Raw genomic sequence first — 144,179 nt, 5'->3', positions numbered from 1 at the left:
CCCAACTGGAGACATCTGAAAGGGCCCTGGTTTTTCAGAAATACTGAGCACTCATTTTCTGGAGAGAAAAAAAGAAAACAAAAAACATGCCTTTTTAGGGAGTCTCAAATTGGGCATCCAGAATCACTAGTCACTTCTGAAAATTTCAGCCTGCCAAAATACACCAGATCAATGTGGGTCTCATTATTACCATTAATCATGGAGATCTGCCTTGGTATAAGCGAATGTAATTCCACTGAAGCTAATGGAGCTGCACTGGCTTATGTTGGGGCTGGTTTTGGCACATAATATTCACTTTCATGTCCCGGCAGTTATATTCTAGCATTCTCCACTCACACTAGTCCTTCTGGATATTATCATTCCTCTGCTTTGCCTTTCCTTTCTTCCCATTTCAGTCTAGTAGCACCAGCATGTACTTTTGACACTGTATCCTCGTTCCAAGTCACTGAAGCACAAAGAAAAGTGGCCTAAATTCTAATCCTTTGAGACAACTCAATGATTCTCTCTCTCTCTCTCTCAACCTGTAATCTGTATAAATAAATGAGGGAATAAGTAGATAAATTATTGAATAAGGGTTTATATTTAAGTGACTAGGAGAGAATTATAGATACTGAACAAAATCAATCACTTAGGCTTTAATGATGAATTTTCTTTTTAAAATGTCCCTGTAACCAGATTGTAATTCACTGCATAAAACATGCTGTTCTCATTTCCTTTATCTGTACTTCCCTTTCCTCCTCCTATTGCTACTGCTGAATATTTGATCACATTTCTGTCCTCCCCCTGGGAAATTATATATGCCTCTTGGAAACCGCATATTCCTTTTGGAAGGTGTCTTCTCATGTGGATTCCCAAATTTACTCTCCTCTTTCCATACTCCAGCTAGTTTATTGCAAGTATCCATTAGCAATGTAGACACATAACTAATTAGTATACACTGAAGAGTGAAATCTTGCTCATCTTTTTGATAGACAGTAACTGATAGTTCCATTTCTATCTGAATGTGAGTCAAGAAAGATTTGACCTGAAATATCTTTCAAATGTGTGATAAGTCATTAATATCACTCAGCATGCTTTGTGCTTCTTTCTTTGCTTCTTTGTAGTTTCATTGATCATTTAAGACATTTATTCTATCTAGATCTATTTTTACTACCTAAGCTTCCAGTTTCCTTCTACTGCTCCAGCCCAATAAACTGGATCTTAAAATTATTGTGTGCAGCCCTGAGCCCACTGAAGTCAATGACAAAACTCCCATTGATTTTAGCAGGACCAGGATTTGACCCCCCCAGACCTCAATGCCATGCTAACTCAGAAAATAAATTGTGCCTCAAATATTTTTCAATAAGCCACCATCCTTCAGAGTCTTTTTTCCCCTCCAGTATTTCCTTCAAGGCATTAGACAATATTGCTGAACTGAAAGCAATGAAAATAGAGGGCTGTAAATGGGACCAAGGTAACATATTTTCATCTTCCTGTATCCTCCTGAATAATGAGCAACTTCTAGTATAGTAAAAATCTAGTGAAAAAGCTTTAGCCACCACAGTATCTTATTTCTCAAACATCACAAGCAACAGCACAGGAAAATCAGTAGCTTGCTTGAAACTCCTGCTGAAGCAGCATTTCAAACTCTATTTCATTTGCCAGTAAGGCAGTAATACCAGAATTGGACTGCAACAGTGTTTTTCAAGAGCAGGTAGATCTCAGAAATCCATTGTCCTCTGTTCTTACCATCCACTCCCCTGTTTTCAGCTCTTATTGTAGTTTTATCTATAGAGGGTGTTTCCATTTTCAAAACTTTTAGTCTATTACTGTATCAAATTTGAAGGACATTATTGGATTCCCAGTTTATTGGTTTCCTTGCAGATGCTTAGATGCCTACAACTGTTGTACAGATATTGTGAATGATTTGGGGTCCGGCTTAGGAAATTACATTCTGCCTGCCTAAAATTCTCCAGCAGTTGGAAATGATATTACTTTCTTTTTCACTTCCCATCTCAAACTGTTTGGCAGTATGCCCAGGTGCTGTTCAATAATTAACCTCTCTCCCTACAAAGGTCTTTATGTTTCGATGTTGAGTAAAGTTATTCCTGTCTATAATACTAAAACTTACTTTCATACAATGCTAAAGTTACAACTTTTAACTCTCCCACACTAAACATATGATTCAGTTTTGCTATCACAGAATCTGTGCATTCCTAGCGAAGGGAGGGAGGTAGGGCATATTTGAAGGCAGGATTAGCCCCATTTTATATTAAGGTAATACTTAGCATAAACATTAATTAAAAGTTAGTCCATGGAGGAAGTTTGCTTCAATTAAAATTTCTATGAAGACCCTCAGTTTTGCGTCTCTGGATTTATAAGTGTTTACAACTATAACCTTAATGTTGCATTAGTGCAAGAATTTCTGTAGTATGTAAGAAACATGACCGTAGAAACGTAGATTCACTGCTGAACATGGCATAATGGGCTCTCCTCTCTAGCATGTCCTGTGAACTGTTGCTCCAGTCCCATAGGGTGTAGAACCCCACAAGGGGAGAGGGTCCCAGAATCCAGGCTTCAGCCCTACACAGTAATTACACTGTCCCATAATCCAAGCCCCTTAGCCTGGAGTCAGCTGACATGGGCCAGCCACATGTTTAATTGTAGTGTAGACATACCTTCAGATCCACTGCTGTTTCCCCAGTTCATTTCTACCTCTGAGGCCCTCGTGCTGCTTTCCTGAAGCTTGTGCTTATCACAGCCTTTCCTCTGGTTCCCAGGCCTCTGGCTTCTCCCTAGGTCTTGCAAATTCTTGGTATTCCAGTAGAGAAAGCAACCCCTCAGGACTGCCTCTCTGTGCCGTGCCTGGCCTACTTTCCAGGGCCCACCATGGGGATTAATTACATCTCTGTGGACTTCTTTAGTTAGTTAGTTAGTTAGTTAGTCCCTCCGTCCAAGGTCCTTCCCAGAAAAAGGGAACTTCCTGCTTCCTTTCTCCTGGTCCCACTCTCCTATAGCTCTCACTTCTGTCTTTTTTGAAGAGGCCCCAGCTCCTCCACATCTGTGTCTAGTAACAAATAAAGCCTGACATCCTCCAGATGCAGCAAGGTGGGTTAATTGAGCCCTCATCTATGTGAGGGAAGGCACTCCATCACATAGATGGACAGGAATTAAAGATACTCCCCTCTGTGCTCATTTCAGTGTGTCCTTACCATGTAGCTAACATCACTATTACTGCATATAACTTATATAAATTGGTTTGCAAACTAGTAAAGGCTAACAGCCTGAAAGTTTGAACGTGTAAAAGTGGGGCTGTTCTGAATAAAACATGCAAAAGCAGTTTGTTTGTTTTTTAAACACACACCATAGGGGGTGACAGGGAAGTACATTTGCCTAGCTAAAAAAAATAGCGGTGTATGTGTCCTGATTTTACTCAGAAAAACCACACATACACAGCTGTATTAAAGCACTGAAAATCTCAGCATAAAGAAAAGGTTTTCAGAGTTATAAGCATCTGAAAACAGGGAGCTAGGGAAGCCCTGATGCAAACCTTTTGTTAGGTCCTAATCCTGTCAGTTCTCTTGAAGTCAATGGGACTCTGTGCAGGCTTGAGTGTACACTTTGCAGATTTGGAGCCTTAGGTTCTTAAGCCCATCCTTATCTACAAAAGTGCTTAAAAAACATAGGCTTAAGTATCCTTCCTGACAAGCGGCTCCTTCCTGAATGAGGACATAACCTGTTTGGAGCAGGGTCTGCCATTAGGTCTGTCTATCACGCAGCACTGAGCATGCTGTTATCACTTAACAGACAGTGACTATGTAACGACTAGTTAGCAATGGAATTGTCTGTCTAGTAAACCCTCTACAAAGAAAAAAGGTACAGAAACCCTTAACAACAAAAGGTATTTAAGGACCTGCATTGAGATCAGTGGCAGTTAGGCACCTAAATATCTTTGAGCTTCTGGGCCTAAATGCCTTTTACTCTCACTGAAGTCAATACAAGTTCAGCAGCAATTCAAGGAGGCTCTCAGTACCTTGCAGGATTAGACCCAAGAGTTACAAACTACTTTCTTACGTTTTTTTCATATTGCATTTCTCTGGTTTTATTGCAAAGTGCCTTGAGATGGGTTTGTGTGTGATGCTGTGTAAAAGACCTACTCAGCGCTGTGTACTCAGATTTTATTCTCCATTTTATGTATCCCCTCTAGAGTGGAGAGCTATAAATCTACTCTTAACTTGGCAGGGTAGTTAACTGTCATTCCTTAACACAGAGCACGTTGAAGAAAAATAGAAATCCTGAGGGCCTTGAGAGATTACAAACTTAAAAAAAAAAAAGTAGTCAGTCATGAAGTTTGTCATCAAGAGGTGACAAACTGCAACCGTGCCTGATGGCAAAGCAGCTATTCATGTCTCACAAATTTTGTCTAGTAAAATAAATCCACCCAGACTATATTCACTTTCACTGTATTAGCCTATATGATAGCAAAAAAAAATGACTAGGGTACTATCAACCATTATCTAACAAGTCCTAACTGCTCATTTAAAAACTTCTCTCTCACTCAACACCAAATCATTATGAAATGTCCACAGATTGCAATTCAGATCTCACTTGATTAGTTTTTAAAATAGCTCACTGGGCTTGAACAACTGTTACTGAAATTCAGTTCCAAGTTATATTTTATTAAAAATACTCATCATAAAGGTGAATTGATCTCTATGGACTTAATCCAAAACCCAGCGTTGTAAATGAGATGCATCCATTCACTTCAGTGGGTTTTGGATGAGGCCATGCTTGATTGATTTACTGCCTTCTGTGAGGTCTTAAAATACTTTATTATACCTTATCCTGAGTCACTTGCCTTCAGATTTTTCCAGAGTGCCAGGAATGGAGGAGGCCTGGAGCGTGGTCTCCCAAGAAGAATGGCCCTGGTAGTTGTGACAGATATTGCAAACACGTACTATCTTTGAGTCCCATGTTGCATTTTATGTTGAAAGCATAAAAAAACCTCACAGCCATTATGCTGAGATAGGCCAGACAGTATGAGCTGTAGAATATATATATAGCCCTTTGTACAAATACAGGCAAAATGTGTAGATGATATACAAATTACTCACGAAAGATAAGTCCAAAGCAGACTGAAAAGAGTACAAAGGGATCTCACAAAACTGGGTGACTGAATTTCATCTGCCATTTTGTTGCCCAGTGTTGATAAATGCAAAGTAATGCACATTGGAAAACAATCCCAACTATATGTACAAAATGGGGTCTAAATTAACTGTTACCACTCAAGAAAGATCTTGAGTCATTGTGGATAGTTCTCTGCAAACATCCACTCAATGTGCAGTGGCAGTCAAAAAAGCTAACAATGTTCGGAACCATCAGGAAAGAAATAGATAATAAGATAGAGATATTATAATATTTTCTGTATAAAATCCATGCTACACCCACATCTTGAATACTGAGTGCAGATTTGGTTGCCCCATCTAAAAAAAAGCTGTATTGGAATTGGAAAGGGCTAGAAAAGGGCAACAAAAATGATTAGGTATATGAAACAGCTTCCATATGAGGAGAGATTAAAAAGACTTGGACTTTTCAGCTTAGAAAAAAGAGACAACTAAGGGGACATTTTACAGACCTCTATCATATCTTGACTGGTGTGAAGAAAGTGAATAAGGAAATGTTATTTACTCCTTCATGTAACAGTAGAACTAGGGATCACCTAATGAAATTGATAGGCAGCAGGTTTAAAACAAACAAAAGGAAGTATTTCTTCACACAATGCAGTCACCTTGTGGAACTCTTTGCTAGGGAATGTTGTGAAAGCCAAAACTAAAATAGGGTTAACACAAAACAAAACAAAAAAACGAACTAGAAAAATTCATGGAGGATAGGTTCAATCATTGGCTACTAGCCAGGATGGGCAGGGATTCAATCACATGTTCTCAGTGTCTCTAGCCTTTGTTTGCCAGAAGTTGGGAGTGGACAACTGGGGATGGATCACTCAATGATTGCCTGTTCTGTTCATTCTCTCTGTCTGAAGCACCTAGCATTGGCCACTGTCGGAAGAGAGGATACTGGACTAGATGGACCATTGGTTTGACCCAGTATGGCCATTCTTATGTGCAGATGATGCATATTTGTGTGTTCCTGGAATCACTAGGGGATGATTTAATGCAAATAGGAGTTTGGCCTCCTGGAGAATAGGGGGAGGGACTGGTTTTACTTTTTTCCCCAGGATGCTGGGAACAAAGCAAGTCTTTTGGTATAAAATACGGAGTTTAAACAGACTCAGGGACCTTCTTTCTGATCCAGCAAATGGACATGAACTTTGGTCCTAGGGAGACCTCAAACCTTGGGGAAGGATTGGAAGGACTTTGGCTTACCAGAGTCCCATAAATTGATGGGTGATTTCTGGTACATTTAGTAAATGTATAGGATCTTTTATTAATACATTTTCTCCATAGGGTTTTTGTCCTTAAATAAATATACTGCATTGAAAGAAGCTATGTGGTAACTTCACTGCTGGTGAGTGGTAGCTCACGGTCTGTGCCCTCAGAGAGAAAGCAGAGTGCAGCTGCTGACCTTTAGGCAGGCTAACTTGCTGGGCATATCACAATGTATGGCAGTGGGCTATGCAACCTCAAAGCCCCCAATCACAAAGGAGAGGGAGAAGAGTCTTGCTCAGGTACAGATGATGGCTAGAGACTTGTGACCTGATTGGAGTGGACTCTGAAGGGGGGCGTAAGGGGATACAGGTGCAGATACCCTAAAACAGTGACAGAAGAACTTTTGTCTGCAGAAGCAGAGGGTGATACTAACAGACAAAGTGGCCCACACACTAAATCTAAGGAGCCAGCATGTGGCACAAGAGTCACTATCCAGACTTTTGTGACATATAGACCTTGATCCTGCAAAGCTGCCATCAAGATTAATGGTGCAGAATCAGACCCCTGACATCTACTGTCCTGGGAAAGATGTCTCCCATGATCTATCCTGCAATCAGGTCTCATGTACTGTAACTGGAAAAAGAACCCATTTCACCATTCTACATTAATACAAGGCAGATCATGCAGGTGCAGATTTTACTGAACCAGCTGTATGGTGCAATGCCAATTGGATACTGGGATAGTTACCTTTTAAAAATAATTGGCCAGCAGTGTTTGGCTTGCTAAACTTGGGTAGTATAGATACAGCATTAGTAGTAATCAAGCTATGAATTTTAGTGACAACAGTTATACACACTTCCCAAATCATCACAGTCTTCTTTGCATTGTGCAATTCAAATATTCAGTTTTGCAGAATTCCCTTCCACACATGGATTAATGCACTTGATTTGGGAAACTTATTTCATGCCACCATGAAGATAACCAATGGAACTGCTGTATCTTTACAGAGAATTTAAGCAGCCTTAAAATAAAAATCTTACAGGAGAAATTATACAGATGCTCACATTAAACAATTCTCCTATTTGATTGAAGGAGGTGGAAAGAAACTGCCAAAGAAGGAACCGTGCTCTGAAGCATAGCTTCATGGGGCCAAATCCTCAGCTCCTTTCAATCAACATAGCTCCACTGAAGCCAATGGCACCACCAAGTGAGGATCTAGACCACAGGATTCAACAATGTCACCCTACCCATAGTGCTCTTTGCAGGGGGGAAATGAACTGTGCTTTCCCCAGGCCACTGGGAAGGAGAGAGTCTCCCCAAGGGCAGCAGAAAACGCCAGTGGCACTGGGCCAGCTGCTGCTCTTTGTGAATTCTGCACTGAAGGGTGATTTTTCGTTTTCTATGCCCAATGCTCCAGAAAAGCCCCAGCCCATGAGAACTGTGTTTTCCACGGGCGCTACACACTTGGAGGCAGGCAGCAGGCCAGACTCAACCATCAAAAGGGTAAACAGACAAGAAGGGAGAGTAACTCAAGTATTTTCAAGACGCCAGTAAAAATAGTAGTTAAATTAAGGGGAGCGGGGAGAGTAGAGGGCAGATCCCTATCTCTGCGGGGGGAGGGGAGGAAATCAGAGAGAGAGCTCCCCCTTCCCTCCTGGTCTTGGAGGAACAACTACCTCCTGGGCCAGTGGAATAAGAGCTTCCCCTCCTGTTTCAGTCTATATCAATCATTGGATTGAAAGTGACAAATAAAAAAAGCAGCTGTCCTGGGTCTAGGTGCCCTCATCTGCTCAATGAAAGCTACCACATATATGTAATTCCAAATCGCAAACAGTAGCACCTGCCTCTTCCCTTCCATATACAAAACATCAGGCAGTGAAACCGTATTCAAGCCAAAAATCTCCTCATCCCACTAATGAAACCCTGCCGCCAGCCAACAAGCCCTCTCCAAGAAGATAGCATTTGCAGCAAGCTTGGAAAGCCAACAAAGAAGAGCCATTTTGGATTCAGAGAGGCAAGCAAATTCCAAGGTAGAAAGGCCCTGACAGAAAATTCACCCCATTAAGCCATTCACACTCATGAGTCTTCAGCTTCAGAGCCTCTGGTTATCTCAAGTGCAGTAGCAAGACATGAGGACAGAGTTGTCTCTCAGGTGAGTCAGGGCTGGAGCGACGGGGAAAAGTCCAAGCTGGTACTGATTAGGGTACATTTACATAAAACAAAGAGGCAAAAAATGATGCATGTAATTTTTACATACAGCTCTGTGCGCGCACATAGGCTGGTACAAAAAGTGACAGTCACTCAAAAGGACTAAACGTAATAATTTCACTTTATAGTTCAGCACAGTTAGCAATTTAGGGAATTATCTGCATTACCTACACTACCAGTAAACAAGAGACTTAGAACAGAAAAAGGTGGAAAATTAATGAATTTGTAAGCTCTGGGCTTTTGGGGACTTTAGTGATATACGGAACTGTCTAATCTCTGCATGCCTTTTCTATTCCAACTGATCTATTTCAGGTTTGTTCTTTTATCATGTATTACACTTAGATTGTGCTTTCTGTATAACCCCTCACCCACACATTCATTTTAACAAAAATCAATAAAGTCTGCTTTAACTCGATGCTCCAAAGTACAAGGTCTTCCCTTTTCTTGGTGTGTTCATTCGACAGGGTCACTCCTGTTTCTTTACCAATTACAAGCCACCTTGTTAATTGTGAATCCAGTCTTTCTTCCAGATATCAGCCATTCTGCAAGCTACATTTGGTTAAAACAATTAGAGATGATTGCCAGGGCTGATTCACTGATGGACATTCGAGTGGGAAGTCTGAAAGCATGTTGTCAACTGCCTATTTCTTCAGAACCCTGGGTGAATCGCATGAGGGGGAAAGAAAGTCACATGACTGCAACAGAAACATTGCTCAGTGTAATGATTATTTGCCTGTAAACATTTTAACACACTAACCTATGCTGCACACTCTGAATAGCCAGCCTATTGTTTTGAATGCAAAAGGCCATGTTAGAAAAACGCTGCCATAAATGCACACAAACAAGCACATTCTAGGTAAAGAGTGATTTATCTTTTGATGTACCTTTCTGCCAGGCTGCTTATAAATATGCATTGCAACACGTAGTCCTTTTTCAGTCCCCAAACCCTTCTAAACGGCTCTTTACAAAAAGATTAATCTTTTTTAAAGGGCTTCAGCATTCCCATTCATTCATTTGCTAAACCCATATTGGCAAAATACCTATTTTCTCTAAAATATGGTCTTCCCAGACTCCAGTGGATCTGCACGGTGTATTGTAGTGCTGTGGAACAAAGAGGCGGAGCTAAAGTTACTCTGGAATCCTGAATAGAAAATTATCTTATTTTTCTGGATTCTTTCTCAACTTTCAAAATGTTTTAATATAGGTTAATATTCTCCTCTCTGAGAGAATTGGTACCTATATTGCATCTACTCGCTTTTGTTTTTTACTGTGTTCCAGGATCTCCTTAGACAGACGTTAATGTTGTGTTACCATAATCTTATAGCATAAAAGGTATAATACAGTGACCATCACAAATAGTAATTATGTGGCCAGGGTTCAGTACACGAACATCATGGTCACTAATGAGGATTGAACCCAGCATTTTTAGTCCCCCAAAATACAGGATATTACCACGTGATAAAGGAGGATTCCAATTACCGTGAGTAAGTAGCTGGCTGTTCTTAGTCACTAAAGCCAGCCAGTATAGGGAAACAATTGCTCATTAAGACAGTATACTTTTTGTATAACTTATACTGTGTTTCCCTAGCCCGCCGCTCACCTTGTTAGAGAAGCTAATAGCTAGCTTTTGAAGTCTACAGGAATTTGAGTCCCATTCACAGGTACCACTTTGTCATGAACCATGGGTGCCCATGCATATATATGGGCAATATAGTCCAAGAAGACTAGAAACAGGATCTAGAGTCCAAACCTCTGCTTTCAAGCTAAAAAGAACAACTTTGGCTGTGAGTAAGCAGCAGGTTGTTATGGTCAATAGGACCAGATACAAGCGCACTCTGTGATCATATACATTATATTTATCTGTGTAGTACAATTCCGTCACACTCAGCTTGGCACTTTGACCTCACATCAGTATCTCTCTCTACACTTGCAATAAGATTGTTTCAACAGTAACAGCCTCAGAATGGAACTCACACAGTGAATTCACCATCTCATGCAGTAATGGCCTCATAAGAGGGTGAAAGTCTAATTTGCACAGTGAAATGATTGTGCTATGCTAATGACCATTTCAGACACTAAATTATTAAGATGTCTGATACAAAAACAAAAAACAACAATGATTTTGCATTCCTCTTTGACTTTGAATTCCCTGGTGAGAATACTCACCATGGACACAATACAACAACAACAACAACAACAAATTCTGTAGCTACCTTCTTACTAGGAATATATTTTACTTTTATTTTCTTTGTGTTGCAGTGGATTTTGTTCTGTTATATCATATTCTGTCTGGATCTCTTCTCCTCAGTTTTCTGTGGGAGTCAGTATCTGACTTTTCCCTCACTAATTTTTCAATAATGTTTAAGGACCAAAGTCTATTCTCATCTAGAGTCAATAGCAAAACTCTCATTAACTTCAAAAGAGCAGGGCTGGGCCCAAGCATTCTTTCAGTTATGCACTTCAGTTGAAGTGTGTGCTAACCCAAGTGTTTGCTAACCCAATTTCACTTTCACCTTCATTCACTCATTCCCCTTCTCTCTCCTTTCCTTTCACTCTTGTCTATTTCCCCATTCATTTTCTACCCATATTCACCACTTCCTGCCCCTCCATTCCCTTTCTTTCTCCCACTACAGCCCATGGATCTAAATGTGGAAGAGGGTTGGAATTACTTCAAGTCAAATTTGCAGGACCTATCTAAAGCCTGTATCCCAAGGAAGGGGAAAAAATTCATAGGCAAGAGTTGTAGACCAAGCTGGATGACTAAGCATTTCAGGAAGGTGATTAAGAGAAAGCAGAAAGTCTACAAGGAGTGGAAGATGGGAGGGATCAGCAAGGAAGCTACCTCTTGGAGGTCAGAACATGTAGTGATAAAGTGAGAAAGGCCAAAATCCAAGTAGAGTTGGATCTTGCAAAGGGAATTAAAAACCAATAGTAAAAAAGTTCTATAGTCACATAAATAGGAAGAAAAAGAAAAAAAGAAGTGGGACCACTAAGCACTAGGGTGGGGTGGAAGTTAAGAATAACCTAGGCATGGCTGAATATCTAAACAAATACTTAACCACTATCCCCAAACTCATCATTAGCCTCATTAAAAATGGAGGAAAAGTGACTAATGGGAACGAGGATATGGAGATAGGAATTACCACATCCGAGGTAGAAGTCAAATCTGAACAGCCTAATGGGATTAAATCGGGTGGAGGGGCGGGGGCTGAATAATCTCCACCCAAGAATATTAAAGAAACTAGTACATAAAAATCCTTTTTAATGGGCTTGCAATTTCAATGAATCTGTAAACTCATGGGTTATACCATGTGACTGGAGAATTGCTAACATAGTTCCTATTTTTAAGAAAGGGGGGAAAAAGTGATCTGGGTAACTACAGGCCCGTTAGTTTAACCTCAGTAATATGCAAGGTCTTGGAAAAAAATTTGAAAGAGAAAGTAATTGAGGACATTGAGGTTAATGGTAAGTGGCATAAAATGCAACATGGTTTTACAAAAGATTGATCTGGCATGATCTTCTCAAAAAAGGAGGTCTGATAGATAACAGATTTTTTTAGACAAAGGGAATGCAGTGGATCTAAATTACCTAGATTTCAGAAAGTCATTTGATATGGTTCCACATGGGGAATTATTAGTTAAATTGGAAAAGATGGGGATTAATATGAAAATTGAAAGGTGGATAAGGAACTGGTTAAAGGGGAGACTACAATGGGTCATACTGAAAGGTGAACTGTTGGGCTGAAGGGAGGTCACTAGTGGAGGTCCTCAGGAATCGGTCTTGGGACCAATCTCATTTATCCTTTTTATTACTGACCTTGGCACAAAAAGTTGGAATGTGCTAATAAAGTTTGTGGATGACACAAAGTTGGGAGGTATTGCCAATACAGAGAAGGATCAGGATATCATACAGGAAGATCTGTAATAGGAATAGGATGAAATTTAATAGTGGAAAGTGCAAGGTCATGCGTTTAGGGACTAATAAAATAATTTCTGCTATAAGCTGGGGATGCATCAGTTGGAAGTGGCAGAGGAAGAGAAGGACCTGGACATACTGGTTGATCACAGGATGACTATGAGCCACCAATGTGATGTGGCTATGAAAAAAGCCAATGTGGTCCTTGAATGCATCAGATGAGGTATTTCCAGCAGAGATAGAGAGGTGTTAGTACCATTACACAAGGTGCGGGTGAGATCTCATCTGGAATACTGTGTGCAGTTCTGGTCCCCTATGTTTAAGAAAAATAAATTCAAAGAGAGAAGGGCAGAGAAGGGCTACTAGGACGATCCATGGAATGGAAAACCTGCCTTATGAGCGGAGACTCAAAGAGCTTGACTTCTTTAGCCTAACCCAAAACGAAGGTTGAGGGGAGATATGATTGCTCTCTATCAATACATCAATACCAGGGAGGGAGAGGAATTATTTAAGTTCAGCGCCAATGTGGACACAAGAACTAATGGATATAAACTGGCCATCAGGAAGTTTAGACTTGAAATTAGACGCAGGTTTCTAACCAAGAGAGGAGTGAAGTTCTGGAATAGCTTTCCAAGGGGAGCAGTGCAGGCAAAAAACCTAGCTGGCTTCAAAGCTGAGCTCGATAAGTTAATGGAGGGGATGGTATGATGGGACAGCCAAGTTTGGCAATTGACTGATCTTTTGACTACTGATGGTAGATATGCCAATGGCCTCTGAAGGGATGTTAGATGAGGTGGGTTCTGAGTTATTACAGAGAATTCTTTCTTGGGTGTCTGGCTGATGAGTCTTGCCCACATGCTCAAGGTTTAACTGATCGCCATATTTGGGGGTCAGGAAGGAATTTTCCCCCAGGACAGAATGGCAAAAGCTCTGAGGGTTTTTCACCTTCCTCTGTAGCATGGGGCATGGCTCACTTGCTGGTGGATTCTCTGTACCTTAAAGTCTTTAATCCATGATTTGAGTACTTTAAAAACTCAGTCATAGGTTGGGGTCTATTACAGAAGTGGATGGGTGAGGTTCTGTGGCCTACTTTGTACAGGAGGTCAGACTAGATGACCATGTTGGTCCCTTCTGACCTTAGAGTTTATGAGTCTGGGACTATGGTCTTCTCCTGCTAGGACCAGCTCTGTTCACAACCTATAAACAGTGTGCCTCTTTATAAACCAAAGCACTGGAGTGAGAGAAGTGGCAATAAAGCTTTTTTTTTTTTTTTTTTTTTTAAATGGGAAGCTGATGGGATTGGTAAAAGCCTCCTATGGAGAAGATGCAAGGAGCAGAAGCAGCCTCTTGGAGGGGACAACAAGGAGAGAGAATGAAGTTAATCTCTCTCTGGGAAATACTTGCTTTCCCTCTACAAATGTGCAAGGCCAGCATGGTCTGCCAAACAGTGAGAGTGAGTGAATGTGTATGTACTTGTATGTGTACAGTTGGGGCCTGAGGCAGTGTGACAGCCACCATCCCGGATGACATACCAGGGATTGGCCAGAGACTTCCAGAGCTGAAAACCGTGAGTTGCTGGAGCTTCAACTAAAGAGGAAACTGGGTACTGTAACAACTTATAGCCTCTTGATATCAGGACAAAGGGGACCTAGAACACATGCTCAGTAGTAGGAAGAATCCTGAGGTCCTGCTGTAACCTTTCTCTAGCATCTAGTGCTAACACCTATTGGCCACACTGGACAAGTTTCATAGTGTGGCCAAGACTCAGACTCACCTGCAGTGAGTTGAGCTCTAGAAGAAATTTGACTGCCTTTCAACCCCCCTCCCCCCCCCCACACCCTCCCAATTTTTTTTTTTTTTTTTTTTTTAAGAAATTGCTTATACCCAGCAAAGAACAAGTAGGGTGGTTCATTGCTATAACTTTGTCATTAAGCATAAAGTTACTAAATACAATTAGCATCAGTAGCAGGATAATTTTCATTAATCTTCCAACTGCATGTTCCCTTTTCCCCCAAGCGTGAGGCTCTCTGCAAAGTGCATTTACCTCTTTTGGATACAAAGAAAGGCATGCAGCTGAGCTGGTTGGAGAACAAGGCTCACTTTGCTGGGAAGGCTAGAAGACACAGACCAGTTTGACATGGAGGGAGCCTGGGAGGACAGAGGATCAATATACTGGAGGGTGAAGGGCTGATTAGGAGTTTGCTTGGGGCCGTGGGCAGATGGAAGGGGGAAATCTAGGATCAATTTGGTGCGTGGGAAGGAGGGCTAGTTATGAATCTGCTGGTGGGGGACAGATGCTTGATTTACCATATAAGAGCATGGGGGTGCAGAGAGAGATGCAGTGTGCAAAGAATGAACTGATTTACATCAGTGTAAGTCTACAGAGACTCAGGCCAATAAATTTCAATTTGATTAACCGTTAATGGAAATGTGATGGGAAAAATATTACATAAAAATCAAACACTTGTGTTTATGGTACCTTCACTCTGGGCTGGAGGGGGACTGGAAAAAATGGCAGCAGTTGGAAGGTGCAGGGGGCAGGAGGTTAAATGGAAAAGAGGATAAACAACTTCATTTAAACAACTAAGTGGTGCCAAAAAGCAAAGCTATTGGGGAAAAAAAAAATCACTACTGACACTTATAAACATGAACCACATGTGATCTTTGGAGCCCAGGCTTTGGATGCACATTTGCTGGTGCATGAATAGAATTTAATGTGCCCCTGGCAAGTTATTGTAGAAATCCAAACAGCCAGAAGGTGGCTTCCTTTTTGTTTTCAATTTTGTCTGCCATTTTTGCCTATAATCACCCAAAATGCAGAAAATTGCACTTGGTGTTTAAAAGTTTGAATGGGGCGTCCGGAGACAATTGTTATTGTTTCTCCCCAGCGTCTCCACTTCTGTTTGCCAGGCTCTCAGCCTGAATTCAGGAGTCCAGCTCCATAGTCTGGGTTCTAGCCACTGACTAGACAGACCATGATACTTTCTAAATAATTTCCTCCTTGACGGTGAATTAATGAGTAGCAACGCCAGCTTTTTAAATGTGGACAAAGTTTGTTGTGGATAAAATTAAAAAAGGATTGTAAAATGCATTGCAAGTGTCCAAAGAGAATCACAATATGCACTGTGTGCTTTACAAATGGTACAGTATTTAGTTAAGACTATACAATCTGTCTCCACTGCAGCATTGTATGGGAAGCTGTCTTACACTCTCCCCAGGAGAATCAGGCAATGAGTCCCCATGTGGATTTTCTCCCGCTACTATTCAATGAATTCAGTCATTCAAATCATAATACATTACTGATGGGTACTTGAATCTGCAGAGTGGATAGAGCTGTAAACTAGTAAAAATACAGATTAAAATAGCAAGTGCTCTTAAAGAGAAGAATTGATCCGAGGGCACTGCTGTGGCAACTAAATGGTTTTATTTAAGGAAAAATTGAAAAAAAGTGTCAAGTGTTCCAAGCTCCATTTCTCCCTGGTTGACTGTCCAATTGAGGACAGAACAGAGGTGGCACAGAGTGCACTGCAATGCATGCCAGTAACACTTCACAACCTATAGCCTTTTCCACCCAAGCATCTCTCAGTGCTTTAGGGACTCGTGAATTAAGTCTCACAAAAATCTTTGTACAGTGTTGTCTGGTCCCCATTTTCCAGCTGATAAAACTAAGATGCAGAGAGACTGAGGTTTAGGTTGGGCCTTGGAGGCAGAGCCTTCCTTGGATGAAGCTGCACCAGAGGGAGCCCTGAAGGCATCCTCAGGGAGGCAGACTTCCTCAGGAGCTCTGCGGGGAAGCCTGCAAGCTGCTACTCCCTTTAAAGCATATATCCAGCCAGCACTCTTGATCAGAGGATGGGAGGAACAGTCATGACTTCTACTCCCCACCCTTCTCCTTTGTTCCATTCTGCACTCTCCCTTGTGAGTTCAGGGACTGCCATTCTGCTCCACACTTACTTTAGCTGTGCAGGGGGAGAAAAGGAGGATCTCTGCACAGCGTGCACCCACATAAGGGCTAGAGTCTGCCTGACACTAAGCCATTTGCCAAAGGTCACAGGAAGTTTAAGGCAGAAACAAAACCCAGGTCTCTTGATTGTCCTGTATTTAAGACAGAGCAGTGACAACTTTTACTTGCAGTTCCAATGGAACAACACAGGCCATTTGCAGAGAAAGCAGACATGGCCACGAGCTGTGGGATGGGAATTTTTTTTTTTTTTTTTAAATAAAATGTGAGTGAATTCAGTGCGTAAGAAGAGTACTGGGGCCTGAAAGGGACAGCCCTGCCACCTGAAATGCAGTGTCTGTCCAAAGAACTGATTCCATGTTAGCACGGCCAACAACAATACAAGCCACGGTGGCACATGAAGGGAAAAGGAGTAGCCAGGTCTCCTTTCAGAAGGAATCCTCAACAGCTCTTTAAAGACAGCAAAGATGACAATTCTGATATGGACATATGCCACCAGGAACTGAATTAAGACGAACAACTCTTATTACATCTGCTATTAAATACCTTTTCAGCAAAACAACATTCAGCTTCTTGTATCTTTAGCTGACTTTGAGCTGGCACTCTGAGCTTAAGAGTCTCCACAGCCAATGCCTTGAGCCACCCAAGCCTGAATAGCGTCAAGCCCATTGATCTTTTCACTGATTTTTACCTTTCAGTGTGATCTGGAATTTTTGCTAAGGCATGCAATTTTTTCCTCCCAAGCAAAAAACCAGCCTATTTACAAATGAAATGGCCTCCTTTTCAAGCAAAGGTAGCACTTGCAGCAGAAACTGATTTTCCAGGTTTCAGCTCTGAAAATGATTGTCAAAAATCACATATAAAAGCTAATTTTGAGGGGGAAGGGGAATTTGTCAATTTCCCACAGCTCTAGTAGGAAACTTTGGTCCCATCTCTGTCCACATTCTCAAATCCCACATTGAGGAGCAGAGTTTAAGGCCCTAAATAGAGCCGAATGAAACCATACATTCCTGCTGTTCTGCCTTATTATACACTGGCAGTACTGGCAGCTGCAACAGCTCTGTCAGAAAAACTGATTCGTATGCAAAGCCATTCAGAGACTAAGACATTTTCACAGACATGCCTGCTGCTGCTGTTGCTAGCTTACCTCTCTGAGGAGTGGAGCAGAGCAGAAGGGGATCAGTGCTGGAATATGGCAAAGAGAGAAGACTGGCGGAAGGGGGGAGAAAGGAAAAAAAAAAAAAAAAGATAACAAGGGAGAAGTAAAAGATGTGGGAAGGAGAAAAAAAAAAAAAAAAAAACAGGGGAAGAACCCCCCACAGCCCCTCCCACAAAGCTGCACTGTCCACTCTTTCCATTTCCCTGCATAACTAACTTCCATTCTTCTTCAACAACAATATAGTGCAATGTCTCCCCTTACTCCCAAATCCACAGCTACCAATTTTAGGACCCCACTTGCTCCTAAAGACTTCAGCATTTATTTTTCACTTAATTGTGGTTTCAAATAGGAAGTCTCACATGTGGACTTTTCAGGATCAAAGCTGCACTCTTCGAGTCAAGGAGGGTTTCATCACAGACGTCCATGGGAGCAGAATCCAGCCCCAAGAGAGGATCATCATTTATTTGTATTACGGTAGCACCCATAATTCCGCATCAAGAATCAGAGCCCTGTTGAGCTAGGCACTGCACAGACAAGAGACAACAAAATGATCCCTGCTGTAAAGAGCTCAGTCTAGGTTTACGACAATGTGTGACAGGCAGATGAAGTAGACACATTGAGGAATCAGGAATGGAAGGTCAATGCACCAGCACACTGAACACATTTTGCAGAGTCAATTTCCCAGCTGTCCATTTTCCAGTTATTACCACCAAGCCATTTTTTTTTGCAGACGTTTCTGCAGAGGCAAGTTGAAGGAGAAGATGGCGTCTCTCTGGATTGTTACATGGAGTTTTTCCACAAGCATAAGGGATTGCATAGAAGAAAACATGGAGGGACTTGCAAAGACAGGAGAATAACATTTTGAATGGCACAGGTAAATGTGGCGATAAGGATGTGGCAAGATGATCATTGCCAGTGGGATACCTGCTGCTCTTCTTGGCCAGCTAATCCAGTGTTCCCAGTTCCCTAACCCATTTTGCAATTCTGAATTAGGGCAAGAGGTTTTGTTCCCATTACTTGGAGAGAACTCTGTGTCCATTTTTAATGGTATTCAGTACAATGCAAAGAAATTAAATGTTTTTTAGGACAGCCAATTTTATTTTAGGGGACAAAAGTGGGTTCCTCTTCCCGCCCCACCCCATTGTTCATATTGAGACTGAAAAACGTTGTTTGTCCTAACTCCTATTTTTGCAACTGTATAGGAACACCATGGAGTAGATGCACACAGTGTATTCCTGAACTTCCAGACTATACAGCCACCTAAGTGTTTGCTGGTGCAGGTTTGGTAGGGCTTTTCACCTATATTTAGGTTCCAAACTTCCATAACATGATATTAGGAGCTGGACACATGCCACTAACCTAGGGTGACCAGATAGTAAGTGTGAAAAATTGAGGCAAGGGTAGGGGGGTAATAGGCACTTATATAAGACAAAGCTCCAACTATTAAGACTATCCCTATAAAATCTGGACATCTGGTCACCCTATACCAACTATTTTACCAAATTAACTATTTGTTAAACCACTCCCTGGAAGTTTATTCTACAGTGAACTGTAGGGAATATGTCGCAGTTTCTTCATCACCTTTTCAGTAAGCTCCTGCTGGCTCACGCTGTGCTTGTGCCAGTTTAGTGCCTGCTTCTGTTCCTTCTGAAGTGAAAGATAAAAGTGCCCTCATTTCAGTGGGTGAAAACCTGAGCCCCTGGTATACAGAAGAGGGGCCCCATTTTGTGAGATGCTGAGTGCCCTCAGTGACCATCTTGCCATACCAAACACTAGGAGTCTGGTCCAGCTTCCACGGATGTCAATAGCAGGCTTTCCATTGACTTCAGTGGAAGCTGGGTCAGGCCTACAGAGTTTTTCAGAAAGAGACAAGAGTATTGCTACAACATCCTGAGCAAATCAGCTTCCACCAGGACAGGTGGCAGCACTAGGATTCCATACTGCTTACCAGCTGCTTATCTTGGCACATCCACATCTCTTTTCTCTACATAAATCAATAGACATATCAATGCTGCTAAGGTTTTCGGGGTTCTAAGTAGAGCTACGAGAATAACTGATTTTTTGGTTCAATGGCCAAACTGCAAAGTTAAAAAAATGGTTTCGAGTCAAGCCAATAAAAACTGCAAACAAATATGAAAAATCAGTTTGAGGCATTATTTTTTTTAAATGGGGAATTGCAGAGTTGAAGACCAAAACCGCCAACTATAGGAGTTTGCTGAGAAGGTGTTTGAACATGACTGTGTCAACTTGGCAAAATGTTAAATAACTGGAAACACATTGATTTAAGTTTCCCAAGCACATGTTGACTTGATTTGGACTGATGAAGCCATACAAACTGTGAAAGATACATTGTATGCAGGCTTTTACTTTACATCCCCCTAGGCACAAACTGACAGATTCAATACTTGTAATATGGATCGCTGATCAAGGGCCCAGTTTTTCAAAGGGCTTCCTAAAATGTCCCCCAAAAAACCTGCATTGGCAAGGTAGAAGGTATATTTAGCACACAAATATGATTATTCACTTGTGCAAATAGATGCATTCACAAAGTTTGCAGGCAAAGCTCAGAAGACTCTGAGGATCTGACCCTAAATTTCCAAATGGTGTAAACTGATATCTCCATTTGACTTAAACTGAACTATTCAAATTTACACAGCTGAGGATCCAGACCTTACATTTCACTGTACTACCTATCTTTGAATTTTATTCTGCTACCTATCACCACAGCATCTGAGCACCTCCCATGTAAAACAGCAATAGCAAAATCCTAGTAGACTTTAAGCAGTCTCTGGCATTTCTCCCTTTTTGAGTTAAAAATTCTGCTTGCAGTAGAGTTTTGTTTTTGATTTTTTAGATTTAGTAATACATTTGTTTAGGTTGATTTGTTTCAGGGTAATTTTTATTATTTTAGATTTGTTGGGTAGAATGGAGTGTCAGGGTCACTATCATGGTAGAAAAACCTTTTCAAAGAGGAAGGCTTTTCTATTAGACAGTATGTGCTGAGATCAGACTTCTCAAACGAAACTTTCTAGTACTTATGAACAGTGCCATAGCCACTTTGAAAGCAGTCCCATCCAATCAGATTTTAAGCAATTCATCCCACATTTTTATCAGCCTCTTTTTCGCTTGTGACACAAGGCCTACCTGTGTCAACCACAGACCCTGACAAAATAATCAGTTCTGGCTATGCCTCTGCTTATGCAGATGATAGAAATTTTCCTTCATAGAATCTGCATCACTGTCTTCTGGCAAAAAGCCTTAGATAGGGAAACATTGCAAGAGATCTAACCAAACTGATGATCAAGAAGAAGATTTCAGCTTGAAAATTGATAACAGATTTTTACAAGCCTCCAAGGACATTACCAGTGATCTATTATGCTACCAAATATTCTCTCTTTTTGCTTTCAAATTCAGAAACAATTTACTTTCAGTGAGGAAGTCTCAGCAGAGATGATGACAATGTTAATGCCTATCAAAGTGGAGCATGCTATAGACAGAATAGTATTGGATCCCTGACGTATTCTAGATTATGAGGGACCAATGCAGGACAAAATAATTTCATATTCATGTGGTGCTTTTATATAACATTTAATAGCTTAGTTTGTAGGTCTTATTACCAATAAGAAAGGGAGCCTTGGCTTAGAACTCCCCCCAGAAAGATAACCTTTCAACTGATTATTCTGCAGTAGCATCTAGAGGGCCAAAAATGAGGCCTCATTGTATTAGGCACTTCACTAACCCATAGTGAGAGTCCCAGCCCCAAAGAACTAACAATTTAAATAGAAAATGCATATAAAGCAAAGCTTAACACTATTGCATTCCTACACTAACTTACCCTCTGTCAATGCAGCTTGAATGTGGACAGACATGGCTATTGTTTCTGTGGGCTGGTCCACACATCTCCTGTCGACTGCTGGTGGTTACGCAAGCTACATAACGTATTTACATTGATGTACCATGGTGACTTCACAGTGCTGCATCAACAGGAAATACAGCCGTACTCCTTTCAGGGAGGTGGATTACCAGCGTCAACTGGAGAGGCCATCTGAGATCAATTGAGCGGGTCTACGAGACCTGCTCAATCAATCCCACTGCATCAATCGCCATGGAGCCCACAGTGTAGACATACCCTGACACACTAGTGCAACTAGTCCACCCAGGAAAAAAAAAATTTACACAATGCCCATGATGTGCCTCCATGGTCAAGTCTCTATCCAGCAGAGCAGACATGGTACATCACACACTCCTCCTGCATTACCAGGAGATTTTCCACCACTGTAAAGTGTGCCATACTCAAGCCTGTTCCCAAACAGGAAGACCTGGGGCAATCAGATACTCAATGGTTTTAATCACAAACTTCTCAGTAATCTGAAGCAACAATAGGAGATTATATACTGGACATCTGTTGTCTGCCCCATCACTTGATGCTGATCATCTGGCTGATTACCTCTAGTAGTAGCTAGTAACCCACCCTCTTTGGAAAAGCTTTAACAGTCTCCAACAGTAGACCCAACTCTTTTCCCATTTATGAGCCAGAAAGAACATATGTCCAAAGCAAAGGCTGTGGCACAAGGTATTCCAAAGATCTAGTACCTCAGAAAGGACAATGGCCTAAATACAGGAAAAGAGGACTTAAAATCCAGTTGATTTAGACTGATGTTATCATGTTGTGTTTGCACATTAGACCCAGATGACGCTCCATGGGGAGGGAAGTAATCGCCAGTGGCTAGGAATTTGCACCATGTTTTAGTCTTCCCATAACAGGCTAGAAGAGGTGACAGGATCAGCATTACTGTAGGTTGCTATATTCCATGCTAGTGTTAGCTGGGAAATTCTGTGATGAGCAGTTATCGACTAGCCCAATCCTCCCACCCTCAAACAGGCTCTCTTCACAACTGCAGAACCTTGGTCCCATGGAGTTTAGGGGAGGTGTAGAAGGGTGGATTAACTGCTGGAGTGCCTGCTCATGGCTAGGAATGGTGTAGCAGGTTCTCCTTGTTTAGCGCTCCCTGACAATGGCCATGCAATGGTCTGCCTCATCACAGGACTCAGTCCTCCAGACAGGTTGCATTAAGTCCCACCTCTTCCAGGGTAACAAAGTCCAACAAAAACAAATATCTGATCCCTCCATCTGGTCTCCTGCCCTCAATCTGCCCAGTGGTCCATACACTCTTTTCTCATGGCTTCCAATAGCCCATATCCCTTTCTCCGAGGCTTTATGCCACTTTACCAGTGGCTGGGAGGGTGGCCCAGGCTCACAGTCTACATTGGGTTCAAGTGCAGGGACCCTAGGACAGGCAGACAAGGTTCACACCAGCAGACTTCTTGCTGCCACCCACTTTCCTAGGTTTCTTCCTATCAAGCCTGTCAGCAGGCCTTTCCCACAGCTTTGATAAGTTCACCCTTCTCTCAGGGGCAGGACTCACAGGGCTGCCCCTAGAATCCCCCCATGAATCCCCAACTAAGAGTATAAACAAACCAACTTCTGCCTTCCTCAGGCTTGGCCTTTCATGCCTCTTAGTGGTCCCTTGCTCTGTTCCTCAACTGAACACGCCCAAGGCTCTCTCACTGAACCCTAGATCCTGCCTTTTTAATCAGGGCCCCCCACCACTGGAGCTTGCTTCACACCAGTGATTGACAGGAGACCAGAAGGGAGACAGAGCAGCTTTCTCTACTCAAGTGAGGAACCCAGGACCCAATTCTTCCTCTACATTTCCTCCTATACCCTCCCTCAGAGATTGACTACAGCATTTCTCCCTATAGCCTCCTGCTCTGTGCTTCCTCTCTTTATAAGAACCACCCAGCTTCTTCCCCAGCTGCGAGTATGACAGGCCAACCATCCAGGTACAGCCAAGTAGCATAACTGACCTCCCAGGCCCACATTAATCCTTTCATTGCCTACGTGAGATACACAACCCATCCCAGGAGGACATTCAGTAAACATCTACAGCTTCTTTGTGTTTCATATACTCACCCTGAATACAGTTGGCTCCCTTCTGCTAAAGTGAATGTAGGAGAGAACTGGGGTCCAAACGCCCATGTTAACCTTTAACCCAAAGACAGAGCAATCCCCACCTGCAACTTGGAGCGTTCCAGTGTATTGGTGGTCTTGATTCTACACAGGTTTGTTTATATAAGCCATGCATTCAGTGAGTAGCACTAGGTGGCTTGTCCAGTTCACACTATAATGTACATGGCCTTGACACTGGGATTACTGCAGGTCCCCAAATATACATCTTGATATGCATTATTTATTGCAAAGATACAAATCATCCTAGTTATGGCCAGTTGTTTGCTGTGGTCATCATGAAATCAGATAAATTGACAGCTGAACGAGAAGTGTCTCTCCGTTGTAGAAGGCAGATTTTAAAATACAGATATACTATTAAGAGACATTTTATGGGGCTCATCACCCTAGTATGCAGGTGCCACACAAGCATTTAGCAAAGGTAGGGAAGTATTCTCACCATTTTAAAGATAGAGAAATGGTACAGAGCTGAAAGCCTACATTTCTGAGCCTGTCTAATAATTGTGGGTACCTGACAGGAGATACCCAGGGTGTGATTTTCAGAAGCATGAGCACCCACAACTCTGGTTTAGTCAATGAGAGCTGAATTCATTGCACCTCTGGCAAGTCCAAAATGTCGTAGCCATACCACTACTAATGCGGCAGGCAACTCTCTCTATTAAGCAGAACGCCCTGGAAATGCAAAAGTAAAGCATAAAATCTCCTTCACTGAACAAGTGGCAGACAGCATCTAAGGAGGGGGGGGTGTGGGGGAAGCCATTGATTTTAGCAAAGGTTATGTCTAAAATCAAACTATACCTGCAGTGATATGGAAACGGTGTCTTCAAAACACAGCACAATTTATTCATTACTCACAGGTACACAGCATTTAGGAAAATGGGTTACCACAACACAAGTGGCGGTGTGCCTGAGGGTAATGAATACATTGTGTTGTGTTTCGAAGACACTGCCTTATCACCCTCCTGTGATTTGACTTCTGGCAGGCAGGCTGCTTAATATGACTCAGGTAATCTGAGGGGCATAAGATATTTATAAAACATGGTATTCCGAACTCCCTCATTCACCACATCCAGACAATTTGTTTGACCCTATAAAAATGTGCTTTGCTGTTTAATCCCAGTATCTCTGCATTGATGCTGGACAGACTAAAGACAAGAGTTTGAACAAATACAACTTTCCTTTCTTTAAATCAGTGGGCCAGATCCCCCTTCCTGATAAGGTCGCCAGGTGCCACTCCTGTAGAGCAATGCAGCCTTAAAGCTGGTCTAAGAGGCCAGCTGGGGAATCTCTGGGTTGAAAATAAACTGGCACAACTTGCTCTATGGAGTATGCTAGATAGGGAAGAGACATGGCAGGAGAGCACCGTGCTTCAGCAATGCCTGATCAGAATGACAGCCCCTTCAGGGTCATTGCAGCTAGCTGTCAGTAAAGCCTCAATGGAATTTGCCCCCAGCAGTCATGGGGATCAGGGAGCACAAAAGTAGTCTCTGCACTGAGCACAACTAAGCCAGTTAGAGTTACACCAGCTCTGTAATACACATGCAACACATCATTCTTCAGCTCTCTTTGCTCCGTCTTTGTGTTTAAAAAAAAACCCCACACACAGATATTTGTTTCCACATAGCCAGCTGTTTAATTACATGATAGCTAGTAACAAATACCATTTCCTCTTTCCTGCTGGAGTGCCACTGAAGAGTTAGTATAGCATAGAGAGCTTCCTTACATTTGATAGATATTCCAATGTATTGCACGCCTTTGGAATTCAATAGAATAAATTTCATTGCTTCAATTACATCTGAGAGACAGGGATTAGAGGGCCCAATACCTAAAATTTAATTATGCTGCTCTGGGTCCCTTCTGTAAGGGATAAAACTACTTTTAGTCAATCTTATTTTAAGAGTCTCAACTACATTACATTTCATTTCAATCCAGAAGATAAATATTTGTTTGGATGCTTTAGGAAAGTTAATGTTTTTTCCTGTCTCAGTATATAGTCTAAAAACAATTTTGAGATGAAAAAAATACTGAATCCGCAGTTTGGCCTCAATAAAAAGTGACTTCTAGACTATGCATCACATACCTTAAAGTAGCCCATCTGTTTTCCTGAGTTTTCAGCAAGGGACCAGGATGAGGAAGGCTGGTACTTGTGGGTGGGCTGGGGAATCATTGGGGTTTTATTTTCAGTTTTGGTTATTTTCTGGGTTTGAGGGAATGGATTTAACCTTGTTTGAATGACTGTGGGGTTTTGTTCTGGTCTAAAATAAAAATACATGTCAAAAGCCCATAGGAGCCAAACCCAGACTCACTGATGTCAGGTAGCAAGACTCCCATTTGCTTCAAGTGATGTCTTTAACTGTTCTGGGTTACGCTCTTGGTTTCTAGGACAGCTGTCATTCTTGGTTTTGTTTTTTTAAACATCCAAATCACGGAGAATCCTCTCATTGTGGTTTTGTCACGCATGGAGGAATGGATCAAAATATAAATAAAGCAGACATGGGGATCTATTCTCCTTATGTTTACACCTGAGTCGCACAGTATAACACCATGGACTTCATCACTTATTCCTGATTTACACCATTTTAACAGAACATTGAATCAGGCTCATAGATTTGATATGTCCATATAAGTAACAGATCTGTAGGAAGGTGAACTCACCAGTGGCACACCTCCTCATGGCTGGGCATGATGTAGCAGCTCTTTCCTGTCTAACACACCTGCTTACAGTCACTTCGCTCCTGTGGTGGGCCACATCATCTCCCAGCTCAACCCTCTGTCCAGGTCACTTTTTAGTACTATCCCCTTTCCAGGATATTCAGGTCCCAAATCCACATGGAACAATAACCAATATTGGGGATTACTAAGACAATTGCTGTAGACCACTCAAAGAAATTTCAACTCTAGTACTTCTAGTCCCAATACTTCACCAAACCCTGTCTCGGGCTCACCACAGCACAAGTGCCTCAGCTCCCGCTGTCCTTGTACTTCCTCACTCTCAGCTCCATACTGAGCCACTTTTTGGGCCCACTGCAGTGAGAATCACCATTTCCAGCAGACTTTGCCTTTTAATCGTCCATACCCAGGGTCTACCCTGTCTCCAGCAACCTCCCCTGACACACTCAGCTTTCCAGGCTTCCCTTCCAGGTCCCATGCCCTCTTTCCTCAGCGTTTCTTGCTGGGCATCAGTCTCATCCCTGCAAAGTTTTTCCTTGCTCTTATTTCAGAGCGCTGCCCCTCCCAGCGCTTCCTCCTTGGAATCTCCCTCCCTCATGGGCACCATTCCTGTAGCACCACTTCACAGTCCCCTGAACTCCAGCCCAAATGCCCCTTACACTTTACCATCACTACCTTTCGGGCTTTACTGTCTCTGGCTTCCTCCTGGTTCAGGATAACTTACCTCTGTTCCCAGGCTTCAGGGCCCCCTAGCTTCCCAGGCTTCTCTCAGCTTTTAGCCCAAGAAAAGGAACACCCAACTACTTCTACATCTGACTGTTTTCTGCTACCGTCTTTATGAGGCCCCAGCTGGCTTTGATCACTAATTATGCCTAATGGGACTCAGTCTCCAGTTAAACCATGGTTAACCAGTGTGGCATTTGTATACCTGACCCCATTCCCTGCTACTACAGTGATTTACTGTACCTACTAGCAAATCAACTACACGCAACCCAAAAGCAATTACTTGACTTTTATTGCTAATTGCATTGGCAGCTAAAATCTCAGTTGTCCAAAAGCAGCTAAGAATTAGTGTCTTCACAACAAATGACCAAAGACAGCAGTCCTTGCTTAGCCTATAAACTCTCTGGGGCAGGGAGCATCTTTTTGTTCTACGTTTGTACAACACCTAGCACCTCGGTGCTACTACTCAGCAAATAATTAATACCTACAGAAGGATAAACTCAGTGATATTTACAATACACAAGTACACAGAGCCATGGGATCATTTTTGCAGATTATAAAGAAATGAACTAGATAAAAATCCCCATTTGCTCTATGGATAGATCGGAAAAAGCAGCAGTGTCAGGAGTTGAGGCTGAAACACAGTCTTCGCTTGGTCAGAAAGGGAACCTGGCAAGGAAGCAGAGGAGGCAGCTGCTTTGCTTCCAAATTTACCTGGAAGCAAATGGTGTTGAAAAAAAATTGGAAAAAGGTGAAATCCTCTCCACTGCTACATGTGGCAAGCAGAGTCTTGGAAAGCTACCAGACATGCCAGTGGGAGCATAAAGATGGCTACAAACTGCTAGACAAAGTCATTCAAAAATTTCTAGACCACTGTGACCCATGCACATTTTCCTTACAAAATCCAGCTGTGAGATGAGCTGATGGACATTATGCTACAGACCCATGAAATCAAGCTAAGGGAATCTGAACAGTTATCACAGTATTATTTATGTGTATTGCAGTAGCACGTACAGGTCCAGTCAATGAGCAGAGCCTCACTCGGGTAGGTAGTGTATACACATAACAAAAGAGACTGTCCCTGCCCGAAAGAAATTAGACACCTACTTATTGGCAGAATTGCTGATAGCCAAAGCTGCCCTTCATTCTGTTTTATTATTGGCTGTTAATAGCATGTGATTGTTATTTTGGACTGATTCTTTTATTATTAGCATTAGATTTTTAACAAAACTGAACAAAAAAGGAGGGGCAAAGGAAAGATATAACAGGAAACACACAATGGGACATGGGTATAAACTTTTGTAACCCTGGTCCACTTCAGGGACTATGGCTAGGAAATACAAAGCAGTCTCTTACTAGCCTGCCTGTGTGTTATCCTTTATTACACAGACTTGTTTGAATGTATGAATGAATGAATGAATGAATGAAGATATTTTAAACAAGCAGCAGGAACTTTTGTTCATGTAAAGAGTCTTTGGACATCCTGATGTCTTATCCGATTTCTTTTGATAGGGAAAACAGAAAAAGAATGGTCAAGAGCAATGCATTTTTCTCCATGTACCAAAGCCTTGCGTAATTCTTTATTTTATTCTTCTTTACAAGCACAGGGTAAACCAGCATCTATTAGTTTTAGATAAATCAACTCTCATTACACTACATATTTTGCCTGCTAGAATTCTTTATGATCATCAGAACAAATGTTGCATCTTTAGCAGCAAAGAAACACATTAACTCCTGAGACTTTGCCATGAGAAAATGTCAACTGTATCCACAAACATTCTGTTCTCAAGAAAGAAAGAAAAGAAAGCATTATGCAGTGAATAGTGATAATTTAAACCCAAGGATCTGTGCTAGGGGCCAGATCCCCATCTGGTTTAAATCAGAAAAATTCCATTGACTCCATGCAGCTACATCCATTTATACCACCAGAGGAGCTATCCCTTATGGTATAGATTAAAGCAAACTGTAATCCCATAGCTATTCACAGCAGAAAGCTGACCAGCACTACAGTTATTCTCTTTAGAAATGCTGAAGCATAACACATTGTATTTAAAAATCCGACCTTTGCAAAAAGCAATAAACTGAGGCTTCGGAAAGATTTTCCTTCTACGGATTAATTTTCTCTCTGGAAGAATCAAAGCAGACAGAAAAGAAATCAGGTCATGAAAATGGTTGTGGTAAACTAAAATATGCATCTGGAAATTAGGCTGTACCCAAATCAGCAGGACCATTTACTTCTACTCCATCTACTCTTTTATTGAACTGAAGAAAACTCCCACACTATTACTGTAGAATAAAAAGCAGATTAAAAATAAGTCTGTCAACTGTCCCTGTTGCAGTAGAGGTGTCGTTATGGGAGCCCGCAGAATCTAGCCAACTGAGTATCTTCCAGAATCAAAATGGAATTAAACAATTTTTTTCCAGAAGACTTAACCCTTGATAAAAAGAGCTAACCAACCACCTAAGTGTTTCTAATCTTTTCAGTCTGTAACATTAGTATGTGTTATGTTTTCATGCAAAATGAACAAACATACACTTACTTTAAATTAAGGGAAAAACCACAAGACCAAAACTTGCTCTGCTGAGTTGAGTGTGTGTTTGTGTCTGCTGTAAAAGCTACAGATGCAAATCTGAGAACAAAATAGCTATTACGCTCTGGAGAGGGAGAGTAAGCAGTATACCCGGTAGTAAATGTGTGCAGGATCAGGCCCTTGTACCAGCAGCTGATCACCCACTATGTCTCAGCATAGTGATATATAGAAATTACAGGCCAAATTGCTATCAAAACAACTACATGTCATTGTGAAAATCTCACAGGTTTAATCCTTTAGTGTCACTCCCTTATGTGTTATTTATACTCAACACATGTGGTGCATATAGCTTGTTCTGCTTAGGCACTTCTAACACCTTCATCACCCTAATATCTGAGCACTTAATTGTAATGAATTATTCTCACAATACCCTCATAAGGTAGGGAACCACCATTGTCCCCATTTTACAGATGGATTTTGTAGCATGAGTGATTAAGTAACTTGCTCCAAGTCATGCTAGAAGGCTGTAGTAAAGTCAGGAATTTAACCTAGATCTCCCAAGTCCCAGCCCATTGGCTTAAAATCATAAGCGCACCCTTCCCTGATTGATGCACTGAATGCCCATTACGCTCAACAGGAGACGTACATACAGCATGTGTATAGGTTAAGTAGAACTCTGCTGGGTTCTTTCAACTTTGGGTTGTAAGAAGACTTAAAACCTAGAAGAATATGCAATTTTAGACTCCACTCCTGTAACAGATTCTACTCAGGCAGACTCTGGGGGCACACAGTTGTGCAGGATCATGAACTTTGTTGATTAGAAGTGCACAGTTCCCAGCTGCTTTGAAAAGCCATGCTACATTTTATAATTAATCTTAATTTAGGTGAATTGGTTATGCAGTGCCAGGGATTCTGCCATTATGGGAGCTAACAAAATTAAGCAATTGACATATAATCAGCAGAGAGAGAGTGGGTTTCAGCCAATGCAATACACACAATAGCAGTTGTACAATGGAACATGTGAATTTCTGCGTAGCTCCTACAATACTGAGCGAATGTCAAGCAATTGCCTGCTATTGCTCATTTGTTAGAACTCAAAAAAGCAGGAAACAGCATGGAAATGAGAAACCATTACAAAGATAGCGCCAAAACATTAATTAGAAAGTTAGAAATATTTAAGCCAGTTTGCTAGAAATGCTCAAACTACTAGATTAGAACCCAAGCATTCTTAAAGTAAAAAAGGTGATTAACATCTACAAGATTTGCTATAGGATAATGGGCCCTGTTCTCTCCAGAGTATAAATGGACATTTCATGGATGCTAGCCCTACATCAGTGTACAAGTCAGAAGACACAAAAGGACTGAAGTTTGACAATTTAAAATAAATAAAATAAAGCATCTCACATTTCAAGTCATAAGTCTATCAGTAAGGGATGTGTTGGGAAGGAACTGTGTCTATTGACAAGTCATCCAGTGATTGTCCACTAAAGAATTTTTTGCACCGCCCTCTGAAGCAGTTGTTATTGGTCACTGTGAGAGACAGGATACTGACCATGGGTCTAATCTACTACGGCACTTTCTATTTGGGCTATGATATAGTTCTTATTTGCATTGTGAAAAGCTAAGTCATGTTGATCTCACTTGTGTGGTCATTCCCTTTTATTTATTTATTTAAAAAAAAAAAAAAACATATTTGAGTTGACCATCACCACTTCAGGAAACAAGTACGGTTTAGCAACATGCAGTGGGACAAGATGGATTGGCAGGGAGATGCTAGGGTGAGCAGACTATTTTCGCAGCTATTCCCTCTGGTTATATCCAATTTAGCACATCTGCTTTATGCGCTTGGAAACCTGAACTACTGTTCTTGAATAAATGCAAGTGAATGTTTTCATTTTTTTAAAAGTTTCAGTTCCTCATACTTTTTTTTTTAAAATCATAGTACTGTTGGGCAAATCCTCTAGGGTACTACTCAGTATTGCTGGTGTGCTACATTTTGCTACAATTTTTCTCCCTTTCTATGCATCAAATCACCCGGGGGGGGAACCCCACCAAACAAAAAAAACCCAGCAGAGTAGCAATGCTATTTGCCCTAAATGGTAAATGGATTAGTAGGAACAGACAATCTGACTAAACAGTGAATTACCAGCCACAATATTTAGCTTTTGCTCTCTGTAAATACACCAGAGGGATAAATACTAGGGAGGAAGAGAAGCTATTTAAGTTAAGCATTAATGTGGATACAAGAACAAATGGATATAAATTGGCTTTCAAGAAGTTTAGGCTTGAAATTAGGTGAAGGTTTCTAACCATCAGAGCAGTGAAGTTCTGGAACGGCCTTCTAATGGGAGCAGTGGGGGAAAAAAACGTAACTGGCCTCAAGACCAAGCTTGATAAGTTTATGGAGGGGATGGTATGATGCATCTGTTTATAATGGCATGTAGCCAATCTATGACTGTTAGCAACAAATAGCTCCAATGGCCAGTGATGGGACGCTAGATGGGAAGGGCTCTGAGGTACTACAGAGAATTCTTTTCCAGGTGTCTGGCTGGTGGGTCTCACCCACATGCTCAGGGTCTAACTGAGTGCCATATTTCGGGTCAGGAATCTTCCCCTGGGTCAGATCAGCAGAGACATGTGGGGCTTTTTCACCTTCCTCTGCAACATGGGGCACAGGTCACTTTCAGGTTTAAACTAGTGTAAATGGTGGAGTCTCTGATTTGAAGTCTTTAAATCTTGATTTGAGGACTTCAGTAACTCAGTCAGACGTTAGGGGTTTATTAGAGGAGTGGGTGGGTGAGGTTCTGTTGCCTACAATGTGCAGGAGGTCAGACTAGATGAGCATGATGGCCCCTTCTGGCCTTAAAAGCTATGAATGAGTTCAAATCACAAGAAAGTAGTTCGGCTAATAATATATTTGGTTTTGGGTAGGAGAAAGGGAGACTCTGAACTAGGCTCTTCACTGCCTGACACAGGACAGAAGCCTTAGGGCCTTGAGCGTATGCTTTGCTCGCTGCAGTTTTGGTGCTGCTCTTTGGTAAGAGAGAGCTCAGCTTGCATAGCCAGTGACTGAGTTTCAACGTGATTGTATTTCATTATGGATTACAGTGGGCCAGGGTTGCTTATGGCAGGACTAGAATGACGCACATTCAAAACCATTCTCTTTGTTCCAGCTTTAGTGATGCTTCTGGTGGGTGACTGCCACTAGGGTCAAGCTTTTTGTACCAATTCTACTCGCTACACTTTCCATCTTCTCTAGCCAATAAAACTAAGACGCAGGGTTCTCACTGTTGTGCACCAATGTTGGTAGTTAGAGCATATCCATCTCCCAGAAAACAGTAAGAGATTTGCACCTCACAGAGGCTCTGAAATGACTTGTGAATTGAAGCTCGAACTGCACTGCTGGTCACTTCATGCCCTTGTCCATTTTTATCCTCTTCCTACCTTTCCCTCTCCCCTCCCCGATCCCCAATGATTCCCTAAACAAGAGACTTCCCCCACGAAACCAAACTAGAGCCTGCACTGCCACAGGAAGTTAAATACACTGTGTGCCTACGTATACCGCACTAGCAGCGTTATCCTAGGCTGAAACTCCCTGTTCATGTGCCCTCTCAAGCAGCTGGCCTCCTCGCTAGTTTGTGGTGCTAAAAGCTGACTTTTAGGTCACATGGGTGTCCCAATTACATTGTTTGTCCAGCCAAAGCTACAGTATATATTGAGTGCAGAGTGCACATGTTGTGTACTGTGATTTTCTTGTGCACACTGCTATCTTTTTATCCTCTTAGATGTTTTCACCAACTCTGGTGGTCAGAATCTTGTCATGTGAGTGCCAAGGGGTTGAATTACTAAATACTTAAAGATCTCCTTATTAATACTGTTTGAGAGTATTTAAATGGTATAAAAATGTCATTAGTTTCACAAGTTAACTACATTCAATTATATTCAATGGACAAGGAGTTAAATTACACACTCTGAACTAGGCTATTTATACTTCATCTTAAATTCCATGAACATTTAAGTTACAACATACAACAAAAATCAGATTTTAAAGTAACTTATGAGCCCGTTTATCATTTCTTGGAGGTGAACTTGCAATTGCAACTGGAGATTCAGATCAATGTTATCCTATACATATTAGTCTTAAATAGCTTAAAGGCAAACACTACTGCTAGATTACAGGTCAGATAGGAACTGGAGTCTCAGAATTGGTAGGCTGATTTTAATTCATTAACTTGTTTATCTGATCTCTGAATTCTCCCTGTCAATATATCAGATTGTGCTAGCTGTTTCCAGTGGTCTGAAGCTAATTGTCTCACTTGCTTATCACTGCAATACAAAAATAAAGCAAGTATTTCATATGTATATTGCATAAATGGTGCACTCATGCACATACACTATATTGCTCTACCATTCTAATTTGTGAACAAAGGCTGAAGTAATAAGAGAGAAAATGGCATTTAAAAAAAAAATGAAGTGCAGTAGTGTTTGGTAATATGACCTTTCCTTTCACCAAAAGCTATTTCTTTCTAAATAGCCTTCTAAATGAAAAGCAACTGCACAGATTACAAACTGATACTGAATATACAGAAAGTATTCGGTGCCAAGCTTTTTGAAAACACTGGTGTGAATGAGCTAAAAAGAAAATTGTATTTTTACTCAATGTTGACAGTAAGTGGCCTCAAGCTTTCTTGATAACTGCACAATTTAGTTCTGAAGCTTTGATAATATTTGCATTCTTGACACAATTCCTGTGTCATTTAAGATGTGCTCCTGGCACAGCTCCTGTCATGATGGACATGTTTTGAAAGAAGCTTGATTTAAATTAAAATAAATAGTTGTTCACAGGAACAAGCCTCATGGGGCGGAGGTAACTTTGCAAAGTTCAACTCTCAGAATTTCTTACTCTCACTTTTGTTGGGGGGGGGGGTTCCTCCATCCTGCAGAAGCAGCCAGGGTTTCCTCATCTTTAATCCACAAGTTCCAAGAGGCATCTGCTGAAGTGGCCTGTCTTACTTATATACCTGTCTATATTTGTCTGGACTACGCTCTAGACAAGTTAGATGTTTTCAAGTCACCAGGGCCTGATGAAATAAATCCTAGAATATTCAGCTCTTCGAACAGCTCCTTATCTGAGCCATAAGTGATTTAAAAATCTTTGAAAAGTCATGGAAGACGGGAGAGATTCCAGAGGACTGGAAAAGGTCAAATATCATGCCAATCTATAAAAAGGAAAATAAGGACAACTCGGGGAACTACAGACCCATCAGCTTAACTTCAGTACCCAAAAAGATAATGGAGCAAATAACTAAGCGATCAATTTGCAAACACCTAGAAGATAACAAGGTGATAAATAACAGTCAGAATGGATTTGTCAAGAACAAATCGTGTTATAGCAACGCGATAGCTTTCTTTGACAGGGTAACAAGCCTTGTGGATGGGAGGAAGCAGTAGATGTGGTGTATCTTGACTTTAGTAAGGCTTCTGATACTGTCTCGCATGACCATCTCATAAAAAATACTAGGGAAATACAACCTAGGTGGAGCCATTATAAGGTGGATGCACAACTGGCTGGAAAATTATTCCCAGAAAGTAATCAGTGGTTCACAGTCAAGATGGTAGGACACAGCAAGTGGGGTCCTGCAGTGATCAGTCCTGGATCCGGTTCTGTTCAATATCTCAATCAATTATTTAGATAATGGCATAGAGAGTACACTTATAAAGTTTGCGGACAATACCAAACTGGGAAGGGCTGCAAGTGCTTTGGAGGATAGCATTAAAATTCAAAATGATCTGGACAAACTGGAGAAATGGACTGAAGAAAATAGGATGAAATGTAATAAGGACAAATGCAAAGTACTCCACTTAGGAAGGAACAATCAGTTGCATGTACACAAAATGGGAAATGACTCCCTAGGAAAGAGTACTGCAGAAAGGCATCTGGGAGTTATAGTGGATCACAAGCTAAATATGAGTCAGCAGTAAACATTCTGGGATGTACTAGCAGGAGTGTTGTAAGCAAGACAAGAAGTAATTCTTCTGCTCCACTCCGCGCTGATTAGGCCTCAACTGGAGCATTGTGTCCAGTTCTAGGCGCCACATTTCAGGAGAGATGAGGACAAATTAGAGAAAGTCCAGAGAAGAGCAACAAAAATGATTAAAAGTCTAGAAAACATGACCTATGAGGGAAGATTTAAAAAACTGGGTTTATGTAGTCTGGAAAACGAGAAGACTGAGGGGGGACATAACAGTTTTCAAGTACATGAAAGGTTGTTACAAGGAAGATGGAGAAAAATGGTTCTCCTTAATCTTTGAGGATAGGACAAGCAGCAATGGGTTTAAAATTGTAGCAAGGGTGGTTTATGTTGGACATTAGGAAAAACTTCTCAACTATCAGGGTAGCTAAACACTGGAATAAATTGCCTAAGGAGGCTATCAAATCTCTATCATGGGAGATTTTTAAGAGGTTAGACACCAAACACCAGTCAGGATGGTTTAGATCAGTATTTCTCAATTAAATTTGGCCACGGAACCCTTTTGAACTCCATAAATAATTGCGGAACCCCCCAAACTCTTAACAGTCTTCAAATGTTGAAATAAGCAAAGGTCAGCATTTCTTACTTAAATTACACTTACACTGGATACCCTCCGCCGGAAAACCCGAGACATCTTCCCTTTTTCGGCGGCGCGGAGGACAGCTGCTCGCGGAACCCTAACAGTGTTCCCGCGGAACCCCAGGGTTCCACAGAACACCAATTGAGAAACACTGGTCTAGATAATGCTTGGTCTTGCCATAAATGCAGGGGATTGGACTAGATGACCTCTCAAGGTCCCTTCCAGTCCTATGATTCTCTCTCACATAACCCTGGACAGCATTGGCTCCTGCAGCAGCTGTCCTTTTGGGGGTTCCCTCAGCACAGCTGCTGCTGGAGGTCCTTAAAAGGGAGGTTCGACAGTGCAGAAGGAAAGCAGCATACATTAATAGTCTCGGGTTATATTTGGTAACACCTTCCTTTTTTGTGGGATTTGGAGGGCAGAATAGATGGTTCTTGTGCCCTGCCCACTCTAGCTTCAGAGCTGCAATCCTGTGGAGTATCCACATGGCACGCTTGTGGAGCTGAAGAAGTGAAACTCCTCTTCCATGGAGGAGGGGAGCATGTGTAGATTAACTGTCACGAGGACCTTATTCCAATAAACAGTGACGTTTTCACTAAAAGGTTGACTCAAGCATGTGATCTTCACATAAGCAAATATATCAGTAGCTCATTTCCCTAGGTTTGTAATAGGTGTAAGTCACTTACAATCTTCAAAGGACTGCTAGCTTTGTTTAGATATGGTGAAAGCAGGTTGATCTAATTCAAATCCTGTGCATCAATATGAATTTTTTTTCCAATAGAATTTTTAATTGATTCACACTAAGTATCTATATTATAAAAATATTTGGGTACCAACCAAATGGACATTTATTGCAGCAGTACTCTGCTGCTTTATACAATTTTATTCTGACACTACCTTACAGACACTGTATAATAGTGCATGTAGCTACTGTACTTATATAGATATATTTTTCTTACAGTGTTTAATATGAATATACTTAAATTATACTGCAGTCTAATTTAAAACAAAATAAGGTGTCATGGCAGAGTCCAACATTCACAAAAAACTCTACATCGAACTAACCTTTCCCTACATCTGCTAAGGTATATGATTATTTTCCAACTTCTACTTAATTAAAAGTAAAAAGGATCAACTTCTCAAGGTTAATAAGATAACCCTATTAGAAACATGCATTCTAGTAATAAAATTAAATATAATCTACGCCAATAAGTGTGTCTAGATCAGAGCCACACACTATTTGTTTTTCAAATGCACCCTGCTACCCATATGTTTAACACATTCTGGTTTAATCTTTGCTAGAGCACACATCAAGGAGTCATGTCTGTCACCTTCAGTATATATATATATATATATTCTTCTAATCTCAAAGTCAGAGATCACTTTTTTTTTTTTTAAATAAAGCTTTTGAAACAACCAGCTTTAGATATAAAGCAATGTACAGCTAACAAGCAAGGTGTGAAGAGTTAGGCTAGTGCTGCAGGCAAACTTGTACCTTGATGTTGCTTCAGGGCTGCCAACACAGGGAGTTTACTATGCACTGAGTTGAAGCACACTAGCTGGTGTGCAGTATTGTAGGCTGCAGCAGCACGAACACAGGACAGCTGTGCCCTCTTTCACCTCATATTAGTGCATACACAAGACAGTGGCCCTCCATGGAACATGTTCAGTAGATCAGGTAAAATTAATTAGTTTTCTCCATTCTTGAGCCTTGGGCTACATGAATCTGATTTAAGTCACAAAAGGAAGTTAATTGGTGGCATCATCCTAGTTCCCGTTTGTTCACATTACAGACAGGCCCCTGCTCCCCCAAACTGGCAGTCTCTGTACAATGAAGGGTTAGCACTAGAATGGCAAGTGCAAAAAGCTTGCACAGCACCAGCCTGCACTACCTCTGATTCAAGCAAGTGTAAACAGTCCCTCACATTTAAAAAGAGTACAGTCGGAAAACGTCTAATTATTAGCTAGGATTCCTTATCAAATGTTTTTCTAAAAGACAGCACTAATACAGCCCTGTTAAAACCGCGGTTATCTTGGGTACTCTTTTGGATCAGCGAGTCCAATGACAATAAAAAACAAATCACTGTAAAGGGCAGCCATAGATTTTGTGCTAGGACAGAGAGTTTTCATAACTAACACAGCCTGGTAAGTTATACGTAGTTTGAGCAGTTTGGCTTCTTGGAAAAACTATGGTTCTCTTTTATTCACACATCTTGATATTAGAAAAATGATTTTATTGAAAATTTGCAAAAAAGCAAAATAGCAACAGCTAAACTATTACACAGGTACAATATGTACTCATTTTAAAAAGTCAAGAGAGTGTTGCTTTAGTAATGAGTACGTAAAACATTACAAAGCATTAAACCTACAATACAAGAAAATAATAGCTCTTGCGACTTAAAACAATTCAAGTAGTGTCTTGTTTTAGCTTTTCTTATGGAGTAACTTTTATTCGGGAAACAATTTCATTCACAAAACCGTTGTTCTTTGCCAGCACTTCAGCTTTCAGTTGTTTCAGTTTGCTTCTGAGGTCTTCCTCAGACATGTCTGTCAAGGGCAATGCTTTCACTTTGGAAAGGAATTCTTGAATTAATTTTTCACCTTCCTGAAAGAAAAATAAAAGTGTATTTAACTTTTAAACTCCTTCTCTCCTCAATCCCACCAAAGCAGCATCAAGAACATCATTTCATTAAGCGTCAGAAGTTTTCTTGAAGTAAATGTAGTACTGATTTAGTGTCTTTGCACTAGTGTACACGATTCTTGCCAGTAGAGCAATAAAAGCACTTTCACCATACGATTGATGGGTAGAAATATTTTGTTGACAAAAATTGTTATATCAGTAACTGTCCATATTAGTGATGTAAAAGGTTTACTGTTTAAACTGGAAAGGAAGGGAGAGGCAGGAGGGCTGGCTCCCTGCCAGTGAGAGCAGCTGGGCAGCTCTGGATGGCGGGGAAGCATAGAACACGGGGGGGGGGGGGGGTGGTAGCCACAGCTGGGCTCGGCTCCCCGTGAGGAGGGGTGGGGGCGAAGCCCAGCATCAGGGGGAGGGAGGGGTAGCTGTAGAGGGGCTGACTCCCTGGCAGCGAGAGGAGCTGGGCAGCTCTCCCTGGCAGGGAGTCACAGAGCCGGGGGGGGGGGGGGGGGGGGGCGCAAGGGAGGAGACCAGCGTGGGGGGGAAAGGGGCAGTGGGTAAGCCACAGCTGGGCTCGGCTCCCTCCGAGTGGGGGGAGGAGGAGAATCCAGGACAGGGAGGGTGGAGACGGAGAGCCGGAGGGGCCGATGGGGGTAGCCGCAGCTGGGCTCGGCTCAGCTCTCTGCGAGCTACCACAGCAGGGGGAGTCAAGCCCAACACGGCTCCCCGCCCCAGCATTTAACCGTTCTGTTTTTAGAACGCTTAAATGGATTTTTAATTAAACTAATTTTCACATCCCTAGTCCACATAAAGATCTGTAGATTTAAAAACCTGCTAGTTTAAAAGGCTGGATCTCCTGAGTGTGTTTCATATTTAAAGCCCAGTCCATAGTTTAGCCCTGGAGCTGTCCATGCGGTGAACACCGAGACTGTTCCAATACCTTTGATCGGCAACAACTGTAATACCGGACTAGTTATTGTGAAGCTAAACTGCAAATAGAAACATGTTTGTAAACACAAAAGAAAAGGACCAGTTGTTACCAAGCAACCCTGGCAGTCACTAAGGGGAGCAGGTGAGAATAGAAGAGCCATATGCATTTGCCTTTAAGCAAACTAGTGAGAGGAACTTTTTAAAATTGAAGGGATGTGCAACATGAACTAAATATTAAGAGCACCAAACAAATTGTTGAATGGTATTCAAAATTCCTGTGTTGGTAACACAACTTGTCAAGAATACAAGATTCTGCATAAGCCTCTATGCACTGTGGGACTCGAATGCAATAACCTGCTTAATTCAATGGCTCCCATTTCTTAGCGTGAAGTGCTTACACAAAGCACATCCAGTGGGGAACCTCCATCAATCTAAAGGACTTGAAGACAATAAATAGCATGTGTCTTCCTCTGCAAATGATGTGAACACATCTAGATAAATTAGACGGGCAAAACATCTGAAACTATGCAATATTACTGCCTCTCTTTCTGAAGTGACACTATGGTATAACCTTAGAGAATTTTAAAATACCTAAGAATGGAACATTTCTCCCTACTTTAAGGTGTTTGCTTAAGTTTATAGCAATTTAATTTACATCAGATTAAGAGATAACATAATTTGAACTCAGCCATGAGAAACTATTTTGCAGAATATTTCACCCTGACCTTGAGAAAGATGCAACAAAAGAATGGTTACTGGTAAAAATAACCTAAGTTGAGCAGACTGCATAGATCCCATACTCATGAGTGGTGTATGTATTCTGGAAGCTGCACTGGAATCCTTTACTGGATCACAACCATAGGGCTGTGTGCATGCTCCCTCATAGGTTGAAACATTCAGAATTGGGAGAACACTATTATAAGGGACTGTCACCCCAACCATCCCTCAGCTCCTTCCACTTACTCAGGACTCTACAACAAGACTATGAATTTATTAGGATTTATAAAAAGATTCATAGGAAGGAATGTGGATTTGAACCAACTATACTTGTAGAACTACAGCTATGGGTAACTAATTGTCGTCTGAGTATTGTTAGCATATATCTCCATCTTTTGTGACAGTAGCAAGTAAACTTCCCCACACCCACACACAGGAAGCAGGACTGACTGCAGAACCACTTTCCCAAATTGTGCATGAGATCTAGCTACCAACTTGAGAAAGGAATACTGTGTAACTCCATCACTGAGCACCAGGTAGCCTCCTCGCATGTCTCTGTAACAACGATATTTCTTAAACTGTGGAAGCTGCTCTGGATATGGTGACATGTAGTCCAAGGATTTCCGATACTGAGACACCATCAAGGTCATAACTCATCTACACACAAAAACTGATGCATTAAGAATTTCTGAGAAGAGATGGTTTCCTCAGATTCATTTCCATGTATCACAAACCTAGGAGACCTATAAATAGATTTACATGCACCCATGTGACTAGGATAAGGTGGGACCATTATCAGGTGAAAAGGCAATATAGAATAATTATTAGCACAAGAACTTCCAGAATGGCAGGGAAGCCAACTAGAGACTGTTAATAGAAAGTCTCCTGTTGCCTATTACTAGGAGGCATAATGGGGAATGAAACCTCACTTAGGTCTATTGGAGAAAGAGAAAAAGAGGAAAAACAAAGAGTAAGGAGAACAATTCTAGCTGGCAGCTCATTCCCATGATCCATGGCAGCCTCTGGCACTGAATGATCAATTGGTGCTGACGGCAACAGACCATTGGAACCACAGCAATGTCTGAATCAGCTTCCCTTGACATCTGAGATTGCTCTCAGATCTGTACCTTCTCAACGTCCCCCCCGAGTCTGCATAAGACCAAGAGGGAACACTCATGCTTTTTCTTCGTCTGCTGAGGAAGAGGTAGTTAAGTCTTAGTCCAAATTCTCTTACATTTTTTCAAACCTAGAAGACTGCTTCAGAACACCTATAAAATTCTGAAGTTCCAGATTCCAAATAGCTAAGCCTTTGACTATGAGCTGATTAACCAGTGAGGCTCTCACCAATTATAGTAAATTTACTTGAAGAGCAAGAGTCTAAAAGGGGTATAAGGCTGCAAAGCTCCGTAGGGAAAGACTTTCATTTTGCACAGCACACACCTGGTATGCTAATCTCTGATACTACTATTAGAACACAGTATGACCCTAACTTTTTACTGGCATCAACTGTACTGAACAGGCCTGTTACAGGTTGAAGAAATTAATGCAGATGAGCCCTCAGATAACAGGACAGACAGCAGGTCAACCTGCGGAGCCATGCAAACTACAGACCTAACGAATGTTGTATGTAATTTACATATAAACTAGATTACAACCAACAAAAGCACAAGAAGAAAGGAACAATTTTGCCTTTCAGCCCATGGGAGAAAAAAAAACCAGACAGCTGGAGCCATGGCTCTGTATACGCCTTCATTCCCTGCCACTCCGCTCTGCAAGGAGACACACATGCAACCACACCCACTGCTTTCTGAAGGATTCATGTGTATCTCCCTGGAGTGGAGCTCAAAGCTGACAACACTAGAGAAGATGACATCCTCAGAGTTTGACGTTTTTCCGGCCCTCTTAAACAGTGGCTAAATACAGCAAAATACCGTTCTGCAACCTGTTTGTTCACAGAAAGAATGAAAGGCTTTTGCCAGTCATCTTTTTTTAATCCAAAATCATCATTTATTGTTTGTGTATAACCTTTTTCAGTGAATAATGCTTAACTATCAATCAGCATGACTAGCTGACATGGGTTTTGTTTGGTCTACGTTAACAAACCTCTTTTTCTCTGTAGCATCTCTTTGCTGCTGGTTCTCCTTCAGATTCCTCAGATTTTCCAATATTTTGGAACTCCTCTAGCTCCAGAGCTTTCTCTTTTGCATTTTCTATTACATGCTTTGGAAAAGCAGCAAGCTCTGCTACATGTATTCCAAAACTCTGATCACAGACACCTGGAAAAAAATAACTCAAGTCAGTTCTCAGGAGAAAGTATTTACAATGACTAACAGATCATAAATACAAGCCCTGCAATATTTCTCTCTTTTTGAGAAGTGAGTGATATGATTTAGGTTCTCCCAATATTTCCTGATTTACAACCACTTACTTGGTCTCTGTTTGATAACAGATCCTAGGAAATGTGTTCTTATTTGCCTACAGCGCTACATAGAATAGTGCAAAGAAAGTACATGACATTTCTTTAAGTTATAATAATTTTTGTCTTCAGTATCTTAGTACTATTTCCAATGTTTTAAAATATTTTTCTTTCCTCAGTTTCACCCAAGCACTTTGGTATGGAGCTCTGCAACATACAATCAACTATGCCAAGATATAAATCCACAAATACCCACAGAAAGCCATAAAGGAACTTGAGGCTTATTTTATACATTTTCATGGCTGGTACATCAATGGCATATTCCATAAATCTCAGACTCAGACTTTAAGGCCCACAAGAACCATCACGATCATCTAATCTGACCTCCTGCACATCACAGACCATAGAACCCACTCACTCCTGTAAATAAGGCCATAACCTCTGTCTAAGTTACTCAAATCCTCAAAACTTTATTTAAAGACTTCAAATTGGAGACGCCACCATTTACTCTAGTTCAAACAGCAAGTGACCCATGCCCCACACTGCAGAAGGCAGCGTAAATCCCCCAGAATCTCTGCCAATCTGACCTAAAGGAAAATTCCTTCCAAACTCCAAATATGGTGATCAGTTAAGACTCTGAGCAGGTGGGCGAGACCCACCAGCCAGACACCTGGGAAAGAACTCTCCCCATCTAGTGTCCCATCTCCAGCCATTGGAGATATTTACTGATAGCAGTCAGGGGTGGGACATATGCCATCATAGGCAACCTCATCATACCATCCCCTCCATAAACTTATCAAGCTCAGTCTTGAACCAAGTTAGGTTTTTTGCCCACTACATCCTTTGGAAGGCTGTTCCAGAACTTCACTCGTCTGACGGTTAGAAACCTTCATCTAATTTTAAGCCTAAACTTGTTGATAGCCAGTTTATATCCATTTGTTCTTGTCTAACATTGGCCCTTAACTTAAAATAACCCCTCTCCTCACCTGGTGTTTTCTCTCTATAAACACATCAAAGTGATAATCACATCTCCCCTCAGCCTTTGTTTTGTTAGGCTAACAAAGTCAAACTCCTTAAGTCTTCCTTGTTAGACAGGTTCCTCCACTCCTCTGATCATTCTAGTAGCTCTTCTCTGCACTTGTTCATTTGAATTAATCTTTTTTAAACAATGGAGATGAAAATTGCGCACATTATTCCAGATGAGGTCTCATCGGTGCCTGGTACAATAACAACAACAGTTCCCTATCTCTACTGGAAATACCTCGCCTGATGCATCCTAGGATTGCATTAGCCTTTTTCACAGCTGTGATCGACCAACATACACCCAGGTCTTTTTTCTCCGATGTCATTTCCAACTGGTAAGTCTGTAGCTTATAGCAAAAATTCTTGTTCTTGGTCCCTAATTGCATGACCTTGCACTCTGAACTATTACATTTCATCCCACATCTATTGTTCCAGTTTTCAAAGTCATCAAGATCTTGTTGTATGATATTCCAGTCCTCCTCTGTATTGGCAATACCTTCCAACTTTGTGTCATGTGCAAATTTTATTAGCACACTCCCACTTCTTGTGCTAAGGTTGTAAGTGAAAATATTAAAGAAGATTGGTCCCCAGACCTATCCTTTAGGAACTCCACTAGTAATCACCATTCAGCCTGACAGTTCACCTTTCAGCATCACCCTCTGAAATCTCCCCTTTAACCACTTCTTTATCCACCTTTTGATTCTCACATTTATCCCCATCCTCTCCACTTTAATAATTTCCTATGTGAAACTGTATTGAATGCTTTACTTAAATCCAGATAGATTCGATCTACTGCATTTCCTTTGTCTAGAAAACAGTTATCTTCTCAAAGAAAAATGAGGTTGATCGGTCACAATCTATATTTAGTAAAAACCATGTTGTATTTTACCTCAATTACTGTTTAGCTCTATATCTTTAATTACTCTTCTCTTTCAAAATTTCTTCTAAGACCTTGCATGCAATTGAGGTCAAACTTATGGGCCTGTAGTTTCCCAGGTTATTTTTTTCTCCTTTCTTAAATATAGGTACTATATTTGTATTCTCCAGTGACAGGGAACCCGAGTTTATGGATTCATTAACAATCCTTGCTTTTGGACTTGCAATTTCATGTGCCAATTCCTTTAATAGTCTTGTACTTAGGATTTAGTTATTCCAGTTGTGTGAATCTTGTCTTTACTTCCACAGCTGATCATCACACACATACCTGTCTGCCTACACTTATGTCCCTGTTTTAAGAAAATAGTACATCTCCTCTAGAGGAATTATAATAAACACAGTAGTTTATATAAAGACAGCTATTCCAAAACAAGATATTTTTAAAAGGGAAGCTTTCATAATGTTTAGGGTCTCATCTTTTACAGTGACATAAGTGTAGAGATGTACTACATGCCCCTAAACTAAAAGGAGTTACATGACAAAGTGTGACACCTGAATAACAGACATTGTGCATACAATGAAAAGATGGACATGGCTAGAAATGGGAAACATGGTTGAAGGATGACAACTGGTTTTCCTGAATTCTCAATATGGGAGAAAGTGGTAAAGTTGTCTAAGAGAAGAATGAGTTACCGAGTTAAGACATATAGTCATGTGTTGAGATTTAAAAAAAAAAAAAAACTTTTAAAAGTTGCTATTCACAGAGGTCTACTCTTTTGAATGTGAATTGTTTCAATGGTTACCCAGACCCTGGGGTCATAAATTTACATATCTAGGTATCTACAATTAGGCACCTAAACAAAAGTGCCTGATGTTTAGAGATAATAAGCATCTCTCACTGACCGTGCTGAATTGCAGATACTCTGCATCTCTGGGGAAAAAAAAGTCAGATTGCTTTTATTTGTAAGTGTAGTGCTCAAACATTTTTTAAATCTTGCAAATATGCCATTAAGTGTTAAGGGGAAAACTTCACAAACTATAAAATACTTCTGTAATATATTTTGAGTAATACAATCACAAATTTACTACCCTAGCAACTAATCTGATCAGAATAATGCCAGTCTAGTGGTTTTAGGGTGATGTTTTGGAACTCCATGTCCAGAGATGCTCTCCAAGATGTATAAAAGCCCAGGAACGTCTGGAGGGAATGGAAGACTGTGACATGGGTGGACAATCACAGAGAGTTAGAAGTGGAAAAATACTCACAAGAGACTATTAAACTAAGTAGTCATAGGTAAAAATGTGCTTATGGATTGAAAACAGCAAAAATAAATGGTCAGTTATAAATGAGAGGAGGATACTAGCAAGGTGCCCCAGGGCTGATACCATCACCACCATGTAGTAAATACATTTATAATTTATCTAAAAGAGGGTAGTGAACTGAGATAGCAAAATATGAAGAGGAAAAAGATTAGTCTGGCCTAGAGAGATTATTGAAGAACTTAAAAAAATAAGGTAATTGGACAATAATAGTGATAAATGAAATTCAGAATAATGCACACAAATGAATAATTTGAACACACACGGGTTCTAAATTAGCTAAAAAGATCAGGAAAAACATGCCATTCTGGACAGCTCCAAGACTACACCTAGTTAATGTGCAGCAGCAGTCAAAAAAGCCAACATGATAAGTTGTACTAGGAAAGGGAGACCAAATATTTAGTATTATGTCATCATATAGATGGTACAACTTTATATTGAGGCAAACAGTCTAGGAGGATTCAAAAAGGGCTTATGTAAGTAGTAATGGTAGATTTTAGTCTTACGTTAACAGGACTCAATTTTACAAATATTAACAGCCCCCTTGCTTCAGGATGTATGACAACCACCAACTCCTTATGCTTAGGAAGAAACATTCCCTTCCTTAGAAGATTAATTTCTTAATTGTCTTTTGTAACAGCGACACCTTCCTCTGAAGCATCTGGTACTGACCCCGGTGGCAGACAAGTTACTGGACAAGACAGACTGCTGGTCTGATCCAGTGCGGCAATCCTTACGTTTCTACCTACTTGGGACCTCTGCTCCATTCTTCTGCCAGCATAAGATTGTCATCTCTCAAAGAAAGGGAAAATGAACAGAGAGGGAGAGAAGAACTGGAAAAATCTGGAGACTCTTGAGAACGGTGATGTAGCAAGAAGTACACTATTCGAATTTTTCATCACAATTTCAGTTGGTCTAGATTTTAAAGGCAGGAGACTTGTTTATAGTGTTATTAGTTAGTTCAAACACTGTAGAGCACCTCTCATTCAAAAGTCAAAACTAGTTTTCTGATCCAATAATGAATACTGGCAGTTCCAACTAAATAAGTCTATAATTATTTCACCCATGGTTGCATATCAGGGTACCTGTTGATTCAATAATTATGTCATTTTAAAAAAAAGAGCAGAAGAAATAACTTTTTGCTAGGTATCAATTGTTGCAGAAGTCAGTTAGCCAATATCGTCAGTGACTATGCCCCCACATATGGAACCATTTGTTAATTAAGGTACATGTATCCAGAGCTTACTGTTTTATTTCTTTTTACCATCTTACTGAACTGGTTTGCTAAATTCTAACACCTGTCCTCCCTGTAAAAATAATTTCTAATTTTTTGTTCTGAAACAAAATTGTAAGCCACAGTAGTTATAGATAGTAGGTTAATTAGAAAAAAGCAGATCTGTGAAATTAGTTGGGAAGGGTTTCTCCTTTTGATAACCCAATATTAAAAACAGGACAAAAGTTGCAGAAGTAAGTCTGGGGATCAGAAAACAACTCATGTCATTACCAAAATGTACTGGTTTCCATCTGCATTCACGCAGAGATGCAGCTCTCTGTAGGTACCAGATTTCAGAGAGAAATGGACCAAATCATTAGTGATGGCTAAGAACAGCTGAGACCTGGTCTCAGAATAGGGAAGGTAGTTTCAGGTCTTTTTGCAGGAAAGGCTCTCCTTCTCCTCTTCCATGACATCTAAGAGTTTTATCTTGTTCAGCATGTACAACATCTCACCTTTCTTGACACGGTAAAGCATAGTCAGTGTCTCATCAGTGGTCAGTGCTGTAACATGTAAATTATTCACAGTTGACACTTGGTTAGCAAGTGCTGTCAGTTCATGAAAATGAGTGGCGAACATACAGAAGGCACAAATTTTGCTGGCGATATATTCCGAAATAGCCCACGCCAACCCAAATCCATCATATGTTGAAGTTCCTCGTCCCAATTCGTCAATGATTATTAAAGAGTTTTCAGATGCCGTCCTAAAATAAAAACATTTTTTCAAAGTTTAGATAGTGCAAGCTCTCTGAAATTCAAAGTTTAGTCTAATGACGAAGGCCACCAGCTAACTACACACACACTAGAAAAGAAATGATATTACATGCACTACACAATCATCAGATTTGCATGATAAGGTGTGAATGAAGATGAGCTCTCATTAAGTAAAATACTTAGGCTGTCCTCATCTAGGAGCACCACTATCTATGGTGATAAGTTACATGTTTTCTAAGTACTAGTAAAAAAAATGGTACAATATAAAGAAACCCTTCAAAGGAGCCTTCAATTATATACTTTATTTAGAATCTGTCCTCGTCCCACTTCGATGAAACACAAAGCAAGTACAGCTCTTACCGAAGAATTGAAGCAGTTTCTAACATTTCCGCCATGAAAGTCGAGACTCCTTTCAACTGACTGTCTCCTGCTCCCACCCGAGCCAGAATACAATCCACAATAGTCACTTCCGCTGAGTCACATGGTACAAAACACCCAATTTGGGCCATAAGAACTATCACTCCAGTCTGACGGATGTATGTTGATTTCCCTCCCATGTTAGGACCTAAGGAATGAATTTTGCCAAGAAATTAATAAATTAGCTTCCTCTCCTTTGTACCTAATGTACAGCTTTAAAGGATTCTTAAAGTTGCAGGTCTGAAGCGAAATTTAATCTAAAATTAACATTTAAAAACTTCTTCCTCCCTCTCTAACCAACAGCTGCAACAAGCAGCTCAGCTTTGTAGATGGGCTTGCTTGAAACTGCAACTACTTGACTACAGTTCTTCAGAAACAAGATTCTTTTAATAACCTGACTGCTAAAAAAATATGAGCAACAATCTGAAGTGCACGTACATACCTGTAAACTAAAGCAAAGCTAGTAGTGTTTAATTTTATGTTCATCAGACTTGACAGTGTTTCCTTTTAACAATGAATGCAGTTTATTTTAAGTTACAAGATCAGTTACTTTCTTCACAATCTGCTCCACATAAAACTATTTTTAAAAGTGATTTATTAAACGAAGGAAGCATTAACTGTAGTTAGGGAATTGACAATTGTTTGTGGTTACCTAATCTGCTCGGGAGCTTTTGAAAATCCCACTAGATGCCTATCCACCTATTTAGGTGCCTAAATACCTTTGAAAATCTGGCTCCATGTTCTTCAAGTTTTTAGAATTAGCAGATCTCATCCTCTCCCACCTGGTTTTATTAATAGGCTGGAAGAGGAAAACAGGTTTTCCTGATTTTTCAACTCCCAGCCAGTTTCTCATCTTTGAATTAACAATTCTAAATAAAGAAAACATTCTTTGTGCCTACTAGACAAACAAACCAAAATGTGAGGAGGGCTCATTACTGCAAAATTTCTTTATGTAAGTGATTTTAATAATTATAGTAAGTTTAGGTTTTAACATAGGTTGTCAATTTCAAATTTAAACCAATTTTTAAAAGAGAAGTGTTTAATTTACATTCTCCACACCCCCCTTCCTCCTCCAAACTTTTTAAATCATCAAGTTTTATCCACCCTGGTAACAGAACAGTATGAAAATATAGCAGATTATTCATATTGAAGATGAACAATTACAGGAGATGTACATATATACAGTATAGACAATATTTTAGACAAACTGCACATCTATACACTGTATAGATACTACATCATCTACCAGAAATATTAAAAAATATTGCTCCTGTAAAGTCTAGCACAAAGCATAAGTGCTGATTACTATCAATGTGACGTTTATACATAGTCACTGGTAAGTCACATTGGCAATAACTTCTGAACAAGGACTGCAGACAAAATTTTCAAATTGAATGGCCTATCTAATTATCGTAAAAACAATGGCACTATAATGCAATCAATTATGATGCAGTTCAAGCTGGATTCTGGGATCTTTCAAGGCAGAAACCCTGGCTTCCTCCATGTATGTACAGTGGCAAGCATATTGGTAGTATTAACAACAATTTTGCCTTACAATTTGTTACCAAAACAAGGGTTTATTATATCACTAGTGCATTATGTATATTACGTTATACCATCTACTGAAGTGGCCCATTATATGTTAATTTAACATACAGAGAGATTTAACATTCCCTTAAGTGTTAACTTATAACACTGACTCAAAAGTGTGTGGCAACTGCATGGAAATCATGAGCACATACACTGCCATCCATGAAGGTGTTACGGGATTTACTAAGGCTCTAGTATCTATTTATAAATATCCTGTATGGCCTCTCTTTCTCCTCTACCCAAACAATCCTGTTTAAATGTAACCAGACCCCAAAACGCTATGACCCGTGTCCCCACAAGTGTACCTCTAGTTACAATCATGCTGACTAATTGTATGACTAGTCGTTTTGAAGATTGGTGAATCAGTGTGTATGAAGTACCTGGCAACAAAGGAGACAGTTGGTAAGTGGCCACTTTTTGTTTTAAACCTCATGCTTATTAACTATAACCACCACAAAAAATATTGAAGTGCTGAAACTGGCTTATGAAAGTCAATCTCATCTTTTTTCCAACACCTACCTCAAATGCCAACACTGATATAAGTAAATTACTAACTGGACATTCTCCCCTTACCTAAAAGCACTGAAATGGTTTTGATAGACCTATTTTTAAAGGAACACTTCAAAATTCACATTGCTTCTTGAGTTTAAATGAAAGCTGAAAATATTGCATATAAATTAGTCTTTACCAGTAATAATATGGAACATCTGCTTGCCCTTCTCAAAGTTAACATCGTTGGGGATGAATGCTATGTCATCTTGAACTTCAATGCAAGGGTGTCTGGAACCTTTCAGCACAATCCTTCCTTGTCCCTTTTCCAGAATGACCGGACGTACGTACGGCACAGGTGCTCCATTGGATACATGAGCAAAACTGACAATAGCATCCAGCTGAGCTATCACATCATTCATGGTCTGTATTGGCTCTACATATCCTGTTTTAAGAAAAGGAAAACACACCTATAACTGTACTGAATTTATATTTATGCAAATAAAAATCAAGAAAAGGTTAAACCTGGATTTGAACTAAAATAGGATAGGTTCTTTAGGGCAGGGACTGTCCCTCCTTTTGTGTATCTGTCACACACAGCAGTCTGTGGACACTATGAAAAACAAAAAACTGCAAATTACAATGAAATTGCCTGGAAAATCCCAAATCAGAGATCAACTCATCTTTCACATATTTTCCAGTCAATTACCACGATCTGGTCACAAAATTCATGTTTTTTTGTTTTAATTAAATTTTGCTTTAAAGCAAATATAGAAACTAATGAAGTAATGAATATATCTTTGATAAATAACTTCATTCATCTTGAAGGTCACCTACAGCAGATGATAGTGACAAATCTGAGTTGAATGAATAGTATGTGATTGTACAAATGTGTAAAACAGACTCGACTACTCATTTGACAGATCATCACACACCATATATGTAGTCAGAATTAAATAGCCATGGTGTGATTTCTATCCTTGGACCCCAAAGAGGTGATGATTTCAATCTATAATTGGAAGGAGGCATGCCCATTACTAATTGGCTCATACTGGCATTAGATGAGTGGGGGGAGCTCATTTAAATATGGAGAAACAGATGCTCAGAATAACAAGGTAGCTAGAAATCTTTCCTTCATTGGCAATCTCTAATGAACACTATTTGGATGTGTCTGGAAAGCAAGGTCGAGTGACAGCACATACTGTGTAGTTATTTAAATTCTATAACCAGTGCTAATAGCACTAACAATCTTGGAGGTGTTTGCAGTGACTGAACCACAAACCTATAATTACTTTAACATTTGCAAATGGTATAATGTGTCAAAAGAAGTGACTGGTGCAGTGCAAAAAAATCATTCCAAAAAATACGACCAGGCAATCTTTGCTAGGAAATTAGAACTCTTGCACTGGACCTTAACTAGCTCCATGTCATCTCATTGCACAGCAGGGTATAGAGAAGCTTGAAGGCTTTTTTAAAAAGGTCACTTCCAATTAAGAATTGTATACCCAACCCAGAAAGTTTATTATATTGTCTCCATAAGAGGAAGACAGAAACATGATGTTTAAATATAGGAGTATATATCTGTGGCTTGTGTTAACACACCAGTTAAATGAGTCAAGAAAGACCTACTTTTATGTCTATTGGATGTTTGATACTTTATTGTAGGAGATGCCATCTTTACAAACCTCCTAATTGGCTTTCACATAGTAGCACAAACCTTAATGTATATTAAAACAAAAGACATAACTAATAGCTACTCCATGATGCAAACTACAAAAAGAAGGTCCTCTTAAGCCAAACAAATGCTGGTTTTGCAATGTATTAGTGAATTCTGTACCATAGTAGCAGAATATCGCAAGTTGCCACTGCAACTGAAAATATTAAAACAAGTGAATACAGCAGAAACTGAGAATAAAAGTCAAACAAGCTTTAAGCAAAAAAATCTGTATGGGGGCTTTTGCTGCCTTTAACTCCAGAAATAAGTAAACACAATTTAATATAAAACTTCAGTGGAGGGCAAGTCATTCAGCCTTCTTCTAAACATTTTGTATTTCTTTTGTTATGGTGCCCAGATACTGAACTGGGCCTACAATTCCTATAATCTGGAACAGTTTATATAGCAGGAGAAATCTTGAAATCATTTCCAGTTGTTTTTCAATATCATATCTGTGTTTAACTATCTATTCCCAAAATACATTAGCTAAGAGACCAGCTAAAGAAAGAAAAAAATTAGAACAAGGCTGATGCAGCAGATTTGTCTCTCATATCGGGAACTGTTGCTACATACACGTCAAAACATTCTACATAGACATGTGCTGCAATGCTCATTGCTTATTGACCCCTCCGCACCTAACATTTTTGCCTCTTATCAGCAGCATGTTCAGTCAGACACACTTCCTGGTTTCTCATTCTCACTTTTAAGCAACTGCAGGTTCAACCGTTACCATACAAGAACAACTTCAAAGCCAATTCTTAAGAACCGTGCTTTACATAATTACTATGAGCGTTTATCTGAGCGACTTAAAGTTGTCAAGGAAGTATTCATGAAGACACAGAACACTTACACCATGTTGCTTCCTACAATTTTCTTTAATACTCTTTTGCTTAAAGATGCACAACTCAGCTCTTTCCTGATCGGGCTAGTGATTCATTTAAATAAAGTTTGTTTATCTGCATTTTTATTTTTCAGCTTTGGGATTTATGTTCAGGAACCTTTTCATTTTTCCCCTAAAGAATTAAGGATTGCTTTGCATGAAACTAGGCTTCCAGGTAAGTTACAATACTTCAGCACTCCTCACCCGGGAATGTTAAAACATTTTGGCTATCTGAACTGGTGACCAATCCATTTTCAAACTATTTGGGAGTTAAAGGAATTAGTGTGTGAAACCAACTGCAAACAGATCATTTTCATTGTGTATACAGGGACAAAGAAAAACTTTAGTAAGTTCTCCAAACGTCTATTAACAATGCGCTATTTACCTGAAGCAATATTAATGATTTCTTTAACAATGGCTTCCTGAGCCTCTTCATACTCTTCTCTGCTTTTTATGTAGTCTTCATTGAAGGAGCTCAATTTACTGTGAACAAAATCACAATATTTCAAGTTGATGAACTTTCCTCAGTCTGTATTACCATTTGCTACAATACATCACTTTTTGCTTTTCAGCTAGTGGCAAGATATTGTCCTGTGTGTTCAAATTGGGGAAGGCAATCCAAGCGTCAAGATGCAGAACATCCACGGCTACATTGGTCTGAACAAATGGATTACACTATTGTCCAACTGAAAATTACTGCTGTGATCCCTAGCAGCAGTTTAATGTGTCTGTACACAGCCATTTTTAAAATTCAGCTATGTATCTGTTTGCTATGTGTGTGATGAGAATGGATTTATGTATTTTTTGAGTGGACAGAAACAGAACTGAACTGTGGCTACCCTATAATGAATTGAGATGTATGGAAGATCTACTACACAGTTAAATGATTTGCCCAAACACAGAGAGAGGTCCATAAAAGAGCTGTTCACACTTGAAAAAAGTGATGTATACTATGAACAGTCTACTTTTTTCATTCATAAGGTCTCAAATAGCTACTGCACATCATGAACAATTCATAGTCTTCAAATAAGGTGAGATTAGATGCACGTGCGCCACTGGCAGACCAGGTGACAGTTCATCCCCAAGGCCCGTAGGCCTCAACTGAACACTGATAACTACATAGCTGAGAACCAGTCTGGCTCACCTGTGTGTTAGTTAGTATTGTTACAACAGGTATTAGGCTTATGAAAACGTGTTTAGACTTTACAAAATGCTTGTAAATTGCTGCATGCAGTAATCTCACATACCTGTATCTCACGTTGCAAGCTAATATTTAAGTATTTGCTCTGTAATTGTAAAAGTGTTCACTCAAACTGTAAACCCCCTATAACCATTAGAGAAGCATTAGCAAGTGTTCCAGAGGGGCAGCCGTGTTAGTCTGTATACAGCAAAAACAATGAGAGTTCTGCAGCACTTTAAAGATTAACAAATTTAATTTCTGCAGACATAAGTTTTCGTGGGCTGTAACCCACTTTGTCAGATGTAAGGAATAGAAATCACATAGCAAGTGTGAAAAACCAGTTCACCACAGGAGGTGTTATCTCCTGCCCAACAAAAGGTCCAAAGACGCCAGACAAACCACTGTGGAACATCAGAAGACAAGACTTTGCTGATTGCTCCCCCCACACCCATGAAGAGGAGACGTGTATGGGTACTCTCCCATCAGCTTGAACTCTGGGGGGAAGGAATAAAAATCCCTGACAGGAAGGAACTGCCTCTCTATGCTGTCTGGACTTGGAAAGGGCAAGATTTCTAAATATACACAAGGGATCCCCCATGCGTGGCCTGGGTTAACTTTCGTGGACTAATAGAGCTTGCATATTACAGCAGCTTCTATTACACACCCAAATGTATGGTTCCAAAAGGCATGTTTACTTGCTTTAACTTTGTAAATACATAATTTCTTTTTCTTAGTTAATAATTTTTAGTTAATTTATTATAGAATTAGCTGCATGCGTTGCCTTTGGTATAGGATCTAAGGTGCAATTGACCTGGGGTAAGTGACTGACTGGTCCTTTGGGACTGGGAGTAATCTAAATATTGGGATTTTTGGTGTAAGGGACCATCTATCACAAAGGCAAGCTTACCTGGGTGGCAAGATAGTCCCCCTGGGGTACTCCAATCTTTCTGCCTCCATGTTAAGGCTATTGTAGAGTTCACACTTGATACTTGGGTGGTGAAATCTAAGTATAGAACTCACAATAATTTGGGGTGTGTGACCTGCTTCTTAACAGTATGCTCTGAGGTTGGTACTCATGCTTCGGAGCCACTCCAAATAGCCTGACAGCATGATGTTCACGAGACTGTTTAAACAAATATTCTAAGCTACTATTTAATCTATGCTCTCCAGGTTAGGGTCAATGGGTCCATATATGAAAACATGCACTGTGATTGTGCCTATTCTATGAACAGAGGAAATTCAGATCCATGACTGTCAACTCAGTCTGAGTGACTATCCACAACATTATTACAAAAGAAGTTCATTTTTTTAAAAGGATTCTTTGGCTCACTACTTTAACAATTAAGAGCAGAAAAGATAACTGCTTTACATTTCAGGAATATTTTGAAGAACATTATAGTCTTTGCAATCAAGTTAATGTTTATTCCATCAATCTTGATTTTGGTCATCTACACAAATGTACAAAACAAACTAAGCCAGTCTATTTGGAAAGGCCAAGACATACAAAACAATTAATTAAGCAAAATATATTGGAAAATAGAAAGGATTACCTGCAAATAGCTGCATATACAATTCTGGAATAACTATAATTAGCTGATTTCTACAGCAGCCGGCAAGAATGCCTTCATTGTAGCTGTTACTATGGTCCATTACGCTGATAACTTCAGCCAAATCATCCAACAGAAATGGACTGAAATCAAAGTAGCAAAAATATTTGGCAGGGCACATGGGAATGCTAGAAGTATGGTAGGGACCAGCCATGCCTGCGCACCACCACTCCTTCCCTCATGCCCATCTGAACAACATTTCAGTCTGTGAGCAGAATGATTACACAAAAGAGGGAAAAACCAAGGAATTCAATATGTAAATGTGGAAACAGCATTTTTCTGAAAGTAAAGCCCCATAGGTCTACGCAAAAAGGGATGAATTAGCATCTCAAAGCAAACAACTGAAAATATTATTTATATCTGCCAAATACCTGTTTGTGAATTTTACACCATTCTTCTGGGTATCTAATATCTTATATTTTGCATTGTTCCGAAGGACTTTTTCTTCCCTGCAGGTAATTCGGAAGTAATGGCCTAACTGTGAATTGGAGTCCAGTTTGATGTTCTTGCCAGCTTCCAGGCCTTTTGAATAGGAGGAAAATGGGGGAGGAAAAGAGAAATGAATGATTTCGCCTTTAGAAATACATCACCATATTATCCCCATTCTCTGAATGCTGTCTGTCAGATGGGCTGCCATTTAAATGATAATGAGCACTCCAAATTTAATGTTCTTGTCTTTGGTGCTACAGATAGGAAACATCTGAACTTTGTTCAGAAATGTATTGCTTGCCTCCACCATTGATTCAGTAAACCCTCAAATGGCACATTTATCTAACTCAAGTAGATACAAAGTACCTTTAGCGAAGACTGAATATGATGTGTACAAAGCAAATTACAAATATTGCCTATGTAACTGTCAATATAAAACTAAGCTCAGTTGTGTTAGAAGAACTGCTTATCTCAACTGATACATGCTTCTGGAGTGGAAACCACAGTTCCAGTCTTAGCCAATCAATTCTTTCACTCCCTTTCATCCAGGTATTTTGTTTAGAATCACAAAGCATGAACAACTTAGGTTTACTTGTGTTCCAAAACCCAGTCAGTTCAAAACAGTCAGAAATAAGTTTAGCACCATTTTTGGAATACAGCAAATTAAGCAGACTTTTAATTCACTGAAGTAGTTGACTAACCAGATGATCTGTGAAGAAAAACTGAATATTCGGATACCTGTGTGTGTGTAGGATACATTTGGAGCCTCCAGAATGGTAAGAACAGGGTCACATGAACAAAGCCATGATGTAAATATAAAACTGTAATTTAGATTAAATTTATTTTAAATCAGTGTTGCCAGTTTTCCTTACCATTTTATTTTCATTAAAAGAGATTATTGTAAATCACTGATCAGTGCAAATCTCACGTTGACTGTACCACACAATAAATGGTAATCTTTAAATGTTTAATTCTGCTTAATAGAATTCTGTATATTTCATTTTATATGCACCTTCATATCACAAAAAAACAATATTTCCAGAACAGACACCCATATGAACAGATAAGGACAAAATATTTGAGTACATATTCCCAAGGGTCTAATTAAAAATAAAATCAGTGGAGAAGGCTAGACACAGTTACAGAACAGTAAAAAAAATTCTGTACTACCCTGTAATAGGTATGCAGCAACTGGTGAAATATTCTGAAACACCATCCTTCACAAAGAGCAATTTGGGCATAAGCTTCTTGTTACTCTCCATGCACCATGTTAAATATCACCATTAAAATCATCCAGCCATCTAACAAATAATGAAATAATTAAAATAAAGATAAAAATATCTAGCTCTTATATGGTGCTTTTCATCAGTACAGCTCAAAGCACTTTATAAAGGAAGTAAGTGTCAAAGGGAGTTTTACCCCATCATACCTAGTTCTCTGGCTGCAGTCTTTAGAAGAGACTGCATGCCCTCCTCCAGTTTGTTCATCTTCTCTCTCAACTCTGTCAGATTAGGATCAAAAGAGGCCTTCACAAGGAATTCATGATTTTCCACCTAGAAAAAAAAAAAGAGAATGAATATAACTGGAGTAACATTTTGATTTCTACATACATTTATTATGCAAAAGTTCAGTGTTTTCACATTAGTCATTTAGTTTGACTTGATTTAATAATTTTTGTACATCATTTCATAATTCAGTATTGTTTGTGGTAGATGGTTGTTGTGTTTGAAGCTCACCTCGCTTGGGTCCCACGAACTCTAAGCTTTTTGTGTCTGAATAGATTGTAAGCACTGTCCCATGCTGGAATGTCCCTCCTGAGATCCTGCAGTACAACTGCCTAGACCATGGGACTAGTGTGGTCTCGTCAGACTTCCCCACAGCTTAAACAAACCCTTTCCCAGAACTGCCTTGTGGGAACTCCGGGTTTACAATTTACTTCTTTAGTGGTATGTGACAGTGAACGCCAACAGACAGACTTTGCACAGGATTCTAAACACAAAACTCTTCACTTAGCAGCACAAGAGACACAATATATACACCTATAGGAATCTTCCTGCCTCCCATTCCTCACCATTCTGGAGAATTTGTTAGGCTTGGGAAGAGTCCCCTGGGATATCCAGGATCCTTGCCCTGCAGCTCATGATTTCTCTTCAGAATCAAGGAGTCTTTTAGTCAGCTAACTCTCTCTGACCTTGGCTGGTCCAGTTAAACAGGGCTACCCACTACAAAAGCATGCATCTCTCTTTCTCTCTGCTGACCAAAGCTTCCTCTGAGAGAGTCTTCAGTTTAAGTATTCCCCTACCATCACCTACCTGCTTTGTGCTGCTGCTGATTTTCTACTCTCCACTTTAGCAGCCCCTAGAGAGAATCTTGGCTGAACTGGGTCCCCTGCTCAGCCAACCTCCTTCGCATACCCATTGTTCAGTCAGATCACTGTAATTAACCATAACAATATTGTCCCTCATCTGGTGGGTACATATTACAGCCCAACAGCAAAACCTGTCTTCCACAGCCACAGAGGCAATTTCATGATGCAACAGTTTCATAACAACTTTATGACGACATCAACCAGAATTCGTAAGTTGTACATGGACAGATTCCCCAAATTGCCCCGGGCTGATTCACCTACAGGACAAATGCACCTCAAACATCTGCTTGTCAAGAGAAGATACTTTATACAGGCAACTATATTTTACGAACTAAAACCAAAAGCCTACGAGACTTCTGATTTGCCGTACATACTGCACGTTCATTAAAGTATTTGTTCAGTTGGCAGTGATATTCCTGCATGGAAACTACTGATATGTACATTCGAAATAGATTAATTTGAACAGTATTTGTGTAAAGACAGCTCAGTAAACAGGCAAGTTTGTTGGAGTGGTATGAGATGACTGCTACATGATTCTCATACAACCTGCATAGCCTCTACGCTACACAGATCTAGCAGGCAGACCATAAAGGGATGGGGTGTTCTGAAACAGCACCCTTTTGGAAATAGCCACGTGCTTCAATGCAAGCTTTTAACAATTAAATACACTCTGCAGCTTTATGAAAGGAAGCCTACAGCATATTTTCCAAAATCCTTTCCAATTTAAATCCACTTTTCTTTGTATCAGGTATAGAGGTTTCCCTGCAGCTAAGTTAAGTGATTTTAAACATACAGTTTGATTAACTCATTACCTTACTGTTTCTGCCTTCATGCTGCCACTTCTAAAACTTGTGTTTCACTGCGGTTCTATTCTAAACGTATGTTCTACATATGAATGAACATTCATGTGTATGAACATTAAAGAACATTAGTCTGGAATAATGTGAGGTAGGTATTTAAAGCAGATTTAACTATTTCTGGTTAACGCCAAGTGTGGACTCTCTTAGGAGCATCTACAAATGGTGTTAATCTGGAAAAGTTAATCAAGAACTATTCTTGATAACTCCCCATATAGACACAAGCCCTAAGCAACCTAAAAAGCATTAAGAGATTTGATTTGGAAGCTTACTTTTCTGTAAACTTTAATTACCAACTAAAACCAAAAGCCTACAAGACTTCTGATTAGCAATACATACTGCATATTCACTAAAATAAGAGTACAGATGGCTGTGATATTCCACATGGAAACTGTAGGCCTAACCTAATCAAACTTAAAACTGGATAATTCACGCAATTTTTCTCACTAGAGAAGCATCCATGAAACAATACTTACAGCTGCCGCTGAAACTATTTTTCCAGAAACTGAACTGCAGCAAGTTATGGGTTTTTTTAAAATTTATTTTATATTACATACACCCCACCCACCCCCCCACACACACACACCCACCCACCCACCCCAGCAGGGACAAATTAGCAAGACACTATGGTATTGCAGAGCTCGTTTATCATTTTCACTAACAAAATGACAGTACCAGCATACCAGTGTGGTACTGCCAGACTGAGTTAGCGCAAAAGAAACAGAAGCTGTAACTCCAACAGCTAAAAAAATGCAGCTTTTCACTGAGAAAAGCTTCAAATCTGCAGTGCACTAAAACAATTACTTTAATACACCAGAATGTGACTACTGTTTGCAATGACATAACTTATTGGTATAACTGACAGCTAGGAACTGGCAATGCAATCTAGAGATGGAGGGTTCCAGATTAATTATTCCAAGTTTAGAATGGATGGACAGCGGCAAAGGAAGATGTCACATGAAGAAGTGTTGCATAGTACATTGTATAAAATATGGATTGTTAGTTTCATTCCTCATGGACCGGTATCCCCTTTAAAATCATCAATGCTGTGCTAAGTCCATAACTGCTTGATACACTAGCAACTGGATTTGCATGTGTTGGTTGATGGGGCCTTCAAGCACAGAGTTCTCAGGGCTACCACCTTTGGATGAAAATCCATTCATTCCAAAGGCACCGTGGAATCCCAGTACAGTAAGCAACAGTGCTCAAGCAGAACAATTTTCAAAACTAACTATCCTGACTATAGTTCCCCCACCGTATTATTTGGTGGAAAAAACCCATCATATCTGCCATTACATTACCCTATAGGTAAACTCTTCAAAATAATAAAATAATCAATCTATTATCCCAAAATATAACACTGGAGAGTTTAAACTTTTTTCTTTTAATTGTAGCTCTAACTATACTTAGAAAAGTTGCCAAAAACAGAAGCTATTCTCTTCTCCACAAAGCCTTCATTCTGTATGCTGCTGCCAATCTGGTATGAGAAATTTTAGAACAAAAATGTGGATTATGAGCGCCTGGGCTCCCAATAGTTTTCAGACACTAAACCTGGCATCATTTATGTGCCATATGACTAATGAAAAAATCCACCAGGAGAACCTAGGAAAACACTGAAGGATTGGATTTATTCCCTCCTGGGCTTCCAATAAGAGCAGGAATAAAAAGACAGCCACCATCACCACTGCACACATTTTCGACTTTAAGAGAACATCAATAACTTTTTCATTGCTGAAACTGATACTGAATTCTAAAATAAAAGACTCTCCAGTTCCAGTATGGGCAAATGTCCATCTGGCTTCAGAGATTAAGGAGTACAAACATACAGTTACTTTCAATGGAGTCTGCCTTAACAGGTCAAAGATTTCTATCTCCATTTAGGTCATGTAAAAGTACATGAGCAACAGCCATGAACTGACAGATTGCTGTATCAAACACATATCAGGGCACTATAGACTGAATTCAAATCTCATAACTCAGTGTTGACTAAACAAGAGAAGATCTAACATTTTTCCCCGCCAAAAAACCCCATTTCTTTTAAACCTTGTCAAGATTTAATTTTCTCAGGATTGCTGGTGTTTATTAATAAACACTCAGAGACGTTTGAAGATATGTTAAAAATGTGCATAGACAGATAAATAGGCTAATGCCCAAATGCTGCGAATACTTAAGTAAGAAGTGCATATGTTTTCTCATGTGAATAGACCCAATGAAGTCTCAGTTCTAGAAGACCGCTCATGTGTTTAAATATCTGCAGGATCAGGGACTATGTTAAACTAATTAAAATCTATTGCATTTGAACCCTCCTAGGCAATGCTGTGGTCTAATCACTCTTTTTAAATGTAAAGCGAGTCAAGCCTATGGAAAAGAGATAACTAATCAAATATAGGAATGGAAAAAATAATCCAGTTACCAACATTTATTACAGATATTTAAGCGAGTAAGTCATTATGGGACTGCAAATATATCTGGTGCTTTTCAAATATTATTTGATACCTACCCCAGAAAGCTTACTCTGAATGGATTATTGTTATAACTTGGTTGCTATGACACTTGTAATTCTATCATACCTTATTCTCTACTAGTCATCTGTTATATTTAAATCCTATAAAAATCTAACAGAAAATGCAGCCAGAAGGTATAAATTTTAATGCTCATGCTGAGGGAAAGTTTATTGTTCCAGGACAACCACAGCTGGCAAATCAACAGTAGTTTTAATAAACTCCTCTGACTTGAAAACAAATCTCACATGATACATTTCATAAGGTGTCACTAAAAATATCCAGTTCATTATTTTGTTTAGCAGAAGTGTAAAACACATTTACATCAAATTGGAATGTGATTTGAAGGGATGAGCTTTGAAGGGTAGAGGCTCAGCACAGCTATTGGAAAAGAACAGAAGACGTCTCAAGGAACAAAATTAATCAACAGATAGTCTCCAACAAGTGTAAGGTTTTAAATCTCTGTATTAGCATCTACTGTAAATTCTAGGGATTTTTGTCAGTCATCACCCTTTCTTTAAACAAAAAGTGAAAAGGCAATTGATGAATCTCTACCACCAAAATGGCACACAAATGAAAAAGCATGGTCTCCTATGGATATTTTGCATATTCAAAATTAAAGCCTGTACATCTCTCAAAACTTATTGTCTTCATCTTATGCCACATACACGATATGAGGATGAGTGGATCGACACTTGTGCACCTTTGTAACAATTAAAAATGGTAATTATAGCAACCCCTGAAATGCTATACATTTGGAATAGCAAAACTTACTCAGCCAACATGAGAAAACAGTATCAGCAATAAAAAGGTTTCCTAAAATGACGGGAAAAATATATTGCAAACAGAATGTTAATATAAAGTAATAAAGTACTAACAAGCTGGGGGAACAGTGACATCAGTGAATCATGTTTACTATTTTACACCTCAAAAATTACTGTTCTAGAAATGCATAGGAGGTAGAAGAGAAAAAGTTGTGTGAAAACGAAACACAAAGCTTTATTGCTGCTTCACCCACTTTAGTGAAAGGATATACAAAGTACTCCACTTAGGAAGGAATAATCAAACAAAATGGGAAATGACTGCCTAGGAAGGAGTACTGAAGAAAAGAATCTGGATCTCATAGTGGATCACAAGCTAAGTATGAGTCAACAATGTAACACTGTTGCAAAATAAGTAAACGTCGTTCTTGGATGTATTAGCAGAAGTGTTGTAAGCAAGACACCAGAAGTAATTCTTCCACTCTACTCTGTGTTGGTTAGGACTCAGCTGGAGCATTGTGTCCATCTCTAGGTGCCACATTTCAGGAAAGATGTGGACAAATTGGAGGAAGTCCAGAGAAGAGCAACAAAAATGATTAAAGGTCTAGAAAACATGATCTATGAGGGAAGACTGAAAAAATTAGGTTTATTTAGTCTGGAGTAGAGAAGACTGAGGGGACGTAACAGTTTTCAGGTACATAAAAGGTTATTACAAGAAGGGAGAAAAACATCTCTCCTTAACCTCTGATGATAGGACAAGAAGCAACGGGCTTAAATTAAAGCAAAAGCAATTAGAAAGCAAATTGCAGCAAAGGCAATTAGCAAGCAAAGTTGGATATTAGGAAAAACTTCGTAACTGTCAGGAAAGTTAAGCACTGGAATAAATTGCCGAGGGAGGTTGTGGAATCTCCATCATTGGAGATTTTTAAGAGCAGGTTAGACAAACACCTGTCAGGCATGGTCTAGATAATACTTAGCCCTGCCATAAGTGCAGGGGACTGAACAAGATGACCTCTCGAGGTCCCTTCCAGTCCTACGAGTCTATGACATCAACATGTCAAGTCTGCATTTTCAGGACTGCTGAACATAGTGTACAATAACCAGTTGTGATGACTACCACTTTTGCTTTCTGAAACAGATCAAAAGGTAAAGGGGTTTCTATCTAGAATTAGAAGTGTGGGGCTGGAAGAGACATGTTAACTTCCTTGATTTGCTTATACAATTGCTTGAGAGATGGTGATCTTATTGCAATGTTGATAGCGAATGAACTGTAATTTCCATTATAGCCAAGAATAGACGATAAAGAATATTTAGGATATAGAGGTGGAATACAAGCATTAAACAATTTTGCAACACAGATCCTACAACCCTCAGGCCTCTAAGATATTCAGGTTAGCCACACAAGTAAGGACTATCGTCCTTAGGCCTGAAACAGGCTGGCATGACTAGTTTACAGAAAGATAAATTTGGCACAGTAAAATGTAAGGTTACAGTAAAAGATGTAAGTGCTGACACCTATGGGGGCTTGCCCAAGCCCTGCCGCGTCCCCCAAATGTTCCTCCACGCACCCCAGGGGGACTTTTGCCACAAGGGTTATGAATACTCAGACTTTAAGGCCAGAAGGGACCATCATGATCACAATCTGAACTCCTTCACATTGCAGGCAACAGAACCTCACCCAACCACTCTTGCAATAGACCCATAACCTCTGGCTGAGTTACTGAAGTCCTCAAATTATGATTAAAAGACTTAAGTTGCAGAGAATCCACCATTTACACTAGTTTAAACCTGCAAGTGACCTGTGCCCCATGCTGCACAGGAAGGTGAAAAGCCATCAGAGTCTCTGCCAAGCTGACCCAGGGGAAAATTCCTTTCCAACCCCAAATGTGGCAATCAGTTAGACCCTGAACAAGACCCCTAGCCAGACACCTGGGAAACAATTTTCTGTAGTAACCCAGAGCCCTCCCCATCTAGTGTCCAATCACCAGGCATGGGAGATATTTGCTGCGAGTAGTCGCAGATCAGCTACATGCCACTGTTGGCAGTCTCATCATACCATCCCCTCCATAAACAAATCATGCTCAGTCTTGAAGCCAGTTAGGTTTTTTGCCTCCATTGTTCCCCTTGGAAGGCTGTTCCAGAACTTCACTCTTCTGATGGTTAGAAACCTTTGTCTAATTTTAAGTCTAAACTTATTAATGGCCAGTTTATATCCTAACACCTCCCTATCTCTACTGGAAATACCTTGCCTGATGCATCCTAGGACTGCATTAAGTCTTTTTCACAGCCGCTTCATATTGGTAGTTCATAGTAATCCCGTGATCAACCAATTCACCCAGGTCTTTCTCCTCCTCTGTCACTTCCAACTGATAAGTCCCCAGTTCATAGCAAAAATTCTTGTTGTTAGCCCCTAAGTGCATGACTTTGCACAATTAAATTTCATCCCATTTCTATTCTCCAGTTTTCAAGATTGTCCAGATTTCTTGTATGATATTCTGGTACTCCTCCATATTGGCTATACCTCCCAACTTTGTGTTATCTGCAAATTTTATTAGCACACTCCCACTTTATGCACCAAGGTCATTAATAAAAATGTTAAATAAGATTGGTCCCAAGACCGATCCCTGAGGAACCCCACTAGTAACCTCCCTCCAGTCTGACGGCTCCCCTTTCAGTATGACCCACTGTAATCTCCCGTTTAACCAGTTCCTTATCCACCTTTCAAATCTCACATTAATCCCCATTTTCTCCAATTTAACTAATAATTTCCCATATGGAATTCTATCAAATGCTTTACTTAAATCCAGGTAGATTAGATCTACTGGATTTCCTTTGTCTCAAAAATCAGTTATCTTCTCAAAAGAGGAAATCAGGGTGGTGTTACATGATTCTTCCTTCTGCAAAACCATGTTATATTTTATCCCAATTACCATTTATTTCTATTTCCTGATCTTCTTTCTCTTTCAAAATGTGTTCCAATATACAAAATACAAATTCAATTATTTTCTCTCATGCTAGCCTTGGTACTTGAATAACACATTGAATTTTCAAAGCAGTTCAGGGGATTTAGACATAATCGTCCATTCATTTGAATGATAAATGTCAAATTTCCTATATAGATTTGAAAAACAACCTCAGTATTTAGGACAGGCTCCCAGGTGCATGCAGTTAATAAGCATATATTTATTATTTGTAGTGCCTCGGAGCCCTATTTATTGATGAGGACTCTACTGTGCCAGGCACCTGTCCAAAAGAGTTTACAATTTAAATAACTTGTAATACTATCAACAGAAGACTTAGGTAGCTTTATTTTAGAGAAGTTGCAAATCTAAAAACCCCATAAATGCTAAATCAGTGGTTGGAATTTGAAAGTATGCAGTGTCAGAATAGCTTTACTCATCCAACGTAGCATTGGTACACAATTTAGGACAAGAATATATTTTGGGTTGGAATATTTTTTGCAGAAATTAAGCACTAGTTCAGGAAGCAGAGAAACATCTCCTTTCTATAACTGTCTAAAGGAACATAGATGGGTCAGCAGGGGGGACCCAAAGTCTATTTTTTCATGTTTACAAGTTCAATAATATAATATTATAATAATATGCCTTTAATTTGGGAAGTAACCAACCATTGCCCCTGAATAACCTATGAGAAAACTTGAATAGGGGGCTAAAAATAAATAACTAGAGTCAGTTTGGAAAGTTACAATGTCACCGCAAAATATAAAATAAAAACAAGTAAAATGAAAGTGTAGGCAGAGGTTATTTAAAATTAAAAGTGTTTTTGACATCAAGTTGTGCTGCTGTCAATGTAAGCATGTAACTTTGTCACTGTTGTTCTTGTGCTCCCTTCCTTCTGTTCAAACCAACACGTACATGCTCTCATGTTGATATTGTAAACTTTTGGGGGTAATGGTGGTTTTTTTTTTAATTTGTGTTTGTCCAGCATCTAGCACAAGAGGGCTGCAATCACCACTGGGACCTGTAGATGCTACTTTCATACAAATTAATAGTTTATTAAGAGATCAACCTGGCAATCAGCCATAACAGAATATGGCAACACCACTATCTGTAAACTTGTCTAAAAACAAACTTGATATAATCAGCTATTGCACTTGAAAAAAAGTTCTTGTACAGTTTGCTCAAATGTGCCATGTTACCCTGCTGGAGAAGTTATTCCTGGAAATAGTCTCATCTACATGAATTTAGGGTAAATGTATTTTTTAAATGGAAAATGAGAGAAGTTTCTAATTTTTTTAACTGATCTTTACACTCTTGTTGACTATTGCTCTTAGGACGAGAAGCAATGCTGCAGGTCTTTGGATTTTGAGCAAGTAAGCACATTCATGCAATAAAGTGATTTATTTAAATCTTTTCTATTCTAGTTCCAAACCCCAAATTTGCAATTCCTTCCAGCATTTTCCTATTATTTGAGTTCAATGAAAAAACACTACCTCATCCCTTTTGAATTTAAAGCAGTCAGTGACTTGCACTGCAATGATTCCCTCTGAGCTAAGGACAACTGGATAGAACTCCCTTCCAAACTGACTGCTTCAAGATCTTCTAGACGCGTGGCCGCACAGTACAACTGGTGGAAAAAATAATTTTGTGAAAAGTACTTATTGAAATTTTGACAATTTTCAGCCAGCTTTAGGGCACAGTAACATGAGGACCTCAATCCTCTCAAGGGCTGAATGCATTCTTTTGCTCACTAAGGCCTTGGGAAACAGGTTAGATCTGTGAATCTAACTAGCTTTGTGGCAATATCAGAAAGCTAACCCTAGGCACAGAGTCTCCTTTCCATCCTTTTCAAGTGACCTGTATAACTAATCTGTAACTCAGATTTAAATCTAACAGTTTGTCGAAATAAGAACTAGTCTGTGCATTCCCATTCACCTAAGTCATTCTGCCTCCAGATATCAGGATCCAAGCTCAAAAAATAACTTACATTTACACTCAACGGGCTACCCTAATGACTGTCTAATTAATAGCAACTTAATATTCTATAGCAACAAAATATCATTTATGTATATTACACACTCAGTTTCTTAATGCAAGAGTGAACCAAACCAGTGTAGGTCAGTCAGCAAGACACTTCATACTTTAGAGAAACTATCCCATACCTTGTTCATGTCTAACGTTGTTTCTATCATTTCCTGAAACTTGGAGAAGTCAGAGTTGAGATCGTTAAGAGGCATTACAAACACTGCTAGCAACAACATCTGGTGTGCTCCTGTCAAAGAACAAAAAGTGATAGTCATTTCTCTACATATTCCGTTGAATTCACCAGCCTGAGGCAAAATAGCACCAGTACACAACTAATGAGCTGTCGGTTTTCACTAAGATATGACAAGTTCTTTCACAGACTGCATTTACTCCAGAAATTCTTCCTATTTTAGCTTATCTATCTCATTCCAAAAATAGAGACTAACCATTTGCACTCTCACTAGAGCATCATTTGGTGCTATTACATACACTTATTCATATCCACAGTGAAGTAATTAAACGGCATTGAGTGCTGCACAATATAGGTAACAATTAAAGTGAACATGAACCATCTGAACACAACTCAGTGTTGCTGGGGGAAGTGGAGATTTGAAAACTTTTTTCACTGAAATATTATCTGCTAGAGCTACCAATTTTAAGGTGTACTAATTTAAATCATTTGAAAACTTCTATTCTCTTTGCCCCATGTAAACGGTTTGTATTAAAACTAAAATCCCATAAGTTAGAAAACTTCCAACATTACAAGTTGTAACTCAGACCGTGGGCATCACTGGGAAATTCTCTGTTAAAATGTCTCTTCTTCACCACTCTGCATCAGATCTTTACATCTGCTAATATTAATTTCAAATGGGAAGCCAGCCAATCCATTAAACGTTCAAAAAGAAACTGAATTGTAAAACATAACATCTGTCTATCTGCATGTCCTGTATATATGACTTAATGCTGAATACAATAGTCACAAGAGGATATTCCACATCTCTCACAAAAAGATATAGAATTTTAAGTGTATGAAATAATCCACAAGCAATGAAACACAAAGAAATAAGACTCCAGATGTATTGTTAGCACCTGCAGACATTTACAGTTCTGTGAAAACAGCATATTTACTGGACTGCAGCTGTGAGCTTACACAACAGCCAGCTGCAAACACTTCATATCAGTAAGTAAATATTTACATTTTTGCAGCCACAAGGTATAATTTAGTCACAAGAGCTAATCAGTATTACTAATAATATGAATTATCCTGGAATTCTTCAAAATGAATCAAAGGCTGTAATATTGCAGCAGCTGATTAAGCATAGGATTATGAGGTTTGCATCTGAACATGATCTATGCCTTTCATGTTCACTAGTAACCTCAGGGCATTAACAGGTAGACAGTACTAGGTAGTGCCTATTACCAAAACTTCCTGTTTCCTTACCAGCCTATTTAGAGAAATCCTAATCTCTTCCTCTCCATTTCACTTTCACTCTCATTCCCCACCTCACCAATATTAACTACTGAGCAGTCACTGACTACTGCCCTAAATGCTCGAGGCTCTAGGGTATGTTTATCCACAACCATCCCTCCCCTATCTGCAGTTGCCAACACCTGAAACATTTGACAGGCCCCCCCTCCATTTAAAAAAGTAGGCTACCGGCTCAGTTTTGGAATTTGATGCCTTCTCTCTCAATTCTAGAATATAGATTTTTTTTTTTTTTTTTTAAAGGTATGAACCACAACCCATCTTTTGGTCCCCAGGTATTTGGAGAGCTAGATCATTTCATTTCTGTAAACCCCAACACCACTCTCCCATCTCCTGATTTCTTTGGGACCATGGTGGAGGAGAAGAAACATATACACTTCCTCAATGGTTGTCTCCTGGTTTGAATACTCCAGATCTTATTAGGTATTAACCAGCTTTTAGCAAGATAGAGTGCATCTAAAAATGTATTGATTTTATGTACTGAACTGTATTTGATGTGATACGGAGAGACTCCTTAGGAATCACCTACAGAAATTGTCTTCAAGACTTGCCTGTGGGAGTGCTAAGCAGAAGTTTCCCTTTTAATTCCCCCAAAACTGGTGCAGTGCAGAACAAAAATGATAGTGAAAAGTGCCAGAATGCTCACTTCCAGTAAAGCAAAATGGGGGCATATTTGCTGCATCGACTTCTGCCTATAATAGTGGCATGAACTGAGATAGCAGGCAGTGTCTTGGTGCCGCTAATTCCCGTTTGTTATGCCTCCACATATCTTCAGTGCTCGGTAGCACAGGACTGACAAACATACTGTAAAAGGGAAAGTTATGATCATCAGGCTTCTAAGCCTGCAGGGAAAATTTTCTTAAAAGTTACTGTTCCAAAAATATTCTCAGGTCTCAAAAGACTGCTGGACTTCAGCATCACAAAGCACATTCTGAATCAGGAAGGTGCATAGATGGACATCAGCAAAGTTCTTACCATTTTCGGTTAACTTAATGAGCTCTGCAGACCTTCACTTGTCAGCATTCTGCTTAAAACATGTCAAAATTTTAAACTGTCTAGGTTGCAAGCTGATAGAAAGTCATCCTAACCTTCTTCACAAATTGTATTATTTAATAATGCACCATGAGTCTTTGAAGCAGTAGTAAATATTTGCTGCTTATACTTTATTCAACATTTTTTTAAAGGAGTTAGACACTTGGTAAACTACGTGTCAAGCAGTGTTTAACACTTTTTTTTTTTTTTTTTTTTTTAAAAACTCCCCCAATCCAGGCCAGCAAAGACTAAAAGATGCACAAGCTAAGGGACTAGACAGTTCAGGACGTTATAGAGCCTTTCAATCCTAAATCATGCACCCTAGTCTATCTCAGGTACATAGTGACCTGTCATTTCCATTTGAAGGTTATTCAATGGGCTAAGGGAAATAAGTTGATGGTCTCAGTCCACATAGGGCTACATCAAGTACCATCACTAACACCACTCTCACTGGCAGGCCAAGAACAGAATGGGCTCAGAGATTAAGCTATTCTGCTTTCAATCCCAGAATTTCATAACTGTCAGAAAGGAAGTTGTTTTTTCTGGTTCTCTTTTTCTCTTCTGGCTTCTTGCTCGGCTTTTGATTAAAAAATTGATCAATATCTATTCATGAGTAAAAGATTAAATCCTTTCATCAGGGGACTGCTGAAATTGTAGAAATGGAAGACAGTCATTTTAAACCTAACTAGCATCTGGAAAACAACTTTGAAGAACAACATAAGGGAGCACAGTAGCACAAAGAAAAGAAATACGCACCAATAAATTGGAAGTATGAAGTGTGCTACTATTTTAGGTGGGGAGTTTGAAATTGTGGATTTATGTAACATTGCAAAGTCACAAATTCCAGTCCATCCACTTTATGATGTATATGGAGGCAATTATGTTTCTCATTCCAAAGAGCTGAAGGAACGTAAATTGTGATAAATATTAGATTTTTTTTAAAGAGAAAACTTGGAAGACAGACCTGAACTAATTTGGAGAAATAGGATGCACTACGAAAGTGGTTGGGATTGGATAAGCAGAGTTTGAAATAACTTCTCTTCTCCGAAAGTGGACTCATCAGTTTTCAGTGCACTGATAGAGCAGGGGCACATGCAATGCAATAATCGTAGACATACCTGAATACTTGATACATGTAATTATGATATATGATATGTATTACTTGATATATGTAATATGTAACTGTAATAATTCCCCTTCTTTAAAAGAATGAAGAAAGTTTAATGATGCTACTTTAATAATGAAGTTAGATGAGTATGTTTTCCAAAAATCTAAAGGCAAAATGCACAAATTCACAATAAAAGTCAAATTTAAGATTAAGAAAATACTGGTTTTCTTTCACATATGAATCATCATATCAAAACAGACATTTTTAAAATTAGTTTATATTAAAATTCATTTTCATTCTAGTTTCGTTACTTAAATCTAAGGCATGGCGATACAATACTTAAGAGCCAGTAAACACTGAATTATAAAAACAGTTTTCACATGCTATTTTCACACTCTTTATATGCATAATGCTTCATGTTAATGAATTAGTGATGGAAGCTTTATCAAGTAGCTCCAAATTAAACTCCATTTGTCTCATTGTAGCATGTACAGTTTCATTTTAAAAGGCCATCCCTTTTATAATGCTATCAACAAATTCTCTGCATGTAATCCCTACTGTTATCAAAGTAAGTTGTGCACAGAGAGGGAAGGAGAAGAATTAACATGTAACATCTCGAAAGGTGAAAAGGAAAGGAATTAACCCATTGCAAAAAACAAGGTTACTTACCAGTAACTGATGTTCTTCGAGATGTGTTGCTCATGTCCATTCCACTATAGGTGAGTGCACACCTCCGTGCACGGTTCCCGGAACTTTTTTCCGCTTAGCAGATCCTGTAGGGCCGGCCCCGGCGACCCCTGGAGCCCCACGCACATGCCGCGGTATATGAGGCACTGCTAGCCCTACGTCCCCTCAGTCCCTTCTTTCCGCCAACTCCGGCAGCAGGGACGAGGGGTGGGTTGTGGAATGGACATGAGCAACACATCTCGAAGAACATCAGTTACTGGTAAGTAAGCTTGTTTTCTTTTTCGAGTGCTTGCTTATGTCCATTCCACTACAGGTGATTAACAAGCAATACCTTTGGAGGTGGGTTGGAGTTACCGGTGAGATACTCTCAGCACCGCTCTGCCGAATCCCGCGTCCTCTCTCGCCTGCTGAAGGATGGCATAGTGGGATGTGAAGGTATGCACCAACGACCAGGTGGCAGCTTTGCAGATGTCCTGCAGGGGCACTCTGCCCAGGAAAGCTGTAGACGAGACTTGAGCTCTGGTTGAGTGCGCTGTGATGGTTCCCGGAAGTGGCACCCTCGCCTGCTGGTAGAAGAACTTGATGCATGATGTAATCCAAGAGGAGATGCGCTGGGTGGAGACAGGTGAGCCTTTCATCCAGTCAGCTGAGACAAAGAGCTGCATCCATGTCTGGACCGGCTTTGTACGCTCGATGTAGAAGGCCAGGGCTCGTCTCATGTCCCGCAAATGCCACCTCCTCTCCTCCTCCAAAGCATTACAATGAAATTGGGAAACCACCTTGGGAAGGAAGGCTGGGTGCAGCCTCAACTGCACCTTATCCTTATAAAATACTGTATAAGGGGGCTCCGAGGTCAAGGCCCTAATCTCGGAGACCCTCCTAGCTGAAGTAATGGCCACCAGGAAGGATACCTTCCATGAAAGCATGAGCAGAGGGCATGAAGCCATGGGTTCTCAAAGGGGGGCCCTGTGAGTCTCGAGAGGACCAGGCTGAGATCCCAGGGAGGCACCGGATTGTGGACCTGCGGATAAAGCCTCTCCACCCCCTTGAGGAACCTAAACGACATGGGATGGGAGAACAATGATCTCCCCTCTAGCGGCTGATGGAAGGCCGAAATGGCCGCCAGGTGAACCTTCAGCGAGGCCAGCACCAGGCCCTGGAGCTTTAGCTGGAGCAGGTACTCCAGGATCAGCTGGATAGGCAAGAGGCTGGATGGAATGCCCCGGGACTCCACCCAAGAGGTAAACCGTTTCCACTTAGCCCAATACACGACCTGTGTAGAAGGTTTCCTGCTGCCAAGCAGGACTTATTGAACATGCACCGAGCAGGCTCTCTCCCCCTCCATCAGTCACAGAGCCTCCAGGCCGTGAGGTGCAGGGAGTCCAGGTCCGGGGGCAACAGGCAACCATGGTCCTGGGATAGAAGGTTGTGCCGCCTCAGGTGCTCCAGGGGTGGGGTGATCGAAAGGTCCAGCAGCATGCTGAACCAGTGCTGTCTCGGCCAGGCCAGAGCGATGAGTATAACGTCCACCCTGTCCCTCTTTATTTTCAGCAGGACCTTGGGCAGGAGCGGAATGGGCGGAAATGCATATAAAGGTCCCCATCCAGTCCATGAGGAACGCGTCAGCATTGACCCAGTCTTGCGACCCCGGAGCGAGCAGAACCTCGGGTACTTCGCATTCTAGGTCGACGCAAATAGGTCCAGTTGGGGAATGCCCCACTTCTGGAAGATCATAGCCACCACCTCTGGGTGCAATGACCAGCCGTGGCGGGGTAGAGACGACCTGCTGAGGCGATCCACCTTGTCGTTCCTCACTCCCGGGAGGTGAGAGGCAGTCAAGTGGAAATCGTGCCTCATGGCAAAGTCCCACTGACGGATATCTTCCTCGCAGAGGGCCGAGGAGCACGCGCCCCCACCTGTTTATGTAAAACATGGTTGCGGTATTGTTCATCAGTACCTGCACCACTCTGCCTGTCAGGAATCGGAGGAACACCTTGCACGCTAGGCGAGTGGTCCTTAGCTCCTTCACGTTGATGTGCAGGCACCTATCCTCCCCCGACCAGAGCCCGAGTGCCTAGGTTGGCGCTGATGTGGGCTCCCCATCCTACATCCAAAGCGTCTGAAATTAGGATGACCGATAGGACCAGTTCTCTGAACGGAACGCCCTTCATCATTGCCCTGGGTGTCTGCCACCAGTTTAGGGAGGCTAAGACGGGCAGGGGAACTGTGACCACCCGGTCCAATGGATGTCTGCTCAGCACATATACTGAGGCCAACCATGTCTGAAGCAGTCTGAGCCTCAGGCGAGCTAGTCTCACTAAGTACATGCAGGCCGCCATGTGGCCTAACAGCTGTAACAGTGCCTGGCTGTTGTCGTGGGGCATCGGTGCAGCTGGGAGATGATAGAGACCATCACCTCGAAACGTGGCTGAGGCAGGAAGGCTCTAGCCTGGGAAGCGTCCAGGGTAGCCCCAATGAATTCTATGCGTTGCAATGGGGTTAGAGTGGACTTCTGTTCATTTATAAGCAGTCCCAGCCTGCTGCACGTGGAGCAAGTGAGGATCACGCTGTGAACTTGGGACCTGGACCTGCCCCTGATCAACCAATCGCCCAGGTAAGGAAAAATTTGCACACCCTTTCGTCTTAGGTGGGCAGCCACTACAGCCACACACTTTGTGAACACTCTTGGAGCCAAAGGGCAGGACTGTGAACTGACAGTGGGAGCCAGCCACCGTGAAACGGAGAAAACACCTGTGGCTCGGGAGGATAGACACATGAAAGTATGCGTCCTTGAGGTCGAGGGCGGCATACCAGTCTCCTGGATCCAGGGAAGGGATTATGGAGGCTAGGGAGACCATGCGAAACCTGAGTCGTTTGACATATTTGTTTAGACGATGCAGGTCTAATATGGGTCTCAGACCCTCCTGTAAACTGTAGGGCATAGCCCCCTGAGACTATCCCAAGGACCCAACAGTCCTAAGTGATCTTTGCCCATTCAGGATAGAAGGGCCTTAACCGCCAGCACATTAAAAAGGCTATCTTCGGCCTCTTCTAACTCCTTCACCTCCAGCCCCAAGTTGGAGGCCACCTTCTTGAGCAGCTCCAGGTGTGCCCTGAAATCCTCCAGTGGCGTTGAGTTGTCCTGGGAGACTGCCCCGTCTGGTGAGGAGGAAGGGGACTGCTGAGACGCATCCTGCAGGTGCGCCCCCTCCTGACGAACAGTTGCACCCATCGAGGGTCCCTCCATGGGTCCGACTCCTCGTCTGAGGAGTGGTGCCTATGGGCCTTCTCCTGTGCCAGAGGCATGGTCAGCACCCCCAATGACAGAATGAATTGGGGCCCCGGCCCCATCTGGATACCCTATAGGGCCCAATTCGGCCATTGTTGCGGCCATTGACCCTGGGGCCAACCTGAGGCTGACTGCACCACAGGCTGTCATGCTTTGTGGGGGTGTCGGCTCTCCCGACAACTGTCCCCTCTGGGAGACCCTGAGTCAGCGGTGCTGTGCACGTCCTCGGTCCCAGGCGCCCTTCCGTGCCAGGGACGGCCCTCTCGACACCTTCGACTTGGAGGATGAAGAAAATTGCCTCCATCGCCGCGAGCGGTGCCGACGAATGGAGGTGTGCTCCAAAGAACTAGAGGTACCGGATTGTCGTCCCGGTACCGATGATTTCCGGTGCCGCTTGCCGTGCGGCCCTGCAGACCCCTTTGGTAACCGAGGTTGGCGCCACGCTGGACTCCGGCAACTGGGTTCCGCATCGTGAACTGCGTGATGCCGAGTCCTCCGACAGCGACCAAGTTCTGCGCTGTTTGGGTACGGGCGAACTCCTTGGTGCTGGGGATCTGGAACAGGAGCTGTCCGAGTGCCGCCTGGCAGACCTCAACCGATGCCACATCCTGGCATGCGCTGCCTCCGGTGCCGGGGATCGACGTCGGTACCAAGAAGGAGACACCACATCCCGTGCCGGAGCAGGATGGCTCAATGACGCTGACCTGGAGCAACTGCTGGGGGAGCAGGTCTGCTCTACCCCCCCCGGAGGCCATCCAGCGGGAGATCTTCCTCCCCATATCGGGGATCTCCACCGCCCTTCAAGGAGACCCAACACGGGTTTTCCCCATGACACCGGCCCCTTCTCCCTCAGCCGTGGGGGGAAGTAGACAAGGCCTACAAGGCTCTTGACTCCTGAAAAACCTCTGGTGTCGATGGCGTCGGCAGGGGCACTCTCCCATTCCCAGAAGTCAGGGGAGGCTCCCTGACCGGAGATGCAGGCACTGGAGAAGACTCGACGGGCCGGGTCCGGTGCATCTCCATACTCGACCCTGCCCATACCGACGGCGCAGGGGAGTGTCCGTGCTCCACGCACTGCTTCTTCCTCTTCGGTGCCGGCGATGTTGCGCGGTTCCGAGTCGAGGCCGGGGGTGCACTCTGCACTGAGGTTACGCTCGGTGCTGAGGTAGAGCGGGCCGGTTCGGACACTGGGTGGAGCGCTGCCTCCCTTAACAGGGCTTTCAAATGGATTTCTCGGTCCTTCTGAGTTCTTGGTTTAAAAGCCCTGCAGATTTTACACTTATCCTTTCTGTGCGCTTCCCCCAAGCACTTAAGACAGCCATCGTGGGGGTCGCTAAGTGGGAAGGCCTTCCCACAGGAGGCAAATGGCTTGAAACCCAGTGACCGGGGCATGGCCTGGCCGCTCTAAGTCCCCGCAGGGACCTGCCTTATCTCTAACTACTCTTAACAACACTTAACTACTTAACTAACTAAAACTAAACTCAGAATACAAAACAAGTCCAAACAAGGGGAACAGTACTTGCAAAGAGCAAGGCTAGTTCCAGCAACCATCACGGGCGGAAAGGAGGAACTGAGGGGGCGTAGGGCCAGCAGCACCTCATATACCACAGCATGTGCGCAGGACTCCAGGGGGCACTGGAGCTGGCCCTACAGGATCTGCTAAGGGGGAAAAGGTTCCGGGAACCGTGCACGGAGGCATGCACTCACCTATAGTGGAATGGACATGAGCAACATCTCAAAGAACCTCCTACCTTTGCTCCCCTCATTTTTTTAAATTAAACCACAATTCCATGATTGTCACAATTTTCAGTTTACTATGGCAAAAGGTTTATTACACCTGTTTTAGCATTTGGTATACCTATTAACTCAAAATTAAAAATGCTGCATTACTATAGAGAAAGTTGAAAGATAAGAACACTTTACATCTCAAAACTTGAAACGTAATGAAATTAAAATTTTTGCTGCTAAAAACAGCATACAGCCAGAAAAACTTTTTGCCCAATCAATTATGCTCTCAGTAAGACTCTTAAAAATGGATTCATTTCATATGTATGGCTTTTCACCTGTAATTATATCGATTCAAAGAAAAAGCCAATAGCGAAAAAAAAAAAAAAACAGTGACAGAATGCACAGAACTGCAGTCTTCAAAGTGGATGAAAGCCACATCTGACACACAGGCTGGGCAAAGACAGACTCCATCCCAGAGAGAATGGCAAGTGCAGGCTGCTAGGTAAGGTCAACACTGACTTTGAGGCCACATCCAGAGGTGGGAATAAATCCTCAGATTAAGGAGTAAATGTCTGAAGAGCCCAGAATATGTGGCACCATCATGGGTTAACTCAGTCAGGGAGAGAGAGAGTTTTACGCTGCACAGTGCTGAACAATATTCAGTTTCATTTGTAGTCCTCACATAGCACATTGTGAGTATATTTTACTCCCTATCTTGCAAATGGATATAGAATAAGCATGGATATGGAAGCACGGTGCGTCTAATTTAGAGGAAAAATCTGGTTACACGGTGTAAACTAGTTACAATCTCAACTGATGTGAAGTTAGCAGAGCTTTAAATTTCCTTATTATTTAAAAACAAATGAACAAGCATCACTTGTCCATCTTAACATACACAAGCTTTTCACTGGGATCAAGATCTTCACCAGAGGGGGCCTAGACCACAAATCCAGCATCTGGTTTTTGGCAGTACTTGGGTTGTGACAGACCCTGTAGAAGAGTTCATGCACTATTTTTCCCCAATCTGACCTGTGAGCGAGTATAGTGGGGGATAAGAAGCCTAAATTTTTTATGAAAAATTTTATTAATAAAAAGTATAATTTATTATGGTAATTTTAGGTTATTACAAAATTGCCTAAGTATCTTCTAAAAGTCGGTACACATGCTGTTGGGAGAATAATAGATGCTTGGTTCTGGTTGCTTATTTTATTTTATTAAATGAGACATTCAAGATAATTAATGAAACTCCTAGGAAACACTGCTTTCTGTCAACTGTTTTCCATGATAAACTAAGGTAGGACTCAACGGATTTGTGGAAAATATATTTTGTGGTCTTAAGAAGGGTGTTCCCACCAGGACAGACCCCTTCAAAGGTGTAATCTCTGTTGAAAGCTCTCCATAAAGAGACATACAAAACAGATTGCGACTCTTCTATAACCACTGTTTACTGCTTGCTTGTGTTTTGGTTTTATTCTTTTCTTTATTAAAATATTCAGTTAATAACTGAGAGCATTTTTGCTTGTGTTAATCATGGTGTCTCATAAGGCACGGTAGAAATCTCATGAAACTAAAATAGTTGGGGGCCACATCCCTCAACTCACATTAACAGAGGCAATTAAGATCTGGCCTACTATTTCTCCTTTCTCCAGACTACAGGTTTTTAGTAATTTTGGAGATAAAATTACTTAGTGCTCAACATTTCTAAAAAACAAAACACCCCTTTCACCGCTATAGTATGAATAAAAATACATATTACAAAGATTTTACCACCATTTTGTAAAACCTTGTTCTGTAACACAAGGACATTGTTAGTTAGATTCTGAGATTCTTTTTGGCTATATAAATATATTCACTTTCCTAAGGGGAAAAATATCTGCTTTCAGTATGATCAGGCAGCCACGTAATATGGTGGTCTATACAACCAAATTTTAATTTGTTGTAGCAATATGGATTTTCTACACTCGTACAGAGGTTTACAAAGGATTACACTTTACACTGCATGGTAGGTACTGCATACCCGGAAGTCTATTTCCCTCATAATTGTCACAATATACCTTATTTTATGGTGTTCTCCTTCCCTTTTCACACTGTACTATAATTTATCAAGAAAGAGAAACCAATTATTTTTGTTTATGGGTACTGAACACCTTCAAGCTAAAAACAGATAGAAATAACCATTTTATTTTTTCCTTATTCATTATGCCCTGTAGAAGCCACGTTTTCTGCCTATAGTATCATTATGAGCTTCCCCTCTAATAAAAAACAAGAGACTGCCTACCTTATTGTTATTGCCTTAAGATGAGGGAAAGCTTTGCTTCATTAATTTTTAACAAAAAGCAAAGAAGTGTTTCCAGTTATTCCACTAAAATTTTCAATTCTTGTGAATTTGATTTTTTTATTTAAACCCAGACTATTTTAGAGAATTACTGCATTTCACAGCTAAAATATTTCTCTTCAAACACATCAACAATTAACTTTATTGTGTTACTTTCAAATAAGAAAACTTACATTCCGTTACCTATTTTTATATTTAGAGAGAGAATTCTGAAGACAAACTGGCTTACTAGATTTCTTTTTTCCCCTAGAAGACAGGACTGAAATTTCCCTCTTGGCTATCTATCAGTTATAAAGTGATTTTGAAAGAGGGATACTATGCCATGAGAATAATTTTTCTTTCTATTCACTTGCTAAATTCATCTGAAAAGTATCTCTGATGTTAAAGAATTTCAACACTTTTCAAGTTCCTTTTCAGCTTTACTCCCCTTGTCAAAACAGGCTATCATAGTTTCTTTTGAAATCCATACACTACTTCTTGTCAATATCAATGTATCACAAGAGATAAAACATTTAAAATAAGGGGACAGGAGGCACATTACCTTCATGTTTTTCCAGTTCCTGTACAACATTAGGCAGTTGGTTAATAGCTTGATACATTCGGTAACAGTCCTGCAGGGTTGCTACTTGTCTTTGAAATTTCTTGGATAGCCGGTTGAGATCTGGAAAACGACGTAGAAGCTCTTCTTGAAGGCACTGCCGTAGCTCTGTATCTACCACAAAGGCCTCAACCAAATTTAACCTACATACAAGATCAAAAGAAGAATTATAGCAAATTGGAAAGCCTTTGTTATTAGTAAATCATAATGAAAAGCTTTACTGAACTATAAAAATGTTTTAAAAATATAAAAAAAATAGAAGTGTAGAAGGCCTCTACGCATCCCTTTTAGTTTAGCTGCAACCAGTACCAACACACTTTTGGTGGCAGAAGAACAAGTGAAATTATGACGTGACTAAAACAAGACTAAGCGAAAGAGATTTTTTAATCCAACTAGTTAAAAAAAAAAAAATCTACAATTTGATTTTTAGTGAATGTTTGAGAAAGGGGATCTTTAGAAATTCAAATACCCATCCCCTCTGCAATAAAGCTGTGAGAGCTCACAATACACCTGAGATCAACCCTTACCACACAAAAACACAAAAGAAGAAGTCTTTCAGCAAAATTATGGAAGACAAGACTTGCCATTCCTAATATTTCTAATAAGCAGAAAAAAGCCACTTTAAACAGAAAGCAAAACGTAAGCCTTCTTTACAGAACAAAGCAGCAAAACAGGGACACAGTACCCTTTTTAGAAAATCCTTTTCAGTTCAGTGAAGAATTATTGCAACTGGAAAATAATTACTAACATCACCTTTGTAGTTTACTTGCTCAACCAACATTGTATATTTTCCCAAATTACTGTCAGTTTCAAAGGTTTTACTGTACACCTTAATCCACCATAGAGCTCTTTTCCAAAATTTAATTTCATAGTAACTTGATTGCATTCACATAAAAGACTTTTAGTCTCACTGAAGCTTCAACTGTGTAAAGTTAACATGCCCACTGACAAGTTTTTGTAACTGTTATAGCAGTCTTCATTTAAAGTGTGACCAATTAAAGTGTACTCGTACAAGACAATTAGAAAATGAACAAGGCAACAGCAAGCATTTGCCATCCTCCTTTATCAGTACAAAATCTGGGAACCAGAAAATGAAATTCCTAAAACCAGCTCCTCCTTTTTCTTCCATTTTTGAAATTTTGTAAAAATGTATGTAAAATATTCTTAAAGGATTGTAAAGCCAGCAGGAGGTTCTGCCATCTTATGACCAGTGATGGAATACTGCTACTATATTACCTTGTGTAGTGGGAAAGTATCTATGAATTCCTTGTGAGAATAATACATTTTACTGTACTAGTTGTCACTCCACTGACATCTTCAAATATGTTATATATTCTTGCATTTGCAATGAAAAACCTATTTTTCCCTCCCTGTACACTGAACTATTCACTGGTCCCATTAATAATCTGATATGTATAATTCTTTGTTCCAATATGTTTGAGCTATGTAACATTTTATTTATATTATGTAGGAGGAGAGAGTTGAGCTACTGATAAGGATCTTACATCAAAACAACACAGCTGTCCTAGCTTCTTGTTAGATCATATCAAGATGTAAGTGGCCAGTGACTAGAGTTTGACATTAATATTGCTTCAGGAGGTATGTGGGAGGAGGAAGGAACAGAACTTTCCCTGCATTACCGCTACTGCGTTGCAGGCTGGCAGCAGACTATAAAGGTATGAACTACATATTAATAGGTATCTTTGCAACTAACTGCCTTAGAAATGTCGCTTTCTTAAATGAAACTTAGTTTCTAGAGCAAGACCTGCTGAAAAACCCAAGGTCTGGGAAATATAGGTTTTCATATTTGAAGATTTCAATGCAGACATTTTTGTGCTGTAGGAAGCGTTCTATCCAGACTGTTCCTATGAAGCTAAAGTGTTATATCAAACCTACTGAACAAACTCAGTGAGGCACTGTAGGGAATACCTCTTAACTATCATTTCTACTTCTTGACTCAAGTTGACTATTACTCTTCTTAAATGTGCAATGACTTAAGATCTAAACCAGCAAACTGTAAATGAGGACAAGCTCTTGGATATTCTGGAAAGGAGTGTTTCAGGATGTTTTATTTAGAAACAAATCAGTTAATGATATAGTCCTAGTTTTTTTTTTTTAAAATAGGTTATTAAAAAATTAAGCACGTAGAGAGAGGTAGTGGGAAGTAGACTGGGAGCCATTAAGGTGTCCCTGTTAAATCTGTGTCACTACTCTAAGAATTAACCTGACTTGCTGTAATGACAAAGCAAAGTCTGAATAGATAGAACTCAAATTTTCATATGCATTAATCTGGAAGCTGTGTCAGCTTTAGTTTAATGCTGAACATTTCTTCATAAAAGCCACCATTAAGGACCCAAAGGAAGTATCTTAGGACAGATTACTGTATCCATTTTTTACAAGAAGTAAAAGATTCCTGCTTAAGTCAAAACTGAAAACTAATTTGGTGATTTTATCCTAGTGTCCCAAGTGAAAAACTTGCCCAGCTCATAAATCACTACACAATGCTGCACGACTTTTCTCCTATTTGAATTACTATTCGGAACATAGAATACACCAGACTATCAGGAGGTCCATGTAGTCCAATATCCTGTTTGATAGTGCCCAGTACAGATGTTTCAGAGCAAGGTATAAACCCCATAGTAGGCAGATCTGCCCCCTACATCAGGTCTTCTCTGTCTCCAAGAGACCTAGCAGCTGGTTTAAGAACGGAGGGTCCCCCCCTGCTGCCACCTCTATCTGAGGAGCAAAGGGTGGCACTGATTCCCAGCTACTACTCCTAAGGAGAAGGGATCCCCAATGCTGCTGCCCCTGCCTCTTGGAAAAGTGAGGGGAAATCCTGCCACGGTCACTCCTAGCAAGGGCAGGGCCATGGCATGGGTGCAGATGTGTCTAGGGTCCCTGACTGCCTTGATCTGCTCTAGGGTAAAGACTATACAGTGTACATCCGAAAGGGCAGCACTGCCCCCACCCAATGGCTCCAAGACCAACATTTTTAAGTAAAGATTTTTGAATTTCAATAAAGGTCTAATGTTTTAGGATAGAGACTGTTCATGTGAATGGACATTACTCTGATCCAGATGAGAAACCAGTGTTCAGGGCACACTGGAAAGGTAGGAAGTAGGATGTACTGTTTCCCACACAGGGTGTGTCTACACTACAAAATTAAGTTGCCCTAATTATGTCAGCAAACAGCCACTGCAGTAATTAAGTCAGTTGTGCATTTCCACACTACATTCCTTGTGTCAGCGATGCATGTTCTCACTAGCAGTGCTTGCATCGATGCAGAGAGCAGTGCACCATGGGTAGCTATCCCACAATGCAACTCACCACCATCTAATGCAGGTTGTTTTGGGAAGTGTTTGCAATGCCTCCCAGCAGCAAAATATTACAAAGGGGTGACTGAGGACCTGGCGTGAACACCCCATGATGCACTTTTCCCCCTCCCATAATTTTATCTATATCCTATGATATTTCGCACCGCTTTTCAAAAGCCTAGCAAACCAGTACATCCACCATTGCTAGAGAAGCACAGATCCCACACAGCTCTCACAACGCTTTCCACACTAGTGCAGAGCATTGTGAACACAACGCGCCTGACCCTGCAGTATTTCCACAAGCACCAGAGGAGCCGCCACGTGGAATATGACAATTCCTTTCCAGTAGCCTTGCTGGAAGCCATGGAAAGAAACAATTCATGGTTGCTGTCGGCAGTTGCGGAGCAGCTGAACATGATGGAGCGCTGGTTCTGGTCCCAAGAAACAAGCTCTGACTGGTGAGATCGCATCATTGTGCAGGTATGGGATGACAAGCAGTGGCTGCAAAACTTTCGGATGTGCAAGGCCGCTTTCCTGGAACTGTGTGCAGAACTCGCCCCAGCTTTCCTGCGCAGCAACACCAAAATGAGAGCTGCCCTGACTCTGGAGAAGCAAGTAATGATTGCTCTGTCGAAGCTTGCAACACCACCGATCAGCTGGGAATAAATCTGGAGTTGAGAAATCTACCGGGGGATTGCTGTGACCCAAATATGCAGGGCCATTAATTGCATTCTGCTAAGAAGGGTTGTGACTCTGGGCAATGTGCAAGAGATAATGGATGGTTTTGCCACAATGGGGGTTCCTAACTGCAGTGGGGAGATAGATGGAATGCATATCCCTATCATGGCACTAGACCACCTTGTCACCGAGTACATCAACAGAAAGGGCTACTTTCCTATGGTGTTGCAAGCACTGGTGGATCACTGGGTACGTTTTTTACAGACATAAATGCAGAATGGTCCAGAAAGGTGCATGACGAACACATCTTTAAGAACACAAGCCTGTTCAGAAAGCTGCAAGCAGAGACTTTCTTTCTGGACCACGAAATCACCATTGGAGATGTTGAAATGCCAATAGTGATCCTGGGAGACCCAGCCTACCCCTAACTCCTCATGAAGCCGGACACCGGACACCTCAACAGCAGCAAGGAACACTTCAACAACAGCCTCAGCAAGTGCAGAATGACTGTTGCATGTGCCTTTGGCCATTTGAAACGACGCTGGCACGGTCTACTCAGTAAGTTAGACCTCAGTGAAAAAAAATATCCCCATCATTATAGCTGCCTGCTTCATAATATCTACAAAGCAAAGGGGGAGAAGTTGCTGCTGGTGTGTCACATGGAAGTGGATTGGCTGGTTGTTGATTTTGAGCAGCCAGATACTAGGACTATAAGAAGAGCTCAACAGGGACCTATATGACTCCAGGAGGCTTTGAAAGCCCATTTTAATAATGAGCCACAATAATGTGCGTCGCTTTTCTATGTTGTGCCTGCCAATGTGTTTTTTGCATGCTGGTCTGAACCTTGCTGTTGAGTGCTGTGCGTGTGTGTAGTAATGGAACCTTGCAAATGCACCTATTGCTATTATCTCAGAATGATAATGCCTTCTCCTTCCCCCTGTGCTTTGAATTAATAAAGATGAATTCAGTTTTCATAAATGGACTTTTATTGCAAACAAATACATGCACAACAAAAATAAACTTTACAAATACAGGGGGCTGAACTTGGGAAGAGAAAAGCAAATTCATTTTCCTTTTAAAAACACATACACCAACCCTGACTGTCACAGATCAGTGTATGTGCAGCTGGCAGCTATGATTGTCTGTACTCTCCTGCAGGGTGGAGTGGTAGGGATAGGACACTGACCATGTGAAATGTGGGGGAGGATTGATGGGGGAAGGAGTAGGATGATGCTCGAATGCAATTTTTGACAGGCTGCAGAAGGAGGCAAGCTTGAATGTGTAGCACCTGGGGGTCAACCAAACTCCTCAACATGTCTGTTTGCTCCTTCAGATGCATTATCATCATCTACTGAGTGGCAAACTCCTTCTCCTGAGTTTCTCCTGTCTTCAATGTCCCTGTCCATTTTGTCCGAGAGAGTGATCTTCCACACCCTCTGCTCAGTGTCTGCTGCTCCCGAGGCTTGCATGATCTCTACAAACGTCATCCCACATTCTCTTCCTTCTCCTCATCTGGCTCAGCCTCTCCACTGGTGTGAGGGAGAGATGAAGGCCACATTTGCAACTGCAAAAGATACAATGCACATAGATTCTATTGTGAGTGCATAGACAAGGTATGTGGAAAACTTGCTATACTGAAATCACTCCCTAATCCACGCAAGTCTAAAGCAGTACAGTTTCACTTCAGCGAGGTATTCATAGACCGCATTGGCTATCCCAGCCATGGTGAGTATGGTGGGAGGAGAGGGTGAGCTGGTACAAGCCGGAAGGGTGGGGGACAGGAGTGGCCACATGGGCACTAGGGTTTGCGGTTCAGGCAATTGAACTGATTACTGGCAGTTTCCCACAGGCAGCAGTGACTGTAGCTTATCTCAATCCAGAGAGTAATGGAAGCGGAAAGGGAACAGCTGCTGCACGCATCCGGTTAAAGACCAGATCTGTATGCTGCTAGCAATGCCTGCAGAATTAATTGCTGAGCTATGTGGGAAAGTGTCCAACTGCGGCAGAAGAAATAAGGCAGCCTCCCCAGAAACCTTTGGCAATGGATTGCTGAGGACCTCCAGGAAAGTTTCCTTGAGATCGCTATGGAGAATTCATGAGACATCCTGATGTGCACAAACAAACTGTTTTGCAGGACCCCCCTGCCTAAGTGTGCCAGGCAATGAGAAGTGACTAGCCAATCTACCGCCACTGGTTATTTCACTACCTCTTGTAACATGAATAAAAATAGTAAATGAGAAGATGCAAACGGCATACTTACCAGAAGTTCCTTCCCCAGCATCACGCTCGCCTGTGCTGCAGTGATGTGACTGGCTGGACTGCTCCAGGGTTAAAAACAGCTCTTAGCTCACCATGACACTGGATCCCCCAGTCACCTCTCCCCCATTCTCCTCCTCCTCCTCCTCTTCCAACATCTCATCCTCAGAGCTGACTCCAGTGGCCCATGACGCCAATTCCTTCAATGTATCCATGGGGCCTTTAGGGATGGTGGTGGTGTCGCCACAGAGGAAAGCACGCAGCTCCTTGTAAAAGCAATACCTCTGTGGTTCTGCACCAGATCGATGGCTTGCCTCCCTTGCCTACTGGCATGCCTGCTGCAGCTCCTTGATTTTCACGCAGTATTGCTGTGGGTCCCTTTTATAGCCCTTCTCCTCCATACCTTGAGCGAACTGCTCGTAGATGTATGTATTTCGACGGCTGGATTGGAACTGTGTCTGCACAGCCTCTTCTCTCAACAGACCCAGGCGATCCACCACCTCCTATGCACTCCAGGCATTAGCGTGCTGGGGCAGTTGCTAAGTGAGCTCTCCATGCTGAGCAAACAGCACATGGAATTTCAAAAATTCATGTGCCTTTAAAAGGGGAGAGGCTGTGTATCTCGCCACTGGGCAGCAGAATTCAAAACCGTGACCAGAGCGGTCACAATGGGGTATTGTGGGACACCTCCCAGAGACCACTTAAGTCGACAAAAGCAACACAGTACCTACACTGCGACTGCATCGACCTAACTACATCAACTTAAGCGCCAAAGCTCCTGCAGAAGTAGTCAAGTCAACGTAGCAGGTGACTTACATCAGTGGAACACTAATACAGACACTGACAATTAGGTCAACATAAGCCACCTTGTGTCAATGTAACTCTGTAGTGTAGACTAGGCCTCAGAGTGGGAGGGCAAGTGAAAGCAAGCTTCCCACCACAGAACTAGGAAAACAATTTTGATCTACAGAAAAGGGTACTAAACAGAGAAACCATGTCCTGAATTAGTACCTAGATCATGATTTCTTTGCCTTTAGTAAAAGCACAGAATTAAGATTTTTTGTTTGTTTGTTTGTTTTAAATACAGCCGTCAAGTCACATTATTTCATTAACTTAACTGAGGAGAACTGAAGATATTCTCCCCGAATTTAGAAAGGATTTTCAGCACCATTCTTTGTCTTTTCCTTTCACTAGTCCAAACTAATTCTTTCTATTTTGAATATCATACCTAATCTTGTAGATCTCTAGAGAAAATCAATATCTCTACTGTTTTGATGAACTCAACTGCAACCATTTCATCCCTGTTCCTAGAAACTACCACTCTGATGTACTACTACAAAATCATGAGTAATTTAACACAGAATATAATGAAAAGACAAGTAATTCAGTATGATAAACAGAACATTTCCATGTATTTTTACGGCTTGTCTCTATTGAGATGAGGTCTGTAAGCTTCTCCCTACACACACAGATTGCTTCCTCTATTACTATGCCAATGGGCCTTTTTTAATTACAATTTTGATGGTATCAAACTCAGCGCTGCCATAACAGGCATACCTGTCAGTACCTTTCAACACCATTTCTAAGCTTTTATAGTTTGATATAAGGTTTCTTAAGTTGACAGAAAAGCATTAAGCAAGACTAATGTGTATGCAAACCAAATTACAGAATCACAAGGTTAAAAAGGCTGACTACAGAAATAAAGATATCTGTAATCGATTCTGTATTTTTTTTTTTCTGGAATGTATAGCAGCAGACCATGTGGCTGGATCTGGTAAAAAAATGCCCAACATTCACAAACAGGCTTGACCAGGGTAGATAAAAACTGGTGATTTAAAAAAAACAAAAAACAAAAAAAACCCACAAGATTTTTTAAATTTAAAATCAGATTTTTTTTTTTTTTTTTACTTTAAACACTTTTTAAAAAATAAGCCCATTTAAAATTAAACTTGAAATTACAACAACCTATGTTAATGCCTAATTTTTATTATAATTTATTAAAATAATTTCAAACAAAAAATAAGCAATACATGTTTGCTGCTAAGTTTTAAAGAAAGTCAAACCATTCAACTGTTTGAAATCACTGGCCAAGCATATACGGCTAGGTTGTTTTTTGTTTTTGTTTTTTGAAGTGTTAGACAGCTTTCAATAGTAGTAGCCTCTTCTACCAGTGCAGAAGGATATTTTCTTCATTGCAATTTATTCAGCTAGTTTAAGGACTAGTCCATTCAAAGCTAATAAGTCAATAGGAGCTAAAAAAGTAGGAAAGCTTATTTTTCTCATCCAGTCTAAGAATAACTAGGTGTTCGAGGATGAGATCTACTAGCTCTAACATCTTAATTGAAGTGATGGTTTTTGGTCACCACATCATTCAACTATCTAAAGATAATACTTCCTTTGTTTAGTAAATCAGTATGTTTTAAATGCAAGACATGTTAACGGATTTCCAATTTCCATCCAAACAGAGCTTAACACCAACCACATTTATCATCTAGTAAATAAGAAATACAACACTGACCATTTTCTAACATAATAAAAAATATAAGTTAAGAATCTGAATAAAATGTATGTAAAGCTATATAAATTGCTTCAATGTGTATAGAAATAGTGACTATTGTGATTAGCAAAAAGTATCCAATTTTGTATAAAGGCTATGTCTAGCTGCAAGTGAACATGTTTTAATGGTTATCAATCAGTGAGAATCAACTTTTCTTTAGGAAAGTAAAAATGCAAACAATATTAAAATCAATTTAACCCAAGGTTTCTTGCTTGCGGATTTAAATCTTGATTAAAATAGTGATTTTAATTGCTTTGATTTAGATCAATCTATCCTAGCCATGACACTAGAGGTCCAGTGCTTAGGGCTCTAGTCTGGTTCACGGAAGACCAAGGTTCAATTCCCTGCTCCACCACAGGCTTCCTGTGTGACTTTGGACAAGTCACAATCTCTGTGCCTCCACTTCCCATCTGTAAAATGGGGATAACCACACCTCCCTACCTCTCATGGATGTAGTGAGGATATACACAAAGATTGTGAGGTGCTCAGATTTAAACGTTTTATTAGAAAATGTTTAAGCAAAAAACAAAAAAGCAACAGTCAGGGTTTACAAGGCACAGTAATACAATATCCAGGGATGGTATGCAGTGGGGGGGTTGGGGGGTGATCAGGGGGTGGCAGCAGCATGATGAACTGTGGCCCCGTAGGAGGGGCTGGAAGTGTGGGACTTGAGGGTTGCAGCGGGGTATGGGGGGAGAGGGGGACGCTATCCAGCATGGGGGGAGGTGACATCTATATAATTACTTAGATAGAATAGACTAATTAGTTACCTATACACAGTAGTGATCTGAGAGCGATTAAAATAATGGAGCAATGGGGGAGGAAGGAAACAAAAGAAATGGTCATAACTTTGCAATAATGGTGATAAAGTCTACAAGCCATAGTAGTGTAAGGCTTGAGATTGTTTTCAGCTGGCTAACGAGCATACCTGATCCTCAAGGACAATGGCTAGAGTAAATACTTGATAACTCAGAAGGCCAGATGTCCACTTAATGATTCAGCCTCACAATGAGAACAGCACATTCCTTACACCCTCCTGTCATGTACCCTCCTAGCTGTAAGGAGTCTCCCTCTCCACCCATTCCCCCCCTCTCCTCAAGTGTAGTCAGAGATCCTTTGATGTAATCTAATTAGAGTGTCTCTGCACATATGTTCTGTATCTGTCTTTTATCACCCTTGTTCTTTTTGGGTGGAACAATGTCTGTATTTGTAAGTGAATAGATAAAGAATTTAAAATGTACTATGTAATTGATAAGAAAGTGTATATAATTGACCACTGTAACACCATGAAGTTGAAGCTGATTTATGAGACTTCCCGGTATCGTGAATAAACCTCTTCAGTATTGTCTGTGCTGCCTGATTCTTGGAGAAAGAATCCTTTGTGCTTTACAGTAGAATACCATATTCAAATACAGTCAAAAAAAGAATCTGTTGCCAAAATGCTACAATGGGTATACCATAAAGAATAGCGCTTATGGGACACTTGTTCCAGAGTAAAAGTGTCTACACATGGAGTTATTCCGGAATACCTAACTGTGGTTTAAAGTCACACCCTATCTTAAATCTGAATCAATTTTCAAATGTAGACCAGTTCTTTAAAGAGGAAACCCTTGATGCCAGCCAGTTTTGCTATAACCACTACAGTCTAAGAATGAAGAAACTGCTTTACAGAGGATTTCCTTCTCCTCCAGCTTCAAGGTCCTCCAGTACTGCTGAGTGTGAAAAGAAGTCCTGCTACTACTCCCAGTTTAAATTGGAGGGCCTTCTATCAGGTAGACCTACTACTACTGTTATAGTGAAACTCTCCAGGCGTCAATCCTCATCCTCTGGGAAAATCCAAACTAATCTGGTTTCACACATCTCTGTTCACCCCTGGCACTGACCCTATGCAACTGAACCCCACTGAATCAGCTGTAATATGGGCCCCATACCCATCTATTGCCAAAACATTACCCCCTAGTTCCTCCTACTGAGATTTTTCTTTGGGGGGGTGGGAGGGGGGAAATTGCAGGGAGAAAGGGGATAGAAGATAATCACTTCATTATTAAAGTGTTTCTCTGTACCAGTCTCAACTTTGAACTTTTGCTGGTAGTTGTGAATTTTACTCATACTGCTACCCTCTTCGACCTTGAGAAATTAAATTAAAAGGGAGAGCTAGTAAGGGACCAAAATTCACATATCACTATCAGGGAAGAGTACAAGACAAAAACAAATCTAATTTTTATGTTATACTAGTGCCTAAAGGTCCCAAATGAGGCCTGGGGCCCTACTCTGCCCAGTACCATATGAACAAATGAGACAGTACCTGTTCCACAGAGCTTGCAGACTATACAGAGGATTAAAATCAATACAAGTTGCAGAAGGCAATGGAAGATAATTTCATGAACAAAACAATTTTTGGTTTCCCAAAATAGGCAGAGGGGCTAGTCCAACAGCTACAATCTAAGGGACAAAGCCTCCAAACCCTTCCTCATTAGGAGAAGTCCCAATAAAATCAAACATTTAAATCAGTGGGACTACTTTCCAACATAAGGGTTTGCAGAAACTGGTAACAATTCTGAAATGTAACTTGAGTCCTCAAATATTTATGCAGCCTTATCTAATGCATGTTCCCACTTTAACTTAAGCAGAATAACTGCACTGGGGTAACTTGAGGATTTTAATGTGTTTTTGTTGGAAAGCAATGAAGCAGTTTCTCACCATGAAGCCATAACTAATGCTTAAATGATATGCTAGATCCTACACCCGAATACAGCTTCTTCATAAGAAAAACAAAATGTCAATTAAACACACAGTTTTTTGTTTTGTTTTGTTTTTTAAATCTTAATTCCTGTGTTTTATTCAGTGCAGCTGTGTTTGGGTTCCCAACACACCAAATAAAAGTTTAAATAAAACACTGCTGCTAAAGTAAACCTTGAATATTTCCATTCATAACAGATTTTCTAAAACTTAAAACTCAAGATACAAAATTTAATCTTGGAGTTCAGACGAAATTGACAGTGTCTAGGATGAGGAATAGCGTGCATGTAAATCTTTCCTTCAACTTTAGAAATAGAAAGTTATTTATGAAGTCAGACAAATGTTTTCTGCTTTAAATGTTTACTGCAGAAAGACAGCAAGGCAGAAAGATTTCATAAGGAAAATCTGTTAGGTACAGTATTCCTTCATTTTATATCAGCTAAAAATTTGAAACTGATCTAAGTCCTCAGACTGAGAAGCGCCATATTTTTAGTACTGAATGCTGCTTTCCTTAAAGCTACAGATGAGAGCAGATTAATTTATTCAGTTTGCAAACAAATCTGAAAGCAAAGTCAACTCTTATTATCTTAAGCAGCTTATGAGAGCAAACTGCTGTGTTAGCCTTAGAAAATATTTAGTCTTCTCAGAACCAAAGAAAACAACCCACAAGATTTTTTTCTGAAAGCATATATTATGTTTATTGAAACCTTTTTACTTATTTGAAGGAATATTCAGAAGCAGCAATGCTGGTCAGATAGGAAGTAATAATCAGTCTCAGACTCATAAGACTAGAATTTCAAACAATCTGACCTCAATTCACAAGTTAGAGTTCAAGACATGTTTCCTAGAACTATTGTACAGCATCTGTCCTGATAACATCAAATTCATACTGATCACACTGTACAATCCAACATTTAAGCCCACTATTTAGGCTAAGATCTTCAGGCCAAAGATCTGTCTGAAATATTTCTGTGAAGCACCTAGAACACTTGAGTGATATAAAAATAAATTATAATACCATTTGTAGCTTTAAATCAGGACAGGCATTGTGGATTGAAGTATTTTTATGCACTTGTAATTAAGTGCTTAATACTTACAGCTCTCATATTAATACTAAGTATGGCAGACTGAATGAGGGTTATTCTTTATGCTGGCATGACCTTGCCATAAGCTAATTCTTTCAAATATGACTTACCTCAGAAAACAAGGTTACTTACTTGTAACTGGAGGTTCTTTGAGTGTGTGGTCCCTATCTGTATTCTACTGAGAGTTATGCACATGCACCATACGTCTGGAGCCGAGCTTTTGAAAGTACTACTGTTCGGCGGTGCACATATATGTCCCTGCATCGCCTCATGGTTTCATCTGAGGCTATAAAGGGCAGGGCAAGCCTCTGATGCCTCCAATTCCATCTCTACAGCAGACTTATCAGATCCGCAGCAGAGGGGAAGGAGAATTTGGAATACAGATATGGTCCACACATCTCAAAGAATCTCCAGTTACAGGTAAGTAACCTCATTTTCTTCTTCGAGTGATAGTCCCTATTCTATATCACGGAAGGTGAGTAACAAGCAGTACCTATGTAGTAGGAGGATGCAAGGAGAATGATGAGACTATGGAATGGAGGACTGCTGTCCCAAACAAAGCGTCTGTTGCGGAATCATGTACTAGAGCATAGTGTGAGGAAAAGGTGTATACCGAACTCCCTGTGGCTGCCTTGCATGTCTGTGAGAGGCACATTGTGGAGTGCAGCTGTGGTTGATGCTTGCGTTCTGGTGCAGTGGGCACGAATCCCATCTAGTAGGGATCATCCCAACTCAGACCCATTTAGAGATTCTCTGGGTGGAAATGGCTTGGCCTTTAATTCTCTCCGCTATGACTATGAATAGCCTGGGAGATTCCCAGAACGACTTTGTCTGTTCTACGTAGAAGGCCAAGGCCCTGCGAACATTTAGTGAGTGAAGTCATTGTTCCTCATTAGAGGCATGAGGCTTGGGGAAGAAGGTAGGTAGATGTATGGGTTGATTGACGTGGAATGCGGAAAACCACCTTTGGCAGGAACTTGGGGTACAATCATAATATAGACCCTGTCTTTATGAAACGTGGTGAAAGAGGGGTTAGCCATCATGGCTCTCAGTTCACCAACCCTCCTTGCTGATGTAACGGCAATGAGGAAAACGACTTTCATGGAGAGTAGGGACAGAGAGCAGGAGACTAAAGGGAATGTTCGAAGGGTTAGAAGGGAATGTTCATCAGTGAGGTGAGGACTAGGCTGAGGTCCCACTGGGGAGCGATAGATTGAATAGGCAGGTATTTCTGTAGAAGGCCCTTCCAGAACCATACAGTCAAGGGGTGGGTAAAATATCAAATGGCCATCTACTGGAGGATGGAAGGCACTGATGGCAGCTGCATGCATTTTAAATGGAGTTGAGAGCAAGTCCCGAATTATTTAGATAGAGGAAATAGTCTCAAAGCACTGGGATGCCCACAGTTTCAGGGGTGAGGCCTTGTTGGTGTCCATTTGCCTCAATATGAGAGTCTTGTGGAGTCTTGTGGAGTCTCTTCGTCTGTTTGAAAGGATATCTCGCACTGCTAGCGAACACTCTTGTGCGCTAGTAGAAGTATCCATCCAAAAAAGCAAGCTGTCAGTTGAAGGGTGCGTAGATTGGGGTGTCTGAGTCTGCTGTTGCCTTGAGTCAACAGCACTGGACATATCTGAAGCATGAGTGTAGGGTGCTCTGACATGTAGAGAAGAAGAAACCAGAATTGGAGAGGCCTGAAGGGGGTGATCAGGATGGTTGTTGCTCTCTTCTACCTTCTTTTGTGTATAACCAATGATAGGAGATGTTAAGGGGGGCAAGGCGTTGTTCGTCCGTTCTGACCAATCGATGACCAGAGCATTACCTGCAAGTGAGCCCCAAGTCCTCCCCTTAAGCAATACTGGGTGCATTTGGAGATGGTGTGGGATGCAAAAAGGTCCATTACTGGGGTGCCCCATCAACCAAAGATGTCCACGATTACTGTGATGTGCAACTCCCATTCATGGTCAGCTGCAAAGTTCCTGCTGAGAGCATTGGCAATCATGTTCTTGGTGCCCGGTAGGTAGGCTGCTGTCAAAATGATATAAATGTGATGCACCATTCCCATAGGAGTACTGCTTCTGCACACAGAGCTTGGAATCTTGTGCCCCCTTGTTTATGTACTAGACCATGGTGGTGGTGTCTGACATGAGGAGGGTGTGGTGGCCATGAATGGCTGGCAGGAATGCATGGCAAACTCTGCACACTGCCCAGAGTTCCAGTAAGTTAATGTGCATCCTGGCCTCTTGTGTGGTCCAGGTGCCTTGTCATGTGGTCTCCCATGTGGGAGCCTCAGCCCATGAGAGAGACGCCCATTATGACCATCATAGTCAGCAAGGAAAGTCATCCCTGAGCAGACTTGTAGTGGGTTTGTCCACCATTGTAGTGAAGAGATGACTTTTGGTGGGACACTAAGCAAGGTGCGCACTGGGGAGTAGACTCTGTAGCCACAGTTGAACACAATGAAATTTTAGTTGAGCGAAGGGCACACCATATGCCCCAAGAGGGAAAGGTGGGTCCTGGCCAAGACAAAGGTTGGAAGTCACTAAAGTTATTAGTTCTTGCAGTGTCTGAATGTGCCCCATGATAGATAAGCTCAAATGGATGCTGTATCAATACACGTGCCTATGAACCCCAGGGACTACGTAGGGCACAGAAGGGCATTTTTTAAGGCTAATGCTGATTCCTAGGCAGGAGAGAAGTAGAAGCAGCTGGGACATCAGTTCTTGGGTCTCTTCTCTGGATCTTCTCTGTGAATACTTATGGGACAGCGCTGCTGGAAGGGGAGGAGCCCTCTGAGCAGGTGAGCAGATTGGGGCTCATGGAGACCTCAGTCCTTCCAATGCAAACAGCTTGAGGGGACCTGGAGTGCTTCCGAGTCTCCCTGGGGTCAGTGGTTTCCAGTCTGCTGGTGGGACCAGTGCCAGTAGAGGACTCTGTCTGGGGACTGATGGTTCACAGGCCACTAGCAGAGCGAAAGTAGGTGTAGTACCAGGATCCGTGATCAGTACTGACAGATCCGGCGATCGATGCAGCCTTTTCTTGCTCTTGTGGACCTTGGAATGCATGGTTCCTCCATGGCCAGAACTCATGGATGGTGCCAAGTCCTTCTTGAACTTGGAAGACATACTGCCATGCTTATGCACATGGTTCCTTGGCTAATGGCTAGGCCCCAGCTTGGGGCCTTTATCATTGGTACTGGCGGAGCCCCACAGAGGCACCGCAGTAGGAGGAGTGCTCTTTGCCTGCTTAGGCTAATGTGTTGGGGGGTTTCCCCAGCCAGGATCAGATGTGGTCCCATTGTCACCACCATGAAGTGCTTCTTGAGGCAGAGAGACCAGTTTTCTCATGTGTGGACAGGGAAGGAGAGGCAGATATTACACCTGGATGCAATATGGAATTTCCCCAAACCCTACAAACTGTACTGGTGCTTGTCGCTGATGGAAAACGAGCAAGGGCAGGAAGCACAGATTTTGAACTCCAGCGTTTTCAGTATAATCCAGTACACAAGTGGGAAGGTGCCCGGGGAGAATGTTTGGCAGGAAAACTGTCGAAGCAGCATCCCAAGTCCTGAATCCTATAAAAACAACTTGAAACTAGAAAATTTAGAATAAAAATAATAAAAATCTTAACTTTGAACAGGAATAAAAAATTTCTACAAGTTTTGGAAAATGCATCACAAGGATGAGAGTATAATAGAAGCTCTGACTCCGATCATGCAGCAGTGAGAAGAAAATGGAGACACCGATGGCTCATCCTCCCTTTATCGCCTCAGGCTACACCATGAAGAATGCCTGCGTGGACCAGTACTACTTTCAAAAGTTCCAGCTCACAGTGCAAGCAAAATCATTACCATTTGTGGTCCAATTGAGTCCAACAGATTTTACCATTACTCTGTGACCCCACTGCTACATTCAGTCCTTAAGTATTTTCTAAGGTTTTGTACACTGAAATAATTTTCTCTAATTTCTAATTGACACTCAAGTTTTGAGTCTCCAGCAGAGGGCAACATTTCCATTTAAATAAAAGGTAAAAAAAAAAAAATATATCAGTCTCACGCACTATTTACAGTACAGAATCAATGAGCTGTTTGCTAGTATTTTCAAGATGAAACACTTGAGTATTCGTTCTAATCTAAGATTACTTTAAGTTTTTATGCCAAAAACTGAGACCTGTTTTCTAAATACACTTTACTGAGAAGTACTCACATGGACAATTTAGGATATCAGAATGTTGTCTCTAAAGACCTTAGAAAGTTAAAATCAAGTTTCAGTACTGCTGACAAAATTCTTCAGTAGGCACTAAAACAGAACCCACCCTTAAAGATAAAGTTATTATATTAGAGATTGATATCTTGGAGCAGTGGCTCCAAGATGTCCACGTAAAACACTCCTGAAAGTAAAAGAAAATTTGTACCAAGCTTAGCGTCACAAGTTGTGCATCCTTACTTCAGGGCTCAACTTGTACAGAGCAGTTTCTCAGTTCACACTGAGGCTCTTCTCTAATGTGTTGGCCCATTTTTGTGTGTGAATGTATACATGTGCATACAAATGACTGTGGGAGGATAGGTAGTCTTACAACCTACAGGGGGGTTGCTCAGCCAGTCTGCATCTTGGTAAAAGTTTCCTTCCAGAGGAATTACCATAGAACGATTTATACAGTCTAGGACTCCACAACTTTCCCAGCAATTTTCTAGACAGACCAAGTTTTTCCCACAAAGTTCTCCTGCCATTCCCCATCCCTCAAACAGCTGCTCAAGGCTTTGGTCTTAAGTTAGATAAAATTCATCAGAACTCTCATTCCTAGTTTAGCATGATACTACAGGACCACCACCATTTCCCCCTCTCATGACAAACTCCTAATGCTTTTGTAGTATGCAATGTCCTCACCCCGTTTTCAAGGATCACCACTTCTAGCATGATGTAAGAAAAGTCAAAGAAAGAGAAAACTTAACTCACTTAGGAAAAACAACTTTCAAGAACAAAGCAAGGTAGCAGAGCAAAGCAAAGCAAACACAAATAAATAAATTAGTTTAAATAATAAGTTTAAAGTATGCTCTTTTAGGTGTGGAGTTTGAAACTATGGGTTTGCGACATTGCAAAAATCACTAATTCCTGCCCATCCTCTGTAGTTTCTGTGGATATAATCTGGAGATGATTAAATTTGTCATCCCAAAGAGCTGAAGGAATGGGAATTGTGATAGGTCTTGAAGGTTTGAGAAAATTTCTGAATAAAGTAATTTTTAATAGGAAGACAGACCTGAACTTATCTGGAAAAAAGGATGTACTAAAAGGAGGAAGAGAATACAACATCCTCCTCCACTCGCCCCAGAAAGGCTCATAGAAGACCTTGCAGTTTATTCAAGTCCATCCTGCAACTAGTTATTGCGACGTGTCAATACCATCAAGAACTTGCTAACATAACCCTACATAACAAAATCATAAATGCAGGGTAACAGTGTCAAATATTAAATTTCAGCTAACAAAATACAGCATTAAAGACAAATGCAATACCACTTACCAATTAGTCATTTGATACAGTTTAACTTCATGCCCTCTCTAAAAAAGAGAAAATTCTGAAAAATATCAGGTTTGGTCAGGACTTGCTGTGGGATCGCATTAGCCACTCTTTACGAGGCAGAGTGGGAGGGAAGGGGGATTTTTCCCTCAGACTGGCCAACATGGAGTTTTCACCTTCCTCAAAGCGAGCAATGTAGGTAGGTCCACTTAAGTTTTAGGTATAGAACAGGCCTTAGTGTTTTTTTCTAGGGAGAAAACATTTCATATTCATGGATTTCTGTGCCATTCAACATGCACAATGAAAACATCCTCATCGTCATCTGTATTAACAAAATGGATAACTGGAAATAACCCTTAAACTATACTGTGAGATTATAGTGGAGATGGACCTTCTTTTCACATGGTATGAACAATTCCATAAATTAGTGGGTTGGTTTGAAGAGATCAGGATAAATTTTGTTTCTTTCTGGGGAGAGGAGAGGGGTGGAGGTAGATTACTTGAAGCATCTGACAGTAGCTTAATCTACCATGATAATTTAATGGAATGCACTACATAGGTCAGGCTCCATGTACTGTTGCCGTTACATGTAAATTGCAAGATTTAGAAAATCATTTTGTATTAGGCACTTAGCTATCTGGTCTTTATGGAATGAAAGCCTTTATTCCAACCCTCCTTTCTCCAAAAAACTAATTTCTTTCTGAGGGTAGGGGAAGAGAAGAAAGTTTTTATTTAATATCTGCGTTTCCAGACTACTATAATAAAGTATTTCTTAAATAACTTCAACTACAATAATGGTGAAATACCTGAAAATTATCTAGCTTTTTGTAATCTAATGAAGAGTGTGGCTAGTGCAATCTACTACGTGTAAAAGGTATGGGAATTCACATCCATCAACACTGAAAAATTGATTTTGTGAATGGGAGAATAGCTTCCTTTGACGACTTGATACATCAACTGAATGAGGAGGTCACAAAGTTTTCCATTTATAATTCTTGTACACTGCCCACCATTGTTCTATGTCTCATTCAAACATAAAAACAGTTCTTGATTGAACTTGTATAAATTACTATGGAAATGTAAGTTACTCCCACTATACTAGGAACCAGGTAAAATAATACAAAAAGTTTAACATTTAATTATTTAACTCATTTAAACTTATGAAATGGCCAATTAAGGCCATGTCTACACATACAGCGCTGCACCAGCAGTACATCAGGTCAAGACGCTTTATGCCGATGAGAGAGCTCTCCACTGGCATAAAAGACCACCCCCACAAGCAGCATAAGCTATGTCAGCGGGAGAAGCTCTCGTGCCAACATAGTGCTGTGCATACTAGCACTCGTGTCGCTATGGGGGTGGAATATTCACACCCGAGTGACATAGGTTTTGCCAGCGTAAGTGCTTCTGTCGACATAACGTGGCTACACAAGAGCTCTCTCCCGCCAACATGATACGGCTACACAATTAGCTGTGCCACTGTAAGTTTTAAGTGTAGACTAGCCCTTAATATCAGTGAAAATTTGGATTCAGTTATTTTTAATGCAAAGCTATTTATTTGAAAGAATTACAGACAGGCAGCAAAAAGGTTATACAATGCCTCTTTTTAATAAGCCTTAATTTTTCAAGCAACTTTTTTCAGTAACTATGTTGGCCCTACACAATATTCTGATTGGCAAACAAAGCAGGAATAGCTACCAGTTTTAGGTGGAGTCCACTTTTCTTTTTCTTGAGCACTTGGTTTGGTTTATGTTTCTCCTGGGGCAGGGCGTTGGCTACCCTGAAACCCTTTGGCTCAGAAGTTCCTCATAGTAGGGCATTGGCTATCCCGGGGCTTTTCTGTCTTATAGCATTGCAGGCCTTTTTAGATGTTAATGGGGAGGGGGGGGAACGTAATATTTTCCAACATTTATACCCTTTTTTTAAAAAAGTTGCATGTGCCCGAAACATACCCTGTTAGCATTTTGTAACTTTTTTTTTTTTTTAATTAATTTTGGAAGGGACAACAGGAATAGACTGAGGGTTGGCTGACATTTGCTTTTTTATCAATTCTTTCCTGAACTTTTGATGTTGTACTATTTTAAAGGGTCAGTTGACCTAGGGTCAGTTAGCTCCAAGTCCACCATTTATGTTTTTACTGTGTACACTAGGTAAACTGGCCAGTGGCTGACCATGACCATAGGTTTTCCAAATCAGCACAAATACACACAGCCCCGATTCATTCATGGTACATAATTTCATGTCAGCTTTTAAGTGCAGTTTTAGCACTTTGGGCAATTTATTTAATGCTAAAAAACCCTGCTTCCAAGAATTGTTTAGCAAATTCAGACATCCTAATCTTTAGCAGACTCATGTCAAGCACAGTAATTCATAGTAATTTACTACCATTCCAACACCCACCCTAAACTCTTCAGGAGAAACTGATATCCTGGACTGGTTGAAACTGGTTTTCAACATCACACTTTCCTAGGACTCCTGGTGCTTTGTGCCAATTTTCATTTAATACTAAATACTAAAGACCCCCCAAATTAACACTACAGATTCTCCAAACTCCTGAGACAGTTTGGAGAAACATGTTTGCAAAGCAGCATCATGGAAACACCTGTATTACTAACAAAGCACTTTAGACTTTTACAATTCAGTTATCATCTAAATTTACTTCTCCAAGGATACTGGTGTTTCTTTCTTTGTTACTCTTCGCACTTCACTGAGCTTGACAGACTAACCAGATTCAGATGCTGGTTTTAATGCACTAGCATAATGCTTTCTTATTTATATTGCAAATCCTAGAGGAGAATGTTTACATGCATATTTTCCATTGTTTTAAAAAATGCTTTAATGAAAATATTTCTATCAGGACTTTAAAAAAGTTAAAAAGTAATCTAGATGTTGGGATTCAACTACTTGACAGTGCCTATTAACTGGTAACTAGCTTGTTTACCAAACCCAAGTTTCCATCCACTGTTTGTGCATGTAAATTAAATAGAGCTGTTGAAGTAATCTAATATAAACCATGCAGGGCTCCTATTCCTTTACATTATGTGAATGAGCTCAAAGTTGTAATCACAAAAGGACACCATGACAGAAAGCAATTATCTTTGAATGATTGCTGGTTACTATTTGAGCATGCAGTTAAGTCATTCGCCTTTAAAAGGCTAACTAGAGACTTCTGTCATTCAAGGAAGTGGGGTTTCAAAGTCTGTTTTAGTTCCTGAATGGCCAGAAAAATCTTAAGCAAAGCCTCATTTTTTGAAGTTATTATACCTGAACCTTGGAGTTGAAAGGCTGAGAGCAAGAGAAGACAGGTAGTGTGATGTCACTTCTCACTAGCCTATTAAAGATATGTGAATTTTTGTAACAAAACCTAAAAGCCAGACAAATCCTGCCCGTTTCACCCAAGTTCCCGTTTCAATTTTTGTTTGTTTGAACCTCAAACTCAGGTGCAGAACAGTGTGGGTGGAAAAAGAAGGGAAAAAACGTTTGCTTGAATTTCTGAAATGAAGCCCCGAAGTTTCATAGAGCTATACTAGCAATCAGTTTCCACCTACTACTGAAGTGGTGGGATGAGAATCAGTGCTGAGAGCAACACTGGAACAGGAAACCTAATGAAAGAGTCTGCCTATTCTTCAATATTGATTGGGTATGGATATGTTTTGTTACTCTATTTAGGCTATAAGGCTTTTCAAGAAAAAAAATCAACTCAATCACATTTGATACTTGGTACAAAAATAAATAAGAGGACAGAGATCAAGACAATTTCACCTTAACTCAGAATTTGGCGGTTTAAACCTAAAGCTTCATTTACTCATTTGTGGCGCACAGTCAAAATTACTGAATGTTTGAAAAGTTTAATTTACATCTTTCATGAAACTATATTGAAAGTATTAACAAAATTAGAAGTGCTGAAAGTCATACTAAGGAAGGTCAAGGCTATCTGGATAAATTAACAGTTTCCCACCTCAATTAAATCAGATTGGCTATCTAATTTCTGGACCAAAGTAGTTTGGATAAGTGTGGCTAAGCAAACAGCTTTCAGGCACATATCCAACCCAAACACTGACATGCGTTCCGGCAGCACAAATTACTGCTTATGAAAAAAGGAGTCACTGTTCAAATACAGTATATGTATTTGTTTATTCCCTATAATATTACAGCACAACAAAATTACAGATAAAATCACTTGACAATCATTTTAAAAAGTTAAATCCACATGTAGCATATACAAAAATTAAAATCAGTGATTTGTAGAGAACAGTCATATAAAAGTGACTAGTATGATCTGTTTTGTGCTAGGCTGATGAGGCTTTTGTTTAGTGGTTTGTTTTTTAAACACTTATAATCCACGTCAAACTTTGATTTTAGAAGCAAAAACCAATTAATTATAATGTAAGTGACCCTGAACCAACTTTGAGAATATTAAGCATGCCTGAATACGGGTTTATGATTGAGCATTTCTATCAGTTTTATGCTCTACTATGTCACCTTGTCATCAGCTAAAATGTATAATATATATTTTAAACGAGAGGCTTATTGCAAAAGCCAACAAGTCATTCATGTCAGTAGAATGACAGCTCATTTCACCTGCATTATTTATAGTAGCTTGTCCTGTAAACCAATCGCAAGTCACATTTTGCAGTGAAATATCAGTTGATCAACCTCTCTAAATCAATCTACATGGTGGAAACTTCTCCTTAGCCACTAGATGCACTTTCAGGGTTTGTCCAAACTCAAAAGTGATCTAGTTTAGGTCACAGTTTGCTCAAATGTATTAGCAAACTCCAACATAACCAGAATTTTCTCTCCCCCCCCCCCCCCCCAGTGTAGATGCAGGCTAACGCCTTTTAAATTCAACATAAAAGGTTGACTTCAAACAAAAACTGAAAGGTCCCAACTTCAGGCCGCCACTTCCAAAGCATCCTTAGCATTTCTGCTAGCTGCAATGATAGTGTAACTGCCAACATTTTGCAGGGATAAATTATGTTGTCCTGAGAGAAAGTTTAACAGAAAACTGCTTCATAGCATCTCTATAAAACCATTAGTGTGTCCTGACTAGTTAAAATACTTGGAAAGGTCTTAAAGCCCATTACGCTAGGTAACGACAAGTTTTTAACTCTTGAATAAAACTGATTAATTTAACAGGGGTTTAGTGGGGTTTTTTTGTTTTTGTTTTTTTAACTTTTTAGCTTAGAAAAAAAAAAAGTCTTGAATGAATCACTAGAGACTCAGTGGACAAGGAAATTTTACCCCAACCCCTTGATTTCATCATTCCAATCTCCCAGAGTAGTAAAGAAATCCCAACATTTAGCGGTCAAATTAGCAATAGTTTTGTTCAAAAAAACAGATTAGAAATTATACAGTGAGATTTTTGAGGAAGATGTAGATGCACCATGGACTTGAGGAATCAGACAAATATACCCTGTATGAGAGCTCACCAAGATGCATGATGCAGCAACTTCTACTTTTCAGTTAGCGCAATCTCCAGTGTCTCAAGATTTCAAATGTCTGCCAGACAGCAAGGGTTTTCACAGGTTATTTTTATAGTTAGTAATGTTACCAAATACCGATTGCCATGTGTATTAACTCCTACTATCTTTGTATACACACTTAGAGATATCAGTATCAGAAACACATTGATTACAAAGCAACAGCCTCCTTCATCGCCTCCTAAGCAACTCTGTAAAGGGGAAGGCTCTGTAGTCAGCTTCCTTTGTACAGCTGTGGCTGGTTTGTTTAGGGTTTTTTTAATAAAAGAAAAAAAACCTGGGTAGAACCCAGAAATGCAATGGTAAAGAATCCCTGCTTTCTTGTGTGTATTAGAAGCTGCTCCAGCAAAAAGTCACATGTTCTAACAGCAATAGGTTTAGATGTATTTTCTCCAGTGTACAAGTAACATGCATATTTGTATTCTGATTGCTATTCCAGTACTCTGTTTTAACCACCAACATATATAATCAGACATTAATTATTCTGCATGTGTAAAACTAATACTACATACTTACTCAGTAACTCAGGCCTGGTCTACACTGCTGGCAAAATTTGGTGGCAGTCTATAGGAGTTACGCAAGCTACACAGAGTAGCTTGTGTAACTCCTTTCGACTTCGTAACTTCCCTGTAGCATGCTGTCTCCACTGCGCTGCACTGACTGGAAATGTGTACCCATCAACGTAGAGCTACACTTTTGGGGGAGGTGGTTTTATTAGATTTTCTTCTTGATTGATTGAGCGTGTCTTCACTGCTGCTCAATTGAACCAGAAAAAAATTAATCTGATAGTGAATTTGCCTCTGTCAGCATGTACATAACCTCAGGTAAAAAGAACTGCTTCAGCCATTTGGCTCCCAAGGATGACTTGTACTACTACAGGTCTTAGATTCTGCAGCCATGCTTTCCAAGCAAGTTCTGGATGGGTCTGTATTGTTTGCTGTGAGATTTGCAGCATTTGGTGTTGCTTAGAAATGGTGATGGCACTTGGACATGAGGCACATTTCAAGTTAATACTGAACCAATGTCGCATTAAGGAGATGGGGGAGGGGAGGTAGTGTCATGCTGAAAGCACCATCATTTGAAAGAACAAAGGTTCAAGTTTCCATAGCACTTTTCTGTGAAAAGGTATGTATGCTCTCTCCAGTGGTTACACTCAACCCCCTCCACCTAACTTCTGCCCACAACCTCAGCTGGCCATACTCATGTGTCTGCTTTCCTGAATAGTGTAACATTGCGGTGTACTGTGATGTAATGAGCGTTTTATTCCACGGATGACTGCATTTCATTGGCAGTGAAGCAATTCCTACATTGTATGTGTATGAAGTGCTTTGGAATCCTTCAAAATTTTAACTTTGGTGTACAGTACAATCTTGCGATTTCACATGAAGAGGGAGATAGGTTGCAGAAGATGAATCTACCAACATTTTATTTTTTCAAGAAAGTATTTACTTCTAGAAAGCGTACTTTTGTATCTTAAAGATCAGTCACCATAAGACGTATTCCCAAGCAGAAGCTACCATAAGATAGAGTTAAGGTTGAGAGAGCATGAGTAATTTACAGGTAACAACACTGCAGAAATGTTGTCGTTACCCCAGAAATAAATACTATTAAAAAATGAAGCATTACAAACTCAAGAAATTCAGAGTTAAAGGAATATTTAAGAAATCCAAATATGTTAAGATATGAAAAAGTACTACATCCAAACAACGTTAACATTATTCTCTCCCCATGCCACATAATAGCCATAAGATTATGATTAAGGCATTTTAGAATCTGTGGTCCCAGATTAAGTTAAACTGATTTTAGCAAGGTTTTGAGGTTTCCTCCACCCCCATGTTAATAGAGGGCAGAATAAAAGTTGTTACTGATATTTTCTCAACTGTAACCCCATTTTAATGAGTTTGAAAACTTTTTTTTTTAATATATAAATTAAGAGTTTCATACATGAGAACTAAACAAGAAATCCAAAGAGAATACTGTTGGATCTGACTTATGTACTCATAACAATAGGATACATAGTCATTAGTAACAGGCTATTTTTGAAGTAGTTAGGTAATAATCAAGCTATGCATAGGTTTTCAATGAATTTTCAAAGTGTTGAAAACTTATCCCATTAGAGATCCCATGGTAAAGAAACTTATCCCATACTTATCCCATGGTAAAGAACAGATTTGCAACAGATGCTACATTTCTTAAAGTATCAAATTTTCACTCAACTATTTGCTGTAAATTATCAGAAAAGTCATTCTGTACTCAGCATAAGTACTGTAAGCTTGGGAAAACTTTCATACAGAAAGTAAGGACGTAGCCTCTCTCAATACAAAATGGAATTCAACCTTACAACGAAGTGGATTACAGCCCACGAAAGCCTGCAGAAATTAAATTTGTTAGTCTTTAAAGTGCTACAGGACTCTTGTTGTTTTAAACTTAGCTATGGAGTTGTGACTGGCATCGTCATTCTTAAAAAGGAGGCAAATCCAAAGTCACTGTGGATCTTGGTTTGCAATTGGACAAAATGAAGATGAGGTTTCAGCTACAGGTACAACCCAGAAGTCATGCTGACAGTCTATGCAGTGCAAAAAAATTTTTTTAAAAACATCTGATGTTCAAGCAACCAAGGGACAAAAATTTCAGATATTTAATATAGCATTTTTGTTAAAAGGTTTGTTTTAAGCAAGTTACTAGAGAACATCTTGCAACGTGATTAGAAAAAATCATGGAAAATAATCTAAGATATATGGTACTTGTAGTCTCTGAAAAGACTAAAGAGACAAAATTACATTTCAGGCCTGACTTATTTAATAAGAGTTCTCAGAACTTTCATTCTTATATTATCCCATGTTCTAAGACATTGCAACATATACACAGTGTTTTAAGCATGTCCAGCAATATCTGCAAGGCACCACCTGAAACACCAACTTTTGAAACTATTTCAAAGTTAAAAGCTGCATTTCCTGGCCTCCCTTTCTGTACATTGCAATATAATTTTTAAAAAAGGTGTATCTACATGTACACACACAAAGCTGCTATCCATCTGAGAACAAGAAAGGAAAACTCAGTTACTTTAGCAAGTGTTAAAAATGTCATTTGTCTGCTGGTACAGAGATTATGACCATGATGTCACAAGGCAAACAAGTTACTTTTTAAACACAGGGTCTGACCTTCAACCTGTGCCTTGCATCAATGAAGAAATAAAAGCTATCCATTCGCACTCAATGGGAGTGTGCCAAAAGCTCTGTGAAGTCTTCTAAGGACTTTGATACTATTTTTGATTTTACACGGAAGGCACTCAGATACTATGGTTATGGGCTGCAGCATAAAGCTCCTGCAAGATAAACAGGAAGGACTATTTATATGTCCGGAGCGGAGAAGTATTTGATCTTCATGGTAAGCCTCTATAAAAGGTGGAGTTCAGTATCAGTTGCACAAGTCCCTCCAATCAGAAGGTAACATTCCTAAGGTGCAGCCCAGATGAACAATCCTACATAAGTGATCACTGAGGTGTCCAAATGTTCTGTTAACACAACGGAGGCATTTTCAGGATGGGCTGGGAGATTAGTAAATAACATGAGTACTCCCAGTTTACTTTTAGATAAGAATCAGAAAGTGGCTGCTGCATTTACATAAGCTGTAGTCTCAAATGATAAAAAATAGAAAGCCTATTTCGTGCTCCGCCTCCCCCGTATCCTGTGACGGAATCAAAGCATAAAGGTTAATAATTGGGATGGTTTAACCCAGTGGTTCTCAATCAGGGAGTATGTGTATCCCTAGGTCTTCTGGGGGGTACATCAACTCATCTAGATATCTGCCTAGTTTTACAACAGGCTATGTAACAAGCACTAGCCAAGTCACTACAAACTAAAATTTCAAACAGACAATGACTTGTTTATACTGCTCTATACACTATACACTGAAATTTAAGTACAACATTTATATTCCAATCAGTATTATAATTCTATGGTAAAAATGAGAAAGTAAGCCATTTTTAAGTAATTGTGTGCTGACACTTTTTTGTATTTTTAGGTCTGATTTTGTAGGCAAGTAGATTTTAACTGAGGTGAAACTTGGGGTGCTCAAGACAAATCAGACTCCAGAAAGTGGTACAGTAGTCTGGAAAGGTTGAGAACCACTGGTTTAACCTAAATAGTGACCTGCCCTAACCCATTCATTGATTTACATACAAGAGAAGGATTAGAGGAAAAAAGCTCTGCTCCAAGTACAATACACCATCACGTAACACATTCTGTAAACAAATTTGCATTACCCTCTACAGAAAACTTCAAGAGTTCATTAGTCTATTTCCAATAAAAGAAGTCAACCTTTCAACCTGGAAAAGCTGTAAAGACTGGTCTTAGTTTTGCTAAAAAAAGCGGAAGCAGACTTCTATCAACAATGTAAAGTTTTGCAATGCCATGATCAGATGCATACCAACATGTATGTTTACCTTTCTTCTATTTTGTTCTTGTCCAGAAGTGGCTGTTTGATCCACTGATTAACCAGTCTTTGTCCTTGAGGAGTTTTGCACTTATTTAATAACCCAACCAAAGTGTGTGTACTGTTGGCATTTTCAATAGAACTCTGGAGAGAAAAAAAATAGAAATGATTACTGAAAATCCTGGTACACTGTAAACAGAGTTGATCCTGGCTGCCCATTTAGAACCAGGTAAGGCAGAGAATTTTATTTTCAGTCTACATTTGGCACCAGTTCCGAAAGTCAAGTGAAGTAGAGAGACATTAATACTTTTAGTTTAGTTAAGAAAACTACAGTCTTCTAAGATGTCATGCGGGGAATAAATTTAATTTTCATCTCCTTTGATATTAATTTTTCTCTGAAGAAATACATTTACACTATAACCAGTTATTTAAGCTAAACATCTTGAAGGCTTGTCCTTTGCAGGGTCATGGATAGAGAGCATGGCAAAATAGAGACTGCAGTCTGCTAAAGCATTTGAGTTTTCTGGTTTTATATTTCTGACATAATGAAATTTAGCATAACAATGGAATTTTGTGATACTATAGGCTGCAACCTCTAAACCAGTTCTTTTCAGATTACAGTATACTATCTTCAGTCTCTAGTTACATATTACTGCAGACACGCTGCGTGCACTCGCACAGCTTTGTATTTTTTAAATGAGCTATACAAACTTCAGCCAGCAGAAAATTCTCTGACAAATTTAACACTCGGATACATCTGCTTCACGTCTCAACTTGAGAGGGTGGGATAGAAAGATCAAAAATTTTATTGAAGATAATGTTTAAAAAGTTATGGAACAGAGTTGAAGCGAAATAGTTACTGAACATCCAGACATAGTGTACAGATTATCGGGAGGTACAGAGTTTGGTTGGGAGTCGGGGAGTACAATGAGAGGATAATCTGCGGTATCCCTCAAACCTCTCCACCCAGAAAACCTATAATTAAATCAAACAACTTCAAATGGAAATCTAGTATGAGATCTGGATTCAATATCAAAGAGAGATACACTATAGTAATAGAGAGTTAAGTGTCCAGAAGAAATAAATGGAATTAAGCAATGTATAATGTCAGCTTAAAAACTGCTGGAAAATAAGGTTCTTATTTTGGCAGAGTACAATGGCCATAGTCAATGTATTGGAGCTATACACTACTATGAAATATCAAGCTGAAAGTAGAAACAGACCCAATACTATCTCAAAATTAGTCATGCCAGCTCCAGAATACTTTATATAACTTTACTTTCTTGTTACAGTAGATGCTGGCACTTTAACTATTACATATGATAGAGTAAATATTTCAGATGCATGAAGTGTTTCTTTAAAAACATACCTAGTCAATTGACCTATGGTAGAACAGATATTTGTTTTTGCATCTTCTCAAAGATTGCAAAGGAACTATTTTTCTGCACTTTCCAATCTACATAGCTCAGGCACCATGTACTTAGAACTAGCACTATATGACATCAGTTGCACCGTCAGTCAGAAACTTCCTATCTCACAGAGTGATTGACTCAAATTGCAAAGTATCTAAGGGCTTGTCCCCGCCGACAAAACATGTCGCTCAGCAGGGTGGTTTTTTTTAGACCCCTAAGTGACAAAAGTTTGGCTGGCATAAGTGCAAGTGTAGACAAACCCTAAAAAACAGACTGCATATCAGATTTTCTATTGAGATGAAATGCTGGTCAATAGGGAAAAGCCTGACATTCAAGCAATAGTGCCATATGGTAGGCTCTTTGTTCCCCACCTGGCAACTGCCTCTGAGGAGAGAGCAGGGAGTGCCCTGCCTTTCGCGTACTGCAGCAAATGCTACAGGGTGTTTATTGAACCAAATCCATTGGCTTTGGAGAGAGTCATTTCCAGCTCATTTTACCTACTTACTAGTCACACCCTGCCAGTCCTAGTTCAAGATGTTGTATTACAGTAATTATTGCAGAGAATCAGGACACAGCATTGAGCAGCATAGGTAAAATCAAGATCACTAGAAAAACTAATTAAAGTTGCTCCCCTGCTGTAAGTGTGGAGAGAACAGACAAAGCAGTAAAATCCTTAATTCTACTGTCTGAACTGCTCAGTTTTCATGGCTTAATTTTTAAATTTTTTTATTTAATAAATAAAAATAAGTAATATAATTGGTAATTAAATTAATAAATAATAAAAATAATTAATTTTTCACTATATCAGAATCAGACTAACACTTAGAGATAGCTAAATTGTGTTTAAAACATGTTTTTAATCTGAAAACTGTCATACCAAAGCCCCTTGCTTAGAGAGTCGGTGATTTTCAGACCAAATCTGTTTCGTTTTCAAAAAGAGGCAGCCCCTCTGACATTCTGTACATCAACCAGGAACCTGAATGACAAGCTGAATTCTTTGGGTGTCACAATATTCTACAGTTGGAGCTTGGTTAAATACCAACTATAATGTGAAAGACAATAGAATCGATCTTGTTCTCTAAAGGACGTATTGCTTTGCAATGCTGACAGGAATAAATAATAGCAAGTAAAGTAACCAAAAAGAGTTCGGGTAGGGAGAAGTTGTTTCAGAATTTGCTTTTGTTCCAATTTGGAATTAAAGAAAAGTTACTGTAATTTCTCAACAAACCAAAGATCACCTGAAAGTTTCATTTTGGAATGACCAAAATATGGTATATTCCTGAAACAAAATGTGAACTGACATTTTCAGATCTGCAATTCAGTGAATGACACTGACAAAAATGTTAATTTCACTGCAATAAGACCTGAAGCTCTTGGGGCTGATGGGCTGGGCTGCCCGTTTGAGCCAGAGATATCAGATCATTCAGGGTCCCTGTCACTGAGCTATGAGCCTTGAAGACTACATAGGACTCATAGGACGAACTCCCAGGGCTGCACAGTGACAGCCCCATCATGCAGACTGCCTCAGGCTGGCAACCACAGAGCTTCCAGACTCCTGGGCCAGCTGGAAGCCCTGAGAATGCCTGGCCCTGGTGTAGTCTGTGTGACAGGGCACTCACAGAGCCACAGATTTTGGAAGCTGATTCTAGGACTTCAAAACTCCCAGCTCCACAGCAGGGATCCTGAAAGCCCATAATTGAATATGGGAGCTCAGCAGCCCTGAGTGCCAGCCTCAGCAGGGTCCCTGAAACACCAGCTAGTTTCCAATAGAAAACTACCTATTTCAACAAGCTTTTTGTGACATCTGTAATAGATCTGGTGAAACATTCCACTTCAGTGAATCAGCATTTTTAAGTCAGTAGCTCTATTGTGCAAACAAGGTGCCCTTTTACTAAGCTACTTTTTTATCCCCTGCTTCGGGGGGCTTTTAGGACTATAGTTTGAGCTTTACTATACAACACCTCCCTTAAGTAAAAATTTATCTTCAAAATGATAAAAAATTAGACGGGAAGAGTCCTTCCAATTCCAAGCATCTAGACAGAAAGTTACATCTGTCCCAATCTCCCAGGCAGGAACTCGGGAAGGGGAGCAGTTTAGAGGGTGCCACTCGCAAGAACTTCTGCATAAAACTGGAGAAGGAAATGGAGCAGAAGTTGAGAGGATGAATTCCCCTCCATAAACACTCGCACACAGCAGGAGAGCAAGGCAAGAAAGTTCAGGCTTCTCCTTTCTCCCTCGGCTTGCAAACCTAGGTGCCAGGTCTGAGTTCTTCATTCCCTGGAATCTACAGGAGCATCTTTTTTGTGGGATGGGAAAGTAGCACTCTACTCCCTGGGCTTCTTCCACAGGGTCCAAAGTGCATATACTTTGTAGCTCAGGGCAAGGAACACTAAGCTGAATCTGGTAACAAGAAAATACAACAGGGGAAATTAACACATACAGCAGTGTTTGAACCATTCTTCTGTGGATGCAGTCAGCAACCACCAAAAAAACAAGAAAAAAAGTTTGATTCATTCAAACACCTGGATTTTTAGACGTTCGTCCTTTAACCTTTTTAAAACAAAGCAGACATTGTCCATTTAAGTGCGTCAGGGTTTCTTCGGCAGAACTTTCAAAGGAATCTGTTCACTGCATGCTGTAACTTGCACCTTGCCACAGTGCTCCTCTTATTGACCAGGAAGTGATGCAAGCCCTTTTTTTCCTGTGTACTTCTAAACAAGGTAGGATTCTGCATGCAAATATATGAGACTGAAAATACTTATCTACAGCTACTGCAGCTGGGAACTCCTCCCGGCTCTACCTACCACACTAGGAATTCGTGTGAAGGTGGGGGTTAGACAAAGTCCCCAATCTACTTGCTTCTGCTAGCAGAGCTATGGACTCCTCTCGCCTTGCTTACACGAATAAATAAAGCACTTTTACATCCTTAGCCTGCCAGCGAGAGGTATGGACCCTTGAGAGTGACTTTTAAACCTTTCCCTCCACTCCCCACCCAACACAGTGGGCTCTTACTTGCATTCACTTGTTACATCCTTTGTGTTCTATTTTGCATACAAAATATAGTCAATTCAAATAAGCCATAGCCATTTTTTTTCTAGGAAGTTAGTATTAGAGTGGACAAACAAAATAAAAATAGAAACCAGAAATCAAAATCTCTAATTATGCATCATCACTGCTAAATAGGATTCTTGGGGTAGTTTGTGTTACGAGGCTACTTATCAAGCAGCAAACTACACTTTTGTGCATTAAACTTGAAGGTAGTTCATTAGTTAAAATTCATATTTCTTACCTGGAAAAGGTTAAGGGCTCGGACAGCCGCATTATCCAGTATCATATACTGGCTGAGGTCAAAGTTAGTCAACTCAAATTGTCCAAAGTTAGATTCATCCGACAAGAGCTCTAAATACTTGATAACAGCCGACAAGGATGAAATAGCAACCTAAAAATTACAAAGGTGTGTTACAGTTAAAAAACAAAACAGTTCTGACAACAGATGCTTTTATAGAATTAAAAACAAATACTCAACTTAAAAAAAAAATACTATCTGATGAGATAGTATCCGAATACAGGAATTCATAATCCATTACACCCAAGTTCATTAAATCTGTGTTGAGTTACAAAATCCAATAAATGTGAACATACAGCCTACACGTCTTACACATCTCCATAGAACTGGCTACCAAGAACTTTAGAAAATCACAGATTACGAAGTATTTTAGTACATAAACACAGCATGCTCTAAAAAGATGTTCAGAATATTAAGAAACAAAAAAATTACATTAGTTATGGTTGTTTGTCAAATGATAAAAACATTAGGAAAGAAGAAGTTCAGAATTAAACTTCAGCTTGAGAAGAATGGAAATTATATCCTCTGCATGTGCATCTAGCTTTCCAAAGCCTAGTATCTTGAAGTGGTAGGTAGGAGGTAAAAGGGACTATCCCACAGGTCCTATGGCTCCCAACTCAAATACCAAATGAGACCAAAGGGAAATGGAATATTTTTGAGAGAAACAGCTTAATACTGCATGTGCTTGTACAAGTGCTTAAATCTGCATCTATTTTCACTGAAGTACTGTGGAAGAAGCTGTTACTGCTGCTCCCATGATACATGCTCACTCCCTGAGTCACCCAATAATTACCCTTCTGTATCTCTTCAGGCTGTCCAAGTAGCAAAGGTAATCATACTTTTCCCTAACAAGTGGGCTGTGACCCTATGAAACCCTCAACAAAGGGTTCACTGTTCTGTAACAGTAACTTCTACCAGGCCTGACAAACTTATTACACCTAGCACACCTCTTTCATGGTACTTATCTAGAAGTGAGGTCATGTAAGATTAAATGAAAGCCAGAATCACAATGATCACTAACTCATTGTGAAAGGTAGGCAAGAGGGAAACAAAGTGACTCAGGCCTGGGCACCCCAAGAATTCCAACCTCCCAGCCATAAAGTTAAAGAAGCCACTTATGGAACAAGAAAGCATCACCTCTCTCCCATTCATGACCTATTGCAAAAAGTCAAAAACAAATTAAGTAACCGGTGCAGGATTTTACTCCTTACCATCGTTACCCTTCCTAACCTGCAGTGTAGTCTATTGTGCCTACTTGTGAAGGGCAAGTTAGCCCTCCCATGAAATCTTTACCTAGAAAGATCACTGCACAGCTCCCACAGCACAAAATACACAAGATGTTGTCACATATGTAGAGGTCAGCCATGCAGAAACTGAATTGGCTGGCAGTTTCCATTTGCTAGCACTGACCTAAATGTATAATTAAAGTTTTAGGAAACATTTGTAATTAGTTATGATGGTGCAAGGCCCGCAGTCACTCCTATTTCTTCTAGGACTGAATTCCCTAGTGTAATACCAACTCCTGGGAAGGGGCCCTCTCCTGCAATCACAACCTTCCTCCTATGAAAAGATGACAGCTTCTTTGAAAGTAAATGTCATGGGAAATCAGCATGAGGACATGTGCTCTGTCAGGAAGATATGACCAATTCCTTAAAGGGCTCTGAATGTCACATCAGGACCTTTAACTGGAATTCTGTTCCATGGGGAGCCAATGCAGGGAGCATCAATTTAGAAGTTTGACCTCAGACCTTATAACAAGTTTCAGCCCAGCGGAATAAGTACCTAAAACCATTAACAAACTCATGCAGAAGAGTACGATTCCACAGTACCACTTTAAGTACTGAACTGTAAACGCACCACTGTAATTTTTCAAGTTATTTTTCATTTATGCTTTAAATAGTTCCAAGTAATAGTGTTTTTTCCTAAACTAGTGCCTATTAAGACATCAACTAAAAGGTGATATAGTTTTAGTTACAATAAAGTCAGGAAAGTTTTAAAAGACTACAACAGACATTGAGTTCCCCTCTAAACGTTTGACACTACAAAAGCAATGGCACCAGTATACTGAAACCAAAGTTATATATACACTATTCCTATATCTCATTTAAAAGTATTGTTCACATTGTTAGTGCTCAAATATGCCAGATATTGGACAAACAGAAAGGCAGTCCGTCTTCTGAAGAATTTACAGTCTGATTAACAACAAAGTCAGACAAGAGGAAGAAAGGAATACAATGCAAGAAGTGTGGTCAGGTGACAATTGACAGCATTCCACTTTTTTTTTGGGGGGGGGGGGGGGTGTATTTTCAAGCACTACCCTATGTACAGGTGCTACAAGTTACTCACTTGTTTTTCCATCTCTGGTAATGCTGCACTAGTCACTTCCTCTTCCTTTTTTGATTTCAGCAAGCGGTTGAGATCCTGCACAATATCTTTTGTTGTGAATTCAGCCTTTTTTCTGTCTGTAATCATGATTCCTCCTCTTTGAACGATCTGTTGTGTATAAGTTATAATGACAAGTCATTTCCAGGTCTTAAAGTGAAAGTGAACTACTCAGAGCATTCTCAAAGTCAATTTGTTAATTTGTATTCAATTGTTAACCTATACAGAGAGAAGATAAAAAGTTAGACTGGTTTTTACTCTAACAGTACGTTTTGTTGATTAAAACATGTAAAGAAGTCAGTGGGCAAGTGATGCATTGTATGCATCATCCAGAATTCCTTCAATTTATTGATTCTGTTTTTTAGCCTTTGAGTTTAGTTCAAATTTCAGAGTTTTTTCTCCCCATTTCCAATTAATACAAACATAAACCAGTCAGTCCACACATTCAACACACTTACCTGTCGCAGTTTTCCCATATCTCCAGCAGTCTCTCCTCCTGGTAGCACACATTCCTTAGGTCCAATCTGAACCAGTAGCGCTTCAAGGTTTGAGAACTGATCGTTATCTGGAAACTCACAGACACCCAGCTTCCTGAGAGTGGTGTCGACATACCCAACTCCAACTAATCTTTGTCCATCAGCAGTTGATAGCTTAACACCCACAACCCCAATGGCAGTTGACATGTCATTATTGCCAAAGAGAATTTCCTCAAACTGGGCAAGGTTACCTGGAGAACCCTATTTGAGAAAGAAAATTTAGAATAAGACTACAATTTCTTTCTAATCTCATGCAGAATACATACTTTATTTTTGTTCTACAGTCAAAGCTAATAGAAGAAGTTGGGGGTCTTTTTCATGTCAGTGAAATCACAGTTCTAAGCCATCTCAAACTTTAAAATCACTTTGAAACGGAAATTAAAGTAAATATAACTAAAGCTGTCAATCACAGTTAATGAATGCGGTTAACGCAAAACAACTTAACTAGATTAAAAATAGTCGTGATTAATCGCAGAAATACTATTTTTCAATTCACCTCACACAAGTACCGTAGGGCAATCTATCATGAAAGCTCAAGTTACAAATGTAGATTTTGATTTTTTTTTTTTTTTTTTTTTTAAACATAACTGCATTCAAAAACAAAACATACAACTTTAGAGCCTACAAGTCGAAGCACGAAAGGGAATGCGAATGTTTAGAGTATCTGGCATGTAAATATCTTGCAACACAGGCTACAGCAGTGCCATGTGAACACCTGTTCTCACTTTCAGTTGACACTGTAAACAAGAAGCAGGCAGAATTATCTCCCATAAATGTAAACAAACTTGTTTGTCTTAGCAACTGGCTGAACAAGAAATAGGATTGAGTGGACTTGTATGAGGTGAATTGAAAAATACTATTTGTTTTGTTTTATATTTTTTTACAGTGCAAGTATTTGTAATAAAATATCAAGTGAGCACTGTACACTTTGTATTCTATGTTGTAACAAATCAATATTTGAAAATGTAGACAACATGCAAAAATATTTATAATTTAAATTTAAACTTTTTTTAATTATTTGACAGCCCTAATGATAACTAGTTTGTATCCAATACAATTGCACTGGGAGTGGATTTGATATACAAACTATATTTAAATCTGAAACTGCTTTCAAAATAAGAGAAAGGGAAGGTGAGCTAATATTTTTTATAGGACCAACTTCTGTAGGAGAGAGAGCTTACACAGAGTTCTTCTTCAGGGTCTGTGTAAGCTCAAAGTGTGTCTTTCACCAACAGAAGTTGGTCCAATAAAGAAATTACCTTACTCACCTAGTCTCTCCACTATCCTGGGACCAACACAGCTATAACACTGCATTCAAAATATGAATAAGATTAGTCAGAACTATGTTTTAGTCTCAAATTATGTTACTCTAATGCAGAAGTGTCAAAATACCCAGCCTGCTTCATGTATTTATGGCCCACATGACATTAAGAATTCTACACAATTTTAAGTTTTGGTTAAAAAAGTTTTTCTGTCCTAATGGTTGCAAAGAAAACCTAAATGTGATTAATAGTGTTGTTTTTAGAGTGCGAGAACAGAAACATTCTGGCAGATGTAGTTCAGTGATCTTTTGATGTTGTGTAAGAAATAGCAATGTCATATGTTTATACATGCATATACCTCTTTAAAAGGCACCAAGGGAATAAATGAAATGCTGCAACTTCCTGTACATAAAATGGACTAGGTTTTCACTTATTAAACTATTCAGACCATACTTGCAGAAAAAATTATGAATTTAAACTACTAGCCACATAGTAAGTCAGTTGTCCTGAAGCTCCACCTAGAGCACCACATGGCACAACTGCAGGATCCACCCACTCTGGAGTAGCAAGGAACTGTTGGCACATGTACAAAGCTGGATGTCCTCACAATCATATGGCCAATTGAAGGCCCTGAAAGTTTGTAAGAAAGTTTGAAATGGAGTGACTAGGAATATAGTAAACATTTGCATTTTTCCACTTTGATCATATATAGAGATAGAAAATTGTACCTTGTATGCCAAATACCAGTCATTCTCTTTAGTGGATTTACTTCCTGCTTTGTTCTTGTAAATTTCAACTCTGTACTGACGAACCAGCAGTAGATCTCTCAGAAAAGATTCAAAGTTCATTTTACTAAGTACAACACTCTCAAGTTTCTGACTGCCTACAGGAAGAAGAAAAATGAATACAATATTTGCAAGGTAATCATAACTATCATTTTTATGTACATATTGTAATTGAGAGCCCTGCAAAGGACAACATTAATAACCTTTAGAAGATACAATATTATTTTGACAAGCAAGGAAGGAAGCATATAAATCTCAGGAAGCAAAACAACATCATCTCACTTAGCTGTAAAAATATATATGAATTTCCAAGTGTGAACAAATACAGATTCCATAGAAAATTTCATTTAGCAGATAAAAAAATCAAGTCAATTTCAAAAAGTTTTCACTAGCTATATATAAAATTGATCTACTTTTCCCTATTAATATAGGCTTTACCCTCAGATTTTCTAATTTGTTTTTCTCACTCCACAATAGATTTTTCTGAGCAAGTATAGTGAAACAAGCTATAGCTTTCGCTTCAGGGAAGTCCTACCAATGACAACCCATCTCCAGCACAACTCATGAAAAAGTTCATTGTCCACATTCATTCAAGAGATGGCCTCCTACTATGCAGCAACCTGAATTTTGCGACAACAAAAATGAGTTAATAGTACACACTAACTTCAAAAACCTGTACATCACCATAAAACCCACTAGCTTGAAGAAACAGCATGTAGCTGACATATTCTTGTTTTTACTCCTATTTAAGACCAACAAATTTGAAGCTTTTTTCACCCTTTTATATGTAAATCAGTTTCTATCTTTAATAAGACTATTATCCTACAAATCTTTACAATTATAACAGGCTTTTAGCTTGTTTTCTTCATTCAGAATTCTACCAACAGCCATATAAATGAGTTACATTAGAACAATAGGAGATAGAAATACGCACTATTAGGTTCTCTCTCTGCCAATGCAGGATTGTCCCATACACCACAATGTTTAGTATTTTGTTTAGTCTAGTTTTAAACTAAAACTAGAGCAGACAATTAAAAGATGTTATCATCTGTGGTACATGATGAACATATGAATGAAGTTTTGCACATGACCTTCATTCAAAATTCCAAATACAAAAAATAATTTTTTTGGGGGGGGAGGGGGGGGGCGGATCATCTTAAAACTGTAGCTGATAACCAAAACTTAAACTCACTCAGGAGTTAAAACTTGAGCCAAGGAAGAATATAAATGTATGCATGTTTAATATCCTCTGGACTTGAAACTTTATGAGCTGCAGAATTTGTAATAAATTGTCAAGCTCTACAAGTCTTTACAGTGAAAATGAAAAAAAAAATCAATGTTTAGCCATGTATTACAATTCAATGTTTTCCCTGGATACAAATACATATAAAATTTTACTATCAGAAGTGTAACAGTGTCATTCCGATGTATTTTACTGATTGTGAACTAACAACACTACACTTCACTACTTCAAGCAACTCCTGATCAAACATAATAATAAGTTTGCCTCTCACACTGAAGTATTTTTTCCAGGTATCATTTTCTGTGGGCTTATCTAGATGCTCATGCTACAAGTAAAACAAGGAGGGAACAGGAAAAACATTTATAGAATATATAATTAAGATGCTAAATTCATTGCTGCAAGACATTACTTACGAAACAGCCAAATATGAGTCACAAAAGAGAATTACAGTTACAACCACTAGACAACAGTACCTGGACTACCTATGCCTCAAAGCATGTTGATTAGCTATTACCACTCCAGGGGTGAGAAAATATTGCCAACCATGGTATAGCACTGCTCTACACAACTGGCTGGACATATTAGGAACCATTTAATTCCAACTGTCCCATTGCCCTAGGATCATGGAAGAAGGCAAAGAGTGCTGAGATGAATTTAGAACAAAGCTTTCTAGCTATATGCTTAAAGTTATACACCTAAAGCAATGCCTCCAACCTCAGACATTAAGGTCAGAAGGGACCAATATGATCATCTAGTCTGACCTCCTGCACAAGGCAGGCCACAGAAGCTCACCCACCCACTCCTGTAATAGACCCCTAACCTATGACTGAGTTATTGAAACCCTCAAATAATGGTTTAAAGACTTCAAGGTACTGAGAATCCACCAGCAAGAGACCCATGCCTCATGCTACAGAGGATGGTGAAAAACCCTCAGGACTTCTGCCAATCTGCCCTGGGGGAAAATTCCCTCCTGACCCCCAATATGGCAATCAACTAAACCCTGAACATGTGGGCAAAACTCACCAATCAGACATCCAAGAAAGAATTCTCTGTAGTAACTCAGAACCCACCACATCAAACGTCCCATCACAGGCCATTCGCCTTTTTACCACTAGTAGTCAAAGATCAGTTAGCTGCCAAATTAGGCTGATCCATCATATCATCCCTTCCATACATTTATCGAGCTGAGTTTTGAGGCCAGTTAGATTTTTTGCCCCCACTGCTCCGCTTGGAAGGCTATTCCAGAACTTCACTCCTCTGATGGTTAGAAACCTATGTCTAATTTCAAGTCTAAATTTCCCGATGGCCAGTTTATATCCATTTGTTTTTGTGTCCACATTGGTGCTGAATCTAAATAATTCCTCTCCCTCCCTAGTATTTATCCCTCTGCTGTATTTATTGAGAGAAATCATATTTCCACTCAACTTTCTTAGGCTGGAGTCGAACATTTTATTTCAAAGAGGCCAAGTGCCACACAGTAGTTTCGGGAAAAGTCTGTCCCATTACATTTGCTTTGCTGAGCTAGGGGAGCTGGAACCACCCACAAATTCCCCAGATTAGGGAAATCCCCTGCATGTGTAGAGCCAGCATAGCAAGTAACACCTCCCTTCCCACAAGGGGAGGAAGAGGGCAGCATGTTCTACTCTGGCTATCCCCTGCTGACAGTGGTCCACTGGGGACAGACACAGTGGGCACAAGTTACAGCAGCCCACAGACCTGTAAATAAGCATTTATTGGTCTAAATCAAGTGCTGAGACTCTCAAATGTCAGTGGCTCTCTCTAATATGAATGTAAATTTGGAACAACGGCCAGCAAGCTCTTTCAGAAGTGTTTTAAACCTAAATGAACATAATGAAACCACCAGTCTTATCCCTTCAGCAAGCACACTAGAGACTTTCATTTTTGAACCCAAAATAGCAATATACTTCTTACTAAGGCCAGCCCAGGTACACTGGCACAACACAACACATTACCCTCATTCCTCCAACTAATTTGTCCAGTCCTGTAATTCTCATTCGTTCCTTTAAATGGGGGAAGAGGGAGGTCACTGCATACGTGGTTTGTCAACTAGGTAATCTGAGATTTCACTCAGTTTAATAAATTCACCAGAAACAATGCATGACAGTTACTGTAAGAATGCTTACTCTGTAATACCGTTAAATAGAGATCTGATGATTACAGTACTGAACAATGATGCTCTAACAAAAACCTCACTGTTGTAAAGATTATTGTTTTGTTCTCAATACTGACAAAGCAAAGATTCACAGACCTGTTAAAGCTTCCTAAATAGTTAAAAATACATACATACATAAATGGGGTCACACTGTTTCTGGTCAGTCACATACGGGGGTCTCTCGGATTTCAAACCTGACCAAGAACCCTATGCACCAGCTGCAGGCATGTTCAAATGTGGGGCTTTGATGGCTAACCAGAAGACCCTGCAGCATATTTAAGAGCCCCAAAACAAGCACCACATAGGACCAGACGAGAAGAGAGGCAGGTTCAGTTAAGTCAGCGCGGTTCAGGGACGGAAGCAGAGAGCTCCAGTCACACAAATAACGAGGACAACAAACGGGGATGTAGACGTTGTGCGGCCAGCAAAGAACAGCATGAGACTGACCTGGAGGCAAGTGGTAGAAGAAGCGGTGGCCAGGACGCCCACCCCACATGCTTTCCCGGAGAGCAGTTACCCTGTGAGCAGCGCTCAGGAGGGACTCTCCACTGCTGATGAGCCCAGTACCCCCTAACCTACAACTTAGTCACCTTCCGCCCCACTCTCCCCCCCGCACAGGGCCACCCCCGCGGCCCTAGCCCCAGGCCCGAGCCCTCGAGATCACCCCCAACCCCGGCTGCGGCCCGGGCCTGGACAGCGCGGCGCCCCGACGGATCCCCGCGGCGCCGCCATGGCGGCCCCCGCAGGAGCAGCCGGCCCCCGCGCCCGTACCTGGGCCCCCCGCCAGCAGGCGGACGACGCCGCGGGTGCGGAAGATCTCGCGGGCGGCCAGCAGCGCGTCCCCGCCGTGCACCGTGTAGTGCTCGCCGCGCTCGAAGAAGCGCACGGTGGTGTCGGGCTTCGCGGGCAGCGCCAGCACCGCGCGCACGAACCCGCCCTCGGCGCCCGAGCCCTCCGGCCACAGCGACTCCGCCGCGGACGGAGACTGGGACGAGGCTGATGCCGCCGCCATGTTGCAATCTGCCGCCATGCTGCAATCTCCCGCCAGCCCGAGCACCGCCCCCAGCCCAGGCGCGGCGCCGCCAATCACCGTGCGGCCGGCATCTACGTCACCCGCCAGCCGCGTTCTGTCCCCGCCCCTGAAGCCGTGGAGGGAGGAGGGGAGTCCCGCGGGGCTACGAGCTCCGGCCGCTCTGCGATCAAAAGGGAGGATTGAGCCGTCTCCCGCTCCGTATATTGTCTGATAGCTGCCACTGGAGGGGGCCGCCTGCAGGGAGGGTTTTGCTGTGTCTGCATTGGGGGGGCGGGGTTGGGCCTGGCGTCACCGACCCCTCCCCCTCCACACAGTAGTACTCAGGGCGCGCGGCCGCATAGGCGGGAGGCCAAGTGCTGCCCAGGCCCCAGCAAGCTGAGAGCCCGCACGTGTGCCCAGGAGACCCCTTGGTGCCTGGGCACCCCCACTTCCTCACCTCAACCCCATTGGCGGCGGGGGGGCATATTCAAAAATCAAAGAGATTTTTACGAATATAACGTTAAGGTCTTTTAAGTTGACTTTTGGTTTTTGAGCTTTCAGGGCTTCCCCCCCCCCGCCCCCCAGTTTTGCTCCCCAACCATAAAGATGAGAGCCTTACATTTATTTTAAATGAAAACTGATATTCTCAAGTGCTCCCGTGACTCTCAGGAGCTGGAGTTTTTAAAAGAACACCTCATATTGCAAGGTTGGCTGCAAAAATCAGGAGAGTTGGCAACAGCAGGGAATGTCTGCTGCAAACAACCAGCAACAAGAGCTGACATGGCCACAGCCAATCTCACCATGCTTGCAGATGTGCTAGGGGAAGGGAGTGCCAATACATGCTGCATTGATCTTGAATTAGAATTAAGAGCACTCAGAAGCTTGCGCTGAGTTTTATTCCATTTTTTACATCTAAACCAATTACCTATATCTTTTATTTAGTCAATGTAGGGAGCACTTTGCCCACATTGTAACAGTAACCATGCTCAGGGTCATTATGTATGCATACATAATTTTGTACATAATGTAAGTATGCGTCACAGTAAACTTTGTCTTCTGTTTTTGATACAATAGTTTCTTCAGACATGTGGTCACCCATGAGCTCAGTGATGCACCCTTGTAAGACCTTGTAGACTTATGAGGAGAGGCTGAAGGAACTAGGCTTGTTCAGTCTACAGAAGAGAAGAATGAGGGGGGATTTGATAGCAGCCTTTAACTACCTGAAAGGGGTTTCCAGGGAGGATGGAGGTAGGCTGTTCTCAGTGGTGGCAGATGACAGAACAAGGAGCAACGGTTTCAAGTTGCAGGAGGGGAGGTCTAGGTTGGACATTAGGAAAAAGTTTTTCATTAGGAGGGTGGTGAAGCACTGGAATGGGTTACCCAGGGAGGTGGTGGAATCTCCATCTCTAGAGGTTTTTAGGCTGCGGTTTGACAAAACCCTCACTGGGATTATTTAGCTGAGGTTAGCCCTGCTCTGAGCAGGGGGTTGGACTAGATGACCTCCTGAGGTCCCTTCCAACTCTATGATTCTATGACAGGTACCTACTCCCTCCAGAGAATTCTCAGTAAGGGAAAGATAAACATCACCTATTAGCTTGTGCCAAATGAATTGCTAGCACTGATTTTATTCTCTCAGACCTTATTTTTTAATACTATACATGTTAAGCAGTCTAGAGTCCAATACCACTGCAGGGTGTGGTGATCAGAGTCCACTATGTATAGAAACAAGAATAGATAAATCATGGCTCACAATGAAAGCTACTTATTCATTTTACCAAGGTCATAATGCATGACCCTGAAAATAGTAACTATATTAACCTCAAAGGGTTTTACATACAACACATTTAAGGTCTGTTTCTCATTTTACACTTATGAGGCAAAAATTCCTAATGCATATGATCTGAAGGGTTTTCTCTTATGTTGTATCTATGCGGAAAATAATCAGGGAAGAAAGCCTTAATACAATTTAGACAGCCTTCTAAAGAGCACATTTTGTATGCATCTTATTTTTAAATATTTTCCTAGGTAGGCTGTACCCATACTACCTTCTAAGAAGTCTGTCACTGTCACACTGTGTGACCTTGGACGAGTGACTTCATTTTTCTGCCTTAGCTTCCCAATCTGTAAAATGGGGATAACACTACTTATCCATCTAGCTCACAAGTTTTTGTGAGGATTAACTAGCAATATCTGTACCATACTTTAAATATGTAGCACATTATATACATGCTATATGTAATTATCACTGGAAAGGAAAGAGGTTCAGTCTCTTTCTCAAAGAGCATACAAATATGTTTTAAATGCAAAAAATTATCTTAATGAAAGGTTGTGGTTGAAAATTAAGCACACCAATTTTAATAAATTTAAATATTGAGGTTCCTACAACAATTTTAGATTAACACATCCAACATACAACAGGTACATTAAAAGAGTGTTACTTAGGTTGCAAAGTCAAAAGTAAGGCAGTTTACAGTTGCCCATGCAACCTTTATTTGGTCCCCTTGTGTATCATATATATTGTGATAGAGTCTTTAATTAAATGATCACAAGCAATTTTTTCCACAGAACCCCTGCCTCAAGCAGTGCACAGGTTGGATACACTAGAGGTGGAATTAATGTTGCACGAGCAACCATAAGTGTGTCATTTGTTAACTTTGAAATGCTTGACTTTGCAAGATGAATAACTCTCTCTTAATATAATTCTTTTGTATGTAATTATGATACACAAACACTCACATTTAACATAAACAGGAAAGCTATCTCCTCTGCTGGATTTTGAAAGTGCAAATGAGGCAAGCAAAAAACCCTGCCTAAAAGCAGGCATGGGAGTATAGTAGCTGTGACACAGAGGCCAATTTGTGGCTCACTTCTTTGTGTCAGCAGCTCTTGTCAGGCCTGACATTCTCATTACACCTCACAGACTAGTGTCATGCTATTTATTTTAAATGTGATGTAATATATAGTTTGAAATCTAATAACAAACTGGTTATTGATGTCACTGTAAAATGTTTGTAACAACTCTGGAGGTGAAATTATGAATATGCTCTAATATTATGTCCTGGACACTGTAAACAAACAAAGGTGACAAAAAATGCCCTATTCAGGAAAGAGGGCTCTGACCTGCTGCCTCTGGGTCAGCCAGTGGCTAACCCTCCTGCAGCTTTGTAAGCACTTAGCCCCCAGGAGAAAGCGATGCTTAACTAAGAAACTGTTTAGGACAATGGAGATAACCCAGTAGTGAGTTGACTTTACTTTTTGTTGGGAACATTTCCAGGCTAAGCCCCTTCAGCCCTTCTAAGGGGTTAAGACTGTAAGAGTGCCTGATGGATATCACCTGGGCAAGAATGATACTACCTACATCGGGTACACTGGGGAAAGGCAAGATGCGAGCCTTGGTGGCTAAAGTCCCAGTGTTCCAGACATGCTCCATGCCCACTTCAAAGAAATAGGTATACCACTTCTTATGACTGGCAGTATACTACCAACAATTTATTCCCAGACTTTTAACAATGACAGCTCCTGTTATGGATTGCCTTAAAAATAATAGCCCAAAGAGGATCCAGTAGATGAAGGCTTGTGAAGAGGCCTGTCAAATCCTTAAGGCCCACCTCTGCCAAGAACTGGTCTTGTATAACCCTGACTTCACCAGAGAATTCCTGCTACAAACCAATGCCTCTGATGTGGGATTAGAAACCATTTTATACCGTGTGGTGGAAGGAGATGAACACCCTACCCTCTACCTTTGTTGAAAGTTCTTTGCAAGGGAGAGGGCTTATTCTGTAATTTAAAAAAAAAAAGAGGCTATGGACTCATTTCAATACTACATTTTGGATGCTCACTTCACCTTAGTCACTAACTATGCCCCACTGTGTTGGCTTCACACCATGAAGGACACCAACCCCCTAATTATGTGGTGGTACCTATCCCTCCAGCACTTTTCCTTGGGTGTCCAACACAGGGCTGGCAGAGCCCACTTGAATGCTGATTGTTTTTCACAAGATGGGGAAGACCTGATTGGGAAGGGGCGTACCACAAATGGGGTTGGGGGAGTACGTGTGATGGAGCAGAGAGGTCTCACACCAACAGAGAAGGTGTTGAAGAGAACCATTGGGCTCAGCTAGCCCCACACTGCCATACCTGCAGCCAATGCCAAGCCTGTGGGGGGGATAAAAGAAGATAACCTAACTCATTTCAGGATTGACACCTAAGGACTGGAAACATGCAATTACTGTCCCAGTGAGGAAACTGAATAAATTGTGCTCAACACCTGAGGCATACAGACCAATTGCCCTCAGAGCATGTTTAGGTAAAATCATGGAAAGACTGATAATGGAGAGATTAATAACACACCTAGCAAGAAATAGGTTCATAGATGGAACACAGAGTGGTTTCAGAAGAGGTCAGAGTGCAATTGACCACATTGTGAAGATAGAGATAGAGGCACAAAAAAGCGTGAGAAACCAAAGAATTCATGATAGTAACCTTCCTGAACATAGAAAAAGCCTATGATGCGATATGGAGAGAGGAACTACTTCATAAAGTGGCCTCCATGGGTATTATAGGAAAAATGTACAGATGGATAAGGGACTTCTTAAGCAAAAGAACTATACAAATCCAAATAGGGAAAGCTTTTTTCCGATGTATGTTCAACTACAAATGGAACGCCACAGGAGAGTGTAATTAGCCCAACACTCTTTAACATCATGAACAAGTTGTCCTAGGAATCTCCTTATACAAACTGGAATTTAAAATGAGCTAAGGAAGGAATGTCAAGAACCGTAGGCAAATTAAACAAAGGGCAAAAATTTCTGAGAAGTATGCCCAACAGTTGAAAATGTTGATATAATCCATGGCTCTGAGAGGAAGAATGAAATGGCTTTCTTTAGAATTCTAAGAGGGCATTGTGAATTAAATAGTAATTCATTTCTAATTAACAACCATAAAGATAGCTTATGGGTAATATACAAGATCCAGGATAGATCATATTCTTTGGGACTGTACAGACTGTCCCAGTGGAAGGAGGTATTTATGTAGAAAACTTAGAGACCTTAAAGTAACAAAAATTTTCCTTGTAACGTTTATCAAGAATACAAGGAAAATGGGGCCCAACAAAAAAAAACCTATTGTGCAGTTTTTTAAGAGTACCAGGAAATGTGTGAGACTCTAGTCATGAACAAGATATGAAGTACAGTGGATGGTGGTCAGAGACTCAGGAAGCAAGACTATTATGCTACAAAACCCAAGAAGAAGTGGCTCAGGTCTGACTGGTGAGGCAGCAGGACACAGCTCTGTCTCTCTGTGTGCAGGGAGCTTTGGTGGTGAAGAAACAGGCCTACTAGGGAGGGCAGACACCGTGGAAGAAAAATTTAGCTCCCAGGAGAGAGTGATGCTCAACTAAGAAACTGTTTCAGACACTGGGGATGACCCAGTAGTGAGATTACTTTACTTTTTGTTTGGGAACATTTTGGGGCTAAGCCCCTCAAGCCTGCCAAGGGGGTTAAAACTGTAGGAATGATCAATGGACACAGCGGACAGACTTCCTGCCCCACTCCTCTGCAGGGGACACCCATGGCCACATCAGGATACTGGGAAAGTCCACAAGGGGGTGCTACTCCAGCCACACCATCATAGTGCTATATATTTAATTATGTTTTTGCTTGGAGCAAGACACAGCATTGCTTAAATTAACCAACTTTAAAAGATAAAATAAAGCATGTTTTATGACTTGTCCTAATCTAACCTTGTTAATATTTATTTTAATATAGTATCATAACTTTGTATGGCACTTTTTACAGTGATTTAAAAATGCATGTTCTCTAGTCCAAGATACTTGGGCAAATGGAAAATTAAGATAATATTTAGTATGTTGTATAACTGGATGTAATTATTAGAATCTTTTAGTACAGCTTTTTAAAAAGGAAACAAGAAAACTAGTTTTCTAATTTAAGCTAAGGCACATAAAGTGCTAAAATGGAGGACACTCGATATTTTGGTCTCTCATCTTTCAATTACGTTTCCATAGCAAACAGCTCTCCAAGCATTTCAAAAAAGACAGTTACTTGCCTTGTAACTGCTGTTCTTCGAGATGTGTTGCTCACGTCCATTCCATTGTAGGTGTGTGTGTGCCTCCGTGCACAGTTACCGGAACTTTTTTCCCTTTAGCAGTACACATGCTGCGGAATATGAGGCATTGCCAGCCCTATGCTCCCTAAGTTCCTTCTTGCCGCTAACTCCGGCAGCAGGGACCGGGGGGGAGGGGTCACGGAATGGACATGAGAAACACATCTCGAAGAACAACAGTTACAAGGTAAGTAACTGTCTTTTCTTCTTCGAGTGCTTGCTCATGTCCATTCCATTGGAGGTGACTCACAAGCAATACCTTGGAGGTGGGCCAGAGTTCTGGATGAGCTGCATGCAGCACTGCTCTGAGAAAGACCTCATCATCCCGTGTCTGCTGAACGATGGAATAGTGGGACGTGAAGGTGTGCACAGATGACCAGGTGGCAGCCCTGCAGATGTCTTGCACAGGCACTCTCGCTAGGAAGGCTATGGACGAAGCTTGAACTCTGGTTGAGTGGGCTGTATTTATCCCCAGAAGTGGCACCTTTGCTTGCTCATAGCAGAACTTGATGCAAGAAGTTTTCCGTGATGAGATGCACTGGCCAGAAACAGGTAAGCCTTTCATCTGATCAGCCACCATGACAAAGAGTTGCATAGATCTCCGGAATGGTCTCATGTGCTCGATGTAGAATGTTAACACCCGTCTAACATCTAGTGTGGGCCACCTCCTCTCCTCCTTTGAATCATGCGGCTTGGGAAAAAACAGAGGGAGAAAAATATCTTGGTTATAATGAAATTGGGAAACCACCTTAGGCAGGAAGGCCGGGTGCGGCCACAACTGATCTTTGTGTTTATGAAACACAGTATAAGGAGGCTCCGAGGTCAGTGCCCTAATCTCAGAGACCCTCCTTGCTGAGGTAATGGCCACCAGGAAATCCACCTTCCATGACAGCAGCAGTAAAGGGCATGTAGCCATGGGCTTGAAGGGAGGACCCATGAGCCGCGAGAGAACCAATTTGAGATCTCAGGGAGGCACTGGGTCACAGACCTGCAGATAAAGCCTCTCCACCCCTTTCAGGAACCTAATTATCATAGGGTGGTAGAAAACTGATCTCACCTTCAAAGGCTGGTGGAACTCCAATATACCCACTAGATGGACTTTCAGGGAGGCCACGGCTAGTCCCTGGCGTTTTAATTGCAACAACTACTCCAGGATTGCCTGTATCAGCAACAACCCAGGCGAAATTCCATGGGACTCTGCCCAACAGGTAGATCACTTCCATTTTGCCCGATACATGACCTGCATGGAAGGTTTCCTGCTAACCAGCGGGATTTGCTGGACTTGCACCGAACAGGCTCGCTCGTCTGCGCTCAGCCATGGAGCCTCCACGCCGTGAGGTTGTAGAGAGTCCAGGTCTGGGTGTAGCAAGCGACCATGGTCCTGGGACAGGAGATCGTGCCGTCTCAGTAGCTCTGTTGTGGGGGAGGGGTGATCAATAGGTCCAACAGCATGCTGAACCAATGCTGGCACCGCCAGGTCAGTGCAATCAAGATAACGTCCGCCTTGTCCCTCTTGATTTTCAGCAGGACTTTGTGAAGAAGAGGAATAGGCGGAAACGCATACATGAAGCTCCCCGACCACTGCAGCAGGAAGGTGTAGGAGAGGACCTGGCCTCCAGACCGCGGAGGGAGCAGAACTGCGGGTATTTCCTGCTCCATGCTGACGCAAACAGGTCCACCTGAGGAAAGCCCCACCACTGGAAAATCATAGAGGTCACATCTGGGTGAAGTGACCAGTTGTGGAGGAGTAATAACGACCTGCTGAGGTGGTCTGCCACATTGTTCCTCATTCCAGGGAGGCGAGAGGCTATTATGTGAAAATTGTGCCTCACCGCCAGGTCCCACAGACAAATTGCTTCCTTGCTGAGGGCTGAAGAATGGGCTCCCCCCGTCTGTTGATGTAATATATGGTCGCTGTATTGTCAGTCAATACCTGCACCACCTTGCCCACAATAAAGTAGAGGAACACTCCACATGCTAGTCGAATAGCCTGTAACTCTCGTACGTTGATGTGCATGCGCCTCTCCTCCCTCAACCAGACCCTTGTGTGCCGAGGTTGGCACTGAGATGGGCCCCCCAGCCTAAGTCCGAGATGTCCGATACCAGAGTCACCGAGGAGACTAGTTCCTCGAATGGCACACCCCTCAACACTGCCCGGGGGCTCCACCACCAGTCTAGTGCAGCCAGTATCTGGGGGGGACTGTGACCACCTAGTCCAGGGAATGTCTGCTCGGGGCATAAATCAAGGTGAGCCATGACTGAAGTGGTCTGAGTCTTAGCCAAGCCAGTCTCACCACGTAAGTGCAGGCCATCATGTGGCCTAATAGCTGCAGACAGTGCCTGGCTGTTGTAGTCGGGCAGAGATGCAGGCAAGCGATGATGGCAAACATCACCTCAAAGCGTGGCTGGGACAGGAAAGCTCTGGCTTGGGAAGCGTCCAGGACCACCCCGATGAACTCTATCCATTGCACAGAATTAATGTGAACTTCTGCTCATTTATTAGCAGGCCCATCCAGCAGCAGGTGGTGCATGTCAGATTTACACTGTTCTGGACCTGGGCCCTGGACCTGCCTCTGATTAGCCAATTGTCCAGGTAGGGAAAATTTGGACCTCCTTGTGCTTCAGGTGCACCACCACTACCACCATACATTTTGTAAACACCTTTGGGGCCCAGGAAAGGCCAAAGGACAGTGCTGCAAACTGGTAGTGGGAGCCAGCCCCACGAAATGGAAGAAATGTCTGTGGCTGGGGAAAATAGAAATGTGGAAGTATGTGTCTTTTAGGTCGAGGGCGGTATACCGGTCTCCTGGATTCAGGGAAGGAGTGATGGAGACAAGGGTGACCATGCAAAATTTCAGTCTCTTGATATATTTGTTGAGACGACACAGGTCTAGTATAGGTCTTAGACCCAGCTTCGCTTTGGGGATGAGAAAGTACCTCGAGTAAAAACCTTTTCCCCTCATGTCTTGTGGAACTCCTTCTATGGTCCTCAGGCTGAGAAGGGTCCCTACCTCTTGCATGAGTAGTTGCTCGTGAGAGGGGTCCCTGAAGAGGGACGGGGAGGGAGGGTTGTTGGGAGGAATAGAAGCAAACTGGAGGGCATAGCTTGCGAAACTAGTGCAGCCAAGGACCAAGGACCCAGCGATCCCAAATGACCTTGGCTCATTCAGACAGGAAGGGAGATAGGCGGTTCAAGAAGGGACAGGCAGGGAACAGGCTGGAATGCCGTCCTTGGGTGCATCTTCAAAACGACCACCCTTGATTACCGGATCACCTAGATGACCTTTGTTGGGGGGCTGAGGAGGACCCTGGCATTGATCAACGTCACCTAGACCCCATATTTCTGTCCCTTTGTCTGTAGGGTGTGAACCACTGTGGCTGGTATCTCTGCTGTTGCTGGCTCTGAGAGAGGATCTGGCGCGTAGAGGCCTGGGACATTTAAAGACCCAAGGAGCGGCAAACTATGCAACTTCACATCTGTCTGGTCCAAAAACAAGGCTGACCCATTGAAAGGGAGGTCCTGGATGGACTGTTGGACCTCATGAGACAGCCCCGAGGATTGAAGCCACAAGTGTATGCAGATGGCGGAGGCCATGGCTCTCCCCGCCGAGTTTGCTGCGTCCAAAGATGCCTGCAGCGCTGCTCTGGCCACCGTAATACCCTCCTTCAGGATGGTGCTAACGTCCAGTGCCAGGTCCTGGGGTAAAGCATCCACAAAGCGCTTTAGAGAGTTCCAGAGATTGAAATTGTACCTGCCCAGGAGAGCCTGCTGATTGGCAATTCGAAACTGCAGGCTTGCCGTCGAATAAACCTTCCTCCCAAACAGGTCCAATTTCCTGTTGTCTTTATTTTTGGGCGTGGGACTGGGCTGTCCCTGCCTATCCCACTGGTTGACAGCATCTACCACCAGGAGAGGGGTGGGTGAAAAGGTACTCAAATCCTTTGGCCAGGATATAATATTTCTTCTCAGCCCCCTTAGAGGTTGGGGCCACTGATGAAGGGGTCTGCCACAGGGCCTTCACTATCTTCAATACCCCCTCATGCATGGGGAGGGCAACCTGGGCTGGAGCGGCTGCTGCCAGGACATTAAAGAGACTGTCTGACACCTCCTTCAGCTCCTCTGCCTCCAACCCCAAGTTGGAAGCCACCCTCTTGAGAAGCTCTTGATGTGCCCTGAAATCATCCAGGGGCACCAATGGTCCCTGGGTGACTGCCTCATCTGGGGAAGGGGAGGAGAACTGGAGGGGCGTGGGGGGTGGTGGCATCCCTTCCCACTGACAAGGGACCCCAACAGAGGTCCCTTCCTGGGGGTCCAAATCGTCATCGTAGGCTGAATGATGGCCCTTCTCCAGCGTTGGTAGTGTGGACTGCACCCCAGATGACCTGAACGATTATGGACCTGGCCCCACCGGAAACCCCCAAGGTCCTCAATACAACCATTGGGGTGGCCGCTGCCCTGGAGGCCATCCCAGGGCTGCCTGAGCAGAAGGGTGCTTCAGCATCTTTTTCTGGCAGTGACGACTCTCCCAGTGGCCATCCTCTCAAGAGGGCCGTGACTCACTGTCAGATAACCACTGTGGGGCTGTATCAGAGGCTCCTGCTGTACTTTGCCGAGTAGAGAGGGAGTGATCTTGCTCTGTGTACTGCTTTCGCTGCTTCTTCCTCAACGCAGAGGAAGAAGTCTGATGCTGAGGCAGGGCTGGTGCCAATTGCACGCTCTGCACCGATGCCACGCTTGGTACCGAGATAGAACGGGTTAGTCTGGAGGCCAGTCTGAGTGCTGCCTATATTAGTAAGGCTTTCAAGAGGATCTCTCTGTCTTTTTGGGTTCGAGGTCTGAAAACCTTACAAAATCTTGCATTTTTCCTTACGATGAGCTTTCCCCAGGCATTTAGAAAACTATCATGGGGGTCACTCAGAGGAGAGGCCTTCCCACAGGAGATACAATGTTTGAAGCCCATTGACCAGGGTATGCCCCGCTTCTGGCAAAGTCCCAACCGGGACTATCCTAAGTGACTAACTACCACTATTAACAACACTTAAGGCCAATCTACCTAACTAAGACAACAACAAACAATTAAGGAGAACAAAAGGGATTGAGAACACTTGCGATGCAAGTCATAGCAGTTCCAGCAACCATCACAGGTGGAAAGGGTGTAGGGCCGGCAGTGCCTCATATACCGCGGGATGTGCGCGGGGCTCCAGAGGGCACTGGAGCAGTCCCTACAGCCACTGCTAAAGGGAAAAAAGTTCCAGTGACTGTGAATGGAGGTGCGCACACACCTACAATGGAATGGACATGAGCAAGTACTCGAAGAAGAACTACTGTGAAGGAAGCATGAAAAGTCCCTCTAAGCCAGAAGCCAACAGATAGGTGTAACTACTTGGTACCTGTGTGAATCCAGCTAATTCTATTGATCACCATTCCTGGGCACATAAAGATCATCAACAATGAAAAACTACTGATGTATTTCAGTGTGTGTGGCCCATAAAATTTGGGATATATTTGTGAAGTTCAAAATTTACAAGAAAGAGATAAATATTTTTATGCTAAAGACAAAGGAACCCAAAGATGAATGTTTAATTGTATGCAGGAAGGGGATGTGTTTGTGTTAGGAGTCATTGTTCAATGGTAGTAGTAGACGATAATGAATTGTATTTTATGACTTATTTAGTTAATAGATGGTTTTTAAATATTATGAAGGTTAAAAGTTGTGATTTTGAATATTATATACCTGTATGGACTGTAAATGACAAAGTTTAAACCGCAGTTGTATCACAATGTAACGCCTGTAACCTTAGGCATGAATATGACCATGGTAAGAAAATTGTTGCTCCATCCTATGTTACACTGACAGTTACAATATAGTGCACAGACAGGAAAACAAATATGTTTTGAAGTACAACATAACATAGAAATCACTCAAGTGCTGAAAACTATTGTAGACAGAGGACATCACTCTTGGTGGGAAATACTATTAAGGTGGCTGCCTTCTGCAACTGGTATGCTAAATATAATGGTGCATCCCGTTGTGGTGATTATTAGAATCCAATTGGCTATATTAGTAAGCATAATAACTTTGGCTTGCTGGATGAAGAGAACTGTTCAGAAGATACAGGAAGCTGACATACAAAATCAAAAAAGCTCTTGTTAACTATACTCGGGAGGCAAGTCCAAACTCAGCAGGTCCGGGTATTGGACTCCTAAGATAGTAATGAAGGCTTTGGTAAAAAAAGTCATTAAGGAAGGGACTGTAAGGTCTGAGGCCTTGTTCTTTGGCTAGACAATAACAGCCAAATTAGGAGAGACAGCAGCCATCAACTAAGAAGCATGTGGTCACATCTTCACATCCCCATCAAAATTACATCAAGACAATGTCATATCAGGCTGTTAAGAAGGACCTACTGTTCTAATAGGACATACCACCGCCAGATAAAGAAACAGATCTTAAGATGTTTAAAGAAAACTTTGTTTGACAGCATTCTGTCTGGGAAGGAATCATTTATCAACAGTTGTGGTTGTAAAAGCTAGACTTCTTGTTTTGTCTTGTGGTTTCCTTTCTCAATTGTTTATCAGAATAATTTCTGTCTGGTTCTTTGTTTCTGTCTGTTGCATATCTAATTGTGCAATATTTAAATCAACTAAGGTGGTGGGATGTGATTCATTAAAGAACTGTTTCATAACCCAAATTTTAACTATATAAACTGAGGTCCAAAAGGAAGTTCTTTTGAACCTAACTCCAGGACACAGCCCAAGATCAGAGGTGCCAGACCTCAACACCCTGCCAACTGTTTTTACAGAAGCTGGAGTCCCCATATCATGATCTACTCCTGATTAGCCACCAGAAGAAGTTTTTCTGCCTTATTGGGACTGGTGAGCATTGTATGCTTAGTGTGTGTATTCTGTTTTGGTAATTGTTAATAAACAGAGGTTAAGGATATTACTGTGTTAGGGTCCTTCACTTGTAAAAGGTCCTGCAAGCCCACAAAAGATTACACCCAGAGCCCTATGAATTGGGAATGGCTGGGTACTTAAATTAATGAGGTTACTCCCGGAGCCCTATGGACTGGGAATGGGTGACCCTGAGCCCTAGTGTGAATTGGGTAAGGGTAGTTGGCTTTTCCCCACAGACCTACGGATTGAGAAAGGTTGAAGGTGCGTTAACTGGGTTATGCCTTGAGCCCTATGGATTGGGGTAAAATGGGGTGCTGTAGTGTGCGGGTAACACACTGGGATGGGAAAACAAAGAACAATCCTCTCAACTTTTTACTGTCCTATTGACGGTTGCCTCAGCATGGCTGCAAGAGTTAGGCACTCTCACTTCTGGTCTCTCTTATCCCTCATTCCCCCACATATTAACTTGTATGTAATTATACTATTTGTTAGCAAGTGCTAGCTCAGTAAAGACAAAAATTGATAAAGCCCAGTGCAACTGCTTTAAAAAAAGAGACATTAGTAAAAAAACAATCGTTGAAACAGTTCTGAACAATGCACATATTTTAAAAGCTGGGCTACACACAGTATATGTACTATGTCTCAACTTAGAAATAGGCATAGTTAAAGCAATACAATGCCCTACAGTGGATGCACTTTTGCTAGTTTAAAAGTGCTTTTATTTAGATAGCTTATTTCTGTAAACTACTCCACTATGAGCACCTTTATATCAGTATAATTGAATCTACATTAGGAGGTTGTACCATTTTAACTCTGTGTTTCTAAACCAAAATAGTTAAAACTGTAGAGCAATTGTGTGTAAACAAGTCCTAAGTAAACAAAGAAACAGACTTCCTTATGTTACTACTGGATCAGCTCTTTGCACTATGGCAGTGTTAACTCTTGCACAGCATTATTAGCAAACAAAAACAAAGTTTAGTGGCAGTTAAAGTTGCAGTATCAATTATTTCAACAGAGCAGCACCCCTGAATGTCACACATGTAGTGCATTTGGGAAATTATTCTGCTGTAATGCTGCTGAGGTCACTGTTAAGGTTTTGCATTAAAGTGCAAGTTTGATGAAGCTGGGGTACACAGCATGTTTTGGCATCTGTTGGAGATGGAAGTGGAAGCCTTGTGGAGTGTGTTATCAACAATGTTGTAGGCAAAATTAAAGTAGAAAGGTTTTGTGTGGATGAATCATGTCCTGTTGCAGTCTTAGCCCTAAAACAGTTTGTTTGCTGATTTCCTATTTTTTTTTATAAAGCTTTAGTGTACCTCAGTGGATAGCTCTGCAGAATCAGGCAGAAAAGGAGCTGCACCTGCCTGGAATCAAAGGGAGGAACTACACTGCTGAAGCTGCTCTGGACTACATTTACTCTCCTGAAGAGAGTGCAAGAGGCTGTGACACGCCTAAGTAAACAATCTTTAACAGTTTTTTAGAGTTAGTGAAAGTAAATACACCACCATCAACCCTCCGTGCTTAGAAGTGATGACATAACCTTGAACTGGAGGGAATTTCATGAAGAAATCTGTCTCATCACTCATTTCCTGAAACTCTCTCAGCCTCAGACTTCTGGGTGCACATGCCTGCACTGTACCAGCAGGTCTGTGTATTGGGCTCCCCTTTCCTCTAGAACCCCCATCTCTGCCATCATAAAGTATACCTCTCAACATACCAATGTGGACACTTGCATATGTAATGGTTGCCACCTTGGCCAACCCCAGGGATTGAATTGATGACCTACAGAACAGAAAGTGTGAATCTTTAGAATATGCGCTAAAAAGCCAGTCTCTCACCCTCTGTGGACCAGGCATAGAGGGGAACAAAATACAGCAGATTACACAAGCAAAATTTGTGACAAATTGAAATGTAAAACATGTATTTTGGTGATTCACACCTACTTTTCAGATCATAGTTTTTCAATCTATTTTAAAGTCTTCCTTCTTCATTACATGCAACCATCCTATCTCCCTACATAGATCAGCAACAGCGTTTCAACCCCTTGACCATCATCAGATCCTTATCGTACTGCCTTATTACTCAAGCTACGAGTAACTACTAGCCCCTTTGTCAGCCAGACAATGGAGGAAGACTCGACACTTTCCAAATGGGTTTCCACACCTGTTTACTAAGCAGTAGAAATAGGTGATTAGGAATCACCTATTCTATTCCTGGCTTTGGGAGAAGTTTGTGCTTCATAGCAATTAGACATAGGATAACCAAAACTGGTTTAGTCACCCTAAAAGGCAGCATAGGGCAGTGGCTAAAACTAGGGTTTTTCATGTTAGATATGTGGTTCATGACGTTGCACACACTCTGTTAACATTTTAAAAATGGGAGTGTTCAACTGCACGTCTGTCAGCTAGGTTGAGGTTATGGCCTTACGCCCAGATTTTTAAAAGGTGTTGCTGCACTCAGAGTTGCAATGCCTACCTGATTTAGAAACCTAAATCTTATTTACAAAAGTTATATAGACACACAAATTTAAATCCTATTATTGTGTGGATTTAGCTTGACATATATTCTGTTACGGTAAAAAGTTATAAATTGTTCTGTCAAACACTGATGTGTAATGGATATTTTAGAAATCAGCAAATGAAGAGCAAACATGGCTAAAGGACAAGACCCATACTGTCTTAGTTTTCTTGCAAAAAAGATACAGCAAAAGCAAGATAATCCAGTGTAAAATTGCAGGGGTGATTTTGAAGTTATTCATTCCATATCCATATTTTTTTCCATTCAAACCACCAAAAAATTCTCATAGAAGTCAAAATTTACATTCTTTGGTCATTTTCCATTTCAGAGATATTTTAACAAATTTTTAAAGCTCCTCAAACAGAATTCTCTAATGCAACCTGAACTACAGTGCAACTTACACTGGACCATAACCCTTCAGTATTTCCAGTATGCACCACAGCACAACAGGTTTAAGCCTCACTGACCCTTCCTGTCCATTTGAGACTGAAGTACTGAATCCAAAGCAATCTGATTTCACTAGAATATTTCCACTAACAAGCCTGAATATAAAGTAAAACCTCAGCCGACCTTGAGAACAGAGCCATGGAAAGATATTACATAGCCTTTAGTTTGTTATGCATCTTAGACTGACAGCAACAAAATTTCTGTGATTTATAGTTCAGACTGTCACAAGAATCAGGGAGAGTTGGGAGGGAAATCACTACTTTTGGTAGAGACTTTCAGAATTTAGCTATTTTTGAGCTACGAATTTACCTATAGCCCACCTCTTATTATATTCTTGCAACCTTTAAAAAAAAACAAAAAACAAAAACACAAAACAAAAAACAAAGTTCTACAGCCAAAACTAAAGACAAAGCTAGATTTGGCATTGAAACAAGCCTCTGTTACGGTGAGTTGTATTACTAAGGATACAATTTAGTCAGATTCTGTGACTTTTAAGGAACTTCGACTTCTTCAGCTTAAGCCCCCCATGGTGGGGGCCAGAGCTGTCTGCCCCTACCCCCACAGGGCTCAGGCTTCATTCCCCCACCAGCAGTCAATCCTTCTCCATTATTTTTAGTAAGTTAGGGACAGGTTGCAGGATGCCATGAATTTATTACCTGCAACCTGTCCATGACTTACTAAAATTAACTTTGCCAGAATCTTAACCTTAAATATTACTAAGGTAATGTTTTTGAAAACTGTTTTGAGGCATTTGACATCCATTTTAAAATTAGATCCACCTCCCACATCCCCAAGAGTTTTGGCACTTGAAAGATTACACATTCCTATGGTTTTTGCAAAGCTCATGATAGGCACTGCTTGCTCTTCTAATACATTAAGTGAGTCTAGATAAAGTACTGAGCACCTTACTGAGTAGGTACAGGGTTGAGGACTTTATGTAGCAGGAAGCTGAATTTTTTAAATGCAGTCATACAACTATATGCACCTGGGGACCCCCCCCCAAAAAAAAACAACCCATCAAAGCTTCACATGCATTTACTGTGTTAGTATCTAACATTGACAACTGGGTACTTTTTAGCTTTGATACAATTTATTCATTTACAATAGACACTTATGCCACATTTCTATTATATCTGCAACAAGGACGTCAGAAGACGAGAACTTAGAACAGTTTGCTCTCAGCCAGAAAGGTGGCTGGCCAATAGAATAGGATGTTTAAGGATGTTTAGATGCATATAAGACATGACACTTGAATTTCTAGGGCAACTTATATCACATTTCTGTATTTGGGTTGCTTACTTTCTTCAGTAGGTATTTTTGCATAGAAGCAGAGTGAATACTGAAGCGCTGCATGATTAGTTTAGTTATGAGCTAGACTAGCAGAGTAATATCAAGTCAATATAATAAAGAGGGAGCTGGCAACTTGTTTTAGAGTTTTATTAAATTCAAGTAATAAAAAAGTGAACTTGCTGTAAAAGACAGAGTACATACGCACATTCTTAAAAACAAAGCCATATTTACTTGTACATATGAGCCATATAGCAGGTACTTAAGTTTAGTAGCTATGTCCTGACAAGGGCAGCCTCAAAAAGTGTTTTAAATTAATTTTTCCATTATCTGTAGCAGGAAGTTTGTGGTAGATGTGTATACTCAACTGCAAGTTACTGCAACTCTTCTGCAGTTCAGCTCATCATTACCATCTCTTAAAAAGAGCGTTAGCCAGCTCCTAAATTAAAAACTTACACCCCTCCCACTTGCCCACCCTCCCCACCAAGACAGGACAAGTACTTCTACTGTTGCCAATCAAAGTTCATTAGAATTTTAGAGATTACTAAATCACTTTTCCTCCACTAGACTAAAAACTTGTATAAAAATTAAAATCCACATTTTTAGCCATTTCAGTTCTGGTTGCTTCTTGATAATTCATTATTTGTCTTCTAGTGACTTCAGTTACGAGTTTAGTTCTCTTTGCATTTCATTCATTTCCTTTACCTGGGGGAAAAGGAAGAGAAGAAAAATATTAATAGTACAGATGTTGGAAGATAATTATATTCATCCCCTTAAAGGTTACTGGGGGAAGCGAGGTGGAGGCAGTCAGACCCCTGCCCTTCTATTAGCACCACCAAACACCTTATCACAGCCAGCCATTCATCCCATGATTGCATAATTCAAGGCCATAGTTTGGCATGCACTGTGCAGCAGTGTAGGGGTCTCACTTCACTCAGCCAAATAGAAAATAAAATCCTCTTCCTGCAAACACTTACACATGGCCTTAACTTTACTATTGTTAGTAGATACTGCAAACAATTACAACGGTTTTAACTCTACTACTGGGAACTTAATGCCTGTGCATAAATGTTTGGTCTTAGTGCACCAGTGTATTAACTCTGCTCACATAAGAGGCCTGTCCCAGTGCTATGGCAAGTTTTAGAATTACTCCTACCAAAATAGAGTGTTTATAAGACATTTATACATCTCCTGGGCACAGACAACAGTCTATCTAGTCACACCTGGTGCTGCTGCTACTACCACTATCATAGTGCAGTATTGCAGACTAACAGAATCTACAAATTGGAGTTCAACCATATGTAAACCTTTCTTCATGACCACCCAAGACAGAATAATTACTCCAAGCCAAAATGAGACTTGTGCAGAGCAAGTTTTTAGGTGTACTAACTCCTCTTTTCAAGTGTCAGTTGAGATAGGAGCAATCAGTCTGAGCAACATCCTTAACATGAGACTCTACATCACTATCAATGCTATCGCTATTTTAAAACTATAGTTGTCCTCCAATTCTTTCCCTCCTCTCACTTTCCAGATCCCTCATCTTAGCCTCACCCATATATTATGTTTGCAGTGCAATAAAGCCATCCATTACTTAACCAGATCAGCAGCAGCTGCTTCACACCAAGGTATTACTCTGCTGTGACATCACAGAATGCTAGGCTTGCGAGTGCTACTTCAAGGAACACAAAATTTGAATTACTTCTGCTCTCTGCCAAGCAGAATGAAAGAAGTTGTAAGCTAGATGCTACGTCTCTCTCATTTGAGGCCTTTAAGTTTCAAAGTTCAGAAATACCAGACAAAAGTTCCTCTAGGTGCTAAGGGCAGTCTGATGCCAAGTAGATTACTTGTATAGCCATAATCCTATGGCTACTAGGAAAGGATGTACCCAAACAGAAATGCAGCCTGCTAGTATGATCCTTGCAATAAATCATTTGTTACACAGCAAGCAGCTAGCAAGTATTAAAAAAAGCATGGCCAGAGCTCATGAAGTCATTGCAACTAGAGTCACTTGTATACTAACACAAAGCTTCTGTACTTGTTTTGTGACACACACTAAAAAAAAATCACCCCCAAAAACTAGCTTAGCTAGAAAAGGAGTCTTTCCCTCTAGAAAAATCCTGATGGAAAGAGACACTCCACACCTTTAGCGTCATAGAAGTTCGTATCTAATGAAGTGTTTTGGGTCCTTTAGAACTTACCTCAGCCTTCTCATACTTCCCTCTTCTTTTCCTAGTGATAACCTGTAAAAAGACAGACAGGTTAGCCAGTTAAATCAAGCACCACAATTCAGTATTAAGCTTCAGGCCTGCTCAGCGCTTTAAAATTTCCACCACCCATGAGACCTTAAGGAAGGGAAAGAAAAGAGTTTCTACTACCCAATTTACTACATAGGCTTCTTAATCGCTAGTCTAATTTCTGACGAGATGCAGATTTGAGTTATCCTATCTTCCACTCTCCCAGTTCCTGCTCTCTCTCTCTCTCTCTCTCTCTCCCCCTCCCCCCCCAAAAGGATCACCTACCCATGTGCTGCACCAGCGTTACAGGGAAAAAAACCAAAAAACAAGAACAACCTTTTCACTCAGAGACTGAGCTCAGAAGGAGAAGAGTGAGGTTAGTAATTTATTTTAGATAGTCAGATTACAGACTCAGTGCAAGTGATTTTAAAGGAACCATTTTCTGCTGTAACATACATAACTGCTTGTCTGTAGTCTAGACCAGTATTACCCAACTGGTGTCCCGTAGCACACTAGTGTCCTGTCAGGCACAAATAGTTTTTCAAAATATTCTAGTGACAAGGGAGAGAAAGCTGCCTTCTAATTGACAAGGGTGGAGCAATAAACCAGAGTTCAATATCCCTCTCTTCCCCCTTCCCCTCCTGTGTGAGCAACAGGTCAGCACCTCCTTTTCCCTCCTGAAGTTGCTGGCCAGGGATGGGGAGAAGAGCTTGAGCAATGGCAGAAAAAAGGTTGGGAACCACTGGTCTAGAGTGCTGACACAAAGCGTACATTGCCAGAATCACTTAATATGTTCACAAATAAAACTTACCAGTACAATAATTCCCGCAACAATTGCCAGAATCACCACTACAATGACTGCAATAACACCAGCAGTCAGACGTTTCATGGAAAACTCTGGTGGCTTTTCATCAATATAGTAGATTACAACTTGATCAAATTTTAGAGGCTCTTGATTGACATTAATATTTAGATTGCCGGTCTGAAGTAGAGAATCACCTTTGACCTGTGGGAGGTTGAAGAGGGACTTATTAGCACACAGCTCTCATGCTATCAAATTAACAATAATCCATTTAAACAATGTTGGATACAACTCAAATTGTTAGTCAATAGACTTTCATAGTTAGCTTTCAAAACAGTGAGTTCTAGCTATTAATGCATTCTTACATCTTTCTCAAAGTAGTAAGCGACATCAGCTATATCCACATCCTGGGCAGACTTCTGGGAAACATTTTGCTTCAGTTCAATAGTGATATAGGGGTCTTCATACTGCAAGAGTAAAAGCAGTGTTACTGTTATTACTTCCTTGTAAGCAAGTAGACTGATTATAAATGAACTTGTTTGCTTTAAAACATGGAAAAATTCTCTCAGTTATGGTCTTTTTAATGTTACTGATAACTGATTTTACAGATGGGGAATAAGAAGATGGAAATACCAAAATAGCACACTATATGCTGCTTAACCATTGTATGGTTCAAATGCAAGTTATCTATATGGTGGAAGGAGGAATTTTAGATTTCTTTTGGAGAGTGAATTTGGTGAGAATTTGCACCAGTCTTTACTCTGATTTCTCCAATTCAGATATGATCAAATTCTTGAGCTGCCCATGAAGAGATCATCAGGACAGGGTTCAAAGAAAAAGAGAAGGTTGGAGCAATGTCTCAGAGGCAGGTTCTTGAGCAAGAGCAGATTCCTCTTGAACAAGGCACTTTTCTCTCCCTTTTTGGGGGGGAGAATGGCGAAAATCCTACTCTAAATCTAATCCAGATCTAGGCACTGCCTACCTTCAGTCTCTACTTTAGTCAATTGAATAATTAGACTGAAACAATACTATCATCCCTTCTATTGAACTGGAATATTCCAATTTAAAAGCATTGTACAGTCATATTAGCACTTTAATGCCTGCTTTGTATAAAAGCTCTTAATCTTAAAGTGATATTAAAATGACTTTCAGACACATTTCTAAGTAAAGAAAAATGTATGCCTCTTACCACAACATCAGCTATATACTTTGGATTCAGGAAGTAACGCCTTTCAAATTCATTTTTGAGGTTTCTGCAAGAAGATTGCAATATTTAAAAGTGACCGCTGTAAATTTATGCAGAAGTTAAACTCTGTTTCCCAAACATATTGGGAGTCTTCATTTTCTTGAGTAGAAAGAGCCTTATAGGAGGAATTATGTACTACACACAGCAACAGCTTTAGTGGCAATTAGCACTTTCATGGGCGTGCATGATAAAGCACTACAAAGGCCAAATTAGAACTTCTAATGGAATGAGTCAGTTATTTTATTGTGATGCTTGCAATGTTTGCTTTTCTTAAAACCCCAGCACAGAGGCAAGTGATTATAGGACA

General features: G+C 40.8%; 2 protein-coding genes across 3 annotated transcripts in view; both read right to left on the bottom strand.

Moving 5' to 3' along the window:
* Window positions 1-38,385: 38,385 nt before the first annotated feature.
* MSH2 (mutS homolog 2) lies at window positions 38,386-122,477 on the bottom strand. Of its 2 annotated transcripts, none has more exons than XM_067565105.1 (16): window positions 122,403-122,477; window positions 117,840-117,994; window positions 115,772-116,050; window positions 115,278-115,424; window positions 112,875-113,024; window positions 108,184-108,317; window positions 80,060-80,259; window positions 67,991-68,100; window positions 57,811-57,934; window positions 56,324-56,474; window positions 53,551-53,648; window positions 50,771-51,016; window positions 48,436-48,640; window positions 47,818-48,065; window positions 42,558-42,730; window positions 38,386-38,777 (listed from the first exon to the last, which is right to left on the bottom strand). In XM_067565105.1, exons 2-16 carry the CDS (start codon window positions 117,957-117,959, stop codon window positions 38,607-38,609), a joined length of 2,556 nt encoding a protein of 851 aa, XP_067421206.1. In that variant the 5' UTR covers window positions 117,960-117,994; window positions 122,403-122,477; the 3' UTR covers window positions 38,386-38,606. The 2 variants fall into 2 exon arrangements, with proteins under 2 accessions (XP_067421206.1, XP_067421205.1); XM_067565104.1 differs by lacking the exon at window positions 122,403-122,477 and adding an exon at window positions 122,084-122,375.
* A 17,249-nt stretch (window positions 122,478-139,726) lies between these two features.
* Window positions 139,727-144,179, bottom strand: part of EPCAM (epithelial cell adhesion molecule) — a 7,127-nt gene continuing 2,674 nt past the window's right edge. Inside the window, exons 5-9 of the mRNA XM_067565103.1 lie at window positions 143,816-143,879; window positions 142,992-143,093; window positions 142,636-142,830; window positions 141,789-141,830; window positions 139,727-140,295 (exon numbers count right to left, since the gene is read on the bottom strand). Of these exons, the coding sequence (XP_067421204.1) occupies window positions 140,254-140,295; window positions 141,789-141,830; window positions 142,636-142,830; window positions 142,992-143,093; window positions 143,816-143,879 (445 nt within the window). The 3' untranslated portion in view covers window positions 139,727-140,253. The remainder of the gene's footprint in view (window positions 140,296-141,788; window positions 141,831-142,635; window positions 142,831-142,991; window positions 143,094-143,815; window positions 143,880-144,179) is intronic.

The sequence above is a fragment of the Emydura macquarii genome, unplaced genomic scaffold (assembly GCF_026122565.2).
Source record: "Emydura macquarii macquarii isolate MOO-44397 ecotype Brisbane River unplaced genomic scaffold, CSIRO-AGI_Emac_v2 contig_2676, whole genome shotgun sequence".
Classification (NCBI taxonomy): domain Eukaryota; kingdom Metazoa; phylum Chordata; order Testudines; family Chelidae; genus Emydura; species Emydura macquarii.
This window is presented reverse-complemented; position numbering and strand designations above follow the sequence as displayed.

What these genes read in the sequence shown, in the direction of transcription:
- MSH2 (XM_067565104.1), bottom strand. Translation starts at nt 122,342, where the DNA reads ATGGCGGCAGATTGCAACATGGCGGCGGCATCAGCCTCGTCCCAGTCT. An exon ending in TACCAGAGATGGAAAAACAA is followed by an intron (nt 113,025 to 115,277) that starts GTGAGTAACTTG and finishes TGTAATTTTTAG; the next exon opens with GTTGCTATTTCATCCTTGTC. An exon ending in GGAACTGGAAAAACATGAAG is followed by an intron (nt 68,101 to 80,059) that starts GTAATGTGCCTC and finishes GTTCTTTGACAG; the next exon opens with GAGCACACCAGATGTTGTTG.